General features: G+C 51.6%; 1 protein-coding gene across 2 annotated transcripts; it reads right to left on the reverse strand.

Annotated features, from left to right (window-relative positions):
• Positions 1–444: 444 nt before the first annotated feature.
• VSTM4 (V-set and transmembrane domain containing 4) lies at positions 445–100,548 on the reverse strand. Of its 2 annotated transcripts, XM_036356044.1 has the most exons (8): positions 100,489–100,548; positions 92,433–92,837; positions 70,051–70,116; positions 61,514–61,621; positions 49,042–49,075; positions 26,792–26,898; positions 25,426–25,487; positions 445–1,859 (listed from the first exon to the last, which is right to left on the reverse strand). In XM_036356044.1, exons 1-8 carry the CDS (start codon positions 100,541–100,543, stop codon positions 1,734–1,736), a joined length of 963 nt encoding a protein of 320 aa, XP_036211937.1. In that variant the 5' UTR covers positions 100,544–100,548; the 3' UTR covers positions 445–1,733. The 2 variants fall into 2 exon arrangements, with proteins under 2 accessions (XP_036211937.1, XP_036211939.1); XM_036356046.1 differs by lacking the exon at positions 61,514–61,621.
• Between the last annotated feature and the right edge of the window lie 43,631 nt (positions 100,549–144,179).

A 144,179-nucleotide genomic window follows, 5' to 3' on the forward strand; every position in this document is an offset into this window, starting at 1 on the left:
CCCCTTCAGGGTGGGGGTCCCCTTTGGGTGCATGGCCAGCCTGGGTGGGGGCTGAGGGCTGTTTTAAGGCTGGCCACACCACTTCCAGGGTGGGGGTCCCCACTGGGGTGGCTGGCCAGCCTGGGTGAGGGGCTGAGGGCTGTTTGCCAGCTGGCCACAGCCCCGGGAAACCCAGGCTCCCAGCCCCTCCTTGAGCAGAGGCCACAGCGGCTGGAAGCAGGTATCTGGGATTTATTTATCTTCTATAATTGAAACTTTGTAGCCTTGAGTGGAGCCCACAGCCAGCCAGGACAGGTGGGAAGCTTGGTTTCCTCCATCACCGAGGGCAACCCAAGCCTCCTGTTTGCTCCAGCTCCTTGGCCACCACTATCTTGGTTGGGTTTATTTGCATACTCGCTCCTGATTGGCTTGTGGACATGACTTGTGGGTGTAGCAGAGGTATGGTCAATTTGCATGTTTCTCTTTTATTAGATAACATGAGTCTGAGACGATTAGAGGATAAGACACTTGACCAAGTGAAATTCACGTGGTTGCACAAGGGGCACCGCTTACACTCAAGGCTGTGTTTAAAGTATGTAATTTATCACATGTACATGGTCCATACATAACCAAACAATGTCTGTCATGGGCAATAGTAACCCAGGGCGCACTCATGCAGAAAGCAGTGTCCTTAACCACATGGTTGGCAGGATGGCCCTCGCGAGAACGAGTCATCTTCAGTGAGGCCCTGGGCAACTATGCCACATGATCCTGCTGGACCCCCACCCAAACCCACCAGGAAGTGCACGCAAGTTCAGGAGGGCAAGGCCCTTTGCACAGTAGGGTCCTTAGGACCACCTTCCCAAGGCGTGCATTTCCCATGCTCCCTAGACACGTGAGCACTGTCTAGCCGCATGCCCTCCTCCCCGGACTTGCTCTGCGAAGCTCCACCCTGAGGGCCCGGCAACACCGCGCTCCAGGGAGTAGACATCCAGTCGGAGTGGTGGCCTCGGCCCAGATCCCGGAGGCCGCTTCCTCAGTGTCAAGATGGCAGCCCCTGCTCCCCTGGAAAAGGGTAAGGCCTTCTTGGAGGATGCCTGTTTCTGTGCAGGGCTGGTCCATGCTGCCGCAGGGGTGGGCCCATAGCAGGGCTCTGCTTGTCTGTGGTGGGGGCTTCAGAGACAGTTCGTCATCCATTAGACCTCAGACTTCCCCACCACATGCCTGTCTCCCCATAAATCGCAGGGTCAGGGCATCGGTTTACAAGGGCGCCTTGTGGAGTATCTGGGGGCAATAAGCCATTTGCTCTGCTTTGGGGGCCCTGGCAAGGCTGTCTGATCTTCTGAAAACCAATCAGTCCATATCTACCACTCACGCCTTGGCCTATAGTGGCATTCCTCTAGCTATACTATATACCATGAGCTTAATATCACAGACACAGGAAGATAAAAGATTAATATTAAGATGTAAAAATTAAAATCCAGAGGAAGAAGCTGAAACTTGGGGAGGGGGTTGGCTCAGCAGAGCATCTCCTTGGATACCCAGAAAACACTGTCCCAGAAGACTTGTCCACGGGCCAGGGCCCCACTCTTGAGGGGAGGAGCCCGGCACCTCTAAAGGCACCGGAACGCCCTAAGAGAGGGATCCCCACCTCACAGAAGGCACAAGTGAAAATGCAAAAACAAGGACTTCGCTTCCAAGGGTTCATAAATAACTGGGTGGCAGAGTTGAACAGGACCACGGAAGAGGACGGGCTACAGCGTGTTCTCCTGGAAGAGGATCTGGGCATAGACAGTGCTGGTGGGGATGCCCTTGGCCATCCGCGGGGGCTTGGTCAGCTCCAGCTCGGCGTAGGTCAGGTTCTCCTCGGCGATCCGCGGCTGAAAGACACAACACACAGCCTTGCTGTGAGCACCGTGGGCTCCACGCACGCTCATTCACAGGCTCACGTTCTCGTTGCATTCAAAGGGGAACAAGTGCACACAAATTTACAAGGACATATAGAACCTGAATAAAGTAATACACACATCTTATCATCATGCACAGACCACTGTGCCCTGCGGAGACACCATGATTTAATTCGAGTCAATATAGAACACTGGCAAAAATTAATTAAACAGGAGGCCAAAGTAAACTTTAATTCTGAAAAGTGAAAACAATGCCACTAACAGTCTCTGATCTAAAGGAAAAATGACAGAAACAAAAATCTTGGAAATTAATAGCAAAACTAGAATGCTACCATCTAGAAATTCTCTGAAATGACTTGAGCCATATGAAATTAAAGTTTCAGAATATCTGGGAAATAATGATAAATAATACTTGCCAGAACCTAAAAAATACAGTACTCAGTGAAAAATCAGACTTAAATATTTATATTAAGCAATATGAGTTAAATGGATGAAGCATCCAACTGAAGAAGTTAGAAAAAGAACAAAATAAATAAATTAAATTAAAGCAAAGGACCAGTAAATTAAAACCAGGCTGTGTGAATCAGAAAACAAAAAGACAGTTGAATTAGTAGAAACATCCAAAAACTTGTGCTTTGAGAACAATAAAATAAATAAACTGAAAATAGCCCTAGCCAGTTTGGCTCAGTGGATAGAGCATTGGCCTGCAGACTAAAGGGTCCCAGGTTTGATTCCAGTCAAGGGCACATGCTTGGGTTTCGGGCTTGATCCCCAGTGGGGGGCATGCAGGAAGCAGCCGATCAATGATTCTCTCTCATCACTGATGTTTCTATCTCTCTTCTCTCCCTTTCCCTTCCTCTCTGAAATCAATAAAAATATATTAAAAATAAATAAATCAAAATAAAAAATAAACTGAAAATATATAAAAGGGAAAAAAATAAATAAAATAAGAAAGGGAATATAATGTAAATAAAGAAAAACTTTGAAATTAAAAAACTACTTTGCTCAACTTACTGCAAAAAATTGGAAATACGGGATAAAATGGGTAATGTCCCAGAAAAATATAAATTAGAAGCGTTAAACTCTAACAAATATGAATGTGCTAATTATCATCAACAAAATAAAAGAAAGTGAAAAAAGGAAGAGAGCATAAAGGAGGGAAAAGGAGAAAGAAAAAAATATTGTCAAAAGCTCTCTTGCACAAATAGGCAGTTTTATAGGAGAATTTCTAAGAAAAAACTTTCTTTAAGGAACAGATAATTCCAATATAATTAAAATTATCCAGTGCATAAAAAATTTAAAAATTCATATTTTAGAACAATCTCATTTATTAATATAAATTTTAAATCAAATTTACTCAGTGAGAATGAAGAAGTATATTAAAAGTTAGATAATCATGTTAAGTTAATTTTCTTTCAGGAGTGCAAAATCTATTACTATAATTTACAATAGTAATAGATGAAAAACCATTTTGTTATCTTTATAGATACTGGAAATTCATCTGATAAAATTTAATAACCTTTTTAAAAATGAATTTTGAATAAAATAGGCATAAATATGCATATATTTACCATGTTTAAGGAACATCATTGAAATAAATATTTGGTGATCTAATTCCAAGGATTTTAGAAGTATAAACTGCAATCATTCAAATATTGTGGTGCTGGCAAATGAATAGACAAATGGAACTGATGAGAAAATCCAGAAGTTAACCCAAATATTATTTTTCAATAAATGGTGGCAGGATACTTGGGTAGCCATTTGAAAAATATATTATATCCCTGTATCAGTCTTTATACCAGAGAAGTTCCAGATGAATTTAACATTTTAATGTGGAAAATAAACTCACAAAAGTGCTAGAAGAATGTGTGAAAACATTAAAAATAATTTTAGCATGTGAAGTGTATTTCAAAGTATGATACAAAATTTGGAAGCGATAGAGAAAGGATAAGGATATTTCCATGCTATATATGGCAACATAGTCTCTAAATAAAGTCAAAGGACAATTGAAAAAATGAGGAAAATATTTGTAACTCATATCAAAGGGCTTTACAATTCAACAAAGAAAAAATAACGGGCAGGACCAGAGAGCTCACAGGGGAGGAGACACAAATGACTGACAGTGAAGGGAGACCAAGCCTTCTTCCTAACAAGAGAATTGGGACTTACTATCACACTTTGACCTCAGTTTTTGTCTTTCAGGAGAAAGCACTGATGGTTGCCTGAAGGGAGGGTGGGAGATGGGTGAAACAGCTGAAGGGAAATAGGAAGCACAATTTCCAGTTATAAAACAAGCAAGTCATGGGATGTAACACACAGCACGGGAAACACAGTGATGATATCACCATAGCTCTGCACCGTGACAGATGGGCACTAGACTTATCGCGGTGATCACACCATCAGGAATACAAATGTCAGACCACTAGCTGTACACCTAAAACTAATATAACATTGTATGTTATCTATACTTGAATAAATTTTAAAGAAAGATTGCCACAAGAAATAGAAAGAAATAGGTCCTCTTGTACATTGTTGGTGAGGGTGTTTATTGGCGTAGCAAAAACCTGGAAACAGTTAAATGAGCATCAACAGAGACTGGTGCATTCTATATGGAGCATATGCCACAGTCTCTCCAAGGAATGATGGAGCTATATGTATACCACATGCCTTACCGCCATTTGTGTAAATGTGTGAGTGAGGAAATAGACGTGCATATACTCATACTAGAGGCCTGGTGCATGACTTTCGTGCACTGGGGGTGGCGGGTTTCTCAACCCGGCCTGTGCCCTCTTCCAGTCCAGGACCCCTCGGGAGATGCCCAACTGCTGGTTTAGTGGGCTCACAGTGAGCCTAAGCTGGCAGTTGGACATCCCCTGAGGGGTCCTTAGCGCTGCTGCTGAGGCAGGAGAAGCTCCCGCCACCGCTGCTGCGCTCACCAACCGTGAGCCCAGCTTCAGGCTAAGCGGCGCTCCCCCTGTGGGAGTGCACTGACCACCAAGGGGCAGCTCCTGCATTGAGCATCTGCCCCCTGGTAGTCAGCGTGCATCACAGCGACGGGTGGTTCTGCTGTTCAGTTGATTTGCATATTAGGGTTTTATTATATAGGATCTTAGAAAACCCTCAGAACCTTCTGGAAACCTCAGGACCTGGTGCCATCGACCCCTCTGGCCAGGGAGGCTCCCTCCATCACGTACTTTGTGGTAGGCACATGCATATAAACAATGTGCTAAATAATTCTAATTCATAATTAGAAAAATAAAAGGCATTGGCTAATTTACAGTCACAAAAGACACCTGATTTCCCATACGCAGCCACATTGCCGTGTTTTGTTCTTTCGGCTTTCGTTGTGCTGTTGTTTTGTTTTGATTTCTGCTCTTTTGTGCTTATATCTTGGTTATCTCACAAAAATTCAGAGCAAATGAACCATTCTTTTAAGTTTCTTAAAAGCATGCCCAAAGCAGAAAGCCCCTTTTCTTTTGAGTGAAACATCATAACAGGGACAGGGAACGGGAGACGAAAAGAATACGGCAGAACTTGTGGCCGCCCCGTCGGGGCCGACTGCCAAGCCACCTCCACAGACTGGCCACATTGACATTTCCAAGTTAAGGGCATTTACAGGGATGAGAGGCCCCTGTTTGTCTTCTGACACCCATACTCTACATTGCTTCTCAGTCATCATATCTCACCAGCCAACAAAAAGCCCATCCCGTCCTGCCGTCGGTTTAATTGCATTTCCCATTATGGTTCCATTTAGAAATGCCATGTGTCCTCAGATAAGCACTCAAAACCCAACTCATGTAAATTTTAGAGCCAGGATTTATGAAATCATATTGTCCAGGTGTTTTATTGCATTACTATGAAATCGCATTGTTTTCTAGTGTAGATTATCTGTTTATTCTTAAGTTATCCCATTACGTTTGGATATGAAAAATAACACTAGCTCTCTCAATGCAGGTCGCCAGGCTGGTGTGGCTGGTGTGTGGTATTCATACATTTTCATGATGTTCCTATAGTAAACATAATCTAATAAAGCCAAAGCACACTAAATAAATAATTGCATCTAGAAAAGCAATAAAAACAAATAAAATTAGTACTTTCATAAGTGGAAAGGTACTTCAATTACCGCTACAAGCACCAACCCCCGCCACCACAGAGTGTGTCGAATCATTTCCCTTATGCATATTTCTAGGATATAATAATTTGATTGAAGATATGAGGCAGCACACAGGAGCCTCCAACTTGTGAAGTGTATACAGTTTCCAACAGAAGATGCATGATGTCAGTCCTTGGCACCCTTAAAGAACCTCTTGTGTTTCTGGCATGCACTCTTGGCTGGCACAACCAACCATGTGCTAATTACATTTCCCAGCGTGCTTCACTGGAAATAAACTCCCAAAGGCCGGGGAAAGGGGGCCAGTGGGGACTCCGCACAGGGTCACCATGCTGCTACCTTCCTTTGCACCCAGGGTTTAGTGGAGGGTCAGGTGCATTGAGACGCAGCTCAGAGAAAAGGCTCAGCCTATCAGTAGGGTTAGGGAGGACGCCAGGGCTGGCGATAAACCCAGGCGCAGGCGCAGATGTAAGGTGCAGTAGCTGCATGGGCGGACCAGGGGGAGGACCTGCCGCAGAGCCCTGCTGGTACGCCAGTGACGACCACAACCTTGGCAATGCGAGCCGGCCCTGGGTTTAAGCTAAGGAGTCACTCCTAGTGCCTGAGGCAAGGGGTCTCAGAAGATGAATCAAGACGCTCCCTGACATCTGCTGGCCCTCAGAACAACTCCCGCTGAGCCTCCTCCACTCGGGGGTGCAGGAAGTACAGGGTATAGGCCCTTGGCACGCAGGCTACAAACTGAAATGCTCTTCAACTGGCTCTAGGTACTGAGACACCAAGGAAAGTGCTAGAAGCAGGTTTCCAGGCCTCAGGCCTGAGCCTGACACTCGTGCCCCATGTTGCCATCTTTACTGGCCGGGGAGGTTCAGACAGCTGATGTGGACCAACTGCTGGACACCCAGGTGGGGTCCCTTAGAAAAAGCCTAGAACTTTCTGAGCCTGTGGGAAGCGGGGTCGTTTCCTCTTTCCCAGGACTGTGTGGCTTTACTCTTTTCCTTTTTACCAGCCAGAGACTCCTGGTCGTCTTCCCTTTCTGTCCCTCCAATAGAGGCTCAGTATTTGTGTTCCACTGCCTGGTATCTTGTATGTTCTAGACCCCACTGTTTAATGTATCCTTAACCTCACTTTTCACACATTTCCTCCCGGCCAGGGAGAACCTGCTCCTTAGTCTGCAGGGGGATGCGGTTCAGATATAGACGCGTGGCGAAGCGTCAAAGGAGGGCAGGAGGAAAGAAAGGTCTTCAACCTCTCAGCTCCGTGGAAGTGTCCACGAAGAGGAGGTGAGCAGAGAGGCCCCGAGGCGTCGACCTGTAGCTGACCACAGAGCGTAGGTACCAGAGGAACTTGGACCTCGATGCAAGTGTCAGCTGGGTGACCTTGGGCCAGTCCCATCACAGGCCTTGGGGGATGCACCTTGTTGATGTAAGTGAGGGTTTAAATGAGATGATGTATGCAATGCTGGCCTGAGAGAAGATGCTGAATAAATAAATGTTTTGGCGTCATCACCTTCTCACAAGAGAATCGGTTAAAATATTATCCATTTGTCTGTGTTCTGAATTATTTATGAGTTACAAAGAGCTACCTAAACTAAATAGCCCTGGATACATTTTGACAGATAAGAAATAGATTCTAGAAAATTAGTTGTATGGGCTAAATTGTGTTCCTGCAAAATTCATATGAGGAAACCCTAACCCCCGGCACCTCAGAATATGACTGCATCTGCAGATGGGGTTTAAGTAGGTAATTAGGTAAAGTGCAGTCACTGGAGTGGGCCCTAATCTAACATGACTGATGCCCGTGTAAGAAAAGGACATGAGGACACGGAGACATACAGCAGGAAGACCACGTGACGACACAGGAGAGGGCAGCCATCCACACGCCACGGCGAAGGATCGGAAAACAGCCCTCTAACCCCCGGGTCTCAGACGCCTGGCCCCCAGGACTCTGAGGAGTGAATTCCTGTCGCTTCAGCTGCCCAGTCGGTGATACTTTGCTGTGGAGCCTGAGAAAACTGATGCATTAGAGAGAAGGGATGGGGAGGGCACAGCCTCTGTCCAGGAGAGGAGAGGGACTCCCTGCTCAGGGTGGGCATACAGCTCTCAGCGCATCTGGTGTGGACAGCAGAGGAGGAGGACAGACGCATTCACCCCGTTCACTGGGGAGCAAGACCAGAGAGGCCCTGGAGCCCTCGCAGGTAGAACCCCAGCCCACAGCTCCCGCCCTCGCTGCGCTGCCCCCACGGCGGGGCTTGACGCTGGGCACCCGGCCCTAAGACTGCACTTCTACTCGCGGTGCCTCCTGCTACGTCTTCCAGTGGCACAAAGAGGACTTTCCACAAATTTTCGATTTAATTTCCTTAAATGGCATGCAGTGAAAGTGTTTTTAGATGGACAGTGTCTGCACTTTAACACACGTACAGATGAGTGCCACCTTCGTGACAGGGCACACGGCAGTTCTGTCACCCCCATGCCACCTCTGTGGTCACGTCTTCCCTCCAGCTCTGCCCTGGAACCCCCATCTGTTTCTGGTCACTGGGGTCTGTCTCTTAGAGGATGTCATATGAAAGGACTCATACCATGTGTAACCTTTTGAGATTGGCTTTTTCTCTCAGTATAATTCCCTCCATTCATCCAAAGTGTTGCATATATTCACCGTCTCTTCCTTTTGGTTGTTAGGAGGACTCTGGTATGCCATGCACTGCAGTCTGCTTATCCATTCACACGCTGAGGGCATTTGGCTGTTTCAAGTTTTTGGCAGTTGTGAACAGAGTTGCTATAAATATTCACGTGCAGGTTTTCAAAAGGCGTTTTTACTACTCAGAGTAAACACCGTGAGTGAGTTTGCTGGGTGAGGTGAACAGCATATGCTTAACTCTACAAGAGCCTGCCAAAGTGCTTGTCCAGGAATGCGCCATTCTCCCCTCCTGCCAGCAGGCCTGAGAGTTCCATTCGCTCTATTACTTGTGCACACGTGTGTGTAGTATTTCTATTCTAGTAGGTTCTAGTGGTCTTTCCTTAAGACCTCGCTGATCCCAGATGTGCACTCCAGTGCTCACTGACACCACCACATTCGCCCCCCCCCCCCCCAGCACAGCACCCCCTCAGAAGGATCAGGAACACGATCACAGAGTCCTTTCTACCGCAGTGAGGCCTCCGGCCTCTTCACCAGTGTCAGGGGCTGGAAGGCATGTCTCCCATCTCCCGTCACCTCCCTGGGTGCTGAGGGAGGCAGCAGCAGGTGGAAGCCTGCCAGCTGGGCCTCCGCCTCTACTGTGAGCTCTTTCCCCAGTTCTAGGGAATAGAAAGGGCGCCTACACGGAGAACTGACTTCATGGGACTAAAACTAGGAAGTCAACTCAAAGATCAGGAGCCGTGCACCTCCGGGAGCGTCCAGTCTTCAAGCCCCTCATTGGTAATTTTGAGTATTTCATTTTGTAGATGTGTTTCCAGGATTCGAGCCAAAGATTAACATTCCAACCAGGAGAGAGAGATTTCAAATTCTGTGCAGACTCCAGCAAAACCACCCTTTTTCATAGGGATCACAGTTGACTGCGCAGGTGGAATTAAGTTGCAGAAATAAAAGAAAAATGCAATTGCAGCCCAAGCAAGTTCTCCGATGTCAGAAGCTCAGTGGGTAACACCATTATCACAGCTCAGATCAATACCCAGGACATGGATGCTTATGCTGACGGCACCTTGCAGTTAAAAACGTGACTGCAGTTCTCCTGGAGCTGCACTATCAGGAATCCATTTACCCAGGAGAGAATTGCATAGTACCCAGCAGACTTCCTCTCCCCTCCAAGATAAGTGCTCATTCTTTATTCAGCAGAGTAGTGCCTGGTAAAACGACATTCCTCATCATGCGAGGACATGGAGAGCCTGGCACTGAGGGGCTGTGTGCTCAGTGAGGCTCCGTTTGATGAAGGGCCCCCGCTGGGTCCCCTCAGGAGGGAGAGGTTGCTGTGGTCCCGAGCGGTCCTATGGAATCAGCGTGTCTTGGATATGAACTTGACTTGATTTTGAGTTCCACAGGCCTGCCGACTGGCGTATTTATTTATGCTTAAACATATTATGAAGAGAAGAGGTTGAGTTCCCTGAGATGCAAGTTAAATGAAAGTAAATCAAAATGAACAAAAGAGACATCTTTCCCAGACAGAGAGGTTAAATAATGGCACACAGTTCATGATCTGAAGTGACTTGGGAGGTGGCAGAGTGTTGTTTGAGAATCTGAACTTAGCAAATGGTAACTAATCTTCACTCTCTCATTCGGCCCTCACACCAACCTTATGGGGCGGGCCCAGTGGTTATGCCCACTTCACAGATGAGCCAACAGGCTTGAGAGGGCAGGTAACTGTCCTGGCTAGGGTGGCTCAGTTGGTTTGAGCATCATCCTGTGCACCAGAAGGTTGTGGGTTCGATTCCTGGTCAGGGCACACGCAGGAGGCAACCAATAAATGCGTCTCTCTCTCTCTCTCTCTCTCTCTCTCTCTCTCTCTCTCTCTCTCCCCTCCCCTGCTTTCTCCCTCTCTAAAATCAATAAAAAGTAAAATTAAATAAGAATAAAGGCAGGTGACCTGCTCAAGGTCATGCAGCTGTTGCTGGCTGGAGTCTGGATTCTTACACGTGACCAAGGCCCTAGGCTCTGTGTGAAGGTCTAGACCCAGGCGAGCCAGCCAGGCAGACACAATCCCCGAGATCCCAGTGGGGAAATGGCGACCTTCCAAAGACACCGGGAAAGCTTTATTGGCACAAATCCTAAACGTGGGAAAGTGGGTTTTCAGAACGGGCCTGCACTGCTCTGTGGGCCGCGTGAGCGTCAGCTCAAGGGGCTGAGTGGGAGGGAGCTGACCCCCGCAGCAGAGGCCGGGAGCCCGGCGTGGTGTCGGGAGCAGAGGCTGGGGCTGCAGCACTGAAGATCCTCTGAGGGCAGGTGCACGGATGCACTGACGGAGCAGACAGTGGGGAGCAGGAGAGACATCCACGGAAATGCCTGCAGGTGACCCCTAGCTTCCCGCCAGGTTCTTCGCCTCCAAGGAAGGAACCGGTGCCGCCGAGCAGTGCAGCTGATAGGGATGCAGCTCCACTTGGCAAGGCTGGGGGTGAGGTGCCCACAGACTCCTGATTAGAGGTGCCCGCTGGCCAGGCGGAAGCACGAAGCTGAGAAGTGTTGATGGCGTAACGGACGTTCTGTGAGGTGACCACGGAGCCACACTCCAGGTCCACGCGTGCGTCTCCTCCAGGAGTTCCGTGCTCCACGTGGACCTCTGGCTCCAGCAGCATAACTGATCCCAGATGCTCACTCAGAGCCGAGGGCTGGGACCGCTGCCCCCCCAAGCCCAGCACCGGCGGTGACTGCGGCCCAGACTTCCCTTAACAATCTGGGCCAGGGACCAGGACCCTCGGTCACTGCCCATGGAGACACAGGCGCCCTGAGAGAACCACATGCGGCCTCCCACTGCTGCCTCAGAGATCTGTACCTGAGTCCCATCTGGGCTCTATCTGCAGACTCCTACCCACACCCAGCCTTCACAGAGCTACCAGCGATTAATGGCCAATAAATAACCGTGTTCTCTGGGACTTGCATAGACTAGAAGGATGTGGCGCTCAGAGAGGTCCCGGATGGAGATGAAAGTTTCAAAGTCCTACCCAGGCTTGTCGGCACCTGAGGCTGAACCAAGTCACTCGGAAATCTTGAGCAAATTCACAGCACTCTGGGGAAGTCACAGGCTGCTTAGCAAAGAATATTCCCAGAATGAATTTGGCAGGACAGTCACATGCCCCTGGCTTAGTGCCCAGAAGTGACCGAGTGACCGGGCCCAGAAAGGCCTGAGGCTGTGCAAGTCGTTAGAGAGATGAATGTCTCTAGATTTAAGCCACGCATGTTTGGGAAGCGAAAATGTTATTACAGATGATGCTCTCGGGAGGGTCCGGATACATGAGACCTGCAGAGGCGCGGGGACCGCTTCGTGATCGAACACAGTCGCACTCTCGTTCTCTCCCCCGGGAGCGGAGATGGATGCTGCCCAGCTGCCTTCCTGAAGCACTTTTCCTGGCAGAGCTGCTGGCGAGATGCTTGTGCTCAGAGAAGAGCGTGTCTGGGCATCCACTCTGTGTCGGTGTCCACTGAGACTCTCCGACCTTGCACACTCGGTCTTCCGGCCGCCTGCAGCTGAGACGCTCTTGGATCCATCGGACTGTGCCAGGGGCCGTCTAGGGCAGTGGTCGGCAAACTGCGGCTCGCGAGCCACATGTGGCTCTTTGGCCCCTTGAGTGTGGCTCTTCCTAAGCCTTAGGAGTACTCTAATTATGTTAATAACACTGTCCCTACCTATATAGTTTAAGTTTAAAAAATTTGGCTCTCAAAAGAAATTTCAATCGTTGTACTGTTGATATTTGGCTCTGTTGACTAATGAGTTTGCCGACCACTGGTCTAGGGTACCACAGAGCACGGGTTCTCAGACACAGGACTTCCATGTATAAGCTGTGTGACCCTGGGCAAGTAACTTAGCCTTTCTGTGCGTCCATTCCCACATCTGTAAAGTTAGATTTAAAACAGTACCTACCTCACAGGGTTATTTTGAAGATTAAATGCATTGATAAATGTATTATAATTAGAAAATTACCTGGTAAGTAAGTTGTTACATAAGTATTGAATTATTATTACTATGCTAATTATTATAAAGTAAATGTCATTTTAATAACTCGTCTCTTTGAAATATTTAGAGACAGAGAGAAGACACTCAGAGATCATTTGGAAAATATCACGTAACAGACGGGTTGGCCTTGGGGGGGTGCCGAAAAGTCCCTTGACATATTTTTCAATAGTAGGAAAGATACTCCTTCTAAACAGACAGGCCACGCACGCCATGCTGCGCACGGCTCTACGCAAATCCTCCAGCGGTTTCCCACCGCACTTAGAATGAACCCCAGGGTCCCGATAGGACCCGACCTGTCCCAATCTTGCACGGCCCTCGTCCGGCCTGGCCCACCACACCTCCGCTTGCTCACCACAGCTGCAGCCGTCGGTCGCCCTTGGACACACCAGGACAGCGCTCCTGGTTCAGGGCCCACCTCAAGGTGTTTGCCAGGCTGTGCTCTCTGCCTGGAATGTTCTTCCCCCGCATAGCAGAGTGGCTTGCTGCTGTGAATAACCAGTTGGGCCTCTGCTCCAAGGAGACCTTTCGCCCTAAGCACCGTCCCTCTGCGGCCCCCTTACTCCCCTCCATTGCCCCGCAGAGCACGTATCCCCTTAGCATTGTAACATCTGTCCACTCGGCTACCGCCTGCCTTCTCCCGCCAGAATGTAATTGTAGCCCCTAATATTCACTCAGTGCACGGACAGCTCTACGCAGAAGGTACTCCTGCCATCTCACATACAGCGTGGGCACAGAAAGAACACGCCTGTGGCCAACAGCGGGGACGTGGCCGCGCTGTGCTGCAGAGGGGCTGGCCAACGCAGGCAGGGGCGGGGCCACTGCTCACGGCCTCAGCCAGCGGGCCTGGGACCTGCTGAGGAACTGGCTCTCCAAGAAAATGGCTTTAACTTGCAGTGTTTGGTGATTCCACGTGGAAATCCCCCCACAATGGCTGGTTTCAAGATGCCAGATAGACTTGCCCTCTCCTGGAATGGAGTGGGCTGGAGCACGCCGCTGATATCGCCTAGTTCCTAGGGAGATACGCTCAGTGCCACCTGGCACGTAGGAAACTGCATATTTAAATGAGGCATGCGGCCCACAGGCCGCAAGTCTGACATTGTTGGAGGGCTTTCCTGAGCATTTTTGCTGAGAGACAGCAGAGCCTAGAGCCCAGTGGGGAAGAACAGGGTCCGAAAGCCAGGTGTCTGGCCAGACCAGCTCTGGCACTTCCTGCTGCAGCAGCTTGTGCTGTATTTACCTCTTTGTGCCTCCCCGGCTTCATTTATGAGACGGAGATAATAACAATGCTTAGGGCTGTCCCAATGTCAGCACTGGGGTTGTGCCTGCATTGGGAGGTAGCATCATCACCATCATCACCACCTATCATCACCACCACCTTCATCAACATCATCACCATCATCACCACCTTCATCACCATCATCACCATCATCACCACCACTGCAATCACCATCTAGCACCATCGGCATCTTCATCACCATTACCACCACCATCACCACCTTCATCAGCATCATCACCATCACTACCACTTGCATTATGTCATGGACACAAAGTACAGGGCATAAACCAAGCATTAAGATGAGATATAAACAGCAGTAGATACGTGAGCTCATTTGTTGAGTTCATATGTAACATGGGCAATGGGTGCATATGAGTGAACTCATAGTTTGTATTCATATCTCTATGCATGCTCTAATCACAAATCCACTAGGCTGCTGCCTTTGGGACATCCCACGTGCTTGTTGAGTTCATAAATTCAGCTTCAGAAAGTTATAATAATAAGTTAAAATTGAATCAGCCAGAGAAACAAAGCCCCTTAAAGGTATTGCTAGATTGTCCTGAACTTAGAATCTCACAGAGATTTCCTTCCTGACATAAGTGCCTCGCTGGATGTAACACATACCATGGTGATGTTTTCCTCTTTCTCTGAAATGGCACTTCATTTCTGGTATTCTCAATCTGAGATTGAAAAAGTCTTTTAATAACCACTCTGAAGTGCTCTGCATTCAAAACCGAGGTTTTAAATGAAATAAGTTTTTTTAAATATCAAATGTGAGCACAAATGATATTGTTCCATGAGATTACAAAAATAAAATAGAGTGGAAAAGTTAAGAAACAATTTCCCAGTAGGGCAATGCCTGCGGCAATGAGATGCCCAATAAAGGCAGCAAATCCGCTGAGCAGAGAGGGAAGCAAGCTAGCGCTCTGCAGGGACGCTGCCTGCAGACACTTGGCCGTCCCAGGCTGGCACCCGGGCCCCAGGGAGGCCTGCGTGGCCAAGTGGGGAGGCCACACAGCCAAGTGGGGAGGCCTGTGCGTCGGGATGGGAAGGCCATGGTGGCCAGGTGGGGAGGCCTGTGCAGCCAGGTGGGGGCGCTCATGGGATAGGTCTGCTGGACCTTGGGCCTGGTTCACCTCTCTGCCACCTGTTCACCTTCACCAGGCGCTGCCAGGCCCATGCTCCAGTCCCCAGGGCACCGTGCACACTGCCTGTCGGGGGCGCTCAGTAAACGCCTGGAGACTGAACGGGCGGCCGGCGCACAGTGGCCGGTGTGAGTCAGTGATGCAGTACGGGGACACACGGCCGAGGCGGTCAGCCCAGAGTCACCCGCTCCTAGCACAAAGCCACCCAGCGGGCGGTTCCTCGCGGCACTTCTGGGGGAGGGTCCCTGTGGTCTCTGGGAGGGGTCCTAAGGACGGCTGAAGGTGGCGGCAGTCTGAAGGACTGCCTGGACGTAACAGTGCCGTGGCCTGTCGTTAATAAAAGCAGAGCCTCCACCAGCCTCCACTGGCTCCGAGTGGCTGAGGAGCCTCCCGCCTGGTGGCTGTCTGTGGATGGGGTGGGGGGCAGGGTTGGGAGTAACCTCATGCTGCCAGGACATGCCAGCCTAGGTCAGGGCCAACAGCCCCTCATAGACGCTCCCACTTCCACTTTGGGAGGCCTGATCCCTTCTCCCTGACGGTCGCATCCCACTCATGGAAGAGCCCCCACTCTCTCCGACGGCAAGAAGCCCAGGAAACCAGTGACTTGCGTTTCCCCGCGCTCCTCCCTCCAGTCCACACGCACAGGGCCCGTGCCGCCGCGGCCTGCGGGCGCCGAGGGAGCGCGAATGCGCGTCTCTGAAACGGCACCAGCGCGGCACAGCGACGCTCCGGGTTTTCCCAAGGCTTTTACGCGGGGTAATATATTGTACATGCGGTTGTGGGTTTCTTCCTTTTTAATTTTAAAGCGAGATTATGCACATATTTTATGCAGGTTAATATATCCTTTTCATGCACATCTAACTGAAACCAGTTCTATCGAGCAAATGAGCGACAACAAGAGGGATTCTCGGGCTTATTACAAACATCCCTCACGAACCTGAGGCGCGTGTCCTCGGGAACCATGTTGCTGGGATTTGGGTTATTACTGAAATCCTCCCAGAATCTCTCGGTGCCAAGTGTGCCCCAAAGCCTTCTCTCTCCCGCTCAGAGCAGCTCTGGTCCTGGCTGTGTGTTCTGGGCGGTGAGAACCAGGCCGGCGAAGGGGCTCCTTTCTGACTCGGGCCAGCGCTGCACAAGGTACTGGTCCCGGCCCGCTGACCACTGGTGGGAGGCAGGGTCTCAGATAGGTTCCCTCTCCAGGATCATGAAGTGCGCGCTCCTGTTCTGTCCACCCGCACACCCTGGTCTTGCAGCGGGTTTGCTGCAGACTTTAAACCCGACAGACAAGCAGGTCAGATTCCACCTGCGCAAGGCCCTGGGTCACCGGGCAGGGCTGTCCCCAGCTGAAGGGGGGACAAACTCTCCAGAAAGGTCCTCAGGAATGATGAGCCACAGTGCCCTTTAGAAGCAGATCCTCGGGTTTACATTTCTTTGTCGATTAAATAAGAAAAGCCCACAGTTCCTCGCGGCTGAACTCCCTTCCAACAGGGTCAGCAGGCCCGTCTGGAGGCAGCCGCAGCCACTGTCCTGCTGGCAGGGACCCGGCAGAGGGCGCAGCCCAGAGCCGCATATGACTGCTCTCAGATGTTCCTCGCATTTACCTGGGGTCGTTGTGTTGATGCCGCTGTGAGGTCAGTAGATCTAGGGTGGGACCTACAACGTCTGGGTGACACCCAGGCTGCTGGCCCACGGATCCCGTGTGGAGCAGTGAAGAGTTAGAGCTCCGGCCTCAGACACCTGTCCGCAATCATTCGTCCATTTCACGCACATGCCGCCAACCCCAGGTTCTCTACTGGGGACACAGGAATGAGGAAGACAGGTTCTCAGTGACTTTAAAACTAGAGCTAGTGATAACGTAACACGTGCATCAAAGGACACAATCAAGAGAAGGAAAAGCACCGGACAGAATGGGTGGAAATACTCGCAAATTATGTATCTGATAAGAGATAAATATCCAAAAAGACATATATAAAAAACTCCTACAATTCAACAACAGAAAGAGCACTGCTGATCATCAAGGAAACAACAATCAAAACCACAGCGAGATGCCATCTCACAGCCGTCCACGTGGCTGTTATCAAAAAGCCAAGTGCTAAGTGTTGGAGAGGACGTAGGAAAGTCAGAGCCTGATGCACAACATTCCCTGGTGGGAATGTAAACTCGCACAGCTGCTATGGAAAACAGTGTCATTTCATTCCCTCAAAACATTAGAAATAGAATTACCATGTGGTTTTCCTTCAGCAATTTCACTTCAGGGTACACATACCAAAGGATGGAAAGCAGGGACTCAAAGAGGCTTGCACATCCGTATTCACGGCAGCATTATTCCCGTAGCAAGCCAAGCGCCCACGGACAGATGCGGGTAAGCAGGATGTGGCGTGGACACACAGCGCAGTATCACTCCGCTTTGGAAAGAAAGGAAATGCGGACACATGTTGCAACATGGATGATCCTTGACGACATTATACCAAGTGAAATAAGCCAGTCACGGACAAACACTGAGTGAGGCCACCCGCGTGGGATACCTAGAGGGTGGGTCAGAGAGAAGGAGGTGGGAGGGTGGTTTGCAGGGCTGCGGAGGGGAGAGAGTGTTTGGTGAGCACAGAGTGGCATGATGAAAGATTTCTGGGGATTGTTGGCACAACGTGAATGTACTTAACACTATTGAGATGTTCACTTACAACAGGTAGTAAGTCTTAGGTTACGTGTATGTCACACAATTAAAGAACAGGTCTGTGTCTGTACTTAGGTGTGGACAGTGCACCTGACTTCACAGTGTGAGAAGGGTAGGGTCACATGGTTCCCGCCAGGGAGAAAGTCAGGTCAGGCGGTTGAACACTTCAAGGTGGAGTGGGAAGCGCTGAAACACAAGTGAGGCCAGGGCTGCGGGGCCCAGGAGAGGCCCTGACAGCAGGTGGACAGGGAGGGGGTGAGCTTGTGAGCCAGTTGGGCAGCAACAGGAGGAAAGGGTCTAGCCTGGGCACCCCAAAACCTGACAGGGAGGCTGGGTCCCAGGGAACGGGGCTGAGGGAGGAGGCAGCTAGACCTGGACAGGACAGCCGCTCCCCGGGGCAGGGCTGCGGGTGCAGCAGCCAGGGAAGGCGAGGCTGGCAGGTGTGCCAGGGCAAGTGCGGGGATGTGTGCAGCTTCCAGGGGGTGTTCCACAGTCAGTCAGAAAACCAGTTTGGAAGTGGCTTGAAGACCCCGGTTGGAAAGAAAATGGGCTGCACAGGTTGCTGCTCTCAGGCAATGTGTTCAAGGAGAAAGGAGCCCCGGGCCGGCCAGAACTGGGAGGTGGGGAAGCGCAGCAGCCTGCCCACCTGGGCGTGGCCACAGGCCGGAGGAGAACAGGTGGCTGGGCAATGGCCAGTGAGCCCTGTTGCCTCCAGGGACAGGGCATCTGTGCATCCAGGAAGCAGAAGGAATAGATTAACTGAGACGTGTCACGAGGGTTGGTGATGGGAAGGGCCCTGTCCCACACGGGTATTAATTCTGAGGTCCGGGCGAACCTAGATTTGTGGAAAAGTGGACTGAAGGGGCGGGAGGCCTCAAAAAGAAGGTGCTGAGTGAACACATCCTGCAGGGGAGTTGCCAGCTCTGTGGGTGGGAGGACAGAGGCCATGGGGCCACTGGGAAGAGGGCCTAGACCGGTGGGGTGCCAGGCAGAGCAGGAGACAGGTGGGGCAGGCCTATGAGCCCCCCACCCCCACCATCACAGCAAGCCATGCCCCATCCTGGAAGGGAAGGGGCCCTGAGAGTGTCCTAAGGGGAATGACATGGACAGCGCTGGGATGGAGGCAAGCCCCTAGGCAGCCACGTGGGGAGGGATTAGAACAATAGACCGATGCAGGAGGCCCCTGGGCAACGCCTGGGACCACAGCCCAGATGTTCCGGACTTTGACTTTCGGTATCCTCTCTGCTCACAGCAATCACCTTCTCCTGGAGCAGGAGCGCGGCCTCCCAGCACCCAGAGCTGAAGATGCCAGGACGCCCTCCCTGCACCCAGGCCTGTGAGTGCCAGGATGCCCTCCCTACACCCAGGGCTGTGAGTGCCAGGATGCCTTCCCTGCACCCAGGGCTGTGAGCACCAGGACGCCCTCCCTGCACCCAGGGCTGCAGATGCTAGGACGCCCTCCTTGCACCCAGGGCTGTGAGTGCCAGGATGCCCTCCCTGCACCCAGGGCTGTGAGCGCCAGGATGCCCTCCCTGCACCCAGGGCTGTGAGCACCAGGACGCCCTCCCTGCACCCAGGGCTGCGGGCACCAGGACACCAGAGTGGGCAGGGCCACCTCGTGAGGAGGGTGGGCTCTGACCGAGGCAGAGGAGGGCAGGAAAATGCCTTAGCCCAGAGGGTGACATCTCTTCCCTTTCTGTCAGCTTTGGTGTCCTTGGCTGCTAGCGGCTGGAGGGCTGGAGCTGTGGTCTGCCTCCCCTTCCGCACTGCTTCCTCTCCCCTCGGGTCTCTCCCCCACAGCCGGGCCCAAGAGATGTGAATGAAGCAGGCCCCGCCTTTCTCACTCTCCCAGACCAGGAGGCAGGGACAGCCTTTCCTGACAGTGGGAATCGGTGGGAATCAGCACCAAAGGTGCTGGGAGCTCTACTGCGAGGACACCCCACTAAGGGCAGGAAAGGGGTCCCCAGGAGGCTTCCAGGGGTCTTGGAAGTGCCCCTCCCCACCCTGATTAAAGGGACAATACACGTTTGAATTTTGTGGAAGTGCTCCGGCCCCCAGAGGATGAAGAACGAGGGCACTGGAATGAGACTCCCCGTGTGCACAGGCCAGGCAAGCTGCGTGCGTCAGACACACTGACCGGCAGAAACCTGCGCGGCCGCGGGCCTCAGCACCTGCTGGCCGACTGCGAGGGCAGGTGCTTGTGTTTGGCTGTTTTGCTACAAATGTGGAGGCAGTCTCCATCCTTGATTACAAAATGTTTAAATGCCTCTCTTGCCTCTTTCTTCTTCTTTCCTCTCATTTTTTTTAACTTCCAGCCACTCTCAGTCTCTGGCACACACACTCCTCACCAGCACCATGCTGCCTCGGACCTTATGAAGCGCTGCCACTTGCGAGCCCTTTGCGGGTGACACACAGGGCCCAGCCCCTCGAGTTTGCCTGGACACAGGGGGTCCACCAAGAGCTGACGTGGACACTTGAGATGAGAAATGGGGCCATCAAGGCCCTGGCAGAGGAACTGGCACACAGTAGGTGCTCAGAAAACGGAGATTCTCCCTTCCAGTCAATGGTCCATGGAGGCAGTGGGCAGGTTGGTCTCTCCTCTTGGGTGAGCCCCTGTCACCATCACGCCAGGCAAAAGGGCTGTTGGGCCCAGAGGCCTGGCTGCCCCAGGAAGCACTGCTTCACGGAGATGGTGGAAAAATGAAAAATCGCAGAATTAAACGCCTAAACGGGCACAAAGGCCCCCGAAAGGATGCCTCCAAGCTATTTTCTAAATTGCCCACCAAAGCCTGTGTGAGACAAGCAACTATTGACTAAGTCTCGGCGGCCATCAAGCCTTATTGATCTGGGAGGTAAATATTGACCAGCGTGAGCCGGGGTCGATGCTGCCTCCTGGGAAAATAAATCCCAGTTTAACTAAAACCTGCAGGCGAGGCCTGGCCTGCTGCTCAGAGCGAGGCCGGCTCCGGCCAGCGCCTCCCTGGATGTGCTTTGTAGTAACTGCAAACTAGTTCCCAAACTCACGTGTTTCTTGTTGGTAGAGAAAATGTTAAGTCTTTTCATATCTGAAATGATCAGGGGACAGTTTGGAATTTAAAACACTGTTATTGGGAGCACATCCATAAAAGAGAGAATCTTTCTGAAATGCAATAGAACTGCCCAGGACTTAGTTCCCATGAAAAATCTCCAGCGCAAACAAACACACAAACAAAGCAGTCAACAAGGAAACCTGTGGTCAGGACCAGTGCCATCTCCGAAAATGCTGTGGAGGCCGCTGTTTCCAAGCGGCCAGAACTGCCGAGGCAGCATCCCGTGCCCCACAGGCAGGTGTGCAGCTGGTTTTTATTTAACGGATCGATGATCGGTGGGGACCACCTGGCGGTGGACGACAGAAAGGGATCCATCCAAGACTGATGGCTCCGCAAAGGGCGGTCCACGGGTGGCACTGTGGCCACCGAGAGGGAGTCCTGCCCTGTGAGTCGTAGGAACTCACTTTTCCTAAACAGTGTGTCCTCACACGCAAACCTAGGGTGGGAGCGGGGCTTACTGTGAGGGTCAAATACGATGCCGTGCGAACAGCACTCTTTTGGACAGACCCCCGGGTACGGCGACAGAACGTCAATAAGTAGCTGCTGCTGTTATTATCGTGGGTAAGAGCTGGATAGAAACAGCGGGTCCTTGAGCTACTTAGGGAGGATGGAAGGTGGAGACATGTACAAGGCACAGTCACTCCTGAGGTTGTTGATAAACATCCGAATTAAGAATGAAAGATATGAAAGGTACACGCATGCCCACACTGACCTGCGGTGGCTGCTCAGTGAGAGGCCAGTGAGCTCAGCCTGTCCATCTCGGGGAGGCTGAGCCTCAGGTGGGATGCAGGGTGCTCGCAGGCAGGGGAGCTGGCACAGGGAAAGGTGTCCTTGTGTTCAGCTCGCCCCCCGAAGGCCGACTGCGCGAGCGAGATCTGCTGGAACCAGGGAGAACTCTGCGCTGCACTCAGGGATGAGTGTGGCCAACAGAGAGGAACTGCTGACGAATTTTTGATGTGAACCAAATGGAATCACACTGTCTGAGCCCACAGTGCACTGGGGCCAAAAGGCTGCCTTTGGGAAACAAGTGAGCCAGCTTCTCCAACAGAAGTGGGGGAAGGGGGGGGGGGATCGGGGCACAGAGTGGCAAGGGGGGGGGCAAGGCTGAGCCACCGAGAACATCAGCCAGGTACAGAGACCCAGACTCCACTCAGAGGCAAACCCTCCAAGGAGCTGGTTCACACTTTACGTTCCGGTTCAGAAGGACCCAGGTTCAAGTCTGCCCGCCGCCCTCAGCTGCTGACCTTCTGTAAGTCACCCGCCTCTCCCTGTTGCCACGTGCAAAAGCAGACGGCAGGACCGACTGCGCAGAGCTGGTTATGTGGCATCACTGACACGCCCATCTGCTGGGCACTGCGCTGGGCGTGGGCATGCAGCCCTGGCCACAGGCATGCTCCCTGCCTTCGCAGACTTTGCGTTCTGGTAGGAAAGAGAGGCACTGAACAGGTAAAAATGTAAGCTTGTGAGGGCGCCTCTGCCGGGGAGCCGTCAGCGGCAGCCTGTTTACGCAGGATCTCCAAAGGCTTCTGCACTGAGGTGTGTGTGAATAGAGACCTGAGGGGGTGAGCGATAGTCACAGGGGAGGGCGGGAAGGAAGAGTGCACAGCGGCTGCAAAGGCCCTTGCAGACCTTTTGGGTTGTTTAAGGACTAGCAGGGAGGCCAGTGTGGCAGGAGGGGGAGAGGGAGGGGAAGGGGGTGGTAGTAAAAATTATGTCCAAGAGGTAATGGGGTCTAGACCGTGTAGGGCCGTGCTGTCCAACGCGGCAGCCTCCAGCCACATGTGGCTCCTCAGCACCTGGAACGTGGCTCCGCCCTGAGTGCAGCACGTGGAACACACGCACTGGATCCTGAAGATTTAGTTGAACAAAGCATGTAAGTGTTTCATTAATAATTTTATATTGATTATATGTTTGAGTGATAATATTTTTGAGGTATTGGGTTAAATAAGCCATATTATTAACATTGGTTTCATCTGTTTCTTTTCACGTCTTTACTCTCGCCACTAGAACATGTGAATTACATATGTGGCTTACATGACACAGGGGTTGTAGGTCACGGTCGGAGCTGGGCATTTATCTTGAACAATATGTAATGTGAATAGGTATGCACATAACACACTCAGCATGTTTCCCAGAACATAGTGGGAAAGTTTACAAACTAGATTTCCCTCAAGACAAATTGCTCAAATGTAAAGGCAAAGGAAGATGAGGGGGAAGACACTGAACTCCAGGAAGAGTAAAAGCTAAGTTGAGACAGTTGATTACAATGTAGTGCTAAGACCAATGAAGCTAGCAAAGATTACTGAAATATAAAACAAAGTAAAATAAAAAAGAATCTGACAAACAGATACAACTGGATCGTTCCTAAATTCCAAAGGGACCAGAGAAAAACAGACATAAAAAATGCAAGTATTTCATGTCAGTCATCCTGGGGGAGTGAATTGCTTCATGCTTTTCACCTGCGTCTCCGCGACGCCAATGAGGTGAACTCATTTCCACGAGCTTATTGGTATTTGTACCTCTGCTGTATGACATGTACGTTTCAGACTCTCCCTGTGTTTTGTGACGCTGTCACTTCTTTCTTCATAGGTGCCGTGTACTTCGTGGTAGACAGTCCTTTGTCAGACGTACAGAGGACAGATCCGCCCACCCAGTCTCTGGCCTGTCTTTTCATTCTTGTATTCACAGCTTTAATCAGAATAGACCTTCTAAATTCCAACATAATCCAAATGTTTCAATCTTTTCTTTTATGTCTTGTTTAAAAAACCTTTGCCTACCCCGATGTTCAGGAGATATGCTCTCTTTAGGAAGCTTTATTTTTCCTTCAGTCCCTGCTCCTTCTCTAGTCTTGTGTGTGGTGTGAGGGAGGGGCTCTGGATCTCCATCATTTACTAGTAGATTATCCAAGAGGCCCATTACCTCATACTGAAAAGATAACCCTCCTCACCACACTGTGATGCCACTTCTGTATCAATCAAGTGAGGACAAACATGTAGGTCGGTTTGGAGTTCTTGATTCTGTCCCTTTGGTCTATTTGTCTACCTCTGTGCTATCACCACACTAAATTACTGTGCTTTAATGTAAATCTTTGGAGTTGGTATATAACTTCTCCACTTTGTCCTTTTTCTTCAAGAATAGCTTGGCCCTTGACAGGACATACACGTTTTAGAATAGCTTTGCAAGCTTTTCTCCCTCTCTCTCATGCACAACCGATGAACAATGATAAGCAACAGTGTGATTAGAAACGAAGACCATAAAAAACGCAAGCACCACACTGACATAAAGAAATTAGTGAATAAATAGATGAGGGAAGGGGTCCATCTGCTCCTTACAAAAGAATTTAAAATAGTAAATGTGGACAGATTGAGGAAAATAGCAAATCACCAATAACACACCATAGCAACATCCACTGATGAATGTGAAAGGTAGTGGGCCAAGTTTAAGGGGCAACAGAATATCTGCATAGCCTTGACGGATCTCCCTAAAATATTTATTTATTTTAAATTTTTATTGATTGATTTTAGAGAGAGAGAAAAAGAGAGACATCGATTTGTTGTTCCACTTATTTGTCATTCATTGGTTGCTTCTTGTATGCGCCCTGACAAGGGACTGAACCCACAACCTTGGCGCATCAGGACTCAACTACCCAGACAGGACAAAATTCTAATTGCTGTGGTGGTTTTGACAGGTCTACAAATTCTCTGCTGCTGCTCCCTTCAGGAGGCGGAGCTGAACTCCCCTCCCTTGAGTGTGAACTGGACCGAGAGTGGATTCTAATGAATAGACTAGGGAACAGGAAAAACAGTAACTTCACACTGAGGAGGCCTGCAGACAACACCGTAAGCGGGTGATGAAGAGTCATACCCGCCCCCATGAGTGAGATGCAGTGACATCATGCTCCTCTGTGCTATTCTACAACCCATTCCGATCATCAGAGGAACTCAGAGAAACACCCATCAGGGGACATTCTAAGCGTTAACTGGCTACAGCTCTTCAGGACAGGGCAGGGCAGGGACTCCTGACAAAGGCCAGGAAGCATGGCGACTGGGTGAGGTGCCTCTCCGGGCAGCTCCTGGGAGACGGCGATGAGGGACCTGCTGGCCTCGGTCAGGTCTGAGGTGTCTGATGGCGATGAGCTGGGGGAGCGGTTAGCGTTGAGGATGCCCTGCGGCTGTGGAGGACGCTCCCACAGGAGAGCGGGGCTGGGGGTCGGACGCTGCACTAGCTCACCTCCTCTGTCATCTAAAAGTATTTCAAACTATAAGCTACACCATCTTTTAAGGTCCTTCACTGTGGTTACAGGTACATTTATACAAGCAGGTCCACTTCCTATTTATATATTCCTGAGGGTGACTTTTTTCTTCTCTCTGAGAAAAGCAGCACTTATGGTAAAAACGGCACTTGGATTGCAGAGGAGCCATGAAGGGACTAGGCAGGTAGGAGAGCTGCTCCAGGGCTGGTGAGCAGGCTGAGCGCCCCCGCCCGGGCACAGCACCAGGACTTACCGCGGGCTTCGGGTCAACAAGGGACCTCTGGACCTGAAGTGTGTGCAAGGCTTGGGGACAAGGACCCAGCATTGATTGACTCACCAGGGCGTCTCTCCTTTGTGGCTTCAGCAGCTTCAGCTTGTGGGGCGTGGCAGCTGTGGGAGCTGTGGGAGTGAGTCAGCAGTTCAGCTTGTGATTCCTCCCAGGCTCTCCTCACCCACACACCGTGAGCATCACAGACATACTCAGTGGACTCTCCTGGACTCCTTCCACCCCCATGGAGAACTCCGGGTTGGGATCGGGGTACCCATGGGTGGCCCTTCTAGGCTTTGGACATGCCAGTCTCTCCCCTCAGCTGGTTCCATAAAACACTGCCCTCTCCAGAGAGGTCGGGTGTACAGGTGAGAAAGAGGAGGGGCAGGCACAGGCAGGGCTGGTACCTGCCCCGCGGTCCTAGCTGCACACTGAGGCTGACAGCAGCGACCTCTGACCCTCACAGCAGCTCTCATTGGTCACCAGGGAGGGTGGAAACTGAGAAAGAAACGGAGGCCTTCCCCAAGGTCATGTAACTAGTTTATGGATGATTTGAGGCTTGAACTTGGCCTTGAAAGTCAGACACACCTCACTTCAAAGCCAGGCTCCACTACTTGGCTCTCTGGGCTCACTTCCACCTTTCTTCAGGGAGGGCGCTCTTACGCTGACTGAATGGGACATCACAGCGGCTCACTGTCCAGTCACGGCAGGGCTCTCTGCCCCCTTCCCCCCATTTCCTCACTCGCTATGCCTCGCAGGCGCCATGCCCTTCTGCCTCTCCGCTTCCCTGTGACTGCTCAGCCCCAGCCCAGGGCTCCACATGTCCCTAGGGAACATCATGGGACCCCCAGCTGAGGGACAAAATGTTTCCAGGGCATCCCTGGAGATGAGCTGGGGGATCCTAGTACTTCCAACTATATTTCCAATTCTTTGAAGTATGAACTTCTCTTGAATTGGCCACAGTTATTTTCTCTCCTCCAGAAATACCCACCCTCCTCATTTATGTTCCTCTAAGTCACAACTGGAATCAAAGAATAACCTTCCTTTTATTCTCAGAACAAATCCAAATAAGTTATATACCTGGCTTACCTCTTTAGAACAATCAAAGGGCCTCTTTCCCTTGATGAACCCCCTCTTGCCCCTCCCCTCTTGCAGAGCATGCTGGTAGTTGAAAGTGAAATCCACTGTGGAATCCATCTGTGGATGTTAACCTCCCCCTCCCAGCTAAAGCCATGCTGGCCCAATGGACTTGCCCCACCCACCTCAGGGATGGGGCTCGGTTGTGACCAGAATCTCGGTGGGGTTCTCTGGACCATATGATCACAGATGTCATGTTCTCCACTATCTCCTCTCCCTGTCCTGCTCCCACGTAACAGCGGGCCCACTGCTGGACCAGCCCCTGTGCTTTCTGGTGGGAGGCACAGCGGCTTCCTACCTTTGGCAGGGACTTCGGGAGGAACGTCAGCCTTCTCCTTCCGCCTCTTGCCCTTCTTGGGCTGCAAGGGGGCCAAGCTGGTCACGCTGGTGACAGTCTCCCCTGAGCTGCAGGAGAAAAGGGTCCTGGTGAAGGCAGCTTGTTCCAGGGAAAGGGGAAGGAAGCAACAGTGTCCAAGGCTCCCTGTGTCCTCTGTATCCCGTGGACCTCACACTGAACTGGGATTGGTGCTCTTTGCTCATCTCCAGGGATGTCTGGAGGTCGGCACTGACCCTGGGCTGAGATGGGACAATGAGATGAGCTAGTTAGTGACAATGTGTTGTTCAAAGTTCAAAAGGCCCTGGAGACATCAGGGCCAACTGTCTACACTGCCTAGGGGTGTACAGCTCGATGGTTTACACCCGGTTCCACGGGCTGCGCAGTCTGGCTTGGCTACATCACCAGTCAGGTGTGAAGATACCACTGGAACTTCTGCTTGAGTTCCCCTGAAGCTAGGATGCCCTGCACACAGCTGTGTGGTTCACAAGCGCAAACCCGAGCAGCTCCTGTGCAAGTGAGCAGGACCCTGGGAGTGGCCCTGGGAGTCCCGAGGGTCCATCGCTGTCCCTGCTCGCTCTGCTTCCGCCACCCTACCCTCAGGAGGCTACGTGAGGTCACCCCGCGTGCTATCTTCAATCACGGCGCTTCAGCTCCTTTCCCGGGTCCCCCAAAGTGACGGGGCTGATGAGCTACTAACATCGTCACTCAGGGAAAGGCACTTAGCACCCGTCATCTCGGTTTTCTTACCGGTAATGTAAGGAAACCAAGGTTACGCAGTAAGTAAACCGAGATGACAGATGCTAAGTGACTTTCCCCGAGTGACGATGTTAGTAAGCAGCCAACTGAAAGCTGCGAACAGACTGTCCTGACGCGAAATCTGTTCCTGATGCTGCAGGTGGGGTGGGGTCCACATGCTTTCTGCAATGGCCGTCAGTCTTATTCCAAATGCATCCTATTGGCTCTCGCACCCAGAGGGCAGCCCCTTGTAGAAGCTCTGTCTTTGGTTGCGTTGCCCAGCCAGGGAGGCACAGTCACTATGACAGGCTCTCTTCCTAATAAAGAATTTCTAGAAATCCGTAAGAATATGGCCAACTGCTAATAATCAAAATGAATGAAGGTGGTAAATAGCTTCAGAGGTAAGAGGAAAGGCTCTTACATGAAAACAGGCTAAAACTTGTGGAAAGGCCTGGTTGCGCGGCTCAGTGGTGAGCATCGGCCTATGGACCAGGACATCACCATTCCGTTCCTGGTCAGGGCACATGCCCAGGTTGTGGGCTCTACCCCCAGTGTGGGGTGTGCAAGAGGCAGCTGGTCAATGATTCTCTCACATCACTGATGTTTCTATCTCTCTCCCTTCCTCTCTGAAATCAATAAAAATACATTTTTAAAAAATAAAAATAAAACTCATGAAAGGAACCCAAATGAAAACATAGTGCACTTCCTTGCTCCACATATCAGAAGAGCAAACATCAAATTTAAGGCAAAGCAGTTTCTGGCAAGGGTGTAGGAGTCAGGTGCTCAGAAGTACAGCTGGTGCGAGTGTAAACCCTTCCTGGTGGGAAACACTTAGAAGTCAGAATAACATGGACTATCAGATTTACAGAGGCTTCTACTTTTCTTTTTTTTTAAGTACATGTATTTTTTTTTTTTCAGAGAGGAAGAAAGATGGAGAGATAGAAACATCAATGATGAGAGAGAATCATTGATTGGCTGCCTCCTGCACACCCCCAACTGGGGATCGAGCCCACAACCTGGGCATGTGCTTGGGATCCTTCAGTCTGCAGGCCGACGCTCTATCTGCTGAGCCAAACCAGCTAGGGCAAGGCTTCTACTTTTTGACCTGGCAATTTCACCTCCAGGAATTTATTCTCTGGCTATTCTTGCACATGTATGAAAATGTATGTATGAGGCATTACAGTCCTGTTGGTAACAGCAACAGACTGAAAACAATCCACTGCCCCTCAGCGGGGGATTGGCTGAGGAACGTGGGGACTCCACAGATCCACACCTGGAGTCCTCTGTGGCTGTACGGAGGAATGAAGACGAGATTGTGCATTGATAAGAAAAGATACAATGCTAAGTGAAAAAATCTAGGTGCTAGAAAATGTGTAAAATGTGATACTTTTTGAATAAAAATAGGGGACAATAAGAATATCTGTATTTCCATATGCATACATAAAGACACTCTGCAAGTATTCATATGGTCCCTTAGAATGGGGTGCTGAGGAATAAACAGAAGCAGGATAGGGAGAGGAACCACTATATATATACATATACTAGAGGCTCGATGCATGAAATTCATGCAAGGGGTTCAGCCCTCACAGCTACAGTTTCGCCTCGAAGGATGTCCAGTCTAATTAGCATATTATGCTTTTATTATTATAGACTAGAGGCTCGGTGCATGAAATTCATGCATGGAGGAGGGGGTCCCTCAGCCCGGCCTGCACCCTCTTGCAATCCAAGACCCCTCGGGGGATGTCCGACTGCCAAATCCCTGTGGGATTGGACCTAAACTGGCAGTTGGACATCCCTCTCACAATCTGGGACTGCTGGCTCCTAACCACTTGTCTGCCTGCCTGCCTGATCACCCCTAACTGCTCACCTGCCTTCCTGATCAAACCCAACCACCTCTACCTCAGCCCCTACTGCGGCAGCTTCATCCGGAAAGACATCTGGATTGATGTCCGTAAGGTCGTCCAGCTGTCTGGTCTACTTAGCATATTATGCTTTTATTATTATAGATACTTTAAAAAACTTTAACGTTTTCCCTGGCTGATATGCCTCAGGGGGTCAGGCATTTCTATTATAAGTTAATACATGTTCATGTTTTATTTTATTTATTTATGTATTTATTTGTTTTTTAGAAAGGGTGAAGGGAGGAGAGACAGAGAGAGAGACACATTGATGTGAGAGAGACACATCAATTAGTTGCTTCCTCCATGTGCCCCAACCAAGGCTGGGGATCGAGCCTGCAACAGAGGTACATGCCCTTCACTGGGATCGAACCTGGGACCCTTCAGTCTGTGGGCTGATGATGCTCTATCCTCTGAGCCAAACCAGCTAGGTATGTTCATGTTTTAAAATGGTAATTACAGGCATGGAGAAAAAAGAAAATAAGTCTACCAGAGCCAAAACACAACCTGCACAAATACCCAACACAAACCTTTATTTCCAGTCTTTTCCTCTTGTGTTTTTCTTGTAGACTTCATTTAAAATACACACACACACCAGATTATTGATTTCAGAGAGGAAGGGAGAGGAAGAAAGAGATAGAAACATCATGATGAGAGATAATCATTGATTAGCCGCCTCCTGCATGCCCCCTACTGGGGATTGAGCCCACAACCTGGGCATGTGCCCTGACCAGGAATGGAGCGGTGACCTTCTGGTTCATAGGTCAATACTCAACCACTGAGGAACACCAGCTGGGCTATAGACTTCATTCTTCAGAGAAGTTTTAGGTTCATAGCAAAATTGAGGGGAACATAAAGAGATTTCCCCATACCCTTGCCCCCTCCCCCGGATGCATAGCCTCTTCCCTGTTATCAATATCCCCTACCCAAATGGTACATTTGTTATCAGTGATAAGACTACACTGACACATCATTATTACCCAAAGTACACAATTTACCTTAGGCTTCATTCTTGGTGCTGTACATCTTATGCGTTTAGATGAATAGTGTAATGTGTCCACTGTAGTGCTCTACAGAACAATTTCAGTGCCATAGAAACCCTCTGAGCTCCACCTCTTCCTCCCTCCCACCCCTCAACTCCTGCCAACCACTGGTCTATTTATTCTCTCCATAGTTTTGCCTTTTCCAGAAGGTCGTATGGTTGGAATCCTACAGTATGTAGCCTTTTCAGATGGGCTTCTTTCACTTCGTAGCATGCCTTTAAATTTCCTTCATGTTGTTTCCTGGCTTGATAGCTCACTTCCTTTTAGCCCTGAAAAATATCCCATGATCTGGATGTACTGGGCTTACTTATCCACTCACCTACTGAAGGGCATCGTGGCTGCTTCCGAGTTTTGGCAAGTAAGGACAGAGCTACCATAAACATCATGCTCAGGTTTCTGGGTAGACATAAGTTCTCAAACCTTCCTTGGTTTTTATACACCATTTTTTTTATCATATTCTATTTCAATTTTGCACCCTTCTTTTTATTTATTCTACATCTCTTTTACTGTTACACCCTCATACTATTCCAGTGAGAAGATATACTATAGTTTACTTAGCCATCCCGACTTCTAAACTTCTGATTTGTTTCCCAGTTTGATATCTATATATATAAAACCCTAATATGCAAATAGACCAAACAGCAGAACCACTGAACAACCAACCAAACAAACAACTGGTCACTATGACATGAGCTGACCAGGGGGCGCACGCAGAACATGGCAGGCGTTGTCTGCAGCGGGATGGTGAAGCAGGTGAGCAGGGGTGCCAGTCCAAGGTGGGGCACCAGTCGCTGTCATCAAGGCGAGCCTCTGGTGGTTACTGAAAATTCTTTGCTCCCACCCGCCGCAATCCTACCCAGCGCTCACACCTGCTGCCAGCCCAGCCCCACTTGCACCTCCTGCTGGCGCCCAGTGCCAGGCCCCATCTCTCGGTGCTGTCAGTGCGTGCGAGCAGTGGCAGCGGAAGCAGGAGCGGGGCTGCCAGCAGAGAGGGGACCTGGGGCTGCGGCGGGAGGGGCCTGGCGAGTGCAAGGAGGATGGGCTGAGACCCAACCCTGTGCCTATTGCAGCCTCGCAGCCCACAGTTCCTTTCAAGGTGCACAAATTCATGCACTGGGCCCCTAAGTATAAATTATAATGTTATAAATGTATGTGTGCCAATTCGTTTCCATTCCTACATTTGTTTTTAGGTTGGATTCTTAGAACTGGAAGTACCAGTTACACAGACCATTTTCAAGGATATTTAATGCCCACTGTCAATATGATCTGTGACAAATTGGTTCTACTGTATAGCCACTCTGTCAACAGATGTTTTCATCCTACTTAACAACAGGTTTATCAGTTTAAAAATTACTCATTTAATGAAGAAAAATGGGATTCCCTTTCCCTTGCATTTCTGATTGCTAGTGAGGATGGCACTCGCCGGCTGGCTGGCTGTCTCATGAGGAGGGCTGTGTGGATGTCTGCTTGTTGGTCAGGACCTGCGTGCTTCTCACAGACGTTCACGCACCTTCTCACCAGTCTGACATGACTGCCCCAGGCGTTTCCCCCAATGCCCTTTCCATTTTGCCTTTTTATTCAGCACAGTATTTTTCTTTTTTGCTAAAACCATTCAATATTTTCTTTTTGTCTCTCACTTCGGAGGTTGCATCTTCCCCCAGCTGCACCTCACACCCCGCAGAATCAAGTTAACAGTCCCTTCCTCTTCTCTTCTCTCGGGGACAATGCCTTAGCTCATTAATAAAATGTGACAACTCTGCGCATCACTGATGGAACTTAGCCCTCGTGCCAGGGCTCGAGTGAATGGGAAGGATCTGCTCTGTCATCGCCAGTTTCCTCCAAAACCACACTGACTAGGCCTCATTCTAATTCATGTTGCAGCAACGGAAACTCAGCTGCACTCGGCAACATTCGCTTGGGTCTTACATCTCCCACTGAGCCAGCAAGGCTGGTGGGCATGTGTGACTAAGAGCCCACTTTATGATCCACTTGCAGAAAGTAATTCTGTATCTTGGTTGGAGGAGGACTGTATTTTGTCTCTGACTCAAGGGAGAGAGCCAGTCAAACCAAAGCACCAGGACTCGGGCTGGAGGCCCTGATGGCGCTGGAGAGCTGTGTGATGAAGGGAAGTGTGATTTGTGGGAACAGGGCGGTCTTTCTGGCTCCATCAAGGGTGGGGCCCTTGTGACATGTGCAAGGTTCCTGCCTGGCGGCTTCTCATGGGAGCCTCTGTCCCACCTCTGCTTCGTGGCACACGGAGGCCAGGTTTAGTAAATGGGCCCCGGACCAGTGGCAGAGGGTTGGCCCTGGGCAAGTCCCTCACTTCCCCGAGCCTCATCCCACCACCTTGCTACCCTTCTCACAGGGTTGTCGTGAAGGTCAGATGAGATAGTGGGGCCTAAACTAGGTGGGGCATGAAATGAAATGCCAGATAGCATGACCCTAATCTCTATCGTGTGGGTACAGGGTGGGCAGGGCACTTCCTGGCACTGCCCAGGAGAATGGTGTTGTTATCTGAGTATCTGGTGGTGGCATGTCTTGGCCCTGAGGGAAGGGCATGCCCTCCGCTGGCCCAGAACAGGGGCGCCACACCAGTACCAGGGCCGGGCAGAGCAGGCAGGCAGGGAAGGAGGGAGAGGCTGCATGCTGAGCAAGAACGCTGCCCGACACCAGGTAAAGCAGGCACCCTTGACCTTGCCAGGTGTTGACCAGATTGTGGGCAACCACATTCTGCATGAGCTGAAGTTGACAACAGCTATGTCTGTCGTTACACCACACAAGGCACTGTGAAAAGAACCCGGCGTCCAAGCCCCTGACCCCGACGGGGAAGTCAGCCTCAGGGCCTGGACAGGAGGCGTGGGACCTGCAGGTCGGCCTGCCTCATGGCCCTGAGCAAGGACTCTGGGCCCAGGCCAGACAACAGAGAACAAGGAAACTGGGACAGCCAGATGGTAATCAGGTCAGGTCCGCAGTGTCCGAGCCACGCTTAATGCAGCTCCCTACGGAGAAGGTACCGGAAGGCAATGCCAGCACCCACTGGATTTTAAGTTGGTATTAAATTTGGGTAGGGAGCTCCTGGGACTCTTACAGCTGTTCTCACCCCTGCCAGGTGGGAGGAGAGGGAGCCCACCTGAGTGCCGGGGTCTGGGGGCAGGGGCTGTGGCTGGGGCCCGGCCCGAGAGTGGGCAGCAGGGGAGGGCAGCACGCTCCTATCCCTGGAATTGTCTGGAAGAAGGGGTGCCAGTGCCCAAATGGAGGCGGGCAAGGGAGGGCCCACCTTGTCCCTAGAGCTCAGGGCTGGGGAGCAGAAAAAGCAAGTGAGACAACATAAACCGAGCTGCCCTAGGAAAGAAACCATAGCCCGGCCACAACCCCGTCCTATCTGGAGGTGAGAGGCTTCACGCTGAGCCACAGAGCTGCACCCTGGCCTGGGTCAGCGCGGCCTCACTCCCTCGGGTCGGCCTCACTCCCTCAAGGTCGGGTGGCCTGGGATGCAGCAGCTGCTCTCGGAGGGGCCCTGGCATCTAACCATCGCCCCTTTAGTCCAGGGCAATCTCTGGCCTCAGCATGGCACTGAGTCAAAGCTGCCGCGAGGGCTGTTTAATCTCCTTGCTGCTGAGTGAGTGGGCGCCCCTCGTCCCTGGCACAGCGCCTGTCCCGGGCTGCAGAAGGGTGTGGTCTGACCGGACGCTGGGGATGCCATGGGATGCCCATGGGGAGCTGAGTGGGGCTGAGGAAGGTGGTCCTTCCAGCATCCGTCCAGGCCGGTGTCCCGGACCTTCTCCGCCTGATCCTGGGACTCCACAGAGGCCTTGAAAGTTGTTGTTAGATGGTCCCTTTTACCTTCAGAAGCGCCCACACGCCTCCTTCCCTCCCGCCTGCACATCCAGGTCTCACCGAGAGCCCTGACCCGCATCCCGGCAGGCGGGTGCCTTCCGTTCCTTTCTAAGCTGGCTGTGCTCCCTTTGCCAAGGCTGCATGCAGCTCGCTCACTACCACACGACCTTGAACCCTGCACCGGAAAGGGCAGACTCTGCAAGGAGGAAAGCTGGTCTCAGCAACTATGGTTTTAACTCACTGGCATCAACAATAACAGGTACCCCCCCTCCCCCAAGGTCTGCTGACACTGACCAAGGCCAAGGACTCATGCGAACACGACAGATTTCCTGGCATCGCACAGGCTCCAGGGCTCCCCCTGCCTCTGGACTACACCAGGCCAACCGATGCCACTGGCCAGGAGTGGCTTAAAGTGGCAGAACCTCACGTTCCAGGTGGATGCACGGTGCCAGTCACTCCTGGTGACGCCCTGAGATGTGTCTGACACACAGTGAACATTTAATGGCCATCACCTATTGTTATCTTACCAATATTATTATCATTATTCTGGGATCTTCTCTGAGTCCTTGAATGCAGAGCCAGACACAGGCAGCTCTCTGCACTGAGCCAAAGCAGAGCCGGCGTACCCAGAAAGGACCAGCAGACTTTGGGGGTCACAATGCATTTCCTGCTGCTCCAGCCTCTGACCTTTTTTTTAGAGAGAAAAAGGAAGGGAATGGGATAGTGAGATAGAAACATGGATGAGAGAGAAACATCACTGGCTGCCTCCTGCGCCCCCTACTGGGATTGAGCCCACCACCGGGGCATGTGCCCTACCTGGGAATCAAACCACCGAGCAACACGGGCCGGGCCAGCCTCTGACCCTTCTGAACAGCATCACAATAAAAGCTGCTCCGCTGTGAGGGGTCGCCAAGTTGTCTCCCTGCCCACAGCCTCCCGTGGCCTCATATCATGAAGGGTTTACATGCCCGAAGGTCCTGCTGGGCCTCCGGTTAGAGCTGTGCCGCGAGTCCCTGCCAGCTTCGGCATTGGGCACACGGGCTTCGCCAGGCTGGGTTTTGTGTGTGAATTTAAAGTCTCTGAGTGCTAGCTGGCATGGCAGGGAGGTGTTACTAACATCCCGTGGTGCACGCAGTGTCCTGGGCAGAAGAGTAAGGGCAGGGAGAGCTCACGGGTTATCTGCGGAATCTACCCTGACCCACAGGATTGAGGCCTCATGTCTTGGTGGTTGGAACCCACCCCAGCTCAGCACAACCTGACCCTCTAGACAGACGTAACAGTGAGGGAGGCGATGACTCTGAGGCTGGGGGTGCATGGACCCGCCGCCTTTCCCCTTGGGGGCAGGCCCAGCCTAAGGACACATTGGCACCGGGACAGCACCGCCTGGGAAAGAGCCAGGAATGGAAGCCGCCCTGGCCACCCACGGCAGCACCTCAGGTGAGCAGCTCCCCTTCCTAGGGGAGACCTGCTAACTGTCTCCTGGAGTCCAAGGGTAGAAGTGGGCAGAGGAACAGCCGTTTCTCCAGGTCGGCATTGCACGGGCTCTCTGGGGAGAGAGTCTGCGCCCTGCAGGCTCTGAGAGGAAGGAGAGAAATCCCTGACACCTCCGGTCTCCAGTGTCCAGTGTCCAGAGTGCAAGTGCGGCCACCGGGAGCCCCTGAGGCATCGGCCACAGCTGGGCCCCTCGCTGAGCCAGCCCTCAGGGCAGTCCTGCGGGAGAGACTAGGCCAGTTGGGGCCTGTTTGTGGAGGGGAGACATCCCAGAGAAGCTGCAGGGGGCACAGCACAAACCGACAGCAAATCCAGGTGACTGTTCTCTATGTTACAGCAGACGAGCGACCAGGCCCACAGGCCCGTCCTCCCCGCCTGGCCCCCTTGGGGCAGGGGAAGAAGAATGCTGAGCTGGGTGGGGTGGGGACAAGACGGCATCAGTGATGTCAGGGAAGCAGGAGACAGGCCTGGAGACACATGCCTCATCTGCTGACCTGTCCTTACCCCGCCACCTGGCTGCTCCGGGGAATGTGGACAGAGGGAAGCAATCAGCACACATGCAGGTGAAAACAACCCAACAACAGCCACACCATGGCGGGGAGTCTGCAAATCACTGTGACCAGGGCCCATCGGGCTTTCAAAGTCCGGGATGCAGGGCGCTGGCAGCCCTCCCTCTCCCTCCACAGCCGCACCCACACCCACACCCACACCCACAGCCGCGCCCTTCCCGCCCTTCCCGCTGCTCCTTGCACTGCCCGACTTCCTGCAGCATCTCCTCCTGGCTCATGTGTGTGATGACTCACAGGAGCTCCAAGCTCCCATGCACACCTGGGACCGCATCAGCTCTGCGGCCAGGTGACCTGGGTGGGCACGCTGGCTGCCCCACGCTTCCCTGGGAGGGCACCTCAGCATCATCCACTCTCATGTCAGTTTCCATCTATTGAGCGGGTCCGTCCCAGCACCCACTCACAGGCTTGCACATGTCCGCGCTCAGCCCTGTGGCCCGAACATGGATGGAATAAAAGTGAGGCTTGGCTACTGCTGTTAATAGGACTGCCAGCCTGGACACCGGGCCCTGCCGCCCTCCTGCCTCTCCTCCCTGCTGCTCTGCCCGAACCTCCAGGCTCCTCACTCCCAGGAACACGTCCCTCCAGCCCGGCCTCTTCCCTGCTCTGCTTCTCTCCCTGCTTCTGCGTCTGCCCGCGCCAGTCCTCTTCTCCTGGGACACTCATCCTCATGCTGGGCCCGCAGCTCGCCTCCAGCAAGCCTCCCCTCCCACCCCCAGACCCCAAGGCCGTTAGGAGCACCTCCTCTGGGTGCCGGTGACAGCTCTGTGGGCCTCCCAAGGTGCTGCCATGATGCTGCCTCTCTGGGTCTCCCCTTTGGCACAGACCTCAAGGGCATGGGCCGTGTTATTTCATCCTTGCTCTATGGGCCTTACAAGCGTCCTGTGTAGAAGACTCACTCATAAGTATTGACTGAATAATAACAGAGCCATCTGCATGGATCTCACCATTCACCAGGCACTAACTCATTTAATCTTGCCAACAGCGCTATGTGCTAAGGCAGTGGTCGGCAAACTGCGGCTCACGAGCCACATGTGGCTCTTTGGCCCCTTGAGTGTGGCTCTTCCACAAAATACCACATGCGGGCGCGCACGTACAGTGCGATTGAAACTTCGTGGCCCATGCGCAGAAGTCGGTCTCTGATAGAGGAAACAAGTGTACAAGACGAGTGTGGATGGGAGAGTTGGGAGGGGTCAACCTCAGCGAATGTACCTCAATCAGATTGAGGACGTTTTCAGCAAAGGCCAGCTTAGGAGGACCCTAATCAAGTTACTAACAATGTACCTACCTACATAGTTTAAGTTTAAAAAATGTGGCTCTCAAAAGAAATTTCAATCGTTGTACTCTTGATATTTGGCTCTGTTGACTAATGCCCGACCACTGTGCTGGGGCATCATTGTCCCATCCTATCAGAGAAACGGACAAACTGCTCAAAGGCACACAGCAACCAGTGGCAGCGCCGGACTCCGCGCAGACAGCCCGGCCCCAGAGCCTGGAGCCACCACGGCAGATACCTCTCAGAGAGGGAGTGAGTGTGACACTATGTTACTCAATATTACACCAGAGAGCGGGGAGTTACACATCTGCCCGCAGGGCACATCACTATGGATTCTTTTTGACACCGTAAGTCTGCTTTCATTCTAAGATCCTGAGTGAATCATGTATTAATTAGGTCCCATACTTCGATTGTTGGGGTATGTTTAAAAATATGCGGTGGTTCAGAAAAGCCTGCAGAATGCTTCCAACTAAGCTCGAAAGCAGAGAAGCTGTCCTGTGGCTTACCCAACACAGAGTCTGTGCCGCCTGTGTGTGAGAAAGTGCGCACGGGAAGCCTGCAGAGGGCTTGCCTCCCTTCAGCTGTACTGCCATCGGCACAGGTAACATCCTGTAATTTCTCCCACTTGCAAGTACTTTGTCATCTCAAGCCCATAAGAAGAGGTCAAACTCAGGGTCAGGAGATGCCCCAGCTGGGAACCGCCTGGCTTGCACATGACCTGCAGGAAGGAAGGCATCTGAGCCCAGTGGTGTGTGGTGGGTGGGGACCCTCGCAGCTGCAGCACGTGGTGCATTGGTTACAGCTGCTTCGCTGGGTGGCTGAGAGCGTCACAGGCCGCTGCTCAGAGCTGTTTCCCGGAGGCGGTGTCCGCCTGGGCCGGCTCTGCTCTGGGACACTAGGCCGTGGGGAAAAAGCACTTCCAGGCCAATTTCCCACTTCATGGGTGACACACTCAGGATGAGACTTGTTTGCTTTCCATTGACTTCTCTCAACAAGCCATGGAATTCTCTAGAGCAGTGGTTCTCAACCTTCTGGCCCTTTAAATATAGTTCCTCATGTTGTGACTCAAACATAAAATTATTTGTGTTGCTACTTCATAACTGTAATGTTGCTACTGTTATGAATCGTCATGTAAATATCTGATATGCAGGATGGTCTTAGGTGACCCCTGTGAAAGGGTCGTTCGACCGCCAAAGGGGTCGCGACCCACAGGTTGAGAACCGCTGCTCTAGAGCCTCAGGTTCCCGCCCAGGCACTTGACAAGGCCCACCAGAGACTGCAGGCTCCAGCCAGCATGCGGCCCTTCCTGAGGGTCCCTCCCGGCCCCTGGCCCTGGTCCTGTGCTCTCTGCCATTCTCCCTTCGGTTAGAGGACCGAGAGGACATTTGTCTGGATCAAACCTTGAGATGCCAGGGTCCCCGCTGCCCACTGCCACAGCTCCGATGGTGGAGCCAGGTTCTGGAGCCGCGGCCAGACAGGGATGGGAGCACACAGCCGAGGCACAGCCTGACTGTCACCAGTGAGGTACTGTGACAAGGGCCTGGGCTGCATCTAGTCCAATCGGCATGAGGTTCTAATCAGGATCTAATCTGTACAGACAATGGAAGTCAGTAGCCCATGTCCAGGTTTGCGGGAGCAGGCTGGCCCCTCCAGGGTTCGGGGGAGCAGTGGAGTACAGGCAGGCTTTCCAGAGGCAGGTAGGTCAGCGGGCTGGCCCAACAGAAGGCAGATCCACGGGGAGAGCTCAACTCAGGCCCCAACCAGTCCTGCTGGCAGCACCAGCTGGTCGAGGGGACAGCATATAAGGACTGTGGTCAGACCTGATCTCTCTAGGGCTGGAGGAGATGAAACCCCAACGCCTGCAGCCTGGGATGATGCCCTCGCCTGTACTTCCAGCCTCGGTCAGCACCAGCTCAGAACGGGGCAGGTGAAGGAGAGGGCCTGGGAGGGGAGGGGAGCAGCCCGAGCCCCTGGCACCGTGTGCTAATGTGGAAACCCAGACAGCGATCTCAGCATCCCCAGGAACGCTGCCGGCTGCTCTCCAGCCTCTGCCACCCAGCCACAACCCCCACATCTCCAAGGCCGGTCCCGGAGGCCCGATGGGGCAAATGCTCAAAAAGAAACACGTAGCTTTCTTGAGGTATAATTTACTTACCATAAAGTTGACTGATCATAAGTGTACAATTCAATAATTTTAGTGTACTTATAAAGTTGTGCAATCATCACTACAATACAGGCCCTTCGGTCATCCCCCAAAAGTGCCCTCTAATTTACAGTTAATCCTTATTCCTACCTTCAATGCTAAGCAACTACTAATCTACTTTCTGTCTCCACAGAGTTACCTTTCTGGACATTTCAAACAAACAGAATCTTTTTGCATTTGAATTCTCTCACTTAGCTTAATGTTTTTGAGGCCCATGCATGTTGTAGCATACATCAGCAGTTGTTCCTTTTTTTTAATCAAATGGCATTTCATTGGATGAATGTACTAAATTCTGTTTACCTATACATCAGTGGATTAATATATTTAGGTTTTCGCAGCTTCAGTTACTATGAATACAGCAGCTATGAACAACCGCATACATGCCTTTTTGTAGACATGTATGCCCTTTTGCTTTCCTTTCTCTTGGGGTAGATTCCTACGAGTGGAATTGCTGGGTCATATGGTAAGTTTATGCTTACTGTTTTATGAAACCACCAGTCTTTCAAGTGGCTACACCACTCACCATTCCCACCAGCAGCCCACAGGGTCCCAGCCTTCCCCATCCCTGCCAAGACTCGACGCCGCTGTCTTTTCTACGACAGCCATTGCAAGGGGTGCGCAGTGGCATCACATGTGGTCTGCTTTGCATTTCTCTGATGGCTAATGATACTGAACATATTTTCACAAACTTGTTAGTCATTTGTATACATTCTTTAGGAAAATATCTATGTAAATCTTTTTGCCCATTTTTAATTGTATTTACCGTCTTCTTATTGAGTTGTGAAGAGTGCTTTATCCATTTTCCCCCATACCATCTGCTTTCTCAAGTTTTCTGAAGGAGTTTGGGAAGGACTGGCATTCATTTCTTCTGCAATACTTGATATACTTCAGTAAAGCACTGTGGGTCTGGGCTTCCCTTGGTTGGAAACTTTTAGCTAACAAATCAATAACAATTCAGTTTCTTGACTTATTACAGGTTTATTCAAATTATAGCTCTTTTTAAATTGGTTTTGGTAATTTGTGTCTTTCTAGGATTTTTTTTTTCATTTCACCTATGTTGTCTACTTTGTTAGAATAAACTTGTTCATAATATTTCCTTATGAGCCTTGAAATTTCTGTAGGGTCTAATTTGTTTTCCTTCCAAATTTTGGTAATTGGGGTTTTTTCTCTTCTCTCTCTCTCTCTCTCTCTCTCTCTCTCCAATAAAGTCCCAAAGAATTGATGAGAGTATTAGAGATGACCCCTCTCACTCCCCCCCATCTCTCTCTCTCTCTCTTTCATGGACAGGCTAACTTAAGGTTTGTAAATTCTGTTGAACTTTTCAAAGAACCAACTTTTTTTTTCTCATTATATTTCTACTAGGGGCCCAGTGCACGAATTTTTGCACCTTGAAAGGAACTGTGGGCCGCAAGGCTGTGGTAGGCACAGGGGTGGGTCTCAGCCCATCTCTGAGCCCCCACCCAGCCCTTCCACTGTGGCCCCCAGTCACCTGTCTGCCTGAAGTCCCGCTCCCGCCATAGCCACTCCCACGTGCTGATGGTGCCAGCCCTGCTCGCACCTGCTGAAGGCACCATGCGATTGGGGTCGATGCAATTGGGGTCAGCGCTGTCTGTGGATGCGAGTGGCAGCTGCTTCCCCAATTGCCCCTCAGGAGAAGGGGGAAGTGGAGAAGCCCTCACGGGCAATCAGGGCTGGCAGCTGCTGCTTACACCCACTGTTGGCACCGAGCCATTGGGACTGGCTCCGGGCACCGGCAGCGGGTGCAAGTGGCAACTGCCTGCCCCAATCTCCCCTCAGGAGCAGGGGGAGGTGGAGAATCCCTGAGGGGTGATTGGGGCTGGCAGCTGCCACTTGCACCCACTGACGGTGCCAAGTGGTCAGGGCTGGCACTGGGTGCCAGCAGCAGGTGGGAGCGGCAGCTTCGGTGCTGGCAGCGGGTGCGAGCGGGGCCAGTGCCAGCAGCAGGTGCAATGCCAGGCAGGACTGCTGCACATGGGAGCAAAGAATTTTCAGTAACTACCAGAGACTCACCCCGATGACAGCAACCAGTGCCCTGCCTTGGTCTGGCTCCCCCGCTCACCTGCTCCACCATCCCACCGCAGCCGATGCCCACCATGTTTCACACACGCCCCCTGGTGGTCAGTGCACGTCATAGCTACCAGTTGTTTGGTTGTTCTGCCATTTGGTCTATTTGCATATTAGCCTTTTATTATATAGGATGTGTGTGTGTGTTTTCCATATCATTGATTTCTGTAGGTTTTTTTCTCTTAATTGATGAGAGTATTAGAGATGACCCCTCTCACTCCCCCCCATTGTACCCTCCACTCTGTTCCCACACTGCCCTAGCTTTCAACACCTTATTGTCTGTGTCCATTAGTAATGCATATGCATATAAGGTCTTTGGTTAATTTCTTCCCATCCCCTTTCCCCCTTCCCTCTGAGATTCATCAGTCTGTTCACTGTTTCCATACCTCTGGTTCTATTTTATTCATCAGTTTATTTTGTTCATTAGTTTCCTTGTTCATTTATTTTTATTTTTAGATTCAATTGTTGATAGATATGTATTTATTGGCTTCTTCTTCTTCTTTTTCTTCTTCTTCTTCAAGAATACTCTTCAACATTTCATGTAATACTGGTTTGGTGGTGATGAACTCCTTTGGCTTTTTCTTGTCTGTGAATCTCTTTATCTGACCTTCAATTCTAAATGATAGCTTTGCTGGGTAGAGTAATCTTGGTTGTAGGTCCTTGCTATTCACCACTTTGAATATTTCTTGCCACTCCCTTCTGCCCTGCAAACTTTCTATTGAGAAATCAGCTGATAGCCCTATGGGTGTTCCCTTGTAGGTAACTAACTACTTTTCTCTTGCTGCTTTTTAGATTCTCTTTGTCTTTAATCCTTGGCATTTTAATAATGATGTGTCTTGGTGTGAGCCTCTTTGGGTTTGGGTTCCTCTTGTTTGGGACTATCTGTGCTTCCTGGACTTATAAGTCTACTAGAGGCCCAGTGCACAAAAATTTGTGCACTCGGGGGGTGGGGGGGGGCGGGATCCCTCAGCCCGGCCTGTGCCTTCTCGCAGTCTGGGATCCCTCGGGGGATGACCACTTACTGGCTTAGGCCTGCTCCCTGGGGGGATTGGGCCTAAGATGGCAATCAGACATCCCTCTGGCAGCCCAGCAGCCCTCAGGGGATGTCCACTTGCCAGCGGGGAGCTGGCCTAAACTGCAGTCGGACATCCTTAGCACTGCTGAGGAGGCAGGAGAGGCTCCCACCACCACCGCTGTACTGGCAGCTGGCAGCCTGGCTTGTGGCTGAGCAGAGCTCCCCATGTGAGAACACCTGACCACCAGAGGGCAGCTCCTGCATTGAGCATCTGCCCCCTGGTGGTCAGTGTGTGTGATAGTGACCAGTCATTCCCAGTCCTTCTGCTGTTAGGGTCAGTTTGCATATTACCCTTTTACTATATAGGATAGAGGCCTGGTGCATGGGTGGGGGCCGGCAGGTTTGCCCTGAAGGGTGTCCCGGATCAGGGAGGGGGTCCCGCTTGGATGTCTGGCCAGCCTGGATGAGGGGCTGATGGCTGTTTGCATCTGGTCGCACCCCCTTCAGGGTGGGGGTCCCCACTGGGGTGCCTGGCCAGTCCGGATGAGGGGCTGAGGGCCATTTTCAGGCTGGCGAGTGACTGAAGCTCCCAACCTCTCCTTTTTTTCTTTTTTTTATTCTGGGATTTATTTACCTTCTATGGCTGTCACTGGAGCTGAGAGCCGGCTTTAGCTCTGAGGCACATCTCCAGCTCTGAGACCTCGGCTGCTGAAAGCAGGTATCTGGGTTTGTTTGGCTTCTATAATTGAAACACTGTTGCAGCTCCAGCTCTGAGGCCCAGCTGGCTGACAGCAGGTTTCTGGGGTTTGTTTAGCTTCTATAATTGCAACATTGTTTCTTAGAGTGCAGCTCAGAACCTGGCAGCAGCAGGCAGGGAACCTTGGCTTCCTCCTTCACTGGAGCAAGCAAGCCTCCTGTTCGCTTCAGCTGCCTGGCTGCCGGCCGCCATCTTGGTTGGTAGTTAATTTGCATATCGCCCTGATTAGCCAATGGGAAGCATAGCGGAGGTATGGTTAATTACCATGTTTGTCTATTATTAGATAGGATTTATTTCACCAGGTAGGGGAACTTTTCTGTCATTATTACTTCAAATAGGTTTTCAATATCTTGCTCTCTCTCTCTTCTCCTTCTGCCACCCCCATAATGTGAAATGTTGGTGTGTTTGAAGTTTCCCCAGAGGGTCCTTACACTATTTTCATATTTTTGGATTCTTTTTTCTTTTTGCTCTTCTCATTGAGTGTTTTTTTTTTTTTTTGCTTTCTCCCATTAAAAATCATTGATTTGATTCTCAGAATCCTCTACTCTACATTTGAATCCCTGTAAATTATTCCTTATTTCAATGTATGCTTAATTTCTGACTGAACCTTTTTCATGTCTTTGAAATCCTCACTAAGATCCTTGAAAGTCTCACTAAGTCCCTTGAAGCTCTCATGAAGATCCTTGAGCAACCTTATCAACCATGAGCAACCATGCTTTTGAACTCTGCATCCAGTAGTTTGCTTGCTTCCATTTCATTTAGTTCTTTTTGTGCAGATTTCTTCTGTTCTTTAATTTGTGAGATGTCTCTTTGTCTCCGCATTTCTGTGCTTCCCTGTGTTTGTTTCTATATATTAGGTAGAAGTGTCTATGTCCATAGAAGTTTCTATGTCTCCTGGAATTGGTAGAGTGGCCTTGTGTAATAAGTGTCAGGTAGGGCCCTGTCGCTCAGCCTCCCCAGTCACCTGAGCTGGGAACTCTAGGTGAACACTGTGTGGGCTGTATGCACAGTCTTGTTGTAGTTGATCCATGATTGCTGTTGGTATCACTAGGAGGAATTGACCTCCAGGCCAACTGGTTGTGAGGAACAGCTGTGACTACAGTGGAAGAGCTGCTATGCAAGAGACACCTCTACAGAACAGGACTTGCTTCAGTGTGACTTTGGTGCTCACTGATTCTGCCCCTTGAGTGTGTGGTTTGTGGATGTGTAGAGTTGTACTCTGGAATGGTCTGAAACTGTCCACTGGGTGCACTGGCTTTGGGGCCTCCCAGGAGGTGCAAAGTCAGCCACTGCCTGAGACCACCCAGCAGGAGCTAAGGAGCAATCTGCAGATGGCTGCTACTTGTATTTGGCTTAGAAGTGCCCTGGTGAGGCCAAATTGTGAAGCTAGACAGGCTAGTGCTAGTGCTGGATCATGGGTCCCTTATTGATAGGTAAAGGGCATGCTGACACCAGCTGCTGCTTATCTGAGAGATTTTAGGAAAGTCTGAAGCCTGAGCCAGGACAGGCCATTTATATGTTAAAGCCATTGCAAACAGCTTGTGTGGGGCTGCAAATTGGATGGGACAGGGTCTCAGGGGATCAGCAGGGTGGAACGAACAGTGTGGGCCAGTTTGATGGAAACTCAGATATGACTACCAGTCAGCTCTGCAATGGAGGAAGTCCCAGCATAGGAACAATGACCCCTATGAGCACTCCCATTTGGGAGAAAGCTGTCCCCTAGTTCCTGCCCCAATGCCAGGCAATCCAGTTCCTCCCCATATGTCCCTGGATCCCCCAAAGCCACTGCCCAGTGCTGGAGCTCAGAAGCAGTGAGTCTGTGTAAGTTTGTGCTCTGGCACTTTAAGAGGAACTTCCTGGGTCTCCAGCAGCCTCTGTGTCACTCAGCCACAATCTCTGCAGGTTTTTACAGCCCAAAGTTACAAGGGCTTCTCTTCCCAACTATGAAACCCTGGGCTTGGGGGCTGGTGTAGGGCTGGAACCCCTTGCTTCTCATAGGAGGCCTCCACAGTGGAGATATCCCTCCTGATTTTAAAAAAAATGCAATTTGTGTGTCAGACCAGCCTGATCCACATCTCCACCCCCTTCTACCAGTCTCAATGTGCTTTCTTCTTTACTGCTCTAGTTGTAGGACTTCCATTCAGCAAGATTTCAGGCGGTTGGGAATGATGGTGATTCTGTATTTTAGTTGTAATTTTGATGTGGTTGTGGGAGGCAGTGAGTACACGTTTAACTATGCCACCATCTTGGTTCTCCCTAATTTCTATGCTGATCTTTATTATATCCTTTATGCTGCTTAGTTTGGATTTCACTTGTACTTTTTTCTAGTTTCTTATGATGAAAGCTTAGGTTACTTATTTGAGAACTTTCTTCCTATCTAATATAGGTATTTAAATCCATAATCGTTTTTCTGTAAGCACTGCTTTCACTGCATCCTATAAGTTTTGGTATATTGGGTTTTCATTTCCATTTATTCAAAATATTTTCTAATTTCTCTTGTGATTTCTTTTTTGGCCCAGGTATTATTTAGAAACATGTTGTTTTAAATTTTAAAACATTTGGCAATTTCCAAGATCTTTATCATTAATTTCTATTTAATTCTGCTGTTGCCAGAGAACAAACCTTGCATGATTTCTTACATACTCTGAGGTTTGCATACCCTAGGCCAGTGGTCAGCAAACTCATTAGTCAACAGAGCCAAATATCAACAGTACAACGATCAAAATTTTTTTTTGAGAGCCAATTTTTTTAAACTTTAACTATATAGGTAGGTACATTGTTATTAACCTACCTATATAGTTTAAGTACTGTTGATATTTGGCGCCTCCCCTGCGCTGCGTATCCCGCGGCCCACCTGTGCAGGCGTCTCCTGTCGCCCAACCGACCGACATCCCCTTCTTCTAACGCCACTTCTTCAAAATAGACTCGCCCAGGCTGAAAACCGACTCCTGCACATGGGCCACAAAGTTTCAATCCCACTGTACGTGCGCACCCGCACGTGGTATTTTGTGGAAGAGCCACACTCAAGGGGCCAAAGAGCCGCATGTGGCTCGCGAGCCGCGGATTGCCGACCACTGCCCTAGGCATTCTTAGGAAGGATGGTTTTGAGGAAATCTATTTCTAGACCCGCACCTTCCATGATATTCTTTCCTAAGAATTCTTAATTTTTGTTTAATGGCCTAGCATTTGGTCTATTCTGAAGAACGTTCCAAGGACACTTGACAAGAATTTATCCTATAGTCATTGGGTAGAGCATTCTTATGTGTAGGGTCAAATTGCTTGATCTTCTGTGCCCTTACTGATTTTCTGTCTAGCTATTCTATCAATTGTTAAGAATGGAACATTCGAATGAACTATTATTCTAGAATCATCTACTTTATCTTTCAAATTTCTATGTTTGCTTCATGTATCTGAGGCTCTTTTTTAGGTCCATATCGATTTATAATGACTGCATCTTCCTGATGTCTAGACTCATTATAATTATGAAACTTCCTTTGTCCCTTGTAATATTTCTTGTCTTAAATTATCTATTATCTTAAACTAATTTAGCTATAACCTCTCTTATTATTACTGTTTGCATGGCATATCTACTTCCATCCTTTGGATACTCTCCATTTACTGCACATGCATGTTGCTTCAGCCAGAAACATGCTTGCCTCAACTGTGACCATGCAACACATGGGTGCCATTAACTCCAGCTCATGGGAACAATGAGCACCGTAGGGAAAAAGGCAATGCAAGGCCAGGGATAAGGACTGAGCAGCAGGAAAGCTGCGAGAGAAGGAGGCTCACCTCTGGTGCTGGCTGCTGGGATGGCTGTCTTTCTCTAAGGGTTCTGTGGGGATCACATCAGGACTAGGGACAGCTACTTTGATGTTCTCTTTCAGACTTACCTTGATGAAGGAGTGGGATATTGAAGTCACCTTATACCAGTGATGGCGAACCTATGACACGCATGTCAGAGGTGACACATGAACTCATTTTTTTGGTTGATTTTTCTTTGTTAAATGGCATTTAAATATATAAAATAAATATCAAAAATATAAGCCTTTGTTTTACTATGGTTGCAAATATCAAAAAATTTCTATATGTGACACGGCACCAGAGTTAAGTTAGGGTTTTTCAAAATGCTGACACATCGAGCTCAAAAGGTTCGCCATCACTGCCTTATACCAATGTTCTATCACTTTCAGTGACGTATGGGAACCTTACTTCTATTTAAGTCACTTTACCGTTCCCACTTTTAAATATCATAATGCACTTCTTGAGTATCAGATGGCTTTATAATTTTTGTTTTAAACATCAAATATTATTTTTAAAACTTATGAGGGAAAAATAGTCTACTTACCTACCCATATTTTATGTTCCATTATTCCTTTTTCCTTTCTAATGCACCAAGATTTCCTCTTTTATTTCAAGAATTTCTTTAAAAGTAAGCCTGATAGCGACAGATTTCATTAGTTTCCCTTAATCTGAAAATGCCTTTATTTCCCCTTTTTCCTAAAGGATAATTTTGCTGGATATCAAATTTGTGGTTAACAGTACTTTAAAAAAAATTTTTTTTTTTTAAAAAAAGTGGTTCCATTTCTTTCTGTTCTTCACAAATTCAGATGAAAAATATGCTGTCATTCAAATTTGTGTTCCTCTAATTATCAGAGTCTAATAGGTAATACATTATTTCTCTCTGGTCGCTTTTGAGATTTTTTTCTTTTGTCTTTTGTTTTCATAATTTTCCTTTAAGCAACTTTCAGAGTCCTCCTTTGGTGTCTCATATTATTTTCAAGGTTTATGTTAATGCTTAGCAGGGCAGAACAGGGACAAATTGACCTCTGCCATTTTGCCTGGATCAAAAGTCACACATTTTTAAACACTATGAGTTTGCAATATTTACTATAACTATTATGTTACTTATGAGGTTTGTCCGACCAGCTAAAAAGCTAGCATCTTAACACATATATTACTAATGGCTGCGTTCTGCAGAGTGGGGCATAGAACAAGCAAGCATTGTTGGGGAAAGATCAGGAGTGACTATGGTAAGAAGGCATCAAAGTGGTTCATCTAGTTGCCCGCCCCTTTCTAAATGAGGGACCGTCCTCCAGAGCAGGTGTCGGGCAGCATGAAACCACCTGTTTTCTGGATCCGCTGGGGGTGATAGCAGAGCATGGAGTCTGGAAATATGCAAATGCATGTGGGACACACATTTTTAGGCCAATTTGTGGATTGATATGTATCTTTTAACTAAAGATACAAATTTAACCAATTTCTTGCTAATATCTAAAGAAAGTAGAAGCAAAAATATTCTTACCTGTTCTGAGGGCATTTCACCAAATATTTTCTCACTGTGAAAGGAAAAAGAAATAAAAGATGGTGAATAAATGTTACTTTAGACATATATACTCCAGGAATTAGGAGATGTATGTGCCCAGGTATTGACCAGATGTTGGCTCCAGCCACCTCTCAGGGCTTTCACACTTCTCTTTGGATGAGAACAGTGAAGCCAGAGCATGAACACCAGTGACTTGATACTGTTCCACACCTGGATCAAGCCAGATATGAAGCCACACACTCCAGAATTCCTGATTACACAGCCCAAATCATTCAATACTTTTGCTAGGTTGAGTTGGGTTCTAACCTGAAGGTTCCAGGAGTAACAGCACCACCCAATTTCTAAGCTCTGCCTTAACCCTTTGAGTGCCAACCAATATCCTAGGAACTATGCTAAAATTGCCAAGGCATTTTTGCCGATTTTACAGCAGTTTAGGAAAAAAATTATGAATCGCAAGTAAATGAAGTTACATATTCAAAAACTTAAGGAAACCTTTACTACATTGACATATTTAGCAATATCATCATCACTAATAAAAGCAGACTTAAAACTGGATGCCATTTCGAAGCTTTGATGGCGCTCCTGGCACTTTTAGCAATCGCACTCCCCGGCACTCTAGGGGTTAATGATGAAAAGGCCTCCTCAGGGCCACCTGTTTCCATTTAGACTCTCCTCTCCATAAAGCGGGTTTCTGTTCTCTGATCAGTGCTCTTCCAGGACTAACAGGATACCCTTGGAAAGACAGTCTTAGAGCAAGATATCCTCGCGTAGGTCTCCTTGAGAAAAACAAGATTCTGGTTGTAGAGGACAAATAAGAATACCTAGGCAGTTATCCTAACAAGTGTCCAATCTAAGCTCCCAGTTGGGTTCACATCAAATAGAAGTAAAGGTGAGGCAGCCACAGGGCCCTGGGTTGTGTGGTAGCATCCATGGCCCCAGTGATCACGCCTGCCTGTATCTACCCACGCTCATGTGTAACACCCTCTCACTTTGACTCTGGGCTTGGCCATAGGCATGCTGTGGCCAATGAAACAGTAGCCAAGCAGAGACCTAAAAGACCCCTGTGCTCCAAGGTTTGTGCATGCATGCTCACTGGGTCTCCTCGTTCCTCCCCCTCCTCCCCTTCCTTCCCCTCCCCTGCTATCCTCCTCCTCCTCGTCGTCCTTTCTCCCTCCCTCCTCCATCCTTCTAAGGGATTCTTCTGCTTCCCCATGAAGAAGCCTAGCTAGCCTACTAAAAGATGATACCACATGGAACAGATGCCAGTCATCTCAGCTGAGGCCCCAAAGCAGGCCCAGCTGATGGGCCACTGGACTGCAGCTGCTGATACCTGGGTGCTCAGCTGAGCCCCAGCCCAAACAAGTGTCACAGTTGGGTTCACCGCAGATAGAAGTAAAGCTGAAGCCCACATAATTCGCACCTCAGAATGAGACCATATTTGAAGGGAGGGCCTTTAAAATGCTGACCTGCAGTATTGTGAGCAAACAAAAGGCTGTTTAAGCTGCACATCTGGAGTATCTGTCAAGCAGGTGACCAATTCAGGTTCCAGACCAAGAGGATGGGACCAGCTTTAGAGGGGCTCTTTTAGGCTTCTCTGGCCCAGCCCCCTGTTGTATCTAAACTCTCTCTGCATCCCAGTTACTGTATTCCAACCCAGAACTATGTTCTGGATAGCTTATAGATACTGAAGCAGTAGAGTCATAGCTAGCATTTAAGGAACACAACATAGACTCCTGGCACTACTCCAAGCTTATTATATGGATCAGTGGCTTGTATACCCTGGGGTTTGCATGCCCTAGGCATCTTAGGAAGGGCTGTTTTAGGGAAATCTATTTCTAGATTCTCACCTTCCATGATATTGTTTCCTAGAATGCTTCCTCCTGAAACACGCCTGAGACAGACTGTACTCATTTCCTCCTTCCCGTCACATCACCCTTTCTATTTCAGAAAATCTAGGCCCACCCTCGCCCTCCCTGACTTGTGCTATGAAGGTCTGTCCTGGGGCAAAGACCAGTGGGCACCAAACAAGAGATGATTTGAAATACTGGTGCCAGTGTTGAGAAGGTGAATGACAAATGACGAGGCCTCTAACCTTTCATGGGGGGAGGTTTCCAATCTTTTGCTTTCAACAAGGACTGAATGATGACCTAAGCCAGTTGTCAGCGGGTGGAGTATCAAAAGTCATTTCCGATGATAAATTACTACATGACTTTGACTTATAACTGGGAAGCAGTTTAGAGTATTGAGTGGCAACAGAAAACTCGGTCCATCCCAGCCTCTGTTCATATTGAGCGAGGCATTTCAGCGCTTACAGCTATTAAAAACAGGAATAAAACTGCTGCTAAAGTCTATCACTAACCAAATTTATACAAGGGCATATGAAGTAAAGTAAAAATCCATTTCAATAAAATCCATTTCTAATAACATTTTACTTCTTATGATTATTAATTATTTATCTAAATTTTGTATTTATGTGGTTTTGATTAATTTTACAGTCATTTTCCAAATATTACTAATTGTGCAATATTGATAACTTAATCCAGAAAAAAATTAAAACCTAGAGACTTATGGAATAAGGAAATAAAAAATTTAATTTAAATTTTTATACATATTCTTTTACAGAAGTATAATATGGAAATCAATAAAGGATTTTCAAAACAAAAATGGACTAAAAAGCAGGATAAAGTTTTGTTAGGTAAGTGAGTGAAAATAAAAGCTCAAGGGGGGGAAAAAAACTCATAAAACTCCTAAAAGCTAAAACTTATTTATGGAGCCTTTTTAAATCAACAGAGGTAGTTACTAAATTCATGACATGTAGATGTAAAAGAAAGATTTAACCATTTCATTTTAAGATGTCAATATTTGTGATGCTGTGGAAATTTCAACCTTTGCAACAATTTATATTTATGATGAAAAAGTTTTATTTGTCAACAAAACACATTCAAGGGTGCACAGAGTTGAAATGATTTGGGAATGATGTGAGCAAAAGTGTTTGAGACCACACTTTGTACCCTCATCTTCACAGTAACTTTGTCATTACATCTGTGTTGCAGCAGATCTGAGGCACAGAGGTTAACAACCTTGCCCAAGGCCACACACCTAGTGTTATGCGCTTGCAACCTTGCCCAAGGCCACACACCTACAGCTATGCGCTTGCATAACTCGTACCTCAGAACTATATTTGAAGGTAGAGCCTTTAAAGTTAAATCACATTTTAAAGTTAAATGAGGTCATGAGGACGGCCCCTAATCCACCAAAACCAGTGTCCTTATAAGAAGAGGGGAGGAAGGAAAGGTGCACAGAGGCCAGACCACAGGAAGAAGGCAGGTGGCCACCCGAAGCTTTGCACTGGCAGCCTGAGCACCAGCACCGGGGAGGGCAGAGCTGAGGAGTCCAGAGCTCTCTCGCTGTTCTCAGAGAGTCTGAGCAGCTGGTGGCAGGGCTCCTGCAGGTGAAGAAATGAGTTACAGGATAGATGCTGCCATTGGCCACAGCAGGAGAGGGCGGGGCCAGGGCGGGGCCCTAGGGAACACAGTGCACTGGCTGGCCTGTGTCTCCGGAGTCCACTCCTGCGGCAGCGAGGTGAGTAGCTGGAGCCCAGGAAGCCCGGGAGCAGGGGCAGCAGAGGCCTCCGTGAGCCCACACCTCCCCCGCACTTGCTTATGAGGCTTCAACCAGGTGAATGGGGGGCCTGTGTCCCTTTAATGAAAAAACTGCCCCAGGGACCAAATGTGATCCCCAACTCACAGGTGGGACTTCAGGCATCTGAGATCTAGACCTCGCCCACCTCGCCCCTAAGTGAGCAGAGCATACTCAGCGCTGGTTGCACCCCTGGGGTAACACCCTAGTTTGGGCTCCCCCAGAAGCAGAGCATGTAGACAGGTTCAAGTGCAGTCTCTGTGGGAGGTGGTCCTGGGAAACCCCTGGGGAGGGGGAGTGAGGCCAGGCAGACACGCCTTGAGGGAGAGCCCAGAGCAGCGCTCATGGCCCTGCGCACTGGACTCCGAGGCCCTGTGCCCAGCAAGGCCTCCGCTCCGCACAGAAACGAAGGGGCCAGGTGCAGCCAATGAAATGCGATCTGCAGACTTGAGGACTCCAAAAGGAAGGGCTTTGTTCTCACCTCCCAGACCGGGACATGGCTGTGAGCACCCGGCCTGGGCCGCCCTTTCTCTGCTGTGGCCACACTGCTCCCAGCCCCGCCTCATGCCCACACCTCCCAAGTGACATGTCCAGGCTTGAGGCTTTCTCCTCCCCACCTGGGCCTGTCCCTGTCCCCACCACCCCCAGTGGATGATTTGGGGTGACGGCAGTCGTGCCCACCCCATCCTATCAGACCTTGTATCAGTGTTGGGGCCTCCCATGGCGGCTGACCTTCCCATACCATTTCCTCCAACCTGCTGCATCCTCTGCAGACCCCCGGGCCCTGCAGTGACCCCGAGGTGAGACTGTGGGTGACCCTGCACTCGTGGGAGCACCTGGCAGCCCTGCACAGGCCTGGCATTTGCATTCCCAGCATCCTCAGTGTCAGCACAGGCAGGAGCCCTGCAGCCCCTCCCTTGGCCCAGCAGTGGCTCCTCCCATGCCATGCGCAGGAGCCCAGTCCCTTCCGGAAGCGGCCTGTCTCTGGAACGCCTCCGCCAGCACAGTGGCCAGGCCCATCGGCCAGCTCTCTGGGTCCCCACGTGGAAAGCTGAGCAGTAAGCTTTTTGCCTCTGGTTCACAGTACGAGGAGCCTGTCGGACCGGGGCCCCACAGTGAGGAGCACCCACGCATCGGGGTGTGTCTCTGGAGTGGTGAGCCCCAGGGGGCGGCCAGGCCCGGGAAATGGGACTGGTCCACACGAGACGTGCTGACGTGTGAGGCCACACTGACTCAGCCTGGTCACTCGGAGCCTTCCTATGGTCGCTCACTGAAATGGCATTTTGGACACATCACGTTAAATAAAATAAATTGAAGTTACTTCCCCCTGTTCCTTTATACCCTTTTAAATGTGGCTGCTAAACACATCCCGTTACACACAGGGCTCACCTCACTGGGGACGCGTGGTTGGCCCTAGCGGTGGGGGTGGCGGACCCCACAGTCCTCACGACCATGGTGGGCAAGGCAACCTGGCGTGAACAGCCCAGGAAGGAGGCGCTCCCTGGAGCTGCCACATGCGGGACCGGCCACCTCACGGACAATATGTCCCCGACAGCTCTGTGAGGCGAGGGGGACTCTCCTCCCCTCTGACGGTGGCGACACGCGGCGGGAAGTGGGGCTTTGTGAGGGAGTCCAGGCTGAGGCCCCGCGCTGTCCTTACTCGGCTCCTGGAGGCTAGGAGCCCCCACGGGGAGGGACGGCAGCAGCGCCAGCCCTGGAGCCAGCAAGCCCTCTCGGAAGCCCTGGGGGGGACTCGTGCTCGGGTGGCTCGGTGCCCCCACACCAGGCTGCTGAGCCCGCCGCCCTCCCCAGGCCCAGGGGTCGCCCCTGCTCCGCCTCGTCCACAGCTGCCGGGAGCCAGTCCATCCTTGCTGTTTCAAGGGACCTGGCATATATGGCATACTGTTCTTAATATGTTTGCTCACCTCTTGGCACTATGTGTTTTAACCAAGGTCACCTCTCTGAGAAAGGTTGTTTCTCCACACCTTTGGGGACCCCTGGACCTGCTGGGGTTGGACCCCAGCACACAGCCACCCCTTCCGCCTGGCAGTGGGACACAGCTCCGGCCCCTTTCCTGTAGCCTAGAAAAAGGGCCACGGGCCCTTAGACCCTATGGCCAAAAGGAGCAGCTGGGAGCAGGTGGGCAGGTGCCCAGCAGGCACAAGCGACAGTCCCCGTGAGCAGGAGCCTTGGGGACAAAGGGCTGAGGCTGCTCCCTGGGTTCTGGTGGGGCTCCAACCTGTCATCCTAAAAGCTCAGGTGAAGGTGGGCAGATTGCGGGGCCAGCCCAAAGCAGTGGGTCGGACACATTTCCCAAGAGGCACGGGCCTTGGAAACCAGCGTGTGTGAGGGACAACGGGACCGCCAGGCTGTGTCTCCGCGGTGACACGGAGTGCCAGGCCCCGGCACTAACACGAGCAGGGACGGGAGTCGCAGCATCGGGGAAGGAGAGAGCATCTTAGTGCTTGGCCAGTAACAAAGGGGACCACTAGCCCCAGCTCATGGGAACAGCGAGAGTCCCTGGAAAAGAAGGCAAGCAAGTCTGGGCTAAGGGCAGAGTGGCAGGGTGGCCGAGGAGAAGGGAGCTGGCCCCCTTAGACATGGCTTCCAGGATGGCTTTGCTTACCTCAGGGTCCCAGGGCCATGGCAGCAGGGGAGGGGACAGCGACTCAGAAGTCCTCTTGCAGACAGACATTGCTGAGGGAGGGGGAGCACGTGTGCAGCCTGACAAGCTGGAAGCACTGTGGCTGGCGTCCTGGTGGCAGCATGCAGAAGGCCCGCACCCCGCCATGCACGGAAAGCCTGACACCATCACTACAGCAGGGGACTGGGCCTCCACACGCCAAGCACTGCTCTAAGTGCTCCTGCGTATTAATAGTTTTAACCAAGATGATGCACATGTGTCACGATGCATTACATGTAAGAAGGTGCTACATTTGAGTTATAAGGGTGCTGTTGGGTTTTATGTGGACATGTGGTTTGGCCCACGAATGCATGACTGCCCCATGAGAGCCAGGACCGCCCGCTGCTAACCATAAAGGCAGCAGCCTGCGGGTGCAGCCCCACCTAAGGGAGGGGCCCTGCCCCTGCCTCACTCTGGGAGCTGCTGGATCTGCTGCTTTGGAATGGGAGCCACGCCCTCCCCTCTCCTTCCCATCCGGGCCTGGGCACAATCTGTGCAGTGCTCCCGGAGCCAGCTGCTGCCTGGTGGAGGCCCGAGCACCTCCAGTCTCAGAGCCCAGCCCCTGGAGTGCAGCCCTGACTCACCCTCGAGCTGGGAGCTCCCCTTGGTCCCCTGGGTCTGTCCAGTTTTCCTTGTGTGGTGGTTTAAGATGACCACAACTTCTTTGCCACTCTTCCCACAAAGAAGTGGACTCACCTCCCTTCCCAAGTCTGGGATGCCCTCACGAGTTGCTTTGCCCAACAGAATGTGGCAGAGTGACCACTGTGCAGTGTCCGGTCGAGGCACACACTTGAAGCCCACAGTCACCAATAGGGTGGTCTGGGCACCCACCCTGCTGGTGAGACAAGAGGGGGAGGGAGAGGGAGAGAGAGACAGAACAGAGAGAGAGAGGTGGAGGGTGGGAGGGGCAATGGTATGGGCCCTGCTGCCCCAGCCGTGTCCGAGGTGGGACCCAGGGCTGACAGTGGCACCCTCCTGGGCCTCCAGCTCCAGTCAACTCCAGATGACAGAGGCCACGTGGAAACCCCAGGTGGCTCCCAGCAGAACCGCCTCGCTGAGCCCAGCCCGACTGCAGAACCCTGAGGAAGTAAACGTTGAAAGCCACCGTGTTTGGGACGGCGTGTACTCGGCAGGGATGCCCGGGATTAGCACTGCATGTGCTCGGGGAAGAGCGCATTCGGTGACAAGCCCATCATCATACACGTGGTCTGTCTACATCCTCAGAACCAACGAAAACAAGGTCGTACTTATCAGGCCCCCTCCATCCATGCAGATCATTTTTTTTTTTTAAATTTCATGAAGAAAACAGGTTTCAAAGGGTCTTGTGATCCTCAGTGGAGGCTCTGGGCTCCTCACTGCAAATCTACCCACCAACCTGCTGCTGAAACGCCACGGATTCTGAGCCAGGGCTGCCTTCTTGGGCAGCCTGAGGTGACTGCGCCCTCCGAAGCTGTCTGCAGTAGCTATGGGGCCCTGGGGGTAGCTTCTGTGGAGGTTCGGAGCTGGGAGGGGTCGGTTTGGGGCTCTGTGCAATGTCTGAACAATTCACTGCGCCCTGCATGCCCACTTCTCCCATGTGAAAGGGGCCTAATCAGACGACTTACATGGCAAAGGACGAGAGCAGACCTTCACGGGGCCTGTCCCAGGGCTCCTGGAGGACTAGTGTCCTCCAGCTCAAGGGACAGAGCCTGAGACCTGGGCAAAGACAGCTCCACGCCCAAGGGAGCGGCCCACCCCTGAGGGCCACTGCAGCTCTGCGGGCATGTCTGACTGTCACCGGACCGAGGGCAGTGCCTGGCAACCAGGCGGCAGACAGCAGGCCTGCTGGACTCGCAGCAACATACCACAGTCCACAGGACTCTGGTGGCTCTCCCGGCGTCCATGCAGAGAAAACAGCTGATCATCAGAGCCTGGGACCTGAATCCATTCATATATAAACATGGGAATGTGTGTGCCTCATTTAAATACGGTGAATGTTTAAGGAATGCATTTTATTTGAAACTTTAGGAACACTTGGGATTTTAGAGATCTCATCATTATGAGCAGTGCCACTCCAACTTTAAGGCACACCTGTGTCAGCCCACACTGGTCCCTGTCACATGCATATTGAGTCTTAGTATATATATACTGTGTGTGTGTGTGTGTATGTGTGTGTGTGTATATATATATATATATCCCACATTCAAAGGCTGTTAAATCACGTTGTTTACCCATATCTTCAGAAAAAAATCACTTCTACTGTCTTGGTAAACAACCTGCTTCCCTATTTATAATGGTCTGGCCCTCTAGCAACTTCAGTGGGAAATTATAGTTAATTTGCCTAGAAACGTCAGGTGGCCATAATAATCTGACCACTCAGTGTATATAATTATTTAGCCTTTATTTCAAATACAAATATATATATATGTAAATACAATGCATGTAGCTATAATGCAATATAAATGTAATGCACAGTCATGTGTTGCTTAACAACAGGGCTGTATTCTAAGAAATGTGTCATTAGGCAATTTCATCCTGTGCAAACATCATAGAGTGACTTAGCAAACCTAGATGGCCCAGCCTACTCCACACCCAGCCTGTAGCCTATGGCTCCGGGGCTACAAACCTGGACAGCATGTCACTGTACTGAATACCGCAGGCAACTGTGACACAGCAGTGAATGCTTCTGTACTAAGCCTGGAGGAGGCACAGGAGAATATGGTATGCAAGGTAAAGTGGGACACCGTGTAAGGCACTCACCGTGAACGGAGCTGGCAGGCCTGGGCGCTGCTCTGCGTGAGTCAGCGAGCGAGGGTGGGTGCCGAGGCCAGGTCATGACTGCCCACTCCTGCAGACTTCACACACCCTGTACACTCAGGCTACACTGCCTTTATACAGCACCACAAGCACAATCAGAAGACGCGTTAAACATGAGATGGACGAGGCTGCTGCCCGCGTGATACCACACCGCTTCACAGCAGACTTGGTAAGCTGGCGTGCACTCTAAAATGACGGTGATAGGTGGGGTATAGTGAATGCGTAAACCACTAACACAGTCACGTACTGTCATTATCGAGTGTATGCACTGCATGTGTGCTGTACTTCCAGGGGACTGGGGCACAGTGGGTTTGCTACACCAGCATCACCACAGACACGTGGGTAAAGTGTTGCTACAACATCACAACAGCTGTGATGTCACTAGGTGAAAGTTTTCAGCTCCATTATAATCTTATGGGACCATCATCATACATGTGGTCTGTCGCTGACCAAGACATCATGATGCAGCACATGACTGTACAGACACTCAACATATGTATATCATGTATGCATACTACATGTAAACATAATATATGTAACTATGTATATGCATATGTAAAATGATTTCATAAAGAAATATTGCCTTCTCTAAAATGCAAACATTCAAAGGGAGAGGTGCAATACTAAAGTCTGTTTTATTGTGCTATAAATTTCGTTTGCTTTATTTCTCCTTTATATGATAGTTAGAGCATCAAATTGGTTTTTGTGGCTACGGGTAGCATATTTTCTCTATGAATTTCACTTCAAAATAGTAATGGGATTATCTCCATATATTTGCTGCAAAGGGGAGCTGGGTGGCATAGAGGTAAGAAGACCTGGCTCTGAGTTCTCGCTGCTGTAAGTGGCCTCCTGCCAGCAGCGGTGGTGCCACCTGGGGCCCCGTGAGAAATGCAGACTCTCGGGCCTGCCCAGAGGCTCTGAGTCAGGACCTGCATTGGAGCAGGTGCCCAAGCGGACGGCCTGCCCCTGAGGGCTGGGGCCATGCTGCTCTGAGGGGCCTGGGTGGGGGCTCGCAGGGTCCCAGACAAGGTCCTGTCTATGATCCCAGCCTGGGCGACAGGATGCCAGCCTGCTGGCGGCAGCGGCACCAAACCAAAGCCGAGCCCTGAGGAGCTGCAGGAGCTGCGAAGTGCTATTAGGGAAGGACCTCAGCCAGCCGCCACGAGGGCTGAAGGAGAACACTTGGGCAGGTGAGCCCCAGACAGCTGAGGCATTTTTGAATAGAAATGTGGGAGGCTGGGGAGCAGCAGCCTGGGGCTTGGACACTCCCTGTTCCATGACTTGATCAAACTCCTTGGCTGTCTGTCCAATGGGAGCGATCGGGCACGGGCTGGCCCGTGGATGCCCAGGCAAAGCTCTCCACAGCTCAGGAGGCTTTTGGACACTGTGCCCAGCGGCACCGCGGGAGCCTGCCCCTGCTGGCCTGGAGGAGTCGTCTCCGGAGCTGAGGACCTTGCTCTGCTTCCCTCATCCTGCCTGTGACTAACAGCCCGGGACTCGGGCCGACTCTCTCATGCCCTGAGCGCAGGCGGAGGTGTCCTCGAGCAAGGCAGACCTGGGCTGCCTCTGTGGCTTCCAAACTCTCGCAGCTGGGAGCCCAGCAGCTGGACCACAGGCCCACTTGTCCCGCGTTTGCTGAGCAGCTGCCAGGAGCCAAGTGCCAGGAGAGCAGAGACGCATGGCCCAGCCTCGCACACTGTGCTCCCGAAGGGCAGGTGGTGCTCACAGGCCACGAGCTCCCAGGAGGGTCCAGGGTTAGAGCGGGTGTGAGCTCGGGGCCTGCTGACGACGTGGGCAGATGCCACGAGGAGGTTCTCGGAGCCCGTGCACACAGCACCCGGGAAGGGCTCCGGCTGGGAGGAGGCTCTGGCTCCAGCCCTCGCTCCCCCTGCAGCGCTTGGTGTGTTGGGAGTGTCAGCACCCTCACGGGGACCCTGTCCCCTTCCTCCACCCTGCCCAGCCCGGGACGCCTGCCAGGCCCTGCCCTGTGGGTTTGGGTTGGTGGGACCAGGGCATCTGCAGGAGCGGAACCGGGAGGGCAGGCGGAGGAGGGTGCTCCTGCCCGCCCTGCTGCCTCTTGGTCCCGTGTGGCTGAGTCCCTCTTCTGAGGCTCCTGTGATGACATTTCTCCCACAGTCAGTCGCAGTTACTACAAGTTCCAGGAACCTCTCCTCCCCTTGTCCCCTAAGGTCTGGGGTGGAAACGGGTTCCCACAGGTGCTGGTCAGTGCCTGCCTCCCCCTTGGTCCCCTCAGCCCTGCTTGCCCCTCTCAGGAGAGTCCCCCCGGGAAACGCTGCTCAGCCTCCTTCTTAGAGTGCGCCCTTCAGCCGTGACCTCCAAATCTAACACCTCCCAACCTCATGACCTCAGTATAACTGCAGCTACAGGCCATCACAAACACAGGACACTTACACGGAGCCAGGGGTGCTAAGGGCTTTTTTGTTTTTACCCGAATCCGGAAGCCGTCCTGACACCGCTATGCTACTGTTTGCCCTTTACCAGACGGGGAAGGTGAGGCACGGCGGGTGAGTCACCGGCGGGTGAGTCACCAGCTGGTAAGTGAAGAATCGCCGTTTGAACCGAAGCGGTCCAATGTGGGAGCCCAGCTCTTCCCCGGATCCCCCTGGAGCTCAGCGTCCGCATCCGGTTCAGAAATTCTGAAGGGGCTCAGGAGGGCAGCTCAGAGGAAACTGCAGGAGCTGCTGGAGCAGGACATCGGGCTCCGTGAGGGGGCTGCAGGCAGGCGGCAGGCAGACCAGAGGGAGACGGAGTCACCAGGAAGACAGCAGAGCGGGAGGAGGCTGCGGACAGCCCGGGGGACAGGGACACCGACAAGGAAGGGAACACGCAGGCTGGGTGAGGGGAGAGGGTGGTCTTTCTAACCCCGGCCGGCCAGCCCAGAACCAGGCACTGAACTTAAATTATGAACCTACAACACTCAGTCTAAGGAAGGTGGTGCCGATCCCATCTCATGCAGGACGAGGAAACTGCAGTTAGGTGCTTAAGGAAGGTTTCTGAAACTGCCTTACATGGCAGAGCCCGCATCAAACCCAGGCTCATCCATGCGCAGCCCCTCGGGGAGAGTGACGGAGGGAAGGGCCTTAACCAGGACGGAGGGCATGTGAGGAAAAGGAGGACTTAAAGGCTGTCACCAGTGGTCACAGCAGGTTTTAGCAGAGTGCAAGGGGGACCCAGCACACTCACTCGGCTCTCCAGTCGCGGGGAAATAATTCCTGACTCATGATGCCTTTTTCAACCAAGGTGGTGCCTAGCCCAGCGCCCTCCCGGCGTCCGGTTTGCGTGTGCTCCCGTCCAGACATGGCGCCCTCTTACCTCTGGGTTTCCTCTTGCTGAGCACAGACTGCCAGGCGATGGCGAGGGTGAAGAGCAGCACGCTGAGGATGCCCAGGCAGCACAGGAGCACGGCGCACACGTAGAGATCTGCAAGGAGCCACAGCGTTACTGCCGGGACGCGCACGGCAGGGGACGCACGCGACAAACAGGCCTCACGCACTTCACACCAATCAAGTCCAAATGAACCGCAAACCCAAACGTAAAATAGAAGCTAGGAAACTTTTAGAAAAAAAGACAGGAGAAAAGTCTTTGGGGTCTAGGAGTAAGTAATGTTTAGTTAGCCTTGACACCAAAAGGGCCATCCATAAAAGGAGAAGTTAACACATTTGATGTAAGCAAATTAACATTTTTGCTCTATAAACACCCACATAAATAGGATGAAAAGATGAGCCACAGACTGGGAGAAACTGCTTACAAACCACAAACTGAGCAAAGGACTAACTAGTATCTAGACCAGTGATGGCGAACCTATGACACGCGTGTCAGAGGTGACACGAGAACTCATTTTTTTGGTTGATTTTTCTTTGTTAAATGGCATTTAAATATATAAAATAAATATCAAAAATATAAATCTTTGTTTTACTATGGTTGCAAATATAAAAAAAAATTTCTATATGTGACACGGCACCAGAGTTAAGTTAGGGTTTTTCAAAATGCTGACACGCCAAGCTCAAAAGATTCGCCATTACTGGTCTAGACTATAAAGAACTCTCAAAACTCAACAGTAAAACATAACAACCCTCTTCGAAAATGGGCAGAAACGTACAGAGACAATTAACCAAAAAGAATATACAGGCGGCAAACAAGCAGATAAAAATAAAATAAGATGTGTAACTTCCACAGCCATTAGGTCCAGCGGTTCTCAACCTGTGGGTCGCGACCCCTTTGGCGGTCGAACAACCCTTTCACAGGGGTCGCCTAAATACATCCTGCATATCAGATATTTACATTACGATTCATAACAGTAGCAATATTACAGTTATGAAGTAGCAACGAAAATAATTTTATGGTTGGGAGTCCCACAACATGAGGAACTGTATGAAAGGGCCGCGGCATTAGGAAGGTTGAGAACCACTGCATTAGTAAAATGTGCAGGTTCAGCACAAGGAGCCACACCTAGCACCACCGCTGAAATACAAGGAGGGAAACAACAGTGCTGGCCAGGACAGAGGCCCGGGCCGCGACACACGGCGGGTGAGAATGGGAAGTTGGCACAGCGCAGTCTCTTACAAGGCCCAGCATTCCACCCGCAGTCACAGAGAAACGGAGACTGCAGTTCACCCAGAAACATGCACGTTTGTCCACAGCAGCTCTGCAGACCACAGCCACAGCTGAGGACAGTGCAGACACCCTGCGGGGCACGGGGGACAGCTGAGCACCCCGGTGTGGACACGCCTGGCAGCAAGAGGAGCAGACCACTGAACGCGCTAACCTGGAGGAGCCTCCAGCGCTCCTCGCTGGGTGAAAATATCCCAGAAGGTTACGGACCGTGAGAGTTTACTTTGCATAATGTGTGCTTTGCATACCATTCTGCAATGACAGCACCACAGAAACAGAGATCAGAGGAGTGGGTGCAGAGGCTCCGGAGGGAGTCAGAGGACAATGGGCTTGGCTATATGGGACCCTGGTAGTGACGGGAATGTTCGCATCTGGGCTGCATCCACGTCAGCATCTTGGCTGCGATACTGCACTCGAGTTTTTCAAGATGTCACCATGGGGAGAAATCAGGCAAAGAGTACAAACCAATACAAAGCATCTATCTCTGTATTATTTCTTAGAAATACAGGCTAATCTACAATTTTCTCAAAAATAAAGGTTAAGTTGAAAGAGTTAAACCATGTTCATATATGCCTTAGCCAGTTTGGGCTACTATAACAAGACATGCTGGTGGCCTAAACAACAAACATTTATTTCTAGAAGATCAAGGTGCTGGTGGGTCTGGGGTCTGGGAAGAGCCCTCCTCCTGGTTAGAAGCACCCTCTCTTGGTGTCCTCAACGGGGGAACAAGCAGCAAGCAGGCTCTCAGGGTCCGCCTCTTACTCCATCCCCACGGCCTCATCACCACAAGGTTCTACCTCCTAACACCATCCCTTTAGGGGATGGGATTTCTACATGAAAATGCATCCATTTCTTAGAGTCCAATGACCAACTTTATCACCAGTCTGATGGATAAAATGCTCAGAAAGGGAAAAGGAAGCCAAAAGCTTTATTTTAATCTTCTTTGCAGCAAAATGCTGCAGATGGCTGACTTGGGAAATATTTAAACTTAGCACCAATGTTTCTCTGCTGACATAAATCTCTCCAGCAGGACAGGCACCGTGGGCAAGGTCAGCACGCTCCTGGGCACCTGGGGCATAACAAGGAGCATGCAGAGTGTGCTCCCGAGAGAGGCTGCACGGCACCCGCACCAGGAGGGCTGTGTGCCCAGGACAAGGCAGGCAGAGGGGGGCGGGCCCAGCTGGGCGAGAGCGGCTTCCCAGAGGACTGCAACTCTGCCTGAGTCATCTTTAAAATAACACAGAAAATGCAAAAATATGTGGAGAAAATAAATATATAGAGACAGAGAAACGAAGTATTCCGTCTCCATCACCCCGAGAGAAGACTGCTAGCATGCGGGTACTTTATTTGTATGTGCATATTTGTAAGTTAACATCATGTAGTTTCATACCTTGCTTTTTGATTAATCTCATTTTCTCATTAACCTCTCTTCAAAAAACGATTCTGGCCGAGCCAGTGTGGCTCAGTTGGTTGAGCATCATCCCATGCACCAAAAGGTCACTGGTTTGATTCCAGGTTGGGGCACATGCCTGGTGTGGGCTCCATCCCCAGTTGGGGGGCATGCAGGAGGCAACTAATTGGTGTTTCTATCTCACATCCATGTTTCTCTCTCCCTCCCTCCCCCTTCCCTTCTCTCTAAAATCAATAAAAACATATTTTTAGCCCTAACCGGTTTGGATCAGTGGATAGAGCGTCAGCCTGTTAAAGAAACATTGATTGGTTGCCTCTAGTATGCCCAGGAGCCAGGGGCACACGTCCCAGGTTCGATTCTGGTCAAGGGCATGTACCTGGGTTGCAGGCACATCCCCAATAGGAGGTGTGCAGGAGGCAGCTGATCGATGTTTCCTTCTCATCGATGTTTCTAACTCTCTATCCCTCTCCCTTCCTCTCTGTAAAAAATCAATAAAATATATTTTAAAAAAAAAACATATTTTAAAAAGATGATTCTGAACTGCTTTTAAAAATGTGATAAAAGTTTCTCATACATGATTTGATTGAATCTTCTTATTGGCTGCTAAAAGTGTTTCTGACAGTACATTAAAGTAAATGATTCTATGATGGACATTTATAAGCTTATATTGTAACACACCTCTCTCTCACATTATGTTGTTCAGATTAAGTTCCTAGAAGAAAAATTGCTAGTCGACAGAAATCCGCCTTTGGAAAGCCCTTGGGACCAGGAGAAGTAGTCCGGTCAGGGCTTGCACGGAAAAGGCAAGCGTGCTGGGCCGGCCTGGGGGACAGGTGGGGCTCATGGTCAATGTGACAGACGGAGGGAGAACGAGACGGACTCCGGCTCCCGGCTTCCTCTCGGCTCTCCCTGGCAGCTGGCCCCAGGGAAGCCCAGTGCGGTCGGCCAGGAGCCAGGGGCGCCCGCAGGAGCAGGCTCAGTGGCTTCTCTAGGGTGATGGGTCCTGCTCCCGGGAGCTAGAGCCTGGGCACCACCATGGAGACGCAGCAGGCCAAGGTGGCAGGTGAAGGGAGCACCGCGGACGCCTCAGGAAGCAGGGGCAGAAGGCACAGGCAGCGTCTCACAGAGGGAGTGGGGCTGGGGGAGGCATGGAAGGTGGGGAGTCAGCCACAGGGCAGAAGGCTGGGTGAGAGCTCCAGAGGCCACGAACTCCTGCAGAGCACTAGGTGCAGGAAAACGCCCGCTGGCTTCCCCACCACGAAGCCACTGGGACCGTCCAGTCCCGGGTCCCGGGGAAGCTACGCAGGGGATGGGGGCGCAGAGCAGGTTACAGGGGTCAGGAGTTCAGGGGTGTGTGAGGAGTTTGAGGCAGAACAGAGAAAACTCCCTCCTGTGACCAAAATTAAAGCAGCTCCGATGGGTGGCTCTGTGGTTAATATGGTGGAGCATCCGGAGTGGCCAGTGAGGAGGGAGGCGTGGCCTCCATTTAAAATAATGAGGCCCCGAGGGACAGAGCAGAGGTCCCGGGCAGGAAGCTGGACAGGATGCGGCCGGCCAGAGTGCGGGGTCATGTCACAGTCCTGGCTGGTTTTTGGTTGTTCATCCTTACCCGGGGTTTTAGAGAAGGAAGAAGGGAGGGAGGGAGAGAGGGAGGGAGGGAGGGAGGGAGGGAGGGAGGGAGGGAGAGAGAGAGAGAGAGAGAGAGAGGGAGAGAGGGAGAGAGAGAGAACGGGAGAGGAAGGAAGGAAGGAAGGAAGGAAGGAAGGAAGGAAGGAAGGAAGGAAGGAAGGAAGGAAGGAGGGAGGGAGGGAGGAGGGAGGGAGGGAGGGAGGGAGGGAGGGAGGGAGGGAGGGAGAAAGACATCAATGGGAGAGAGAAACATTGATTGGTTGCCTCTAGTATGCCCAACTGAGCCACACTGACCAGGGCACAGTCTTGGATTTTACACCATGGAGCAGACTCACTGGGAACAGGCTGCAGAGCCGAGTCTGGGACAAAGGGATGGGGAACAGTGTGGGCACAGTGCCAGGCAGACAGATGTGGGCCAGGTGGACACATCTGCCTCATAGGGATTCTGGAGAGGTGGCCCCTGGACCAGAAAGCAAGGAAAATGTGGTCTCAGTGTCATTCTCAGATGGAGAGAAGCTGTCCTACTGTGTGCTGCTGGAGCAGGCACCCCCATGCACAGCCCACCTCTGCATCTGAACTCTGCCCTTGGTTCTGGGACTGCAGAAACCACGGAAGGACAAGGCCACAGTGAGACAGTACCACCGTGTCCCCAGAGCATACGGTAGACATCTGTGGCCACTCTGCTCTGGCAGGAGGCGAGGGGCTCCAAGAGGCCCATGTTAGGGTTTCAGATCACAGCCTCCTCAACATGGCACAATGGGGGCTCTCCACAGGCAGCTACAGATACAGATCATAAAACATCAGGCCAGCCTGGAAGGCTCCGCTACCCGCCAAGCACACATGCCCTCCGGCCAGCAGGCACCAGCAGCCGGTGAGGCCGCACAGGCTCCGGTGACCGCCTGCACACTAGTGTGCCCTTGAAGCTGTGTGCACCTTAAAACATGTGGCCTCGCAGGAGGAGAGAAGCCAAAACACTGAGCTTCCCCAGGTTGGGCAGCAGCCATCATCCCAAAGTTCTCATGTTTTCCTCTGTTCCAAGCTTTCCTCCTGCTGCATAAAGACTATGCGAACCAAGACCCAGCCCTGAGCCCTGTGAGCCAGGCCACAGTTGCCACGGGTCCCAGGGCAGCTGGGGCAAAGCTGTGACCGGGCAGGCAGGCCGCTCGGGCCCAGGCAGTGCGCTCAGGCTGGCCTGCCGGCCCCACTCCTTCAACCCTTACGGAAACACCTCCCTGGCTACAGAGGCTGCTCAGAGGTCTTAGAACAGCCCAGGCTAAACAATGCTTGTCCAGACTGAATCCCAGCCTTCAGCTCCAAACTGAGCAAAACACCTGTGGCTTCACTACATCTGGGATTTGCTGTCAAGGTACCCCATTGACCTGCACCCTCAAATAATTCCAAAAACCCTGTTACATTCCCCAAATTCATCTGCATTTTTGCCTTCTGCCATTGCACTTCCAGAGTCACCAGTGCTATTTTTAGGCTCAATTGCAAGCCACCATGCAGAACACGGCCCCGGCCCAGGCCTCCCTGAAGCAGATGGTGGGGACAGCAGGCTGGAGAGATGATCGCCCCGTAGGGAGGCTGAAATGGTGCACAGGGTTGCATGCCCGCTCCCGTCCTCCCAGAAAGCCAGGCCACACAGGCCTGCAGAGTGGCCCCCAGAAGGCAGACAGCACCTGTTGCTGGGCAACCCGAGGCTGCCTGGGTATTCAGAGCTGCTTTGAAACCTGGTGGCCCAGCACCCCTCAGCTCAGGCAAGGAACCCAACTCTCCCGAACCACTGAATCTGGGAAGTGGATGCCAGTCCTCTCCATTTCCAGAGCCAACGCCAAGGCCGGGGAGATGGCAGCTCTGTGGAGGGGGCTGTGTACTCTGCCACTGTTTGCCCAGCCTGTGAAATCTGAGCAACAGCATCTCGTGAGAGGCCTGACAATGCCTTTTTGTGCTGCGGGTGCACAGCCAGGCCCCGCCAAGCCCCGGAGGATGGATGGCCGCCGGTAGGCCCCACTGTAGCTCTCCCATCCAGGAACAAAAGGGCAAAGGCCTGGGATCAGGCGCCGGGGAATTGCAACTGTACCCCTGACCTCGCCAACGCTGCGCCTGGGTTAAAAAAGCAAAGCCCAGAGAAACGGATGCCGAAATCCCAGGGGAAGGTGCCATGGAAACAGCTGCCTGCGGCATTCCTCAGGGTGGGAAGGCCAAGGCCGCCTTTCCCAGCGGGCCTCTGTTTCTGTGCCGAGAAGAGAGGGCCTGCTGGGCTGCCTGCACTGCATAGAGCTAAGCCGAGAGTAACCCTGACACTCTGTAGCCACACGTGGACTGCAAAGCGCTATTACCCGCAGAGTATCTTAGAGATGCTGATCGCGCTGCAAGGCGCTGGGGACTACACGCTACAGTCCTTCCAAGTACATCGTCCCCGTCCTGGAAACAGCGGGAGCCCTGACACTGCACATTCTCTGATCTCTTCCTGAACATGTAATCAGATTCTCAGGGGGGCATGGAGTCTGCGTTACTACTCCCAGACCCCCAGGAGACTGTGACCTGGTGGTAGAGCGGGCTCCCTCTGTCTCCGCGGCCAGCGACCTGCCTTAGGGCCTCCCAGGCCTCCCACCCATCACCGTCCTGGCCATAGAAGCTGGCGAAAGTCGACCGCTTTTCCTGCTGCCTCATCTTCCGAGGAGCCAAGTCACTTTCACGTTTGCTAATGAACAGACCTTCACTGAGTGAAAGGCTAAGGGAGGAAATCGGAGATTATTTGGCTGGTGGTCATAAATAAAGAAAAAGGCGGCTACAAACATGCAGAAGCAGAGCGGGGAACAAAGCATCACTGTTGGAGCGAAGCGCAACCAGGGAAACAGTATCTGTGACTCCGAAAGGCAACAGTCACCCTAATGGCCCACCTGAGTGACACCTACGGTTGGCAAGCAAGGCGCACAATTATGGCTGCACTTTCCCAAAAGGAAAAGTGCTTCTGAAAAAAGTCGTTATCGACTTTAGAGGGAGAGGGAGAGAGAGAAAAACCCCGGCCTGACCCACTGCTTGTATCTCGCTCCCACTGCTTCCCCCAGGGCAAGCTTTGCTCCCAGCACACCTGGTGAGCTACCTGAAGGGGATGGTGAGGCCCCAGGGCACACTCTCCTGGGATCCTTGTGACACGGTCACTCCCATCTATCCGTGCCTGCCGCACGTGAGTGGCCCCTCGCCAAGTCCCAACCAGCTCTTAGCAGGACTCGGGTTAATGCTGACAGAGGCCCTGCCTGGGAGCTGACAGGCACAGTACCTCAGTGCTTATGGTCAACGTCCTCAGCTCTGTGGTCACTGCTGTGGCTTTCCTGCCTTCGAGGCCCGGTTCCTCAGCCTTGGCAGGCGTGGCGTTAGGGGCGGAAAATTCTTTGCTGCGGGAAGCCGGCCTGGGCACTGTAGGCTGTTTGGCAGCATCCTTGGCCTCTGCCCAAGAGATGCCAGTAGCACCAAAATGCTAGTTGTGGCACCAACACCATATCCACCTGTTGGCCACTGTCCCTGGGGAGGCCCAGCTGCCTCCTGCTCAGGCCCTGCCCCAAGGCTCCAGGTGGAGCTGCCTCAGAACCCCCGAGTTCCTGGTGCTGTGAGCGAGGGCAGTGCCCGCCAAAGGGCATCCATGAGGGCTCCCGGGGACGCTGGTGTGGGCTGCGGGTCTGCGACCAGTTCGGGAGCCACTGCTCGAAGGCCTGGCTGTGCGGGAAGCAGCTGTGCTCTCAAGCCCTTCCCGCTCGTCAGAACCTCTGCAAATCGGGTGCAGGCATCAGTGCTTCCAACGACCCCTGCGACTCCAAATGGGTCAAAAAGCACTTGCTTCAGATTTCAAGCTGTTTGCAGATCCCAGGCTCCTATGAACCTGAGAAAGAACTAGTCGCAGTGGACGTATCTGCCATTTTTTGTTTTGCCTGAAGATCCTTCCCCAATATCACATGAGAGTAGGAATTCTGAAGCAAAACAAAGCCCCAAACGATGCAGCCTGGAGCTTCCACCTCCACGTTCCTAAACCCTTGGCACCACCAGAATTCCCATCCTACTCTTGAGTAAGTTTAGGGCGAGAAAACAACGTGATATTGTGGCAAATCTAAGAAGTTAGGGTCCTTTCTTCCTGTTCTATTCCTTCCCTCTCACCTTAAGGTGCAGTAGATCTTATAACAAAACAGAACGCAAGCTTTACCTGCAAAAAATGCCCACGTCCCCGTCTTCCCAAAGGATGAGTCTTCAGAAGCTTTGAGGGGAATCACTGCAAGACAAAACGACACAGCACAGTGTGAGCAGAGCAGCTATGGGCCCGGCCTGCCCCGAAGCCCGAAACCAGGCCGGACGGCACCCCGGACCTTTACATAGTCATCTTCGCCTGTGCAGAACCACAGTTACCGGCCACGACGCACGGGCCATAGAGAGGTGCCAGGGCTCGCGCGTAACCACTGAGAGATGTTGTCTGTTTAAAAGCCAATAAACGCCAAAGCTGGGATGCAGTTCAGTAGAAGTCCCACTGCCCCATATTCTCGCAAAACAGATTCCCCAGTGGGTATTCCAAGAACCAATACAGTATTGCTTTTACCATTTGGCATCTCAAGATAGAGAAGCCCAAGGTCACGTGGTGACTGGGCTCCGGGCTCTGAGCACCGTCTTCCATGCAGGACACCCACGGAGCAGCAGGACCTGGTGTTGGATTGAGTTGCCCTGTTTGCTTTCGGCCGCTGACTTCACTGGGCCTGCTCTGGACAGGCATGGGAACGGAGCTGAGTCACACTATTAAATCTGAACATCATACTAAATTAAGGAGTCTGAACCACAGAAAGTCCCATACACAGGGGTAATTCTATCTATAATAATAAAAGCATAATATGCTACTTAGACCAGACATCCTTCTGGATGACCTTCCGGATGACCAGATGAAGCCGGGGCTGCCAGGGAAGCCCGGGTCCCAGGTGCCAGAGGGAAGCCGGTGCAAGCAGCTGGGGGAAGGAAGGCCTACTCTTGCACAAATTTCATGCATTGGGCCTCTAGTCTGAAATAAAAATCTAAAAATTAACCCAACCAAAAAATGCAAGGTGCCAGGGAACTGAAATATTGTCCAATAGAATTTTCCAAGGTGATGGACATGGTGTCCCTGTGCTGCACACACAGTCCACCTGGCAGAGAAGCAGAATTTGTGACTGTATTTCGTTTCCATTAACTTAACTTTATATAGCATATGTGGTCCATGGCCACCAAACTGAAGAGCTCTGGAGAAGAGATCTAGGACCTGAATAAAAAGAATGTATCATCTATCTATCATATAGCTATCACCTATCATCTATCTATCTATCATCTATCTATCATCTATCATCTATCTATGTTGTCTTTCAGAGAACAATAAGGGTAGCTGAGATATATGTACACAGAGATAATGTGTAATTATGTAATACAAATGTATTTACGGAATATAAATATGTAATTAGCAAAGCTAAAATGCAGCTTTTCCCCGCTTTTCTAATTGTTCTCAGAGGAGGGCCGGGTCTGCTGTAAGTTAGCCTATAGTTCTGGAGAAGAACTCCTTTCCCATTAGAACCTGAATTCCCTGACCAGAGCCGTATCTCCACCTGCATATCCCCATCCCTGGGCACACGCCTGGCAGCTGGCAGAGGCCGAGTAAATAAACAATCTATTTCCTTCTAATGGCCCCACCAAGGAGGCACCCAGGCGTGGACTCAGTGGGTACTTGGTCCTGCACGGTATTAGACATGTCAGACAATCTGTCTACCATCCTTCTTGCCTCATTGCTCCACTCACAGCGTCTGCACTCGCTGACTGTGAGAGCAAACAATCAGATCCCGCCCTTCAAGAATTTAAACTAAGAAAGCGTGCATATGGTTGCTGTGGACCCTCGGACTGGAAGAAATCGTGGACTTTGGGGCAGGCAACTGTGTGTGGAAAACGGGCAAGCAGAACAGAATGAAGACAGACCCTGCACAGGAACGGAGGGAGTGAGAGGCCTACGGGGCTGAAAGGCTGGATCTTGACGGCACCTTGCATCCCCAGAGGGCTGATGTGTTCTTTGCTGTCCTTGCCTCTGGAGCTCGGTGCTCTTAAATTACCCCTCCTCTCTCCTGAATTAGCGTGCATGGGTTTTCACAGCTTCACCTAATTAACCAGGGCCAGGCTAACCACAAAGAGTCTGAATGAACACAGTACAGAAATGAGAAAGAGAAGCAGCTCCTATCAGTGGTTCTCAACCTGTGGGTCGCGACCCCTGAAAATACACCCTGCATATCAGATATTTACATTACGATTCGTAACAGTAGCAACATTACAGTTATGAAGTAGCAACGAAAATAATTTTGTGGTTGGGGGTCACCACAACATGAGGAACTGTATTAAAGGGTCGCGGCATTAGGAAGGTTGAGAACCACTTTATGCTTACGTTGCCAGCACCAGGTGAGCCCACCACACCAGAGCCTCCCCACTGCGAGTGGCTCCAGGACAAGCAGCGGGTGCCATGGGGCTGGTCGGGAGTGCAGGACCACTCGAGTGCCAGCCCAGATCTGCTGGACAGCACCTGCTTTCAACCCAGAGTCCCTGGTGAATCACACGCATTTAAAGTTCAAGATGAACAGACGTAGACTGGGTTGAAACTGGGTTAAGTTGCCATTTGCTGGTTGTGTGACTTTGGGCAAGTCACTTAACTGCCGGTGCCTCAGTTCCTCATTTGTTATGCAGGGATGACCAGGAGCCCCCACCTCAGGGTAAGTGTGGGTAGCACAGGGATCAGTACATGTGACATGCTCAGAACAGCGCCTGAGACCTCGCGAGCCCTCTGTGTCCACAAGGACACCGGGTCTCCAAGGCGGGGACGTTCAGTTTATCCCCCTCTAATTCCCACACCTACGCCTGCCTGCCCCGTGCTGTCGGCCTCGAGTGTGACTCCCCCGCTGTTCAAATGGCCATGGACGGAGCTCCCTGTCATGTGGCTCACTGTCTGCAGCCCGAACAGGCTGTGACCATTCCAGCAAAGCCAAGTGCCTTCAGATCTTTGCTTATTCATCTTTTTTCTTTTTTTCTTTTCAATAATTATGGACCCCTGATTTAGTCCAACTTTAATTCCCTTTGCCTTACATGGGACAGGGGGCCCGGACCCCCTCGCTGGCGTGTGGGGACAGGTGCTGCAAGGGCCAGCGAGCTGGGACTCGGAGCAGGGGTTCTGGGTGCACCTCCCCAGTGCAGCTGCCTTATGGGTTCGCAGAGCAACTGATCAACACCATGGCCGGAATCTTATCTGTTCCAAGAAAGAAAATCTTCACATAAACTCAGCAGAGTCTCCAAGATTTTCCCAAGGTTCCGCATAACCATCTTGGTCCATTGTCAAGCCACCTGTCTGAGTCCACACACCACGAGAGCACACGGAGGGGAGGGGGAGGGGATCCAGCCAGGCTGACATGGCGGCAGGGCTTGGTAGCGGACAAGCAGTGGCCCACCTCGCTCGACGGGTGCAGCTGCGCAAGGCGGGGAGGACGTAGTGCGACAGGTCAGGGGAGCAGAAGGGAGCCATTTGGCCTCAGCATCAAGCCCTTTCCTCAAAGCAGCTTTACCAGGAACAGAGTGGCCACTTGGTTTTGTGTGACTCCTACACCCGTGTATGAAGTGCACGGGCTCAGGGTGGAGAGGGGAGTGAAGAGCACTCAGAAGGTCATCATCACTGGTCTACGGACCGCTCTGTCATTCCCTGCAGTCCTGGCACCCAGGGGCACAGCACCCTGCCCTCCGGGGCGGGGGGCCCAGGTGACTGAGCTGCAGGCCGTCCTGGGCCCTCCCCGAGAGCAGGACATGCTGTGACAGACACCGGGCCTTGGTCCTTTGGAAAGAACTGCTTGAAAGTGGCTCAGGATCAAACAGCCTGGGAGAATGCAGGGCAGAGGCCCCGAGACACCCAGATCCTATCTGCTGGCGTCTGGAGGCAGCAGCCCCGTGAGGGAAGCCATCGCTCTGCGCTGTGCAACAGGAGCCTTCGCTCCGAAGCGGAACAGGATGCCGACTCCCCCGGGGGAGTTTCACAGGCTGAGGCGACAGTCCCGTTGTCCGGCCCCTTCCTGGGCTCGGCTCCGTGAGGACACTGACGCCTTCCCAGACCTGCGGGAGGGACTGAAGCTCCCATTGGACAGATGGCTGACGAGGTTCAGAGGCCCCTCTCCTGTGCTCTCTCCCACCTGTTCCTGTAATGAAGGGTCCTACCACTAGAGACGTTTACATGGCATCTACAGGTTACATCAGAGTACGCGGCACCTTCCCACACAGAAAGCCTCGCAGGATGCAGGCGTTGGTGGAAAGGGTGTGCAGGGGCCCTGGCACAGGCAGAGGATGCTGCCACAGGGGCAGAGGATGCGCTGGGGGAGACCTTGGGGCGGGGGGGGGGGGGGGGGGGGCAGGGCAGGCACGCCTCCATGTGGCTCTGTCTCGGCGCCGGCTGGTAAGTGCTCTCCAGATCCCCAGGCCTTGACTGTACAGGCCGTGCCTTCACATACTGCTCAGAGCCCCACGTCCTAGAATCCAGTGGTAGGAGGATTCACTGGGACTCCTGTAACACGGAGATTTCCAGGCGTCACGCTGAGCTTCTGGTGCGAGAAATCCAATCCGGGGAGAGCTCAGCATCGCGTGGAGGGGCACACCTTCCCCGAAGTCTGATCCCTGATCCGGGGCCGCCCCGTGCGGAGAAGCCCCGCTCGCACACACACTCCTAGTGAAAAGTGGGTGTCCAGTCCACAGAGACGCGGGGGAGGGAATTCAAGTCTTGAGGAGTCAGGCCTGCGCCCCAATCTCCCTTCCGGCCTAGGGCAGGGTCCAGGACTGGAAACTAAACCAACCTCTTCAATTTAATCCAGGAAAACAAGACCAAGAACAAACCTCAGGACTAAGCCAATCTCACAAGTGTGTTTACAAAGGACCCAGACGGGCCCTTCAACAGCAACGCCTCCGCAGGGAGTCTGAGGATGGTGTGTCTGCCAGGTGCTGCCTCAAGCGGGGCCGGAGGCTCTGAGTCCAGAGGCCTTCCTCCAAGGGCCTCTGATACTTCCCGCCGCCTCCCCGCTGACCAGGTTCTCTTGTTCCTTACCTGCCTCTCAGCTGAAGGGAAGGGGCTGTGCTTTCTTCACTCCCTCGACTCCTTCCTGGCCCGGAACAAGTCAGAGTTTCTTTAAAAGAAGGAATGAGCCCTGACCAGTTTGGTTCAGTGGATAGAGCATCAGCCTGTAGATTGAAGGGTCCCAGGTTTGATTCCGGTCAGGAGCATGTACCTTGGTTGTGGGCATGTACCCAGTAGGGGGTGTGCAGGAGGCAGCTGATTGATGTTTTTCTCTCATCAATGTTTCTAACCCTCTATCCCTCTCCCTTCCTCTCTGTAGAAAAACCAATAAAATATATTTTAAAAAATAAAAAATAAATAAAAGAAGGAATGAACGGAGTGAGCATTGTGCCGTGTTGTGGGTCGAGGTGCTGGGCCACAACGTCATCACATTCTGGGAGATGGAGCCCCATCCTCCCCGCCAGCCCCTCCCCTGGCAGCCCTGCTCACAGGCCACCGAGGCCGCTTCCCAATGACGGCCTGGCCTGGGCCCTGATGCTTTGGGTCTGGTGTGACTGAGTTTATGGCCTCGGAGTTCTCAGTTTCCTACAGAATGGGGGGAGGGAGCCCTCAAACCTCACGCAGAGGTTTCCTTAGCTCTTCATGTTCAAAGGAGAAGGGAAGGCCGGGCCCCTGCGGTAGACCTTGCTACGTTGCACTCAGGGTGTGCAAATCTGGAGAGCAGACACCACCCTGCCTCAGTTTCCCCAGGCAGCATTTTCCACAGATCAATGGGAGAGAAAAATCTACAGGCACCGGAAGAGGTTGGTGGTATGAAATATGCACAAGGAAAGACCCTTAAATAAAATAGAGTCAAAAACTTTGCTCCAAATTTTAAAACTTGATATTCTCAGTTCACTGGCCCTTCTTATTCAGTGATGGTTCCCAAGGAAGAACTGCATGTGGCTGCCCCACTATGTGTAGCTGGGACGGCATCCCAGGGAAGGCAGCCGCGGCCGGGACAGACCCTGCTCCGGCGCAGAGGTTTGCCTGGTGCCTGGGCTCCCTCCCGCGCCTCTGAGACGCAGGCCAGAGGCCGAGTCTCCTGGGGCTCGAACAAAGCCTGTGAGTGAGGACGGCCGGCCGCTCTGATGGGCAGCGATGAGGAACGGAAACGCCGGAGCGCTGTCTATTTCAAGTCCTTCTCTCCTTTTGCATTCACTCTAAGACAAATTCTAAAACACAAACCCAAAGAGCAAACATAAGACATATTAACAGACTTCCCACGGCAACAAGGCTGTTAGACACGCAATCAGCTACAGAATACAGGCCGCGCGTCCCCGAACAGCCGTTAAGGAACTTTGAAACTTAGGGCTTGGTAACTGGCCCTCTCCAAATACTGGCCGACTCCAGGATCGGTCTGTATTTTTCCTTGCTATCACCTCCCACTCCTTGTTGCTATTAATTAAAACAGCATTCTACCGAAGGGTTTAGCTCACGCATTCATTCTTCTATCCAAAGGAACTCTGGCGCTCCGAGTGCTGTCGGTGTGAGGATGCAGGCAGGGAGAACCCAGCACAGTCTCGGGAGTAACTCCCTGGCCAGGCCCACATGCCAACCGTTCCTTTCATCACTGTCCACCCTGGCCCAGGCCGACCACAAACATGCACCCAACGCCATCAAATCATTTGCAAACTCCTCTCCTCCCCAGCCCACACCTTTGCTCAGGCTATTTGGTCTCCTGATACAGCATGGCCCCTCACTGTCACCTGAAGCCCCAGCAGAAGCCCACAGCCTCCCAGGTGCACGGTCATATCCTGTCCTCTCTTACTCCCCAAGAATATCCTGTCTCTCTCTTACTCCCACGCCAGAGTGACCTTCGTGTGTGGCCCCCTTGCACTCTCGTTTTTATTAGCCACCTCGACTCTGCCTATCAGATCTATCCCCACATCTACACACGTCTCCTCCCCTAGACTGTGAGGCTGGGGCCCGGGAGAGTGGGAATCAATCGGGCAGATTACACATCTGCTCGGTTTGCATTTTCAGTCCCTCCAATGCCCAGACCGTGGCTGTCGGAATGAGCGTAGGTACAATGAAGAATTGTTTTACGTGGTGTTTAAATTACACTCCAGTTGTCAATGTGTTCCCTTTGAGCATCCGGACCTGTTGACACTTTAAATATCATGATGTGTGCTTGTTTAATTAAGAAGTAGCACTCAATGCTTACTTAATCTCATCCCTAATTCTCTCTTCCATGTCTCCGGAGAAAAAGGAATTCTTTCATTTCTTCCACTGAAACTTGAAACGTTGGTTCCCGGTGGCAGCACTCTGAGATCCAGTGACCAAGTCCCCTCTCACTCTACGTCATACTTCCATCTTTGCCCCCAGGTGCTTCTAGGCAACACACTGCCACTTGCTTGGTGGACTCCTCACATTTAGAGGACTTAGATGATCCTAAGTCAAACAGCAGTTTGGCTCACTGGACTGTGCTGTGTGGGTTAGATGGGAAGCTGACACGACTGCAGGAGTGAGCCTGTGCCAATCGCTCCCAACACAGCTCTGTCACCGAGAGGAGCGGCTCCACTTCCCGGCGCATCTGAGTCTGGGGGTGGCTGGCTGACGGCCCACGGAGGGTGATTTTTCCATGACGTCTGGGGACTCGAAGCTGCTGATGCCCTAACAGCAGAAGCCAAAAATGAACGGCATGGCCAGGTCACTCTTGTGCACCCCGGAGGTTGTGCTTCCTGGTGAGAGGGCCGAGCCAGGCCTCAGGCTCAGTGCCTAAAACTGGTCCATCTAAACCCTCAGTGACGGCAAAGACCACATGGCTCCTGGAGCCTGCCTTCCACAGGGAGCCCTCAGGCTCCCTCCCATCCCCACCCAGCTGCCCTCTGGTTTAGAACAAGACCTGCATGTCCTGGGAGGGACCAGGCCAGATCAGTGTCCGCGCAGGACACGTGTGGCCATCACAGGGATAGCAGGCAGGATGGAGAAGGCATACAGGCTGTGAGGCCCCCACTGTGTGGGAGCAGGGGCCAAAAGGGAGATGGAGGGATTACTGAAGAGCAGAGACAACACACAACCAGAAGTGCCTGGCTGCGGCGACAGGGACAGAGGCGGTGAGGGCATGTGGAGGCAACGGGACCCTGATGTCCCGGTGATGGGAAGAGGCAGCTAATCTATTAACTGCACACAACAGAGGCACAGCAGTGACCTGCCAACCCTGAGTGTGGGGAACAAACACGGGGGCAGACATGCCTTGGCAGCGACAGGGACAACGAACGTCTTCCGAAAGTATCATTAATTGCAAAAAAATTACCATCACTAGTGAAACATTATTTTGCACTTATTGGAGAGGTGTGGGCCCTCTACAGATCAAATCTTCACCTCATTTCAAAAGTGACCTTGGGCCCAGCTGGTGTGGCTCAGTGGTTGAGCATCGACCCACGCACATGCCCAGGTTGTGGGCTTGATCCCCAGTGCAGGGTGTGCAGGAGGCAGCCAGTCAATGTTTCTCGTCGATGTTTCTATCTCTCTCTCTCCCTTCCGCTCTTTCTAAAAGTCAATTAAAAAAAGAAAACAGAAAAAAAATATTTAAAAGAGAAAAGTGATCTTGAAATTCACCCCAAAGAGAACAGCTCACCTCAGTCTCTGGGGACGTATCAAGCTTGCAGATTCTAGGACAGAAATCTATAATAATAAAAGCGTAATATGCTAATTAGACCAAACGTCCTTCCTTCTGGACAAAGCTGCAGTGGGCGGGGACCACAGCAGAGGCGGCAGAGTTGGCAGAGGCGGCAGAGGTGGCAGAGGCCCCCGGCCGTGGGGGCAGCTGGTCGGGGCTAAGGCCCTTGCAGGAATTTCATGCATTGGGCCCTCCAGTACTACATGAAAAAGCAAAACCCGTAGCTACTTCTTTTGGTTTAAGGCCATAAAGAACAAAGAACATGTGGACATTTCTGCACTATCTATCTATTATATCTTCAATCCAAACAGGGGACACCCCCAAAATAAACAAGTCACCCGAGAACAGGTCCTGTGAGAAACTTTGTCTCCTACTGGAAAATACCCAAATGTCTGCTCAACCTCCCTCCATTTCCACCCCAACTGCCTTGTCCCCCAGCACTAGGCCTGCTGTGCCTCAGCCACGGCTGCAGACACTCAGACCTCCCGCCATTCCTGGGGCTGGTGGGTTCCCCTGCAGCTCACCTGCTCATGATGACTGAGCGACAAGCGGTTACCTCGGAATGGTTGTCACTGGAGCAGAGGGCACAGGGCTCCTGGGCAACTGCTGTGGAAGTGGGTACGCCTCCTTTCAGCCCAGAACCGCGCTCCTCCGAACCACGTGCACTCTGACCTCCTCCAGACCACGTGCACACTGACCTCCTCCCGACCACGTGCACACTGACCTCCTCCCGACCACGTGCACATTCACCCCTCCAGACCACGTGCACATTCAACCCTCCAGACCACGTGCACACTCACTCCTCCAGACCACGTGCACACTCACCCCTCCAGACCACGTGTACACTCACCCCTCCAGACCACGTGCACATTCACCCCTCCAGACCACGTGCACACTCACTCCTCCAGACCACGTGCACATTCACCCCTCCAGGCCACATGCACACTCACTCCTCCAGACCACGTGCACATTCACCCCTCCAGGCCACATGCACACTCACTCCTCCAGACCACGTGCACACTCACTCCTCCAGACCACGTGCACACTCACTCCTCCAGACCACGTGCACACTCACCCCTCCAGACCACGTGTACACTCACCCCTCCAGACCACGTGCACATTCACCCCTCCAGACCACGTGCACACTCACTCCTCCAGACCACGTGCACATTCACCCCTCCAGACCACGTGCACACTCACTCCTCCAGACCACGTGCACATTCACCCCTCCAGGCCACATGCACACTCACTCCTCCAGACCACGTGCACACTCACTCCTCCAGACCACCTGCACACTCACCCTTCCAGACCACGTGTACACTCACCCCTCTAGACCACTTGCACACTCACCTCCTCCAGACCACGTGCACATTCACCCCTTCAGATTACGTGCATACTCACCCCTCCAGACCACGTGTACACTCACCCCTCCAGACCACGTGCACACTGACCTCCTCCGGACCGTGTGCACACTGATTGTGTGCACAACTCCTCTTATTGTGTGCACACTCACTCCTCTAAACTACGTGCACAATGACCTCCTCTGATTGTGTGCATACTCACTCCTCTGGACTGTGTGCACACTCACCTCTCCGTACCATGTGCACACTGACTTCCTCTGGATTGCATGCACACTCACTCCTCTGGACTGTGTGCACACTCACCTCTCCGTACCATGTGCACACTGACCTCCTCTAGATTGCATGCACACTCACTCTCTGGACTGTGTGCACACTCACCTTTCCGTACCATGTGCACACTGACCCCCTCTGGATTGCATGCATACTCACTCTCTGGACTGTGTGCACACTCACCTTTCCGTACCATGTGCACACTGACCCCCTCTGGATTGCATGCACACTCACTCTCTGGACTGTACCTCTCCGTACCATGTGCACACTGACCTCCTCTGGATTGCATGCACACTCACTCTCTGGACTGTGTGCACACTCACCTTTCCGTACCATGTGCACACTGACCCCCTCTGGATTGCATGCATACTCACTCTCTGGACTGTGTGCACACTCACCTTTCCGTACCATGTGCACACTGACCCCCTCTGGATTGCATGCACACTCACTCTCTGGACTGTGTGCACACTCACCTCTCCGTACCATGTGCACACTGACCTCCTCTGGATTGCATGCACACTCACTCTCTGGACTGTGTGCACACTCACCTCTCCGTACCATGTGCACACTGACCTCCGGATCCTGGGAAGAGCTGCTGCAGCCTCACCCGTCAGCACTGCTCTTCCACTGAGGACACCGGCCTTCTCTAGACAGCAACAGGCTGGCCTTGGGGAGCCCATTCCAGAGCCCAAGCCACGCTGGCTCCTCCTGCTGCCCCGAACGTGGGTATTTCCCAGGACACCGTCCTTGGCCCCCGCCCGCCGGGGGTCTCACCCACCCCCTGGCTTCACCTGCCTGACTTAGAAATCAGGGCCCAGCAGCCAGGGCGGCCAGATCATCGCCTCCATGTACCTGCCATCGTGCAGCATGGCCTGCCACCATGTCACTCTGAACCCTGAACCCCCCCGGGGGAGCGGTCTATCCCACGCCGTCCCTCTGTCAGCTGTGGGCACCGCCCTGCACGTACTTACTGAGTTAGACCCCTGGGAGCCCCCCAATCTCTCTCCCTTGCCCACATCCAGCCACTTCTGAAGTCTTCTCATTTGACCTCTTACTGCCTCTCCATTTCTACTTCTAAGTTTAGCCTTCCATCTTCAAGGCTGAACAACTACAAAAGACACTCCCTCCTCACCCTCTAGTCTGCTCCTCAAAATCCACGTCCCAAGCAGCCAACAGACGGATCCAGCAAAAGACTCTAGATGCTTCCCAGGCTCCCCAGGGCCTAATGCAGGGAATCCTCCAACTTCCCAGTGATCCAATCACCTGGACTGTGTGTTCAATATTCCAGTTCCACCCCAGACCGGCCAGTCTCTCCTGGCGAGGCCTGGGGTCCTCCTGTCAGCAGTGGTCCTGCCGATGCTCATCAGTAGGCACAGGTGAGACTACTGCCCTACAAAGTCAAGTGTAAATCCCTTACCTTGGGTCCAAGCTCTTCTACCACCAGGCCTGCCTCTTTCCCCTACTCAGCTCTCGCTGACCCTGGCTCCCAGCTTAGGCTGCAGGGGCCCTGACCCACTGCTGTAGGGCCTCGCTTTCCACCCCATGCCCCGCTGAATCCCAGTGTCAGCAGAAGCACTGCCTTCTCCCTCATCCCAGGAGGATGGATCCCACAAGGCCCCGTTTGCTCCCTTATCATTGCACTTACACTCTAACATCATGTCTGTGTGTATCTGCCACCCCTGTGGAGAGAGCCCAGGCATGTGTCCCCAAGTTTCCAGCATACGAGGGCCTAGTGCAGAGCAGGCTCAGTAGATGCCCACTGAGTGAGGTGGAGAGAGAATCCACCAGGCACTGCTGAGCCCTGCAGCCAATATTATCTCCAACACAATTTCTTCCCTGAGCCCAGCACAGCTCCTCGGCTGAACTTACCATGTCTCCGAAGGCTGCCACTCGCTTCCTTATCATCTTTCCCCTCCTCTGTAGTTTGAATCTATCTTTCTGGAAATGAGGTTCCCAAAAGGACTGTGTCGTCTGCATTACAGTCTCACCAGCACAGGACACATGACACAACCGTCTTCCTTCTCAGGGACACCAGGACAATTCGCACGAGGACGGAAACGACAGGCTGCCGTGCTGCCATATCGCATTGCAGACGCACATCTAGTCAGCGCCATCGCCGCCGAAGTCCCTCCCGGGGACAGCCGAGCCTCCCCTTGACTACCCAACAGGGCCCGCGGCCGTTTCCCCCAAACGTCTTGCTTTGCCATTTTCCAAATTGAATCTCATTCTGTTATTTCCTGCCTGTATGTCTTACCTCCCTGGATTCATTTTTATTATGTTTCACTCCTCGCTGACATTAAGAACATTTGCCAATTTTGTATTTTCTGTAACATTCATTAGGGTGCAGTGTGCTCCTTTTTCAATGTCATTGATAAAACAATTAAATGAAATCAAACCCAACACTGACCCTCCTGGCTTTCCCCGGAAACCTCTCCAGAGGCTCCCGCCATGTGTCCCTTAGGACGCGTCGGTCCATTTTCTCTGCAGGCTGGGCATCTCGCTCGGCGACACCTCCTGGCACAGCAAGTGAGGACACTGTAGCATCCTTTGCCCTCTCTTCTACTTTGTGTGATAACAGTGACTCTGACAAGCTCATCTGGCATCGCAGCTTCTCTCAAACAAGCCAAGCACCATGTCACTGTCACCTGCAGGCTCATATATGTTCATTCTTCATTAATGGCCACTTCATTTTGTGCCAATCAGCACCAGTCGCCTTACAGCCGGGAGCCCTCCCCCCACAATCTCACACATACTGCACATGGTTTGCACTAAACACATAAGCTACACATGCCATAGGTGGACGAGCTCTCAACAGGCTGGCACATACCAAGAAGGCCTCGTGGGGGAGGAAGGATGGGGGAGGAACCTTGAATAAGATGTACAACTGGAATAGGCCAAGGCAAAGAGGGGTGAGGTCTCCCAGAGAGGGTGGCACTGTCCACCAAGTCAAGCGCATGTCCTTCATTCATCAAGTACTTTTGAGAGTCAGCTGTACACCAGATATTGTTCCAGGCATTCATAGTCTTCATCACCATCATCACCATCCCCAAAAAGTATATATTATGAGGACCAATCCATGGGAAAAGGCATTGTCAATGCTGGTGGGAATAAAAACTCATTTAAAGCGTCAATTCAACGCTTTAAATTGTATGCATCTTTAAATTGAGTATACCACTGGCCCCTGCAACCTTATTTCCGGGACTTCATTCTTTTTTTTTTTTTTAATATATTTTATTGATTTTTTTACAGAAAGGAAGGGTGAGAAATAGAAAGCCAGAAACATCGATGAGAGAAAAACATCGATCAGCTGCCTCCTGCACACCCCATACTGGGGATGTGCCTGCAACCAAGGTACATGCCCTTGACCAGAATCAAACCCGGGACCCTTCAGTCCACAGGCTGACGCTCTATCCACCAAGCCAAACCAGCTAGGGCTCTGGGACTTCATTCTAAGGACAGGGACATTAGTGAAGATTTACTGACAAGGAATTAGAACCACGTTAGTAACAGTAACGAGGGGCTACAGTGTGGTCCATCCACGTTATGGAACGCTGTTCCACCATGAGCATGATGCCGTGGCAGCACATTTAACAACACAGGAAGACGCGCACACTGTTCAGTCATGTGAGGAAAGCCAGTCCCCAGACGGTATTTATGGAATGAGAGGAATTAGGTTTTTAATTTTTATTTACATAAAAATGTCTGAAAGGATTTACAATGAAATGTTCAGTTTTGCCGGGTGGAGATACTGCACGTCATTTCCGTATTTGTCCATGTTTAATCTAATTCAGCTACATTATTTTTGCAATAGAAAACAGCCAGAATGTGGAAATCAGGGTGAGGAATAAGAGGCAGCTCGCGTCTGGCCCTGCTCTGTGCCAAGGACCAGCCCGTAAGTGCATCAGCATGAGTCAGCCTGGGTCGCAGGCGCGCTGGGCAGAGACGGCGCACGGGCCTGGCTGGGAGCTCACAGGGCCAACCTCAGTGAGGAACACAGCAAGGACAGCCCACGGTCCAGGGCAGGGGCACGGGGGGGGGGGGGGGGGGGGGGAATAGGGTTAGAAAGGATCCCAGGAAAGCTCCCCTGTGGGCGAGTGGCTGGAGAAGCCCATGAAGAGGAGGAGGGCAGAGTGAGCATTTAGGAAGCGCGGGCTCCAGGGCCCAGGGCAAAGGCGCTCAATCCAGAACCGCCTCTGAGCGTCTCTATTTAACATTCTGATTGGACGTCTTAGCCCACAGGACTTTCCATTGTGTTGTTTGTTTCGATCTTGTTTTCCATGTAAGGACCACTGAGGCGCAGATGCAGGAAAACTAGGCCCCTGGCGATGAGCGAGGCGTGGGCCTGGGGAAGGCACCCCAGGAAGCTGGGCGCAGCCCTGTGTCCGCCTGCATCCGGCAGCCTGGCAGGCCTGCACCCACAGCCTGCGGACCCGCAGGCCTAAGCGAGGAATGGCTTTCAGGCCTCCCCTTGGGTTACCTCTCCCTGACCCCTAGCGTAGACCCCGGAAGACGAGGACCGAGGGCCCTTCTAGAAGGGCAGGCATTGCTTCCTAAGGGTTTTAACTTTCTCACCAGAAACCCGCCCAGAGGCTGAGGAACCATGAGGACCCACGGGGAACCTAGAACCGTGGGAACAGGAAGCTCAAAGAGCAGGGCAGACAGGGCGAGGCCCAGCTGCTGGAGAGTTAGAAACACGTGGTCGGGAGAGCGGGGCGGGGCGGGGGCCGGAGGCCCAGACAGAGACCAAGGGAAGAGGAAGAAGAAAGGAGACTGTGAGTGTGGAGAGAGGGGGAGGGGGGAGGGGAGAGGGGAGAGGGGAGAGGGAAGGGGGAGTCCCGGATGGGAGGGGAAGAAGAGTGAGAAGAGAGAGGGCTTTTGGAGAAGGGGAGGAGGACCAGGACAGTGGAGGGGGCGGAGGAAAGGAGAAGGGAATAAAGTGGGAGGAGGAGGAGAGGGGGCAGCTTTTCAACTCCAGGGCATCGCTACAAACTGCCTCCGGTTTGGAGCACGCACCCACAGCTGTTGTGGGAGAACCCACGCCACTCCGAGTAGGTTCAGATGAAGGAGGGAGAGGGCTGCTCTCCCCTCTCCCCAGCTGTTCTGTGGGAACCTGGTTTCTTTTTTCTTTTTTTTTTTTTTTAAATATATATATCTTTATTGATTTCAGAGAGGAAGGGATAGGGAAAGAGAGCCAGAAAAATCAATGATGAGAGAGAATCATTGATTGGCTGCCTCCTGCACGTCCCCCACTGGGGATCGAGCCTGCAACCCGGGCATGTGCCCTTGGCCAGAATCAAACATCAGACCCTTCAGTCCCCAGGCCAACACTCTAGCCACTGAGCCAAACTGGCTAGGGCTTCATTTACTTCTTCATTTTTTTTTTTTTGGAAGGATCTTTTTTTTTTTTTTATTGCTTAAAGTATTACAAAGAGTATTACATGTCTCCTTTTTTTTCCGCCCGCCCTTGACAATCCCCTGGCCTCCCCTACCCCCCAGTGTCTTATGTCCATTGGTTATGCTTATATGCATGCATACAAGTCCTTTGGTTGACCTCTTACCCACCCCCCTCCTCCCCTCCCACCTGAAAGGGCGAGGACTACGCCCTCCACCTTGCCCCAGGGTAAGGGCTATGCCCTCCATCTTAACTTGGCCATGTGCTCAGCAAGCTTCTTCCCGGAAGATAGTCAAGGGAAGTGCACGCCATCACTATGATGAGACACCGACTTGTGCCTGGCCAATCGACAGGGCCCACAGTCCTTTCTCCTCCCCTTACCCCAAACCCCTATAAAACCTCTCTCCACACAGAGTTTTCTCTCTCTTGGCCACTGGAGCTTACCGTTGCATCGGTGAGTGTGGCAGGGGAGCCAAACCTAGGTTTGAAATGAATGACTCTTTGCTTTTGCATCGGACTCGCTGGCTCCCTGTGGGTTCTTGGGAATCATGAAATCTGGGCACAACATTTGGGGGCTCGTCCGGGATTCCCAAGACCATCGAGGGACCCCCGATCCGAAGAGTCTGACTGACCGCGGTATGTGTGTGTTGTTGTATGTTCTGTTCAGTGTGAGCTCGTTTCTGGAACCTGTAATTGCCTGAGGGGTCTAGGCGGACGCGCCGTGAACGACCACAGGCAGGGGAGAGTTGGAAGACGTTTCGCTCCCCAGGAGGGATGGATATGCCCCTCACCCCAGGAGGGATGGATATGCCCCTCACCCCAGGAGGGATGGATATGCCCCTCACCCCAGGAGGGATGGATATGCCCCTCACGAGGGATGGATATGCCCCTCGCGGATTTGAGACGAGGCAGGTCGCTCCTGCCGGTTTGGCGTAAGGCCAACGTCTAGTTGCTTCCATGGAGTTGGAAGCCTGTATTTTCGGGCCCTGTTTAGTGTTCTGTGTTTGTACTGGACGGATGTTATGGGATGGACTCAGACTGCTCCTTTGGGTATTGTGATTGATCATTTCAAGGAGATTGGGGGAAGCTTTAGAGCTCCCTCAGGAGTTGGGAAGTTGTTAGGAATTGAATGGATTGTTTAAAGTCTGAATGAATGTCTGGTGAAAGTGTGGGAGTGTGGAGGGAGGGGGATTGCCCTCCCCCCTCCTTTGTGTGGCCGTCAGGCGGCCGCCTGAGTGAGGGTCTGTGGAAACAGGTCACCCCCTCCCCAAGTAAATGCATCTGGGATTTCTGTGCACGTGTTAGGAGAAAAGCTGGCTTAAAACTAATGTGCGCACCGTCCGTTTTTGGATAGGGTTTTGGGCTAGCGTATTTAATTTGCTACCTAAGATTTTAAAAAGTTCTGCAATATAATGTTGGCCATCTATCTTTTAGGGGTTTTGGTTTGCTCTTCCCTTGTTTATTGTGAGAATGAGGAAATCATCTTTTCTGTCAGAGAACAGTTTAGAGCACCACAATGTTGAGCTGCCTGACTTGGCAGCCGCCATGTTGGCCGCATGGCATGCCGTGCCCCTGGGGGCCGCCATCTTGGAACAGCAGGCCCCTCCCTCTGACTTAGTCAATCACAAAAGGAATGTCTGCTCACTGAGGCAGGATGGGATTTCAGGGGTGGAGTTTTAAGGCGGAGTTTTACTAAGGAAATGCAGATGGGGCAGAAAGTGTGCCTGCCTCCCAGATTTATTTAATACTAAATTAGCAATCATGGTCTTAGTATAATTTTAGTGGTATGATAGACCAATGTTTTGAGCAGTTGGCTTTATAAGGGCCGACAATAGAGCTTGTATTTCTTAAAGGGCTTGTAGATAGAGAATTGAAAAGCTTTTACAAATTCATAAATGCATCCAGGATTTCTGTGCACATGTAAAGGAAAAGGCCAGTTTAAAAACGAGTGCGCATAGTTTTGAGCTGAACTTGACCTTTTGCTGTGTACAGAATAAAAACCCGAGACTGTTTTGGCCTTAGTAGTTATGGGTTTGCTTCTTGAATTCCCCAGCAGGAAAATTGTGACCATTTTGAAATTTAGCAGCTATGCCAGGTTAGCAGTAACCCAATTTCTAAAATAAAGTACAATTATTTCAGGTAGAAACTGTGGTTTAAAAGTTCTAGCTACCTGGAAAGCATGGTCTTGGTATGATGGGAGGAAAAAGAAATGTTAAATGGATGGTAGACCAGTGAGCTGGGACTGGTCACTGATGGTGGATTGTGAAAAGGGCTGGACGTGGCCTAACTTCTCCTTCCTTGGTACCCCTGAAATGTCTGAGGGTACTTCTGGCCTTGGTTTTCCAATGTGTTAAATCTGTCGATTTTGTTGTTTCGCCAAAATCCTCTTGAAGGACATTGAATGGTTCTCTCCTTCCTCTTTAACTTTTGGGGGATTGTGTGAATGGATTACTGATGTAGATTATCAAGAATCTCTAAGGTACTTGTCCTGTATCTGGAGGAATGGCTTCTAGATGGTATTCACCGTCTCTGGGACTTCCGGAGGGAAGTCAAAGCTCGGACTGGCTAAGGGTTCGAATCTGGCCTATCTTTTAAAAAGGTAGAAAAGAAGCATTCCTAAGCAGTTTTCTACTGCCTCTGTTTAGGGACTTGTTCTGTATCTCGACACAACTGAAACTGATTTGTTGGTATTTTGTGGTATAAATGTGGCATGTACCTCGAAGTTCTTAATGGGGAATGTATCTAGTTATCGTGCCTATTTAGTCTTGATTTCCTTGTTCAATATGAGTACCGTTTCTATCTGGATGAGACATAGGTCAAGAATCCTGTCCTGGGATGTGGGAAAGGGAGGCCTCCACATCTGTTCCTGTCAGGCCCCCATCAGGGGACTTGGGTGGTGTTCCTGTTATCTGCTCAAGATCCCAAGACTGTAAAGGTACTTGTTCACTGAAAGGGTGTATGTTTGTATGTCTACTTGGGTATAATTATTTGTTCATGTAAGTGTGGAAGTCTGTGGGAAAAAAAGGCACACGCTTGCCCCAAGAGCGCTTGCTCTCTGTCAGAGGTGGATTAGGCCCGCCTAACTAGTAAACATCTCTGTCTGTTTGTTTGCTGGGAACTTTGATTTGCTATGTGATATTCAGTGCTGGGTTGGGATTTTGGAATTCTGGGGTAGATTTAAAAGGTATTTGTGGCTTTTCTAGTCTGATTGGGACATTTAAGGGTGGGGCTCACAGTTCCTCAGGGCAGAGATTCCATGGGCCCTTCCCCCTGCCTGTGCTGAATTAAATAATACAGGCCAGTGTCATTTAGCTTGCTGGTTAAAGGAAAACAATGGGCCTTAGAATCTGTAAAGGTGGGCAGGAATGAAGCTGGTCAAATGTACTGCAAGGGTTTGGTACCTGTTGCTGCTAGCAAAGGAGGGGCTGATACCCACTTCTAACGCACTCCCTTGAAAGAGGCCTGGTTGCTGCTCTGCCACAAAGGGAACTGATAGAAAGGCCAAAAAAAAAAGCAGAGCGCTGTAGCTGATAAACAGGGTTACCTAGAAGCCATCAGGACTTTGACTCGGAGACTGGCGAGGACTGGGTGGCTTTTCTTTAACAATCTCTGTCCTTGAGAGGGCTCCAGAGGGTGCACGAGGACATTTGGCCGCGCCTCCGCGACCAGCCCAACCCCAACTCCTCATCAGCACAGACCAGGAGATTGGGTCCACGTCAGAAGGCACTACCAGGAGATCCTAGAGCCACGTTGGAAGGGTCCCTACACTGTGGTGCTGACGACCCCCACCGCTCTCAAGGTAGACGGCGTCGCGACCTGGGTCCATCCGGAAAGACTTCATCACCAAATGGAGCATCGATCGAGATCAACGCAACCTGCTCAAGCTCAAGCTACGGCGTGCTCGACCTGCCTGATGCCGGTAACATGACTTGGGATCACTCCTGTCACCAGGAGCCCCCACAATACTGTGTAATAATGCCTGCATCTTCATGGACATGGATCCAAAGAGACAAGGACAATTTATAGGATCACATGTTTAGTAGCAGAAGATTTGGCTGCCTGAAGCGGCCATGATGCCAATATTATGTTTCATTGTATTGATATGTTATATTAACCTTTGATTCTTTTGCAGGTTTGAATGTATGTTGGCTGTCCTGGAATGGAGCTGTGTGGGGTGACCCCCAAAAGTAAAGGGTGCCTAGCTGCCAAGAGGGCAGGTGCCCAGCTGGGCAGGGAAGGGTGCCCATCAGGTTTTGGTCTCTGTTGAGAGACAGCTAACAGTTGGCAGCCTGTAATACTGTCTTGCAGGCCTGAGTCACCATGCCCATGTCGGGTAGTAAAGCTGGAAAAAGTCTGTTTAGAATAGAAGGTCTGAGGCATGGTTATGCATAGAAAGAAGGTTTTATGCCAACAGTTACTGTTTTGTTTTAAATCCATGAAAAGGAATTAGCAAGGAAAGTCAGAAAATCTTAGAGTAGATCAGTATGTTTTTCTCCTTATGTAATTCCTCCAAAATCTGGCAATGCTAAATAAGTACGTTTCTTTGCATAGATCCAATGAGACTGATTCCTAATAGTGGTTTTATTAACGGAAAACTTTGACTGGAGTATCATGTTTTAAAGAGCCCTGTCTAAAGACTTGAAGCCACTAAGAACGCCACGAAGAAAGCCTGGTATCCTGCTTGGGAGCCCTGAAGATGGCTGGCGCTGGAGCATCAGGCCCATGCCCTACCATCACTGGCGGTTGGTAAGAGTAGAAGGAGAGCAGTAAAGATGCCTCTGCATCCCTGCGGAACCCCTACACACTCTGGGCCGCAACAAGTAGGAGGGCTACTGAGATGGGCCTTAAAGCCTGGAGTGTGGGCTCAGGTGGAGTTGCTACAGGTGAGGGATTCACCTAACTCAGCAGATACTGCAGGCAGGCCTGATGGCAGCTGGATGGCTTGGCTTCCTGACCCTATGGGGCACATTAAGGTTCAACCATGAAATTCCAGCAAAGGTAGTCAGTTACCATTCTTGTTGTGTTTATGCAAACATCAGGAAACTTGATTTGGTTTTTTGATAGCCATGGAGGAATTTTAAGAAGAAAAATCCTGTTTCAATAGAAGTTGTTCTTTCCCTTCCACCGGGCCATTTGTTAAGCTTATAGGGATAGTTCAGTTGATAGTTCTGTGTGCCCAGTATGGGCCTCTAGCAACAGTGGAATAGAAATGCAGTCCGTCTCATGATTGAGCCGGAAGTTCCAAGACAAGGGGGGAATGAAAGGGCGAGGACTACGCCCTCCACCTTGCCCCAGGGTAAGGGCTATGCCCTCCATCTTAACTTGGCCATGTGCTCAGCAAGCTTCTTCCCGGAAGATAGTCAAGGGAAGTGCACGCCATCACTATGATGAGACACCGACTTGTGCCTGGCCAATCGACAGGGCCCACAGTCCTTTCTCCTCCCCTTACCCCAAACCCCTATAAAACCTCTCTCCACACAGAGTTTTCTCTCTCTCGGCCACTGGAGCTTACCGTTGCATCGGTGAGTGTGGCAGGGGAGCCAAACCTAGGTTTGAAATGAATGACTCTTTGCTTTTGCATCGGACTCGCTGGCTCCCTGTGGGTTCTTGGGAATCATGAAATCTGGGCACAACACCACCCTCCCTGGCCTTCCTGCTGTAGTTTGACAGTCTGGGGAACCTGGTTTCTACTCTGACTGGCAGAGCCCTCGCTGCGAGAGACGGATGCGGCCCAGAATGCACTGTGACCCCAAACTGAACACACAGACTCGCTTCCCAGCCAAGCAGTCAGACTGGGTTCCCTCAGCCTTCGGTCATCTGAGGTATTTTTCTGCTTTCCGTGCCAAAGTATATATTTATACTAAGATCATTTATTCTCTTGAATTAATTTGCTTAAAAAGAAAAAGTGCTCAACATTTTAGATAATATATCCTTCTGTGCCTAAGAACAGTACAATAAGCAAAGTTTCAGGACTAAGTTGGGCTGCTCAAAGGCTCTCCAGGTAAACTATTCTCATTAACCTATCCCTTGTTCGTGCACTACAAACACCTTTCACACTGTGCTTTATCCCTTGAAAAAAAGCTCATCAAAACATCACTAATGCCTCTGATACACTATTGCATGTATACAATAAAGTCCGATTCTTTCTCGTATTTGGGACTACGCGCTTTACGGAGAACAAACTCAAAGCAACCCAAGTCTATTAAAACGGTGGTGGATGCCTCGTTGAATAGAACATGTGTGATAAAACATGACAGCCCTCCAATATGGCACTTGGTAGCGAAAACGTTCCGGAATGTGGCCACACCTCCCGTCCGTCTCCGGAGGGGAGGGCTACGCTGTCCTTTGCCCACCGTCCGTGACTTTCTCAGCAGCCCTGCAGCCTGAGCTTGGAGCGGTTCCTTTGGGGAACTGATCAGAGCCACCAGGCTCCCTGCCCCGAGGCCTGAACTGACCGGGGACCTCCCACTACTGCCCCCCCCCGCGAAGCCTGGCCCACGGCCAAAGCAGCCACGCCGCCAGGCCTGAGCGCAGGCCAGGCGTCCACCAGCCCCATCCTTCAAACGGGAAGGAGGCTGTGCTCAGAGGGCGGCTGGGCTGCACGGGGCCGGGCTCTGGCTCCTTCCTATCGTTGCTTCCATGTCTGCATATAGCTCAGCCCCGCATCCACAGCGAGACCTGCCTCACCCCGTCTGGCTCCTGTGGCGAGGCCCTGAGGCTGAGATGGGCCAGCAGAGTCCCGGAGGCCCTGCCTGGCCCTGAGAGGACCGCGGACCTGTTCCCGGGCCTCTCCAGGAGGCGGACTGCTTACCTCTCAGTTCTGTCTCTGCGGAGCTGTTGGACAAGATCGTCCACCTTTTCCTTTGCTGGATGATTTCCTGGACTTTGCAGACATAGTGCCCTTGATCCACTGACCGCAGGGTCAGAACAGAGAGCGAGTAATTGTGGAGCCTCCCTTGCCTCTGCTCCCGGAGGCGCAGCCGCTGCTGGTAGGAGCTGTTGTGGAACTTCCCGTAGTACTTCACCGCCCCATGCTTGCTCCTCCTCACCATCAAGGACACCTTGGAGTTGGGGCGCCCAAAAAACCAGCGCACGGCCAGCAAGCTGTTCCCCCACCTCTTCTGGGAGACGCGGCAGAGGAGAGTGGCGTTGTCCCCCTCCAGGAAGTCAGCCACGGGCCCCGGGGACACGGTCACATTGAGGGCCCCACAGAGGTCTGCAGAGAAAAAGGAAGGAGGACGGTGAGGAAGGCCCTGGCCTCCACGGGGACACAGCGCCCTTCGCTCCGGGCGGGAGCTGCAGGAGTGGCTGCCCACCCTCCCTGCTCCCTCGGCCTCAGGGGCGGGGCTCCTTTGGGGAGCCTCTGTGGGAGCCCATGTATTTTTCATTTTATTTAATTAGTTGCTGATGTGTAACATTTAGAATTTTTCACATAAAATTTGGATTTTTTGAATCTCTTAAAAATGTCCAGCGGCCTCCCCAAGCTGCTTGGACCCATCACTGCTGGCCTGGGCGGGCGCTGCTGCGGGCTGGGAGCTGCCTCCCGGGGCACCGTCCCTGGTTCAGCCACTCCCTGGTTCAGCAGTGTTAGACCCGCGCCCGCAGCTATAGCCGCCGGCTTCTCCGTTTCCGGCTCTAAGTCTCTTGGACTCAACTCAGAGCCAAAGTGTAGGAAAAAGACCGAACCAGGAACAGGGGGTGAGAGAAACTCCCAATCCCCCCAAAAAACGCTCGCTCCAGACTCAGGCCCCGCCTCCTTGGTGTCTTTGGCTCCTGCTTAGACCCCCAGGAGCGGCCTTTCCGGATTGTGCAGGGCGACCACTGGGCTGCCCGGGAGCCACGGGCGGCGCCGCCTCTGCAGCAGAACCAGGAGACACAGGAGGCCCAGCACCTCCCGCTGCCAGCAGGGCTGCTTCTCACAGGAGCCACTCCTCGCCCCGCACAGCCCAGCGCACAGCTCGGGTCTCCCATTCCCTGCCCACCCCCCAGGACGAGCAGGCACACCAGGCCTCCCACACCACAGCGGCCCCAGGTGCCATCTGGTCACCGGAGGTCAGAGGCAGCAGAAGCTCTGGCCCCTGTCAGTGCTGCACATGGGCAAGGAGGAGGGAGGACACGATCGGAGACCTCTCACTGCGCAGGGGCTGGGAGCCGGAGGGGGGGTGGTGGGTGGCACGAGAGGCGGCGGGCGGGGCGGCATAAAAACATTCTTCATTGTGTAAACCAGTCAATCAGTTCACCCTCTTGTATGGTTTCTACTATCGAGTTAACAAAGTGAACACCCTGAGAGCCATGACCTGAAGGTCAATGCGCTTTAATTTTCTCTCTCACCTCTTAGAAGCCAGACCCACCCGGACACTCGGGGACGCCTAGCGTAATCACAGCACAGCGTGCCTTTGCCATATAAGCAACATGCACAGGCTCAGGGGTCGGGTCACACATCGCAGGGGTCGCCATTCAGCCTGCCACACCACGACAGTCTCTTTTACCTTAAAAACAGATGGAAGTACATTCAAAAGAAAAAGGTTGATGCTGGCTGGACTCGAAGTCGCTGTGGACAAGAACGAGGTCCCCTGTGCCTGCAGCGCAGGGACACAGCAGCCAGGGAGCTGCGGGATGCGGGGCACAGGCGCAGGAAGGCGGACACAGCCGGCCAGGGAGCTGCGGGATGCAGGGCACAGGCGCAGGAAGGCAGGCTCCTGGGACGGACGATCTCTAACAGTCAGTGTCCACAGGAGTCACCGCGCAGGACCGGGAGGAGCTGCCCACGTCTCCCCTGCAGCTCCCCCACCCGCCTGCACCGGCCCGTGCGCCCAATTACACTGGTCCCGGCACATTTCCCCTGCTGCAGAGGCCCTGCTAAAGGGCCGTATGGTGGGAGTTCCCATGGAGCACACACAGCCAGACCACTTGACTGACCCACTCCATGGGGGCCAGGCAGAGAGCCGGGGGGTCGACCCACTCCTCGGGGACAGGGTCTCCCAGTTAGAGAGCCGGGGGGCCGACCCACTCCTCAGGGACAGGGTCTCCCAGTTAGAGAGCCGGGGGGCCGACCCACTCCTCGGGGACAGGGTCTCCCAGGCAGAGAGCCGGGGGGCCGACCCACTCCTCGGGGACAGGGTCTCCCAGGCAGAGAGCAGGGGGGGTCTGACCCACTCCATGGGGACGGAGTCTCCCAGGTAGAGAGCAGGGGGGCCAACCCACTCCTTGGGGACAGGGTCTCCCAGGCAGAGAGTAGGGGGCTGACCCACTCCATGGGGAAGGAGTCTCCCAGGCAGAGAGCAGCAGGGTGCAGCAGCTGGCTTCCAGAACTGAGTGCAACTCCACCCGCCCCAGGGCTGCCTCCCCACTGGAGGCTAGGAGAGCGGGAAGGCAGGAAATTGAAACAATATGGGTGGGATGAGAGCAAGGCTGGCCCCCACACCCCAGCCTCCTCCTATTAACACTGCATGAAGGAGGGATTATTTATAGTGAAGAAACCAGGAGAATGTGCCAAGTGCTCCGTCCCCACAGGAGGCCAGATTCCATCCTGGAGGCAAACTAGTAACCCTTCTACTCCTGCGGCTCAGGCCAGGGGCCAGCAGCTCTCAGGAGAGGCAACAGATGAGCCCTCTTCCCAAGATGAGCCTCCTGTCCCCTTCCCCATCGCCTCGGCCTTCCTTCACCCCCCTGTTCTCACACACACACACACACACACACACACACACACACACACGGCTCCACATGACCCGCCCACTGAAGTGCAAAGATCCCTCTTCTGAGCTGAATGGGTCCCCTCCAAATTCCCATCCTGAACCCCAGCTCCCAGGACCTCAGGGTGTGGCTGTCTGTGGAGACAGGGCCTTTAAAGAGGGACTGAGGGAAATGAGGCCATGAGGGTGGACTTTAACCCAACATGACCAGTGTCCTCACAGGAAGAGGACACCAGGACACAGACACACGGAGGGCAGATCAGCAGATCATGTGAAAAGAGAGAGAGCGCGCCATACACAAGCCAGGGGGCGGGCCTCTGAAGAAACCAGCACTGCAGCAACTCGCCCTCGCCCTCAGCATCCGGCCTCCAGGCCTGCAAACCCATTCTTCGGGGAGCCTTCAGTCCAGTGGGGAAGGCAGCTGGTCATCAGGAAAAAGACACAGGACTATGGAGCGACACACAGTATCACACGCTGCAGAGAAAATATGACGGGCTCCCACAAATCAGGGCAGGGTCCTGATCTAGTTCACGGGTCAGGGAGGGAATCCAGGGGAGGTGTTCATAGCTGAAGGATGAGCTGTACTTAATGACATAAAATTCAGGGCAGCAGAAGAAATGGCCTTCCGGGAGAGGGTCCCACCTGTGCAAAGGCCCTGAGGCAGGGGCACCAGATGCAAGGGGAAACGGAGAGATCAGCCCCCTACAAAGCCACCTCGGTCTGCAGATGGGTTTCAGGAAAGGGCTTCCCATGGCACTCAGGGCTCCAAGACCAGCTCTTAAAGGAGGAATAGGACAGTGTGGACAGGAAAGAGACTGGCCCCAAACAAGGGGCAGGATACTGCTGTCGGCAACCTCATTCCTTCGGTGAGAACAGGCTCCGTGCTTGGGAGCCTGGGTGCCCCATGTGAGCTGGGCATCGGGCTGCTCATGGACCCAAGCCTCCCTAGTGGCTGGGGAGCTGGGCGGAGAGCCAGGGGTTGGCATTCAACAAAGCCAAGTTGGAAACCTGGTTCTATTTGGAGTTAAGGCCCTCAGGCCCTCAGTTTCTTCATCTGAAAAATGGGAAGATAATTCCAATGGGAGGATCACTATAAAATACCCATAATAGTTTCTGTGCCCTGAGGACTGGGCAGGTGGGGACATAATAAGTGACACGCACTGAGTAGGGAGGCTTCCTGGGAATGTGCCCTGCAGTCACACAGAGCCCTGTGCTGGGAGGGACCCCACGCGGGTTAATCTCTCCTGTCATTCTTTGGAAGTTCTAACAATTTTTGAGTAAGGGGCCCCACATTTTCATTTTGCACTGGATCCCACAAATTAGATATCTGGTTTTCACGTGAGCAAGAGATCTAATTCCTGTGGATGAGACGGATGGGAGCTAAGCCTCTTGTTCCCATTGGATAATGTTTTCTAATGGCTCAGAAAACAGCCTCAAAGGACATCAGTGTAGTCACAGTACCCACCCTACGCAGCCAGCACGCACCCTCTCCTCGCCAGGGGCGGATGGCAGCGTCCAGAGCCAGGGAGTGCGGGACCTGTGATGGAAATAAGGCGCCGACCTTGACTGGGCGGCAGAGGTGGACACAGCCTGAGTCCTCTCCCCCGACCTGGCCAGGGATGTGCTGGTGGCTCTGTGCCCCACACTTCTTTTCCGTCCTGAGGAGCCGGCCCCATTCACTTCAGGGAGCCAGGAGGCCCTATGTCTCTAAGGAATGCAAATGGTGTGTACCACTCAGCAGCCAACATCTCATTCTTGCTGAACAGTTAGTCTGTATTCATAACAAACAAATCTCTGCAGATGCAACTGTATCATTTAAAAGCCCACGGCACCAGGAGCCAGCGCTCCTCAGCCCAGCACAGACACAGCCGGCATCCAGGACAAGCACACGGCGTGGCCAGGGATGAAGGCTGACATTTGCTGCGTGTGAACCCATGCCCAGTTCTGTTCTAAGCACTTTAGATGTATTTTCCCAATTTACCCTCATGCTATGTTCATCCCCAGTTTACAGACAAGAGGGCTGAGGCCCAGAGGCTAGGCCACTTGCTGAAACTCACACCGCAGGTGGGGGAGCTGGAACTCCAACCAGATGGCTTCAGAGCCAACTCTCGGCCACCCCCGTACTACGGCGTGGTGTCTACTAACACTCCCCTTGGTTAGTTTTCTGTAAAATGAGAGGTGGGGCCAGGTGACTGCTAAGGTCCTGCCCTGTCCCAAAATACAGAGAAGTTCAAGGGTGAAGAGTACCTGTAAAGTGGCTCCTCGGGGAAGGTGACAAGGAGTCCTGGGTGAAACACTGAAGAGCGGGCAGCACATGACGAAGGCCGCACAAGCAGGCGCTGTCGCCATTACCTGAGGGACGGCCTCAGCACAGCCCGCGGACTCTGAAAAACCCTGAATCCAGGAGGCCTCCTGGAGCATGAGGTGTCCTCCACCTCGAAGGGCCTTTCTCTGGGGCCTCTCTCTGATGGCACCTAAGCTTAGGAAGGTGGTCGGGGAGCCCTGGGGACACAGAGCCCTGTGCCCTCTTGCCTCCCGCTGGCTGCTGGGTACTCCAGAGGCCACCTGAGCTGGCCTGGCCCAACCACCCAGGGAAGCCTGTAGCCTCTGTCAGCCAAGACAGTGACAACCCTGGAAGGAGCATTTCCCGAATGTGGGTTTCAGGTTCACCGGGAACCCCATTGCTCTGGTAGCCTGGGGACAAGGGTGAGTTTCTTCCCACCACCATGACCCAAGAAGCTCCCAGATCCTGATGGGTGCTAGCTAAAAGGCCCACTCCCCACGTGGTAGCTGGGTCACCCTTGGAAAATACTTAACTCTGAGCATCAGCCTTCTTATTTACAGAACTAGTGGCCCGGTGCACAAATTCATGCACACTGAAAGGAAATTAGAAGAAATATTTTAATATCGCTATTCGCCCTTTCTCTATAATAGGAGTGTCGACCAAATTCATGATCGACAATGACAGATGGAAACACATATGTGCGACTGGCGCCAGTGAGAGTTTTATATGTATCGCACATGTGCTAGTCAACTTAGCCGTTTGTATATATAGAATAAACTTGCTTAATTAGACCTGCTTTCTGATGTAGCTAAACTTTTTCCAGCCCAGTGAAGCAACACCTACTTCTCTTTCAGGTAATTGTCAGCAACACAGCAGTAAATATCAACATGAAGCAGATTATTACTGTAGATCACGCAGGGAGGACAAAGGGTAAAATATTTAACAGCTTCAGTGTTTGACTATATTCTGTGCAGTGAGAAAACCTGAAATAATTTTAAAGGTCCACCATTTCTTACTTCTTTTCTGTCAGGTCAAGTTTCTAGGCTTTCTAAATCTTCATTTTCCGGCTAATGAAAAGAAAATAGGATTCCACTGAGTCTCCTATCTACCTACTCCAGGACTCCTGTGAGGATCAAATGAGATGAGGCACAGGAAAATGCTTCACAGACATTTGCTTAAAGTGTAAAATGTTTGCAATTGGCTATAAAGTAAGTCGTGTTCCTGGGCTGAAGAAACTCCAAAGAGGCTAGTCCAGGGATGGGCAAACTTTTTGACTCGAGGGCCACAATGGGTTCTTAAACTGGACTGGAGGGCCAGAACAAAAGCATGGATGGAGTGTTTGTGTGAACTAATATAAATTCAAAGTAAACATCATTACATAAAAGGGTACGGTCTTTTTTATTTTTAGTTTTATTCATTTCAAACGGGCCGGATGCAGCCCGCGGGCCGTAGTTTGCCCACGGCTGGGCTAGTTGCTAGGGAGAGGAAGCCGGGCGTTGCTATGTGGTGTCATTACCCAGGCACCATTTCTGGGCCGGGCTGGGCTGAGGGCCGCACTTTGCGCCATGGGTGATGTTTTGAAAAGAGAGAGAGCACGCCATACACACTGGCAGCATCGGCTGCGATTTGGTGGGGTGTCGCTCTGGGGTGGTGGCGGGGCCTGTGTCCCACTTGGGGGACGCCGAGTGTTGCTTTGTGGGCGCCGTTTCTCTGTAAATGGCCAGTGTGCGTCATGGCAGCTGGTGGTCAGTGCACGGCACAGCGGCCGGTTGGCCGGTCAGACACTTAGCATATTAGCCTTTTATATATATATATATATAGACAAGTGCTGGTGCCTGGCACTGTCTGGCGGGTAGCTTTGCCTGGGCATGACTTTGTCAGGAAGGATGTCTGGTCTAATTAGCATATTACCCTTTTATTAGTATAGATAATGGCAACTCAGCTTAGCCAGTATGAGCAGAGTCTAGAGCCAGGCTTCCTAGGAGCAGATCCCAGCCCCCCCACTCACAAGCCTTGTGGCTTAAGGCCAGTCAATGCATAGGCCTGAGCCTCAGTTTCCCCACCTGCAGATTGGGAACAATACCAGCACCTCCCTCAGAAGTCACTGGCAAGTGAGACGGGTAATGTTTGCACCTGGGATGTAAGTCCTGCTCCTGTCCTTGTTACTGGGAAGTGCTGTGAGACTGGGGACTGTGCGGCCACACTTGGCACCCAGTAGGTCCCAGAAGACCTGACTGCCAGGGGGTACCGATGTCACCATGTCACCACCGTTCTAGGCAGCACGGCCCTTCAGCCCCAGGCAGGCAGAGCCCTGAGGAACAGAGAGAAACTTCCTCAGCAACTGAGAAGTGAGGGCAGAAACCGCACAACACACGCCAGCAGCGTGGGCAGAGGCTGCCCTGGGCAGGGTGCCTTGTACAGGGGCCCCCTTCATCCAGCAGTGGGTACCTTCCCCCACCAGGCCTGGTCATGGCAAGCCACCCAGGGACTGTCCCCAGCCCCAGCCGGGGACACCCAGCACCTCCGGCCTGGGCCGCTCAGAGAGAGTTCAAGAAGTTCTGCCCCATCTAACCGGACAAAGGTTGTGCGTCCTGACTTTTTGGAGAGAAAGAAAACAAACCAACCAGGGCTCGCGCCTTGTGGCTGGAATCTCCCCCTGAGAGCTGGTCCCTTCCGGCTGCGCCAAGCCTCCCAGCGGAGCTGGGGTCCGGCGTGAGGGGAGGGGTGGGGGCGCCCTGCGAACGGCGCGGGGACAGCGCCATCCGGCCGCCGGCGCACGGGATGGGGAGTCCGAAGGCGCAGCGCCTCCTCCCAGGCCCGAGCCCGAACCCGGAGCCGCGCCGCCCCAACGCGGGGTCCCCGAACCGCCCGCCCGCCTGCCCCGCGCTTACCCGGGGCCGGAGCCCGCGCCAGCAAGGCGGCCGCCGCCAGCGCCAGCAGCCGCATCTCCCCGCCGCCGCCCGCGCTGTGACGCCGAGCCGCCTCCCCGCCCGCCTCGCCGCCCTGCCCGCCCTGCGCCCGCCCCCCGGCCCAGCCCCCGGCCCGGCCCAGCCCCGCCCGCCCATGGGCGGCCCGCCCGCTTGGCGGCTGCGGGTGTCTGGGGGCCCCCCTGCGCAAGGAGCGCCCCCATGATCATTAGCTCATGATCAGTGCAGGTCTCATTTTTGCCATTTCACAGATGAGAAAACTGAGGCTCTGAGAGCTGATGCTGGACACAGGAAGTTCGTAGCTGTATGTTAGCATCACAGACACCTTTATTGCTAAGGGAGGGCATCTTTGAGCCTGCAGGGAGGTGGGGGTGGGGTGGGGGAAAGTGCCAAATGCAATGGCTGCCCCTATCTGAGGCTAATGAGCTGCCCAGGGGACCCGGGCCATCTGCATGCCAAGGGGCTGCCGGGGAGAAGCCCTCTTCTGCCGTCCTGAACTGGGTGTGGGGTGTCAGGGGTGGGGACTCCTGCAAAATGAGAGTGTCCATATGGACAAGTTCAGAGGGTGGACACTCTCAGAAATAATGGCCGCTTAGGGTGCCTTCAGCCACAGCCTGGGTGTGGTACGTGGCACCATGCCACTGAATCCTGACACTGAGATACCCTGGGACAGCGCTTTAATCCCCATATGCCTCAGTTTCCCCCATCTGTACCGTGGGAAAACGGACATGTTTCTCACAGCTGTTTAAGATCAAGTGAGAGTTCCAGTGAGGGTCATGCATGTCAGCCACCCTTAGCATCACTGTGATGGACAGGGAAGCGAGCAGGGAGGTGAAGGAGCTGACACAAGCCAGGGAGTGGTGGCAAGGCCACTCAGCCAACACCTGGCCTCTTTCCCACGGTCCTGAGCTTGGGGGCCGAGCCCAGCTGAGGTGTTAGCCCGGGATCTCAGGAGCAAGAACAGGATGCACCAGGTTTGCTTCGTGTGAGTCTACAGGGGAGGTCTTCTAGGGGTTCCAGAAACGGTGGGCCCTGCTTGGGACCGCCTTCAACCCGCATTAGCCCTACATGCGCAGTCTTTACCTTGCTTGTTTTCTTTGCCACACTCGTGCTGTGCTGGCGATTTGAGGCTGGGAAGTGTTTTTAGTGCAGTCCTGTGATACATACCATTCTTCTGTTTGCAGCTGTGTTCACCCTCAGGACTCTTCAGCTTCCCAAACAATCCACCGGACCATGACACAGGAACAGATGCGACTCAGTTCTCAGTTGCTGGACTACATAGCAGAGACCTTTGCCCTGCTCTCACTCACAAGCTTAGGGCGATTGGAAAGCCCTCCGCTGACCTCCGTGTGCACCCTGGCTCTGTCAGGTCTGCCTCATTCTGAATCAGAACAATCCAATCCAATTACACATATATAAGTACTTTTCCTAAAGCGCCCCCTGCTGGAGGAGCAGCAGACTCCTGAAGCTGATCCGGGTCCCTGTGGACACTGCTGCCTGGAGCCTCTAGTCAAGGGATCTGGATTCCTCACAGAAGACACGCCCCTCCGACCTGGAAAGCCCTGAGCCACTGGTGGCGGACCTGGCATGGAACCTGGAGCACCCTCCATGCACACCCGGGGAAGGGAGTAGGTGCACTGGTTTTTCCCTTAAAGGCCCGGAACTGGGACGCTGTGAGCCTGACCATACATTTACATAGAAATGGCTTCTCCAAACCAACCTCCCTAGAGACTCTAATAAATTGGGATCATTCCACAAACTTAGCAGAGATTGTGGGCTCTGCCGGTCAGCTGAATGCAGAGAGAAATGGCCTCCGGAGTCTAGAAGTCTCCAGAGAGAAGGGGGGAAATGAGGGAGGTTATCTACATCGCGGACCACAGCGGAGGCCAGGCCCACTTCCTCTCCTGGTGCTGGACACTTTACAGTGCAGATGGCCTTGCAGAGTCCTGAAAGCAGAGTGAGGGGCTTGCTCCAAGCCAGGGAACAACGCGCATCAAAGCACAGAGGCCAGAGGACCCAGGACTCTCACGTACATCGGTAGCTTCTGGGAGCTGGAAGACCAGTGGTGCTTGTTTGGTGGGTGAGAAACTGAGGCAGGATAGTAAGAAGCTAGGAGGATGCCTTGGCAAGCAGAATGGGGAAACTGAGACAGACAGATGAACGCACTGCCTGAGCAAGGTACAGCAGATACAGAAGGTTACCAGGGCGGAAAGCCCGAGGCGCCTAGCAACGGGCAAAACTGGCACCAGACCTCGCCCCAGGGGGGCCTTTCCTCCCCTGGCATGTCACTGGTCATGCCGCTGAGAAGCCCTGACCCTTCCTCCACGTAGATAACATCGAGGCCTCAGTTATATTTCAGCTCCAGGCCCAGAAAAGCAGCAAAACCAGGCAGGCAACGCCAGGATCAGCCGCTATGACTAATGACCCCCTGCCCTGGTGCTGACCAATCAGTGGAGACCAGGACCCTTAAAGGGCGCACCTGGAAGAGCTGATGAATATTCTACTGCAATCCTCCCTGAAGACCTCCCCTCAGCCTCTGGCCTTTAAAACATTCAAGACAAAGACCCAGCACATGCTCTCCCTCTTGGGAAGATGCCTATGCCTTCCCTTCCCCTTCTTCCCCCACAGGGGTGCACCTCCTAACCTCTAAGGCTCCCACAAGACTTGCAACCAGGGGAGCAATGGGCAGCTCATCCTGGGCTCACCCCCTGAACCCGTCCCCAAGGCCCCCTTTGCTCTGACTCTCCAGTGAGCGACAGCAGCCCCGCCCGCCTTGGCTCACTTCTTTCTCGTAAAGTTTCTAGAGAGCCAAGGCGACGCTGCCTAGTCTTTCCTGTGGCTTCTTCTACCCTAAGTCCTCCCTTTCTTCACTCTGCCGCTTTAATAAGGTAAGCGTGCTCTCAATCGCCTGGGCTGGTGTTGTGAATCTTTCCTGCACGAAGTCAAGAACCCACACACTACAGACTTGCCCAAGGCACATGCTCTCAGGCCTGGTCCCTTCCAGTAAATAAATGAACGAAGGGACAAATGGGAACAAAGTCCTAGAGGCCCTGAGATGCATCCAAGGAGCATGTCCTTCATCCCAGGGATGGTGGGGGCCCCCGACAAAGGGGAGATGTCAGGAAGTGCTGTGAGAGGCCTGGCTGGGTACTCAGTGGTTAGAGCACTGTCCCGATACGCTAGGGTTAGCTTGCCAATGAGGACACATATAAGAATCAACCAATAAGTGCACAGATCAGTGGCACAACAAATTGATGTTTCTCTCTCTCTCCCTTCCTCTCTCTCTAAAATCAGCTTTTTTAAAGAATGTTGTGGGAGTTCAGAGCCAGTCACCCTAAGATGTGCCTCAGTGTATGAGGATTGGAGCTGATGGCAACTTCAGCTGCAGGCGCAGGAGAAATCACTGCTCTTCCTTGGGAAGAAATCACTGCTCTTCTACCTGGAAAAAAGTGAATCAGGAGCCCTGCTCACGATGGGAGATTATCAGAAATAATCTCCTTTGACCTGTTACTAGAGCAGGAGAATTTCCTACTTACTAAGCATCTTCTAATCGTTCTGCAATGACTCCTTGAGGCCCTGCAGGCACCTTGCTCAGACAGCGCAGGGACCATTGGGGAACGGGGCCACGTTAGTCTAACCCAGTGATGGCGAACCTTTTGAGCTCGGCGTGTCAGCATTTTGAAAAACCCTAACTTAACTCTGGTGCCGTGTCACCTATAGAAATTTTTTGATCTTTGAAACCATAGTAAAACAAAGACTTATATTTTTGATATTTATTTTATATATTTAAATGCCATTTAACAAAGAAAAATCAACCAAAAAAATGAGTTCGTGTGTCACCTGACACGCGTGTCATAGGCTCGCCATCACTGGCCTAACATGTCCAATGCTGCTGACAGAAGAGCCAAGAGTAATGTTGAGTTTTAAAGTCTGCGAAGGGAGAGCCAGAGAAACAACTGACTCCTCCCCACGCCCCCGCGGAGGAGGGCACAAATGCCACTCACTGCCCAGGGCCAGTGCCCTGCGATGGGAGGGCTGAGTGCTGAGCCTAGAAAGCCCATTCCTTCTCCGTGCCCAGCCCCTGGAGGACTATCAGTAAATATTCCAGGGGTGCCTCAGGGAATTGTTAAATGGGGAAAGAAAGGAAGATGTATGAGTTTGCTGGGTGTTGTTCCTCACAGTTCTGGAGGCCGGCGTCTGGGATGAAGGTGTCCACAGGGTTTCTTCTGGGCCTCTTTCCCTGGTTAACGGGTGGCTGTCTCCTCCCTGGTCTTCATGTGGTCTTCCCTCTGTGGGGCCTGTGTCCTAACTTCCTGTAAGCACACTGGTCATATTTAATTAGGACCCACCCTAATGAACCCATGTTAACTTAATTGCCTCCTTAAAGGCCCCACCCCCAAATAGTCACTTTCTGAGGTACTGGGGACTAGGACTTCAACATATGGATTTGGGGGATACACTTCAGTCCATGACAGGGGGCAGGAGGGAGGGAGAGGAGGAAAGAGGAAGACAGGCACTGAGAGTTCAGGTGAAGGCGCTAACAAATGGAGGTGTGGATGAGGAGCCAGGAGATGACTGTCCCCTGGAGGCTGAGTCCCCAAGGTCAGCCATCAAAGAAAGGGGCCAGGAAAGGACCAAGATGGCTGACGAGGTGGAAGTTGCAATCACCATCCCCATGACCACATCAAAATTGCTAAATTATAGACCATCAAACTGCACAGCCAGATGAAGACCAGCTAACAGGAATCATCAGAAGAAGCCAGGCAGGGACTGGAAAGGGGTGGGGATGTGAGTGGACTGCCCGCATGTGACAGCTGAGAACCCAAGGACATCCCAGCTGCAGAGGTCCCCCAGGGACCTGAGGGCTCTCAGCCCCAGCCTTGGCTCCCAAACCCAGAGCACCAGAGCCAGGAAGGGGAGTCCACATAACATCTGACTGTGGAAATCAGCAGGGATCCCATCCACCAGGTGAGGTGGAAGGCTGCTGGAAACCCAGGTATCCTCTTAAAGGGCCGGTGCACAAATCCTCACTCATAGGTCTGGGCTACATGGAGGGCTGGCAGCTCAGAGGATGCCTGAGTCACACAGGGAGAGACTGGGATGTGTGGCTGTAGGGCAAGGGTTGGCTGGAGAGACTGCTTCCAAAGCCCATGTATTGAGTCCTCCCACAGCATGGCCCCGGCACCACCCTCCCCATGTGTCCTCCCACAGCATGTCCCCCAGCACCATCCCTCCCCATGTGTCCTCCCACAGCATGTCCCTCAGCACCACCCCTCCCCATGTGTCCCCCTACAGCATGTCCCCCAGCACTATCCCTCCCCATGTGTCCTCCCACAGCATGTCCCCCAGCACCAACCCTCCCCATGTGTCCCCCTACATCATGTCCCCCAGCACCACCCCTCCCAATGTGTCCCCCTACAGCATGTCCCCCAGCACCACCCTCCCCATGAGTCCTCCCACAGCATGTCCCCCAGCACCATCCCTCCCCATGTGTCCTCCCACAGCATGTCCCCCAGCACCATCCCTCCCCATGTGTCCCCCTACAGGATGGCCCCCAGCACCACCCCTCCCCATGTGTCCCCCTACAGCATGGCCCCCAGCACCACCCCTCCCCATGTGTCCCCCTACAGCATGTCCCCCAGCACCATCCCTCCCCATGTGTCCTCCCACAGCATGTCCCCCAGCACCATCCCTCCCCATGTGTCCCCCTACAGGATGGCCCCCAGCACCATCCCTCCCCATGTGTCCCCCTACAGCATGGCCCCCAGCACCACCCCTCCCCATGTGTCCCCCTACAGCATGTCCCCCAACACCATCCCTCCCCATGAGTCCCCCTACATCATGTCCCCCAGCACCACCCCTCCCCATGTGTCCCCCTACAGCATGTCCCTCAGCACTATCCCTCCCCATGTGTCCTCCCACAGCATGTCCCCCAGCACCATCCCTCCCCATGTGTCCTCCCACAGCATGTCCCCCAGCACCATCCCTCCCCATGTGTCCTCCCACAGCATGTCCCCCAACACCATCCCTCCCCATGAGTCCCCCTACAGCATGTCCCCCAGCACCACCCCTCCCCATGTGTCCTCCCACAGCATGTCCCCCAACACCATCCCTCCCCATGAGTCCCCCTACAGCATGTCCCCCAGCACCCCCCTCCCCATGTGTCCTCCCACAGCATGTCCCCCAGCACCACCCTTCCCCATGAATCCTCCCACAGCATGGCCCCCAGCACCACCCCTCCCCATGTGTCCTCTCACAGCATGTCCCCCAGCACCACCCCTCCCCATGTGTCCCCCTACAGCATGGCCCCCAGCACCACCCTCCCCATGTGTCCTACAGCATGTCCCCCAGCACCACCCCTCCCCATGTGTCCCCCTACAGCATGTCCCCCAGCACCACCCCTCCCAATGTGTCCCCCTACAGCATGTCCCCCAGCACCACCCCTCCCAATGTGTCCCCCTACAGCATGTCCCCCAGCACCACCCTCCCCATGAGTCCTCCCACAGCATGTCCCCCAGCACCATCCCTCCCCATGTGTCCTCCCACAGCATGTCCCCCAGCACCATCCCTCCCCATGTGGCCCCCTATAGCATGGCCCCCAGCACCACCCCTCCCCATGTGTCCCCCTACAGCATGTCCCCCAGCACCATCCCTCCCCATGTGTCCTCCCACAGCATGTCCCCCAGCACCATCCCTCCCCATGTGTCCCCCTACAGCATGGCCCCCAGCACCACCCCTCCCCATGTGTCCCCCTACAGCATGTCCCCCAACACCATCCCTCCCCATGAGTCCCCCTACATCATGTCCCCCAGCACCACCCCTCCCCATGTGTCCCCCTACAGCATGTCCCCCAGCACTATCCCTCCCCATGTGTCCTCCCACAGCATGTCCCCCAGCACCATCCCTCCCCATGTGTCCTCCCACAGCATGTCCCCCAGCACCATCCCTCCCCATGTGTCCTCCCACAGCATGTCCCCCAACACCATCCCTCCCCATGAGTCCCCCTACAGCATGTCCCCCAGCACCCCCCTCCCCATGTGTCCTCCCACAGCATGTCCCCCAGCACCACCCTTCCCCATGAATCCTCCCACAGCATGTCCCCCAGCACCACCCCTCCCCATGTGTCCCCCTACAGCATGGCCCCCAGCACCACCCTCCCCATGTGTCCTACAGCATGTCCCCCAGCACCACCCCTCCCCATGTCCCCCTACAGCATGGCCCCTAGCACCACCCTCCCCATGTGTCCTACAGCATGTCCCCCAGCACCACCCCTCCCCATGTGTCCCCCTACAGCATGTCCCCCAGCACCACCCCTCCCCATGAATCCTCCCACAGCATGGCCCCCAGCACCACCCCTCCCCATGTGTCCCCCTACAGCATGGCCCCAGCACCACCCTCCCCATGTGTCCTACAGCATGTCCCCCAGCACCATCCCTCCCCATGTGTCCCCCTACAGCATGTCCCCCAGCACCACCCCTCCCCATGAATCCTCCCACAGCATGGCCCCCAGCACCACCCCTCCCCATGTGTCCTCCCACAGCATGTCCCCCAGCACCACCCCTCCCCATGTGTCCCCCTACAGCATGGCCCCAAGCACCACCCTCCCCATGTGTCCCCCTACAGCATGTCCCCCAGCACCACCCCTCCCCATGAGTCCTCCCACAGCATGTCCCCCAGCACCATCCCTCCCCATGTGTCCTCCCACAGCATGTCCCCCAGCACCATCCCTCCCCATGTGTCCCCCTACAGCATGGCCCCCAGCACCACCCCTCCCCATGTGTCCCCCTACAGCATGGCCCCTAGCACCACCCTCCACATGTGTCCTATAGTATGTCCCCCAGCACCACCCCTCCCCATGTGTCCCCCTACAGCATGTCCCCCAGCACCACCCCTCCCCATGAATCCTCCCACAGCATGGCCCCCAGCACCACCCCTCCCCATGTGTCCCCCTACAGCATGGCCCCCAGCACCACCCTCCCCATGTGTCCTACAGCATGTCCCCCAGCACCACCCCTCCCCATGTGTCCCCCTACAGCATGTCCCCCAGCACCACCCCTCCCCATGAATCCTCCCACAGCATGTCCCCCAGCACCACCCCTCCCCATGTGTCCCCCTACAGCATGGCCCCCAGCACCACCCTCCCCATGTGTCCCCCTACAGCATGTCCCGCAGCACCACCCCTCCCCATGAATCATCCCACAGCATGGCCCCAAGCACCACCCCTCCCCATGTGTCCTCCCACAGCATGTCCCCCAGCACCACCCCTCCCCATGTGTCCCTCTACAGCATGGCCCCCAGCACCACCCTCCCCATGTGTCCTACAGCATGTCCCCCAGCACCACCCCTCCCCATGTGTCCCCCTACAGCATGTCCCCCAGCACCACCCTCCCCATGTGTCCTACAGCATGTCCCCCAGCACCATCCCTCCCCATGTGTCCTCCCACAGCATGTCCCCCAGCACCATCCCTCCCCATGTGTCCTCCCACAGCATGGCCCCCAGCACCATCCCTCCCCATGTGTCCTCCCACAGCATGTCCCCCAGCACCATCCCTCCCCATGTGTCCTCCCACAGCATGTCCCCCAGCACCACCCCTCCCCATGTGGCATTAGCCTGTTGAGCAGCACTAGCTCCACCCTGACAAGTCACACAAGGCTGGGACTCTGTCAGCAGCAGTCAGCCTGGCCCACGTTCCAGTCTTTTTTGAAAAGCTCTCAAGAAATTAGGGGCGGGGGGTGGGGGGGTGTTCCAGAAACACACAGGCAGAAACTGAGTTGTGTGGCTCAAGGTGAGCATCACCTTTCTGCATGGCCCACCTTTCCTGTGCCTAGCCGCCCTCCACACTATCAAATCTTAATCTATTTTATCCTGGTGAACTCTGAGCTTCACCCTAAAGATTCCCTGAGACCCCGCCCACTGCGAAGGTCCCAGGTGGGTGGCAGCTGGCCTCCATGTGCTCTGAGAATTTCACTGAGAGGCCTCAGACCCAGCACTGGTGCTGAGAGTGAAACTGTTAATCTGGTGGACACCACTCACCCCTACCTGCCTCACACAACTCGCATACCACCCAGGGCTCTTTAAGCGCAGAACCTAATAGGAGGTCTTGTGGTGCCTCGGGCCTTTTGCTGACCTGCCCCAGGCCAAGTACTGTGGCAGCCAGACTAGGTTCGCAGCTTGGTCTCTCCTGTGTGCATGCAGGTCCAGCAGAGGCAGTGACCAACCATGGGTAGCTTTATAGCTCCTAAGAGGTAGTCCAGGGCTGGTCACAGGCAGTGGCTGACATTGATCTGCACTGGAGACCCTCCCAAGTGGCTTCAGAAACAACACACCTGGGGGCTGGATTCAGACAACAGAGCACCACTCAATTAACTCCACAAGATCAAGATCTTGTTGGGGCAAATTCTGCTCTGTGGGGGCAATCCCTGCACAGAAGTAGTACACTGTGGTTGTGGTCAGTCCTCACAACCAGCCAGCCTGAGGCTCAAAGGCACCCGTGGACATGCCAACAATAACCAAGGCTGAACTATAACAGGAGGCACAACCCATATGAGAGACACTTCAGGCTCAGGTGGTCAGGATGCTGCACCACTAAGGGCCCACAGGACAGCTGCTACCTGAGGCCATCCTACCAAGACTGGAAGACACAGACACAAACACAGAGGGACAAGCAAAATGAGGAGACAGAGAGCCATGCCCCAAGTGAAAGAAAGGGAGAAATCTCCAGAATGAGAACCAAATGAAATGGAGACAATCCATCTACCAGATACAGAGTTCAAGAGATGGTTATAAGGATGATCAAAGAACTTAGGGGAAGAATAGAGGGATTCCAACAAGGTGATTAAACTAAAAAAGGACATAGGAACCATTAAAAGCACCAGTCAGAAATGAAGAATATAATAACTGAAATGAAGAATATACTAGAAATAAACAACAGCAAATTAGATGAAACAGAGGATCAAATCAGCAATATGGAAAACAAGGTAGCAGAAAACACCAAATAAGAGGAAAGTTTAAGGGACATCTGGAACAACATCAAGCATAACAACATTCCCATCACAGGAGTACCAGAAAGAGAGGAGCGAGAGCAAGAGATTGAGAACCTATTTGAAGAAATAATAACTGAAAACTTCCCAAAACTGGTGAAGGAAAGAGACACAGAAATCCAGGAAGTACAGAAAATCCCAAATAAGATGAACTCAAAGATATCCACACCAAGACACATCATAATTAAAACAGCAAAGACTAAAGACAGAGAGAGAACATTAAAAGCAGCAAGAGCAAAACAATTGACTATCAGGGAGCTCCCATAAAACTTTAGTAATTTTCTCAACAGGAACTTTTCAGGCCAGATGGGATTGGAGTAAAATATTCAAAGTGATGAAAAGCAAGGGCCTACAACAAAGACTATACTACCCAGCTATCATTTTAAATTGAAGGAGAGATAGAGCTATTCAGACAAAAAAATAAAGGAACTCATCACCTTCAAACCAGTATTACAAGAAATGCTAAAGGAACTTCTTTAAGAAGATAAGGAGGAAAAAACATAAGTATGAATAATAAAATGGCAATGACTATACACCTATCAATAAATCACTTTAAATGTAAATGAATTAAATGCTCCAAGAAAACAACATAGGGTAGCTGAATGGGGAAAAAAAAAAGACCCATGTATATTATGTCTACAAGAGACCCAATTCTGATTGAAAGACACACAAAGACTGAAAGTAAAGGGTTGGAAAAATATATTTCATGCAAAAGGAAACCAACAAACAAAAATGCTAGCATAGCAATACTCAGCTAAAATAGACCTTAAAGGCTAAAATGCCCAGCTGGTGTGTCTCAGTGGTTGAGCATTGACCTATGAACTTAGGAGTTGTGGAACAACCTGGAAGAAATTGATAAATTCCTAGAAACATACACTCTCCCAAGAGTGAATCAAAATAAACAGAAAATTTGAATAGATCAATGACAATCAATGAAATCTATTCAGTTATCAAAAAAAATTCCCAACAAATAAAAGTCCTATACCAGAAGAAGGCATTACAGGTGAATTTTACCAAACATTACAAGAAAAATGAACACCTATCCTTCTCAAACTATTCCAAAAATTTCAAGAGGAGGGAAGACTTCCATGCTTATTTTATAAAGTAATTGATGCAAAAGTCCTCAACAAAATATTAGCAAACTAAATTTAGTAATAGATGCAAAAGATCATAACCACAATCAAGTGAAATTTATTCTTGGAAAGCCAATCAATTAATGTGATGCCTCATAAACAAAATGAATAAATGATCAGATTGACAGATGCAGAAAAAGCATTTGACAAGATCCAGCATCCATTTATGGTAGAAACTCCCAGCACAGTGAGAATAGAGGATACATAACTCAACATAATAAAAACCATACATGACAACCCATGACTAATATCACACTCAGTGAGGAAAGGCTAAAAGTAATTTCCTCAGGATCAGGAATAAGACAAGGATGTCTGCTTTCACCACTATTATTCAACACTAGAGGCCTGGTGCATGAAATTCATGCATGGGGGGGAGGTCAGTCTCCTCAGCCCAGCCTGCACTCTCTCCAATCCAGAACCCTTTGGGGGATGTCCAACTGCCGGTTTAGGCCCAGTCCTGGGCCTAAACCGGCAGTTGGACATCCCCCTCACAATCCTGGACCTCTGGCTCCTAATCACTCACCTGCCTGCCTGCTTGGTTGCCCCTAACTTCCCCCCTCTTCTGGCCCAATTGCCCCTTACTGCCCCCCCGTCAGCCTAGTCACCCCTCACTGCCCCCTGCCAGCCTAATTGCCCCCAACTGCATCCCCTGCTGGCCTGGTCACCCCCATCTGCTCCCCCGCTGACCTAGTCACCCCTCAATGCCCCCATGCCAGCCTAATCACCCCCAACTGCTCCTCCTGCTGGCCTGGTTGCCCCTAACTACTCCCCTGCCATTCTGGTCACCTCTTACTGCCCCCTCTACCAGCCTTGTTGCCCCCAGCTGCCCCCCCTGTGGGCCTCATCACCCCCAACTGCCCCCCCCCCCCGCAGGCCTAGTGGCCCCACACCGCCTGCTTGTTCAGTCGTTTAGTCATCCCTCACTAACCCCCCTGCCGGCCTGGTGATCAGCAGCCATCTTGTGAGGGTGTGAGGGTTCATTTGCATATCACCTCTTTATTATATAGGATAGTATTGGAAGTCATAGCCACAGAAATCAGACAAGAAGAAATAAGAGAAATCCAAATTGGAAAGGAAAAACTAAAACTGTCATATTTGCAGATGATGTTATTTATGTAGAGAGAATCCTAAAAATTACAACAAAAAACTCTTAGGGCTGATAAATGAATTCATAAAATATCAGGATACAAAATAAATATTCAGAAATTGGTTGCATTTTTATATATCAATAATGAACTGTCAGAAAGGTAAACTAAAAAAAACAATAATATTTATAATTGCAGCAAATAAAATAAATTACCTAGGAATAAATTACACCATGGTAAGAGAATTGTATTCAAAAAATTATGACACTGAAGAAACAAATTGAAGAAGATACAAATAAATGGAAACATGGATTGTGCTCATGCATAGGAAGAATTAACATTGTTAAAATGTTATATATCACTTCCAAAGAAATGTATTAATTCAATGCAATCTTTATCAAAATACCAATGGCATTTTTCTCAGAGCTAGAACAAATTGCCCCAAAATTTATATGGACCCACATAAGACCCTGAATAGCCACAGCAATCTTGAGAAAGAAGAATGAAGTTAGAAGTATCATTACCCTGATATCAAATTGTACAAGGCTATAGTAATCAAAACACACGGAACTGGCATAAGAACAGACACACAGATCTATGGATCAGAATAGGGAGGGCCCCAAACCCACATCTACATGGTCTATTAATAGATGACAAAGGAGGCAAGAACATGTAATAATAAGACAGTCTGTTCAATACATGTGTTGGGAAAATTGGATAGACACATTTTTAAAAAGTGAAAGTAGACCACCTTTTTACATCATATACAAGAATTAACTCAAAATGGATTGAAGACTTAAAGGTAAGACTGAAAAAAGTAATTCTCCTGGAAGAAAAGATAGGGTTTAAACTCTTTGACATTTCTCTTAGCGATATATATCATCAGGCAATGAAAACAAAAGAAACAGATAAACAAATGGGACTACACAAACTAAAAAATTGTTGCACAGCAAAGAAAACCATCCACAAAATGAAAAGACAACCCACTGAAAGGAAGAACATATTTGACAATGATACATCTGATAAGAAGTTAATATCCAAAATTTATAAACAACTCAACACCAAAAAACCAACAATCCAATTAAAAAATAGGCAGAAGATCTGAATAGACACTCTCTAAAGAGGATATACAGATGGCCAATAGAGGCAAAGATCTCAACGTCACTAATCATCAGAGAAATGCAAATTAAAATCAGCATGTCACCTCACACCTGTCTTAAATCAACAAACAACCAGTGCTGGCAAGGATGTAGAGAAAAGGGAACCCTCATGCACTGTTGGTGGGAATGCAGACTGGTGCAGCCACTGTGGAAAGCAGTATGGCGGTGCCTCAAAATATTAAAATAAAACTTCCTTGGGACCGGCGATTCCACTTCTAGGTATGTATCTGAAGAAACCCAAAACACTAATTTGAAAGGATATAGGCACCCCTGTGTTCATTAGTGTTATTTATACTAACCAAGATATGGAAGCAACACCAGTACGCATCAATAGACAAGTGGATAAAAGCTGTGGTGCATATCTACAAAGGAATACTACTCAGCACAAAAGAGATGAAATCTTACTATTTACAACAGCATTGATGGATCTAGAGGATATTACGCTATGTGAAATAAGACAGAGAAGGACATATTATTTTATTTATACTGTATGTGTAATCTAAAGAACAAAATAAACAAAGCAGAAACAGACTCAGAGACGCAGAGAACAAACTGATAGTTGCCAGAGAGGAGGGAGTTTAGGGGGCCCAGGAGAGAAAGGTGAAGAGATTAAGAAGTGCAAATTGGTAGTTACAAAGTAGTCACCCCTGAATAGAACCCGGAAAGTTCCGCATCCTCTTATCCTGAGATGGAATTGCACAGCAGAGATTTCTGGGGAGACACACCTCTCCCTTGTGTTTGCGGTGTTTCTACATTGCAGCCTTATTGGGCCAGGGAGGTCTGGAGCTGAAGGCAGCTCTCAGACCATCACCCTGCTCTCAGATTAGGCGTCTTCAAGCAGAGGCCCCGGCTGGCCTGGACTTCCTCTGGCATCTACTCTGTTTCTGCCCCCTCACTCCCCGTTGTCCCACCCCCACTCTGCACTGTGGATGCTTATGCTTCAGTGTAATCAATGAAGGAAATTTTGGTGGAGTTTTATGGGGCACATCCTTGGAGAGATCACCAGGGGCTCCCTTCAGTGAGTAGCACCAGCCCTCTAGGGGTCCTTGGGAATGTGTGGGCATGGCTTACTATTACAGCACTCTGGGGGGAGGGAGCACCACTGGCATTTAGGACGTGATGGGAATGCCCTAGAACGTAACTGCATGGGAAAATGCCAGTGGTGCCCCACTGAGCAGTGGAGACGGGGTGAATGGAGCCACTGACACAGCACTCTGGGGCAACTGAGGGCTTCGAGGGCTTTGTGAGAAGGTTCACAAGATTCAGAGGGTCTTGTCCACGCACAAATTGGCCGTTGATTGTCTTACACCAGCTCCAGGTCAGCACCTTCTTGGCACCCACCTTGCATTTTGCTGGTAGATTAGCTACCTTCAGGCTGAGGCTGCACTGCTGTCAGGGCTTTCCTCTGGCATCGATGCGACTTCTGTAGAGGGGTGCCTTCCCTCAATCCAGCCCTGGCCAGCTGAGTGCTGTTCTCAGCAACCCTGACCGGGAGCAGATCAGGAAAATCAAGTTCAGGTCTGCTCAGGCTCCTCCCAAACACTGACCGAAATCTAGCCAGGGCTGGCCACAGGGAAGCCGGCTGATGGCCCCAGAGCCCAGGCAGCTCTAGGCCTAAGCCCAGGCCTTCCTCATGGGTGGGCCAGGCACTCCTCCCCGCCTTCCTGGTTACGAGCAGGAGGTAGGGCGCTGGTCCTTTGTGCAGCATCTAGAGCAGCGGTTCTCAACCTGTGGATCACCAACCTGTGGGTCGTGACCCCTTTGGGGGTCGAACAACTCTTTCACAGGGGTTGCCTAAGACCAGGGGTCCTCAAACTACGGCCCGCGGGCCACATGCAAATATAAATATTGTATTTGTTCCTGTTTTGTTTTTTTTACTTCAAAATAAGATATGTGCAGTGTGCATAGGAATTTGTTCATAGTTTTTTTTTAAACTATAGTCCGTCCCTCCAACGGTCTGAGGGACAGTGAACTGGCCCCCTGTTTAAAAAATTTGAGAACCCCTGCCTAAGACCATCAGAAAACACATATATAATTACATATTGTTTTTGTGACTAATCACTATGCTTTAATTATGTTCAATCTGTAATAATGAAAATACATCCTGCATATCAGATATTTACATGGCGATTCATAACAGTAGCAAAATTACAGTTATGAAGTAGCAACGAAAATAATTTTATGGTTGGGGGTCACCACAACATGAGGAGCTGTATTAAAGGGTCGCGGCATTAGGAAGGTTGAGAACCACTGCTCTAGAGCAACCTCCTTCCAAGGCAGAGGGAGCAGAGGGAGCCCAGAGAGCGAGAAGCATCCATTCCACCTAGCCGTTTGTTCAGCTACCTGCACACATACGTGCACCCACTCCACATGTGGCTGGATGACAGATGACATCCCCAATTATGTTTCCCTCTTCCTGGCATTTACGCACACATGTGCGCACACACATACACACATGTGCGCACACAGGGTCTGCTGTAGATCCACGTGGCATTTCATTAACAGTTTGTTCCATTTTTCTATGCAACCCAGCAAATCCCAGCCCTCCTTGTCCCTGTGTTCAGCTCGTTTCTCAGGGGGGCCTTGCTGTGCTCTCTTAACCAACCCCGATGCTCTCGCGAACACACACCCTTCCCCTCCAGTTGCCCAAGGCATTCTGTGTGCTCAGGCCTGCGGCCAGGACATAGACCAAAAGTCAGCTGCATGTTCCCTGCACATGTGCCTTCGGGCACTGGAATCAGCAGAGTTCCGGAGCTCTCACTGTGTGCCTGCCTTCCTAGGACCGGGGCCAGGGCGGCTCCTGCCACATACTGCCTGGCTGCAGCCTTCCTGCCTCTGGCTTCTCCCCTTGGGCAGCTGCCTTCATTTGTTAGGGCTCCTCCTCCCCACAACAAGGTCCTGCGGATTAGGTGCTGAGACAACAGACATTTACCATCTCACAGTCTGGAGGCCGGAAGTTCAAGACCGAGGTGCCCGCAGGGGTGGCTCCTTCTGAGGCCTCTCTTTGGCTTGCAGATGCCGTCTTCTCCCTGTGTCCTCACATGCTGCTCCCTCTGTGCAGGTCTGTGTCCTCATCTCCTTTTCTCATACGGACACCAGATATTGGATTAGGGACCAGCCAAACGACCTCATTTTCCTTTAATTACCTCATCAAAGGCCCTATCTCCCAAAAACAGTTGCATTCTGGGCTCCCGGAGTTAGGGTTTCAACCTCTGATGGGGGATGGCACAGTTCTGCCCTCACCAGCCTTCCCCACCAGCACTCAGAGACGCGGACTCCCACAGGGCAGTCCCTCGCCACTCTGATGGGACGCTCACCTTCCCCACCAGCCTCCCACGGGACCCCTTAGTGATGTCTCATTCCCCAGACAATGTGTTCTCCTTTACACCAGCCCTTTCCCTCCTTCCCCTTTACACCTCTCTCCAACGGCCTGGGCTTTGCTGCACCCTGGGCACCACCTCCCCTTCTCCCCCCTGCAGCTCTTTCTTCCCAGCTTCACCATCTTCTCTCCCTCAGCTGAGCTTCCACGGCCTTCCCTCTAAGATCTCCCTCTCATTTGCAGCTTTTGGCCTTTAAAAGAAACAAAGAGGTACCACAAAAAGAGCTTTGTAATTTATGTCTTGAGTTGGCTCCATCCCAATCCATTATGAAGCGCACTTAAAGTCAAAGCCAAGTTAATTCTGAGGGACCAAGGATTAAGATATTAAGAGCTGGGATTCTCAAGGTGTGGGTTGTAGGCCACAAATGTGGATGGGGCAGGCCCCTAAAGTTGTTTCTAACCTGAGTTAATTACGATAAATGTTTTATTGCCTTTTTATTATAAAAGCCATGCTTGCTCAATATAGAAAACTCTAAAAAATAATACTGCAAATTACAGAAAAATCAAAATTTATGGTTATCAACTCACGCTAATCGTTTTGACAGTTCATTGCATTTGCAATATTTCCATGAATACCTGTTTATCTAGTGAACGGAATATTTTCCATGTTGTTTCCTAATTAGTCACCCCTAATATACAAGAAAGCTTTTGATGCTCATTTACAGCTCAATCCTTTGATTACCTCTTTTTTCAATAACATTTAGACAATTCATTTACGCTTTCAAGGTAAGTATATTGTCTGTTTCTGAAAAAAATCACAATTTTATGTCTACTATATATAAATTTTATGTTTTCCTGTTTTATTGAATTGGTTGTAACTTCCAGAACAATATTAAATAAAAGTTTTAATCAATGACATATTTTAGCTGAGTTCAATGGAAACACCTATAGATTTTTTGCTATATGGTTTGAGATAAATAATCCATATCATCTGAAGAAAATTTCTATTCTTGGTGTCTAAACATTCATAATAGGAATGATTGTTGTTTTATTACATGTCTTTTTAAATTGAGATATAATTGCATATCATAAAATTCAGCTTTTTTAAGCATACAGTTCAGTGTTTAGTTTATTCACAAAATTATGTAACCATCACTGTTATCTAATTCCACACTATTTTCATCACCCCAAGAAGAAACCCCATACCCATTAGTAGTCACTTCTCATTTTCTTTCTTTCCCCGAATCCCTGGCAACCATCAATCTGTTTTCTGTCTCTACAAATTTGCCTCTTTGAATATTTCATATAAATAAAATCATACATTTGTGTCTGTCCTCTTTCACTTACCATATTTTCAAGGTTCATCCATAGCATGTGTAGTACTTCACTTCTTTTTATAGCTAAGCAACATTCCTTGGGATGAATAGACCACTTTTGTTTGTCCATTCATTACTTGATGGACATGTAAGTTGTTTTTACTTTTTGTACTATGAATAATGTTGCTAAGAATATTCATGTGCAAGTGTTTGTGGGAACCTATGTTTTCAATTATGGAAATTGCTGGGTCATATGATAGCTCTATGCTTAACTTTTTGAGAAGCTGACAGAGGTTTTCTGAAGTGACTGTATCATTTTAGATTTCCTCCAGCAACCATATGAGGGTTCAAATATCTCCACATCCTCACTAACTCTTATTATGTCTTCTTTATTCTAGCTGTCCCAGTGGGTATGAAACGGTTTCTCGTTGTGCTTTTGATTTGCATTTTCTTAAAGACTAATGACACTGAGCATCTTTATACTGGACATTTGTAGATCTTCTTTGAACAAATCTCTATTCAAATCTTTTGCTCCCTTTTTAATTAAGTTGTGTTTTAATTGTTGAGCTTTTTATATATTTTTGATACTAAGCTCTTATCAAATATATGATGTACAAGTATTTTCTCCAATATTTTGGATTGTTTTTCACTTTTTTGTTAATATCTTCTCAATACAGAAGCTTTTAATTTTGATGAAGTGCTATTTATATATTTTTTTTGTTTACTTGTCTTTTGGTGTTATACCTAAGAAAACATTGCGCAATCCAAGCCATGAAGATCTATATGTTTTCCTCTAAGTGTTTTATTGTTTTAACTGTTACATTTAGTTACCCTTCATTTTAATTTTTATATATGCCTTGAGGTAGGGATCCAACTTTACTCATTTGCATACAGATATCCTGTTGTCTCAGCACCATTTGCTGAAAAGGTTATCCTTTCCCTCCATTGAATTATCTGGAAACTCTTATTGAAAAAAAACAATTGACCATAAATGTACGGACTTATTTCTGAGATAATTATTACAAATATAATCATAAGATTTTTCTTTCAATATGAAGTATTGCTAGATTTAATAATGTTTGTCTTTATAGTCATGAGATGACCCAAACTCAATCATGGTAAATTGCTCTTTTCATACTCTATTAAATTTGATTAGCTATTAATTTTATTTAGAAGTGAGATTAATATATTGTTCACTTTTTTTGAATAAAGAAAAATTGAGTTTATTTAAGGAAAAGGGGTTGGGGGATGGGGCTATCCAAAGGGAAGGGCTACACAGCACTGAGCCTAAGGGTAGAGGATCCATGACGGCAGGAAAAATATATGTAGGACAGTAAAACAAGAAAAGGTATAGAAGAATCAACAGGAGAGCCTGGGCTGGGCTGCCTTGGCTCACTGAGAAGTCAGAGAAAAGGGGCCTTGGAGACAGGTCAGGGGGTGAGCCCAGGATGAGCTGCCACTGCCCATTGCTCCCCTGGTTGCAAGTCTCATGGGGTCCTTAGAGGTTAGGGGACATGTGCCTGTGGGGGAAGGAGAGGAGGAGGGAATGGCACAGGTGTGTTCCTTGGAGGGAGATCATGCACTGGGTCCTTTGTCCTGAGCATATTTATCTCTCTCTTGCAGGTGGACCTCTTAGGGGGAGGGTCTCGGGAGAGTCTTAATAGAATGTTCATCAGCTTTCCAGGTGTGCTCTTTTGGGGTCGTCTCCACTGATTGATCAGAGCCAGGGCAGGGGGCCTCTAGTCAATGCAGCCATCCTGAGGCAACCATAGCATCACTTGTCTGGTTTTGCTGCTTTTCTGGGCCTGTAGCTGAAATGCAATTGAGGCCTAAATGTTATCTTTTTTTAGTATATTTTTATTGATTTCAGAGAGGAAGGGAAAGGGGGAGAGAGATAGAAACGTCAATGATGAGAGAGAATCATTGATTGGCTGCCTCGTGCGTGCCCTCACTGGGGACCAAGCCTACAACCCAGGCATGTGCTCTGACCAGAAATCAAACCATGACCTCCTGACTCATAGGTCGGTGCTCAACCACTGAGCCATGCAGGCCAGGCTAGATGTTATCTTTAGGGAGGAAAAGGTGAGGGGGTCTACACTGCCTGACCAGTGTAGGGAAGACCCCGGGCACAAGCTCCATGACCAGCATATGCGAGGGGAGGAAAGGTTACCCTGAGGGTGAGGCTCTGGTTTTCCCAGTGTTGCTCCTTGCTAGGCATCAGGGATTTCTGTTCCGGTGAGTTTCCGTACTTGGCCCATCGTCCTTGCTCTGCTCAGGTCTAACATTCCCCCTTCAAGGATTTTTGGCACTGAATTATTTTAGATAAAGGGGCATAGGATCTCTTAGTACCACAGGGCAAAAGCTAGAATGACAAGAATTATGACAAATGGTCCAATACAAGGAAAAAGTTCTGGTTGTTAATAATTCCAAGTCAAAGGATGAGAGAAAAGTGAAACATTAGTTTTGAGGACTGTAGTCAAATATTTAAGGAAACTAGAAAAAATTCAGGATCTAGTTTAGTTTAGCTCATGGGTGAAAAAATAAAACTTTGAAGATAATGAACTGAACTAAAGTCTAACATTTACAGCTGTGTATATGGAGTCTATTGAAACACCATTTCCCCCCAAAAATTATCCCCATTTTTATCAAAGAGTATTTTATCAAGTTTAGTTTTAATTTGGCCTGATTATTTGCATGAACACAATAAGAATAGCAATTGATTATCTAGGGTTTTTCAGGTTTACTTTGCTGGAATTTCACTTACAAGGAATATTCAGATTGAGCTTCAGTCAGCCCTTCAGGGCACAGAAGCCAAGTCACATAACTGCCATCTGGCTTTGCCTGTAGCTGCTAGGGACCCTACCTGTGCAGGAATTTCATGCACTGGGCCTCTAGTGGTGTTATAATTATGGGAGTCATTCTGGGGCCAGTTCTCCCAATTATCTAGTTTATATTGTGGTCATGCTGTATTGCAATAGAAAATGAGGCATTTGGTTCTAATTTCAGCTGGTAAATCAAGGGTCTTAAGATTCTTTAAAACGCAGGCCAGAGGTGAGATCTTGGGAAGGGTTGAGGTAGCTGCCCGTGGCATCACTATGAAAGGGCGACTGCAGGAGGGAGAGTCACAAGCCTAGCGGGAGGGAGAAACCCATGGCTGGCATCCCAGCCTGGGTGCTCCTCTTTCCGTGTGCTGATACCCATTCTAGGAGGTGTCCCCCACTAGAACGATTCAGGTAGGGGACCCGACCCCCGTGGCTAGGGATAAATAGGAGCATCCTTGCTACTTAGTCCCTAGTATGGGACTGGTCAGGACCCAGCACTGGGATCTTCCAGTGAAACCCTAATATCTCACAACCAGTGGACGAGTGAGCTCCTCCCCCTGGAACACCTGAATTGGCCATGCCGAGACTCACAGTCCCCAAAATAAAACCCTACAGCATGTTTTGGGCTGGGGTTTGGGTGAGTGTGTTGCTTGAAACCGGTGGGCTGCCTAGTGCAATCTTGCCTGTTCCAAGTTCGGTTTATCCTGTCATGGAGTCTTTGAGGGGCAGCCAACTTAGTGGCTTTTAAGTGGCTGATGCAAGCCTGCAAGTGGTGGCCCCAAGGATGCTGAGAGTCTTGGTCCCTAGTGCCCTCTTCCCAGAAATGAAGTGACTCCCCCATTAGTAGGAATCAGGAGGTCTGATCATCTGGCTCTCCTGCTGCCACTTGGGAGTCCAGAAGGACTTGGTCGGTTCTGAACCCCAAGCTAAGAGTCTCAGGGGTCAGGGGTGGGGAGAGAAGGAGAAGAAGTGGCAGCTTCTCTTCTGGATGGGCCACCAAAATGAAAGGCTAAAGTCGGTGGTGCGGGGCAGACTAGCCATCTCAGATGGTGAATAAAGAAAAATTGGATTTATTTAAGGAAAGGGGTTGGGGATGGGGATATCCAAAAGAAAGGGCTACACAGCACTGAGCCAAAGGGTAGAAGGTCTATGCTGGCAGCAAAAACACACTGAGGACAGTAAACAAGGAAAAGCATAGAAGCAGCAACGTTCCAGGGACAAGGGAGGGATGTAGGGCCTCCACTTGCCAGCGGCCAGCTCCGGGGTGAGCTGGTGGCCATATCTTCTGATGACTTCCCCTAATAGTGTCCGGTCATAACTCTATACTGAGTCAAACTTTGTCTAAAGAAAACACTGTTAAATAACGTCGTATTTAATAGAAGAATTCACCTACTTTAACATGCTATACTTTAAATATTAAACTTACATTAAAAATTATGAGGAGGCAATATGCATATATATTGGTGTTGTGCTTATTTTTGCATTCTCCAAAATTTCAAAAGATCAAACTCTTACTACCTAGAAGGGCTCATAGGATTAGTCTCTTTTTACATGATAATAGAATAATGTGTATTCTCTTCGTTTGAGGTTTATTATAAACTAGTGGCCTTGCACACGTATCTGTGTGTGAGTAGCTCGCTGCCGCTGCCTCAGCTGGCCACCCCGCCCACCGCCGCTGGTAGCTCTCCCCACTCGTAGCTCGCTGCCCCGCTCTCCGGTAGCTCTCCGCGGCTTGTAGATCGGTCCTGACGTTAGGGCATCCCAGCTAATCATCATATTCTTCTATTATTATACTAGAGGCCCGGTGCACAAAAATTTGTGCACTCGCGGGGGAGGAGGGTCCCTCAGCTTGGCCTGTGCCTTCTCGCAGTCTGGGACCCCTCGGGAGATAATGACCTGCTGGCTTAGGCCTGCTCCCAGGTGGCAGAGGGCAGGCCAAATCCCTAGGTGCAGCCCCTGGTCGGGCTCAGAGCAGGGCCGATTGGGGGGTTGGGGCACCGTCCCCTGTCACACTCAAGGCAGGGTCGATGGGGAGGTTGTGGCGCAACCCCCTGTCACGCACAGAGCAGGGCCAATCAGGGGGTTGGGGCACTTCCCCCGTCACTCACAGAGTAGGACCCATCAGGGGCTTTGGGGCTCTGTACCCTGTCACGCACAGAGCAGGGCCAATAGGGGGTTGGGGCACTGCCCCCTGTCACGCAGAGAGCAGGGCCAATCAGGGGGTTGGGGCGCTGCCACTCTCACACTCAGGGCAGGGCCAATGGGGAGGTTATGGCTCTACCCTGTCACACACAGATCAGGGCCCGTGGGGGGCGGGGGGTGGGTTGGGGCCCTGGACCCTGTCACACACAGAGCCACAGGGCAATCAGGGGATTTGGGCGCTGCCCCCTGTCACGCTGATCCCAGTGCCCGGAGGCCTCGCGGCTCCACTGATCCCGGTGCTGGGAGGCATATTACCCTTTTACTATATAGGGTAGAGGCCTGGTGCACGGGTGGGTGCCGGCTGGTTTGCCCTGAAGGGTGTCCTGGATCAGGGTGGGGGTCCCCACTGGGGTGCCTGGCCAGCCTGGGTGAGGGGATGATGGCTGTTTGCAGCTGGTCACACACCCTTCAGGGTGGGGGGTCCCCACTGGGGTGCCTGGCCAGCCTGGGTGAGGGATGATGGCTGTTTGCAGCTGGTCACACACCCTTCAGGGTGGGGGTCCCCACTGGGGTGCCTGGCCAGTCTGGGTGAGGGGCTGAGGGCTGTTTTCAGGCTGGGGGTGACTAAAGCTCCCAACCGCTCCTTTCTTTCTTTTTTTGTTTTTTAATTCTGGGCCAGCTTTAGCTTTGAGGCTTGGCTCCAGCTCTTAGGCCTCCGCTGCTAAAAGTAGGTTTCTGGCCTTTGCTTACAATGTTGCGATCCTGCTGGCTGAAGCCCGGCGGACTAAAGCAGGTTTCTGGGGTTTTGTTTAGCTTCTATATTTGTTACATAGTTGCTTAGAGTTGCAGCTCAGAGGCCTGCAGCGGCAGGTGGGGAATGTTGGAGTCCTCTGTCACTGAAGCAAGCAAGCCTCATGTTAGTTTCAAGCTGCCTGGCTGCCAGCCGCCATCTTGGCTGGCAGTTAATTTGCATATCGCCCTGATTAGCCAATGGGAAGGGTAGCGGTCGTACGCTAATTACCATGTTTCTCTTTTATTAGATAGGATTAGATGAAGTAGGGGTGGCTTGGTATATATTATTTCTTATAGGAAGAAGCAACAGGAGAGCCTGGGCTGGGCTGCCTTGGCTCACTAAGAAGTCAGAGAGAAGGGGGCCTTGGAGACAGGTTCAGGGGTTGAGCCTGGGATGATCTGCCACTGCCCATGGCTCCCCTGGTTGCAATCTCATGGGGTCCCTTAGAGATTAGGGGACACCTGTACCTGTGAGGGAAGGAGAGGCATGTTCCTTGGAGGGAGAGCATGTTCTATTGTTTACTTTTTTTAGTTCCATTTCTTTTAGATTTTGTTATCAGGTTTGTGTAGTTTCACAGTTTAGGAAAATAAGGGTCTAAAGTGGTTCAAGATCTAAAGTGTTTTCTCTCCCTTGGACCCCTTGAAGGGTTTCCCTTACTTACCCTGCTCCTTGCCTTACTTGGTAGAGGTCCAAGGTCTCTGCAAAGTGATGTTTAAACCATAAATGAATCCTTAACTCAGCTGAATTATGTTCTACGAATAAGTCACTATCTTAGTAACAATTTTGTCCCCTTCTTCCCCCATCCACATCAGCTAAAGTTATCCTCTAAGTCAGGGGTGGGCAAACTTTTTGACTCGAGGGCCACAATGGGTTCTTAAACTGGACCGGAGGGCCGGAACAAAAGCATGGATGGAGTGTTTGTGTGAACTAATATAAATTCAAAGTAAACATCATTACATAAAAGGGTACGGTCTATTTTTTTTTTAGTTTTATTCATTTCAAACGGGCCGAATCCGGCCCGTGGGCCGTAGTTTGCCCACGGCTGCTCTAAGTTAAAAGTGTGCTTACCTAAGGTTCTTCTCACCTTTCATTTGTCTGGAATGCCCATCATTTCCCCCTTATATCCAGCTGTTGCCACTTAATCTAAAGAAAATACGGCTTGTGGAGTTGAGATGTTTGCTTTTCTAAATACCTTCCTTATGTTAACACACTGCTTCTCTATATGATGGTTAGGGCTTAGGCTCTGGGACTGGAAGCCTGGCTCCAGTGCACGAGAGCTGACGACCCTGGCAAGGTCTTAGCTTACTCACCTGCAACACAGGGCTAATCACAGGGCCCACCTCCTGGGACTGCGGAGAGCATCACATGCCTTCATACTCGTTAAATACGTAAAGTGCTTAAAACAATGTTTGGCCCTTAGAATATCAGAGTTTAACACATGAACTCACTTGACTTTTAAAAGCTGAAGTGCTAGAGCGTCAGTGCTGTGCCTCATTCCGTGCCCTTGCACGTTGGTGTTCACACAGAAAGGCTCTCCTCGCTTGTGCTGCGTCTGGTCCAGCTGCCTCCCCTCCCCTTCCACTGTCCTTGGGTTCTACCTGTCTCCTGCGCTCCCTCAAACACTGGATGGCTCTCCTGAGAAGTTTGTCAAAGTCTGGGCCACTGTCCTATCCTTTTCCTCTTCCTGAAGATCCTCCAGACCCTTTCGCAGAGAATTTAGAATGTCTGTGCCTTTGCTGCACCTGGAAATGGTGAGAAGATATCATTCCCACAGGCTAATGTCCATTCTAACATGAGCTCATGGCTTCCTTTGGCGCCGGGACCAGCAGAGAGAGTGCACCCAATGTGAGGCCCACACAAAGCTTACGGCCTTACTTACCCACACAGAAAATCCCCTTCCACCCATTTCACACTCTTCTAAGCCCCAGGTCCTTCTGACTAGCTCCCTTCAGAATGTTTCCCTCACAAGCTGAGCTTACTAAAGTGGGCGGATTGGATCCCAGAAAACCCTGGCCTTTGTGTTCCACACCCGCACGTGGCACCGCACTCACCAGTCACCCGGGTAAGACCTGCAAGTCACCCTGGACCCCTTCCCTCACACTCTCACCAGGCGCTGGCCATAATCTCCGTTCCCATGTCCTCAGGAGCTCCTGGCCCACCCTGCCTCCGGCTGCCTAACCGCACTCCTGGTGCCCACAGTGCTCTCATCCGCTCTTCACGCTGCTCACAGCGTGATCTTTCACAAAAGCAAACTTGACTCCCTTAAAAGTCCCCAAGAGCCCCCTGCAGTTTTCGGGGGGAGAGGGGATGCAATTTCCATAATTTTGGCTTCAAAGTCCTAACTACCAATGTGGGTACAGCAGAGAAACAAAGGTGCCGGTTCCTCTGTATCTGCTCAGGACTCAGCCTGCTCACCTGCGACTCCTCTTCTTAGCCCTTCCCACTCTTCTCTGCAGTCTCAGCCTCCCCGTCTCCCCTGGGTTTGTCTGTGGTCACGGCTGACCCGTCCCCGTCTGCCTCAGGCCGAGACTGCACTTACGGAGCGCCAGCAGCCTCCATGTGCAAACAAAAATGTCTCCTTGGCAGCTCACTCTCATCTCCTGCGTCAACACTGCTCACCCTCCTAGAAACAATCTCTCTTAGTTTTGTTGACTTTGAAGAAAATTTCTAAAAAAGGCATCTCCCACCTCATTTCTCCTTCCTTCATAGGCCACACTAGCTTTACCCCAGCACTCGAATTAACCTTATCCACCCCTTACCGGGGTTTTCATAGGGTCCCACCCATGTGCTCTTAGCTTCCTAACTTGTATCCCCAGTGTAGACTTGTCTTCTGAGTCCTAAGCATAAAGCGCGTCCTGCTCCGCACCTCCGTTTGGGGATGCTGTTCACACTGAGAACTGATCACATCTCAACTGACTGTGATCACCCCGCACTCCCAGCATTTGGGCCTGTACATCCACAGGGAGATGTAGACACGTGTGTGCACACATATGTTCACACACACAAACAGGCGTGCACACACATAGCTGATCTTCCTCCAAACTTCCCCATGTCAGTTACTGTACATCCACCCCCCATTTGCTCCTGCTAGGAACCTGGAGTTCACCTTGACAAGCCCCTTTCCCCCACCCCACATTCACCCATCACCCAGCCCTTTGGATCTATTCCCCAGATGTTTTGAATGCATCCACTCTTCCCCCTCTTGGCTGTGACCAGCTTTGTCCAAGCCACATGGTCCCTAGCTGGGACGTCTGCAACAGCCTCTTACATGACCTCTCACTTCTTCCTTCTTTTGCTGCTGTGCCTATCGATACTTCCCGTACAACCAGAATGAGCCTGTTCACACGTAACTCTGATCTGTCACTAAGGCAGCATGATCTGAAAAAGGACAAAGCTAAAACCTCAAAGGTGAACAAGGGAGAGCACCAGGAGAAGGCAGTGCTCCACTCAGAGGACAGAGCAAGTGCAAAGGCCTGAGGCGTAAGAGCGGGGAGCACTGAAGAAGGCCCACGGCACTGAAGTGAAGCAGCAAATGCTACGAAATGGTGATGGAGGCCAGCAAAGGCTGGGCCGTGCAGGGCCTTATAAGTAATGAAATGGGTACTTTCACAATTATTTCTAATTTGACATATATATACACTATATATACATATATATAGTGTACAACATATATTATACACACACACACACACACACACACACACTCACACACACACACACTCTCTCTCTCTCTCTCTCTTCTTGCCTGCTAAGCTCCACAGAGAGGCTTCCATGCCTGTTTTGTTCAGTTTGTTCCCAGCCCAGTGGAGTGCCTGCCACACAGTAGATGCTGAACCTCTGCATCTACTGAGAGAAGAAATATCCCCAGCATTCTAGCCAAGCCAGTGGCAGCAACTGCCCAGATACGATGTGCCAGCCCCTCTCCTAAGACCCTCATTTGTATCTAGCTCCGTGATCCATTCTCAGCCAAGGGGCCATTCTGCCTCCAGGGACACTTGTTAATATCTGAGACATTTTTTATTGTCACAATTTAGGGGAGAGAGTTTACTGGCATTTGGTGTTAGAGGCCAGGGATACTGCTAAGCACTCTATAGTGGACAGGACAGACCCCACCGCCCAACAGACGATTGTTCAGCCTAAACGTCAGTAGCGCTGAGTGGAGAGAGCCTGGCCTCGCCAGTTCCGCCTGCCCTCCAAGCCTGTGTGAACACTATCGTTTTCCTCATTGACCAGCATGAGGTTCCCTCTGCTCTGCTCCTCAAACCTGCTTCATGGGACACAGCCCTCCACCTTGCCGTCGCCGGTCCCACCCACCTCTCCCTGGAAGGCTGGGTGTGTTTCATCAGGTACCAACACAGGGGACCACCCCTGCATTTCCTTAAATTAGGGCAGCCCCGTAGCCAGCAATGAGCAGGAGGGTGCAGACACATTTTGTATAACTTTGTAAAACACAGAATTGACAGACCTGGGTCTGCAGGGCTCGGCCAGCCCCCAGCTCTGCCTCTCTAGGTGTCTGCGCCAGGGTGTCACCCACAGAAATGGCGGTTTCCTGTCGGCCCAGCCTAATAACAGGGTTCACGCCATTAGTCACGGCCTCGGATGTTCAGCTGTTCTAGTTCGATCCCACGGAAATGCGACTAGAACCAGGGCGTGGGAGGGCTCCTAACCATGAGGGAAACAGAGCCAAAGCTGCATGAGCCGGGCCTGCTTGGTCCGCAGCACAAACAGGAGCCCCTGCCCAGCCTGCGGCCTCGGAGCCCAGCCGCCATCAGAAGCATCTGCCGCTGCTCGGCTCTGGAGTCAGGTGTGAAACGGGCTGTGCTGCCACACTGCCTGCCCGGAGGGCACCTCCCCTCCTCTTCCCAGGGCCTCGCAGCTCTGTGCTCAGCTGGCTGCCCGCTTTGCCCTCGCCCTCTCTCCTCTGATCCTGATGGTGGGGCCGGCACCTGAGCCACAGGAGGGGAGGCAGGGCGGGCACGGCACATGCTCACTGTCACTGCTCCTGCCGCTGCCACGATGCGCCCTGCAGGGGCCTGTGGCTCTGCGTCCCAAGGGCTCTGTTCTTCCTCCTGCTCTTGGCCCGGCACCGCCTCTCTCCGGCATCTTCTCAAAGAAGACCTGGTGGCTGAAGCCCTGGCGGATGCTGGGTCGGGGATGTGGAGGAGGCCGGCAGAGGCCACACAGCACAGCCCACGGGTGGTTGGGACCAGCCAGTCGGGGTCCCTCGGCTCCCGGGGCAGCTCTCCAAGGCCCCAGCACTGATGTTCTGCACCCCCTCTCGGGACGGCTGTTCTTGCTGCTCCCAGGCCCCCGTGGGTCGGGGCTAGGAGCCATCTCAAAGGAAGACCGGCCACCACTGCCCCTTGATGAACTCGGCTTCCTGAACACGGCGCTCCCGCTGATGGGCTCGAAGCCGACTTGGTCCCTCAGGCCACACTCTGCACGGGTGCACATGGGTATGGGGCGCACGAGGATATAGGGCGCTCCCACTTTTCTGGGCTGAGTCCTGGCACCACACGAGCAGGAGGAGCAAGCCTGGCACTGGGGGCAGGACTGGAAGGACCAGGAGCTGCACCAGCTCAGAACCCAGGCCCTGGAGGCTGAAGAGGTGTCCTGGTCCTGCCAGTAGGGACAGGCCGCCCCACGGAGGAGGCTCCTCCCTCTTCACAGCACCTGAGGGCTGCGAGTTCCTCCCCAGGTCCCAGCCAGCCCCTCCCCCACACAGGACCCTGACAGGTGCTGGCTCCAGGGACCCATGTCCACTTCTCATGAATAATACCAACACTGACTTCATGGGGCCATGACGGGAACCAAATACTGTACAGACAGATGTTTGCATAAGTTATGGATACCACAATAAAGATCAAATAATATATGAATGTAGTCACCAAAAATGAGCAAGCCCTAAAAGGCCATCAGCTGGTGAAGAGAGAAATGCGGTGCACCCATACATGCCCCTCATTCACGGATATGGAGGGATGGGCTACTGAGACCTGCAACCATCACGGAGACTCCGCTGTGCGCTGCTCAGCAAAAGCCCGGTGTGAAGGCCAGCGACTCACGGCTCCATGGAGACGCTTCTACAGAAGGTACAGCTGCAGGAGGACAGGCCGTGCTGCGGCGGCTGGGCAGCAGGGAGCAGACCACGAAGGGGCACAGGGAGCTCTCGGGGTGATGGACACGTTCTGTATCATGACGTGGTAGTGGTTACACAACTGGACATGAGTCAGCATTCTTCCAATTGTATACTTAAAATTGGCCCGGGGGCAGGAGCGGCCGGGGAGAGGTCACTGGGGGAAAGGAGACATATGTAATACTGTCAACAATAAAGAATTTAAATTTTAAAAAATGGTCAGGTTTGTACATGAAAATTACAGCTCGATGAAGCCAGTTTACAAAGCCAGCCGTGGGAAGCGCTTCCCCAGGCCATCAAGCCCACTGCCCCTTCAGCGCTTGTGCCGAGTTTCCATCTTATCCCGGGAACCTTGCCTTTTCCCTCAACACTCACTGTCTTCCCATCACCGTGGACATGTCTGTGTGGTTTTGAAGTTATTATTGTTGACAGTAGTACAGATGCCCCCTCCACCCTCTTCTCCTTCCCCCCAGGCCTTCGCCACACTATTGTCTGTGTCCATGGGCTGAACATACATGCATGTATGCCCTTTGGTTAATCTCTTCCCCTGCCCCCTCCACCCCTTTGAGATCTGTCAGTCTGTTCCATGCATCCATGCCGCTGGTCCTGTTTTTGTTCATCGCTTCCATGTATAAGTGAGATCATGTGACAGTTGTCTTTCTCTAACTGGCTTATTTCGCTTAGCAGAGTAGTCTGCAGATCCACATTTTAACTCCTTTAATACTCAAACACCTCTAAGAAATTGCTTGTTAGAATCCCACCTGACAGATTAGAAAATTGAGGTACAGAGCATTTATTTTTATCTATTTATTTCATTTTATTGAAATGAATGAGGTGACATTGGTTCACAAAACCATACAGGTTTCAACTACACAACTCAGTAAAACCTCATCTGCACCGTCACATGTGCCCGTCCCCGCAAGCAGTCTCTTTCCATCCCATCCCATCCCCTTGCCCACCTCTGCCTCCACCCCCTCTCCCTCTGGCTGTCACCACACTGTCACTGTTGTCTGTGTCTATGTGAGATATAGATAGACTGAGGCCAATGCTGTGATGCACGAGTATATATGTGATTTTTGGCTTAAGCCCTTTGAGGCAGAGAGCACTTACTGACTGGTAGTGCCAGAGCTGTGCTGTGCCAGGCACTGTGCCCGGGAGCCTGCGTGTTACCCTCGGGTGCTGCCATCTCACAGTGGTCTGCAAATTGACATTCTAGATGAACTTCAATCAATTTATTATAAAGGAATTTTTATATCCCTGCTGAAACCACAGGATTGACATGTCAACTATTTTTAATGCACATTAAAACATAATAAGGGACCCCACGAGGCTTGCAACCAGGGCAGCAATGAGCAGTGGCAACCCCCCTGAACCTGTCCCCAAGGCCGCCTTTCCTCTGACTCCTTAGTGAGCCAAAGCAGCCAGCCAGGCTCTCCTCCCCACCTAGTCCCTCTCCTGTTATCTTAGGCCCTTCCTTGTTTCACTGTCCTGAGCTTTAATAAACATCTTCTAAAATTAAAATACAAAACAAAACACAGTGATTGACATTTTACATCTTCATCCTCATATATCCTAAAATCACCTCATGTACTCACAGCATTGTCCTCAGTCGTACCCACCATCCATTTTTATGGCCAATACAAAGTCTATGGCCAATACAACAGTCTATGGTCAATACAACAGTCTATGGCCAATACAACAGTCTATGGCCAATACAACAATCTATGGCCAATACAACAGTCTATGGCCAATACAACAGTCTATGGCCAATACAACAATCTATGGCCAATACAACAGTCTATGGCCAATACAACAAGTCTATGGCCAATACAACAGTCTATGGCCAATACAACAATCTATGGCCAATACAACAGTCTATGGCCAATACAACAGTCTATGCCAATACAACAATCTATGGCCAATACAACAGTCTATGGCCAATACAACAATCTATGGCCAATACAACAATCTATGGCCAATACAACAATTGGGTAGCAGCTCTAAGGTGACCTTGTGCCCAGCATTCCCCCTCTAGGACCTCCCTTCCAGAGAACACACCTGGCTCAATCTCCAGCTGTTTTTGACTCAGCCAGCACACTTCCACACTCTCCTCCGTGGACCCTGGGCAGGTCAAGCTGAGGGTGGCCCCATCTGTCAGTGACTGTTGTCTGCTGTGGTCCATGAGGTGGCATTTCATGACTTGACAGCAGGTCCAGGGTGTCCGGTGTTCCAGTGGGTTGTTGGGAGTTAGCTTGGGCTGTGTTAAGCCCTCCACGGGCCCCAGCCTGAGTGGTCCCTGGGGCTCCAGGGGTCACTAGGATCCTGGCTTTATTCTGCCACCTCATGAGTGACATTGATTGGTTCTGTGAACCATGGCAGAGCAGAGACCCAGCGAGGATTCCAGGAGAGGCTTTTCACCAGGATCACATTCAATGCAAACTCATGACACACAGCACGCAAAGGCACAAACACATGCACATACCTGCATGGCAGATATAAACACACATATTCACACCAACACACACATACATATCAGACACACACTCTCACACAAACATGCACACACATTCACTCAACCACTCTCGTTCACGTGTGTGTGTACAAATTCCCACCCCAGCCTCGTTAGGCCTCCTGGCCCGCTGTGGCCTGGTCCCAGGCCCTCTGAGGTCTCCTCCCTGGACGCTCACCCTCACTCGGTCCCAGGACTCAAACACACCAGGCATGCTCCCACCTGGGGCTGTGTGCTGGTCTTCCTTCTGCCAGGAGACCCTCCCAAGGCCCCTGCGGTCACTCTCTCACTCCACTCTCTGTGAAACAGCACTTCATCGGAGCAGCCTGCCTGGACACCCCGAGGCCCCCAGGGTCTCCTCTCCATCTGTCACCCCGCCCTGCTTTGCTTCTCATGGTGTTTGTTGCCCTAGATGTGGGTATCTGCGTAATGGCTATCAATGCAGCCTCCACATGGAGACTTCATTCGTCTTTTCAGTTACACGCCTGACATCTAGAATAACATGTGACACATGAACAATCACTCTAAAAATAACTGTCAAATTAGTAAACAAATAAATGGCCACTTTGGCTGCTGACAAGGGCTCCCCCGGTGGTGACGCTGCCTCCTCCGCACCCCATAGACTCTGCTGGCTCTCGCCCATGGCTCTGAGAGTCCCCTCCTGTTTTTCCACCTGCACAAACCTCATTCCAGACACTTCCCTCCAGTACACCGTCCCACCTGCCACCTCTCTCTCCTCCAGGATGTCCTAGTGATGAAACAGTTCAAAAAGGTGATGGACTAGGAGTTTTTCCAAAAGTCACCCAGACCCACCCCACAGCCAACACCCAGGCATCTACTCCTCTCCAGAATGAGGGGCCGCTGTGCGCAGACGAAGTCACAGGCTTACAGACCAACGAATCCACACTTGTCCCAACAAAGACAGGGTGTCCTTGTAGAAGAGAAAATACTGTAAATGTGCTTTCTTCCCAAATCAATCCAGAGACCTGCTTTATAAAAACAAGAGGCACCAGAACAAAAACAAATAGATCAATGGGAGATAAAGGTAGCTTGGAAAAAGGTCACATTTCACAGTCGAGTTTTTAAGGGACAAAGTAAATAACAAAAGACTCAGTATATGACAGTGAAAATCTTATTTACCACTTTTTAAATCAACTTTGGTCTCACCTCAGGTGAAACAACTAGGAATATTTTTATATAGTTTGGGAGTTTGTTTTAATTAAAAATGTTTACAGCCAGGCCGGTGTGGCTCAGTAGTTGGGCAATGACCCATGAACCAAGAGGTCGCCATTTCGATTCCCCATCAGGGCACATGCCCGGGGTTGCGGGCTCGATCCCAGTAGGGGGTGTGCAGGAGGCAACCGATAGATATTTTTCTCATCAATGTTTCTGTCTCGCTATCCCTCCCCCATTCTCTTTCTCTAAAAAAATCAATGAAGCATATTTTTAAAATATGTACAAAGATGTGAACAGTAATATAAATGGAGCTGCTTTAAAAGGGAGCCGGAGCTGCCGGGCAAGAGGAACTGCCTTGCCTGTCTTAGGCCTCAAACCGTGGAATGTCAAAAACTGGGCAAAATGGCCTCTGAACTGGGCTGAGGAACATTGTGTCTCAAAAGCACTGTTTGCCAAGAGGACAAGAGGCAGACGTGACTCCTGGACTGGGGACCACTGGACGAAAGTTAGAAACTTTGTTTAGAATTAGCGTCACTGCGTTCTGGCATCGGCACCGACAGAAACGCTGCCGTGGATGTGCGTGTGCCCGTCCCTGCCCACGAACGCCCAGGCCTTGTCTCCTCGCCGGAACATGGCGGGGCTTCCTCCCGAGTTAATGATCCCCGAGGAGCTCTTCTTGCTCTCCCTTTGAACGGCCTTCTTATTCTTAAGTTAGCAAAGAAAATGTAAGTTAGCATTTGTAAGTAAAGGATAGCTTTTCTAAACGTAAGTGATAGCAAACTTCACAAGCATCTTTGCCATCTTTTAATAAACTGTATTGCTTTAAAAATCTCACTGTCTCCATTTGCACGTTTCTGACTTTGAGTGAAACTGAAATGAGTAGTTCAGTAAGGAAATGAGAGGCAGTTCCCAGGAGAACAATGTGGAGGGCTGGTGACCACATGGTTGTTCAACCTCCTGTCACAAGAAAATGGCAGATTAAAACATCATGAGATGCACAGTAACATTTCCCCCATAAGGTAAGGGAGAATAAAAAGGATTGACAGTTCTGAGTCCTGGTGAGGAAGGACACATGGAAATAAATACTCTTAGATCCTTTTGGTAACAGGATAACTTTCTCAAAGGGAATTTGGTAGCACTCATTAAAATTGAAAGTGGCAATGCTCTCTCTTTATTTTATTTTGTTACGAAGTATACAAGTTTACTGGGTAAAATCCATAGCACAGGTAGTCACCCACTGGCATCTACATTTATGGTTTGCTTCCTTAGTCCATTCACCTCTTCTTCTGCTAATGGGACCCCGATTTTCTACGGGGTATTTACCCTCCCAGCCATCCCAGGGATGCTGGGCTAAACTCCAGCTCCAGCGACGAGCCCAGATTGGTTGAAGCCAATCCTATGTTCGTGTCTACGCTGATGGTTCCGAGTTGGGCAGCTTCATCCAGGCGTCAGGAACAAAGCCAGGACCGTGGGAGCAATAAGAAGAGCCCTGGTTGCCCTGGCTGGTGTGCATCATGTGGTCGGGCGCGATCCCGTCCCAACGGCTGCCTGTTTGATTCCCTGCCGGGGCATGTGCTCTGGTTGCAGGCTCCATCCTCGGGACGGGGAGTGCAGGAGGCAGCCAATCGGTGTTTCTCTCTCGCATTGATGTTTCTCTCTCCTTCTCCCTCTCTCACTAAAAATCAATAAAAATATTTTTAAAAAGAAAAAAGCCTTTTGTTCCTCTGAGTGGGAGCAGGACAGCAGAAGCATTGGCTGTGTGATGGCGCCCCTCGGGCCTGGGGCCCTGGTGGGGACTGAACATGAAGTGGGCTCTGGGGCGGGCACCTCACTTGTCATGGTTTCCTGAGAAACATCCGCATTTGGTGCTGAGGGTGTAAAATAGCGCATAGAGAAATACTTACTGCCTTATAGCTCATATTAAAAAATGCAGGACACATTTCCAAGATCCATCAAAATAAAGAAATGGTTAAATAAATTGCAACATGAGCAAATTGTGGGATATTATACTGCAATAAATAAAACTAGAGAAAGAGATCTGCATGTACTAACAGATTTATATTCAGTGAAAAAGGGGAATCCCACTTATGCAAAAATTAAGCATGCTAACTCCTCCCCTCAAAAGCCCCAAGCGAAGTCCGATAGTATCTATGTCTGTAAAGGCACAGAGGCGACCTGAAGAAATGGGAACAGGGGTGACCTCAGGAAAGGGAAGGGACTGGGTGGGGCTGCGGGAGATTGTATTCTCCAGCGGTGGCCCCACCCCACCAGTATATCTCCCATCCCATCCCGTGTGCTCGTCACACAACACAAAAGTGTCACTCTGTATCCAGAGAGACAAGATCCCTCTTCCTGAACCGGTGGATTTGCCTCAACCCATAGGATGCAAAGGAGTGATGCTTGGAGATAGATGGTCAATGCCAGGTCATAAAAGACAATATGGCTTTCTCTGTTCTCTCTCTCTCTCTCTCTCTCTCTCTCTCTCTCTCTCTCTCTCTCCCTCTCTCTCCCCTCTCCTTTGGACTCAGCCGCCATGCTGTGAGGAAGCCCAAGCTCCATGGAGAGGCCCATGGAGGTGTTCCAGCCAACAGCTTCAGCAGAAGCCCTGGTCAGCCACCAGAGGTGTGAGTGGAGGAGCGGAGCCTTCAGAAAACCCGTCTTCCAGACTTTGAGTCTACCGGGTGGGGCCCCAGGCAACTTAGAGCAGAGAGCAGCCATCCCTGTCAAATGCAGGCGTCTGTCCTGCCTGCATCCCTGGCCCTCAGAAACGGTGAGCAGAGCAGAAAGTGTTCCCCACGCTAGGTTTGGGGCGATTTGTTATGCAGCCACAGTGGTTGGGTGGACTGTGATGGTCCGTGCCATGTTTAATGTTCTAGGGAGGCAGCTCATGGGCCGGCATCTGACGGTAGTGAGCCTCCTGCCCCTGAGCACTGTGGGTCCCCCCACCACCCAGGTACTTATTTGTTCAGTCCCGTATGCATGCACAGCACTTACAGAATTGTTAGCCTGTACCCCGTGGGAAACCAAATTACAGCGCTTACATAGAGTTACTTTTATGTTAGTCTTACCTTTTCCAGCCAAAATCCCCCTTCCCAGTCCCCGGTCAGCCCTCTTGCCCAGACTCCACCTAAATCCTCTCCAGTCCTCTCAGCACCCTGCCAGGTCCGTACTGCTAGCCCCACTGCGCAGAGGGGGCTGGGCTCTGGGTTAGGGGAGGGTCAGTGGGAAAGATGGGTGGGTCCTTACACTGCCCAGGGACAGGGCTGCTTCACCAGGCTGTCTTATGCTGTCTCTGGGTGGCTTAGAGCAAAGCCCCCCCAAGCTGGGCAATGTCCTTCACCCTCACGTGGCCTCTGGGCTGCTCTGGCCAGGGCCACAGGAAGACCCTCTGTCCTGGCCCCTCCTCCTACTCCAGGCAAGCATTTAGCGGAGGCCACCCTTACAGGGGCCTGCCCCAGGGGGTGGGGGAGGACGTCTGGCCCAGGCAGCCCAACCCCCATCTTCCAGCTGCTTCGCAAGCCTTGCCAAGGCTCACGCTTCACTGCACAGCTAGCAGGGTCCGTGCGCAAAGCCCCAAAAGGACCCACACAGCACTTTGCTGGCGCGCCGACTCTGGCCAATTTGTTCCACACACAGCACGTGAGCCCTGACCCTCATCCAGAGGCCGGTGCTTTCCAGTCCTCACTTCTTTCCTGAAACTCTTCCAGAGACGCCACCGCCTGCTTCCGTTCCCTCTCACTCTGGAGACGGGCTGGTGCTGCAATGGAGGCGACAGGGAGAAGCGATCCTTCATCCCAGAGCAGCGAGGGCCAGGATTCGCCTGCCCCTGGCCCGGGAGCCCGATGCCCCCGGGGAGCCCGATGCCCCTGGGGAGCCCGATGCCCCCGGCACACCGATTGTGGCATTTCTCTGGCTGAGCTGCTGTTGTCAAGTGTTTCAAATGGGCAACACTTCTCTTCACACTGGAAAGGGGAGACTAACCTCCCTTTCAACCCCTCCCAGAGCACCCCTATTGTAGGCTCCACACGTGGCGAGAGCTGGGCCGCCCAGGTGCTGCTGGGGTGGGGGCCTGGAGTGGAGCTTCTCCCAGTGAAGGTCAGTCTTCGGGACTTATCGATGCCTCCACCTTGGGGCTAAGCTTGCGGAGGAATCGCCAGAAGCTACCGACACGGTGAGGCTTACAGGAGGGAAGTGCTTTGTGTGTCATTTTCTGTCGCTTCTTGTAACTGTTGAGAAGAAGTGAGTCAGTGGACGTGTAAGGAACACTCAGCCGCAGAGAAATGGACTCTGCGAGCCCTTCTTCCTCCGGCCCAGGCCTGGGAAGGGAGCTCTGTTTGCCGTCAGACTTAATAACAGGCTGCTGCTGCCGCGGTTTGTTTGGAGCTGCCTCCGGGGTTTGGCCCAACCTCAGGGCGCCCACACAAATAGCCTGGGCTCCTCTGTCCCTGGAGGAGGGGCACCCCTCAGGCTGGCCCCTCAGAGTGTCCCTGCTGTGCTCCAGACACAGCGCCCCCAGCGGGCCCAGAGCTGCCTGCCTCTGGCCCAGCGCTGGCTCCCTGGGGCCAGGCGTGTGTAATGAGGGTTTTGGATGCAGAAGTGCCTTTTCCAACATCTGCTTCCCCGGAAGGGTGACCTCAGCTGGGAGGAGGGGCTCCCTGGCTGGAGGCCAGGCACATGACCAGGACTCCAGGATTCCAGGGTGACTCCCTCTGCATGTTCTTAGAGAGCCAGGCTGGGAGCTCTGGGGGAGGGGCCAGGGAAGGGTCTGCCCTCCCTCTCTGTCCAAACGGTGCTGGCCACAGGCCACCTTGGGCACAACTCTCAGCCGCCAGTTGCCAACCCATCTGAGTGAACAAACCTCGGGCGCATTGGCTCCACTTGGCAGGAGAGCTCCCAGAGCCCCCAGGCCTGCAGTGAGCCGCCGGGGTTCCTAAGCGTGCCTGCCGGACAGTCCCGCCCACTCCGCTCACACCCAGGTATCCCAGCCCCATGCAAAGCTGCACGTGCGCTCCCATTTAAACAGAGCAGACTGGGAGGCTCTCTTTTTCTTTGAATATTTTTATTGAGTTTTTGAGATAGAGGAAGAGAGGGGGAGAGAATGATGGATTGGCTGACTCCTGCGGGCCCCCTACTGGGGATCGAGCCTCCCATCTGGGCATGTGCCCTGATAGGAATCGAACCTGCAACCTTTCAGTGCATGGGATGGTACCCAACCAGCTGAGCCACACCGGCCAGGGCTGGGGGGCTTTCTTTTTATCCGCACGAGTAGAATGGCTATTACAGGCCCTCATCGTCAGACTGGCTTCTTCCCATTCAGTTCTTCAGAGACAGTGTCTCCTGGGAGATGATGCAGTCCCTCATAGGTGGCCAAGGAGGAGGCCAGCCACTGCCCCTTCCCCAGCGCACCACCCCAACCTCCTGGCTGATTCCAGGCCTCCCGGGGTGAACAGGGGCAAGGTGCGGGCTTCCAGGAAGGCTGGATAAGGCTGTGTGGATTCCCACAGGAAATTCCCCAGAAAGGAATCTGACCAACACTTAGGCCAGAACCTGCGACCATCTGTTCAGACATACACGAGGGCTGGGGGTGTAGTTTTCAGTGTACAAATCTTGCCTTTCCTTGGTTAAATTTATTCCTAAATATTTTATTCTTTTTGATGCTATGTAAATGGAACTGCTTTTTAAAATATATTTTTGTACTATTTATTACTGTTGTTCAGAAAACAACTATTTTTGTTATTCAACTTTGCTGAATTTGTTTATTAATTCTAATAGTTTCTGTGTGGATTCTTCAGGGTTTTCTACATATAAAATCATGTCATCTGTAAATATAGTTTTACTTCTTCTTTTTCAATTTAGATGCCTTTTATTTCCTTCTGTTTTCTAATTGCTCTGACAAAAACTGCAATAAAATGTTGAAGTGAGCCCTAGCTGCATTGGCTCAGTGGATAGACCTTCGGCCTGTGAACTGAAGGGTCCTGGGTTCGATTCTGGTCAAGGGCACATGCCTGTGTTGCGGACTTGATCCCCAGTAAGGGGTGAGCAGGAGGCAACTGATCAATGGTTCTCATCATTGATGCTTCTCTCTCTCTTCCTCTCTGAAATCAATAAAAATACATATTTTTAAAAATGTTGAAATGAAGTGGCAAAAGCTGGCACCCTGATCTTGCTCCGGTCTGGGAGGAAAGCGCTCAGCCTTGCACCACTGGATGTGATGCCAGCCGTGGCTTTTCATATGCAGCCTTTCCATGTTGGGGAAATGCCCTTCTGGTCCTAGTATACTGAGTGCTTTTATCAGAAAAGGCTGCTGGGTTTGGCTGAATGCTTTTCCTGCATCAACTGAGATAATTACGTATGTGGGGCTTCTCTTAATGTGGGGCCTTACGTTGCTTGGTTTTCAAATGTGGAGCCAGCATCGCATTCCCGGGATGTGCTCCCCAGAAGGGAGGTCTGGTCCCAAAGGCCCCACTCGCTCCCTGAGCTCAGCCAGTGCCGTGGGAGGAGCTCTTGGAGAGGCTGGACAGGCCGGGCACTCCCGTGGCGCACTGGGCAGCGCCTGAGCATGTGCCTCCCTGACCATCTGTCAGGAGAACCAGCTAGCACCGTGAGCACTGCCACCCCTGCTGGGGAGGAAAGAGAAATCCTGCCAGTGTTGGCGGAAGGAGGTCACCTTCGCTGGGCTCACTTCGCCAGGGGAAGGAGCTGTCCTCAGAGGCCGTGCCTGGTGCGCCCGCCCGTCAGAAATTCAACAAGTACAGCAGTCAGTCCCTCGTCCCCCAGCCACAGTTTCGCTTTCCACAGTTTTAGCTACCAGCCGTCAACCACAGTTCGAAATATTTTCTAGAAATTTCCAGAATAAACAATTCAGAAGTGTGCAGTTGCGTGCCATGCTGAGTGGCGTGGTGACATTTCCAGCATCCTGCGCCGTCCTGCGAGGGATGTGAATCACCCCTTTGTCCAGCGGGTCCATGTTGTACGTACGTGGCCACCTGCTAGTCTGTTATGAGATCACAGTGCTTGTGTGCAAGTCACCCTCATTTTACTTAAAATGGCGCACAGAGCAGTGATGCTGGCGATTGGGGTATGCCAAGGAGAAGCCTCAGAGTGCCTCCTTCCAGTGGAAAGGGGCGCGCGCGCGCGTGTGTGTGTGTGTGTGTGTGCGTGTGTGTGCGTGTGTGCGTGCGTGTGTGTGCGTGTGTGCGTGTGTGCGCGTGTGTGCGTGTGTGCGTGTGTGCGCGTGTGTGCGTGTGTGCGTGCGTGTGTGCGTGTGCGTGAGTGTGCGTGCGTGTGTGTGTGCGTGTGTGTGTGTGCGTGTGTGTGTGCGTGCGTGTGTGTGCGTGTGTGTGCGTGCGTGTGTGTGCATGTGTGTGTGCGTGTGTGTGCGCGCGTGTGTGTGCGTGTGTGTGTGCGTGTGTGTGCGTGCGTGCGTGCGTGCGTGTGTGCGTGTGTGTGCGTGTGTGTGTGCGTGTGTGCGTGTGTGTGCGTGTGTGCGTGTGTGTGCGTGCATGTGCGCGCGCGTGTGTGTGCGTGTGTGCGTGTGTGCGTGTGTGTGTGTGCGTGTGTGTGTGTGTGTGCGTGTGTGTGTGTGCGTGTGTGTGTGTGTGAAGGGTTCAGAAGTAAGTGTAAGTTCAGGCATCCAGTTGGGATCTTGGAACATGTCCCCCCCATAAATAAGGGGGGCTGCCATGTGATGAAGGTCAGAGGCAAACACGTAAGAATTTTTATTATTTGTAGGAGAACAATAGAAGCATGTGCATATTATTTAAATTTTTTTTTTTTTTTAAATATATTTTATTGATTTTTCACAGAGAGGAAGGGAGAGAGATAGAGAGTTAGAAACATCGATGAGAGAGGAACATCGATCAGCTGCCTCCTGCACATCTCCCACTGGGGGATGTGCCCGCAACCCAGGTACATGCCCTTGACCGGAATCGAACCTGGGACCTTTCAGTCCGCAAGCCGACGCTCTATCCACTGAGCCAAACCGGTTTCGGCTAAATTTTTATTTACATTTTAAAACAATTCCTAAAATTAAAGATAACCCAGCAAATTTATTATTACTTTATTGGATACCACACATAATAGGCTATTTACAGAGCACGGGTTCACAGGCAGGGGTACACTTTAATGAAATATCACTGTACAGGCAACTTTTTGTGTTATTTACATCCCGTAGTGAAAAAGGCATGAATGGCTCTTACACACCCAGATTCAAGTCGGCTTCCTGGAAACGTACAGCCCACAAGCATTAGCAATGTGATGCGGAGCAGTACGCCGTAGGACTCACCACCCAACCCACAACCAGCGCAACTGATCACAGTAAAGCCAAACTAAGATAATTAAAAAGCAAGAACAGCAGCCATTGAAAACTGATCTCTCAAGACCACTGATGAGGTTCTGGAAACAGAGCGTGCATGCTTCCCCTAATCGCCAGCCTTCTCTCTGCACGAGTCACATGCCGGGAGCCGCTGCACAGCGTGGGAGCCAGATGTCCCTGCATGGCGTTGCCTGCAAAGCCTAATACTGGACTGCTTTCAGATTCAACCACCAAACATCTGGAACCAAAATATCCAGATTGCCAACACATAGCCCTCAGTGAATGCAAACAGCGCAGTCAGCGTAACATGCGCTCGTCCTCGTGAGATGGAAAAGCGACTTTGAAGCGCTCAGCCGTGCGGGGCCTCCAGTGGTCTCTGGACCAGCAAGTGAAGGCCAATGACAGCCAATTATTAAGTCTCTCAATAACTTTTGCAAGCCAGTTGTTTAACATAGTCATTATCAAAATTAAAGTTATAGACACTTATAATTAAACTAGAGGCCCGTTGCATGAAGATTCGTGCAAGAAGCCTTCTTTCCCCTGGCTGCCAGCACCAGTTTTCCTCTGGCACCCGGGACCCAGACCTTCACTCTGGCCACCCCCTTCCATCTTCGCTCTGGGCACAGTCTTCGCTGCAGCCGGAGCCTTCAGTCTTTGCTCCTCGCTCTGGCCAGAGTCTTCAGTCTCCAGCCAGCACTGCTCCTGTAGCTCCTTCCACCCCCCACACTCCCCCTCATAGCTTGATCACTGCTTCACCTGCAGACCTCGCTGATGGGCTCCTGGGTCCCAGGGGGCTGCCTTGCCTGCGGCCTGGCTTTCCGTGGCTCCTGGGGTCACACACGGGGGCCTGGATGACGGCTACCGGTGTCCCACCCTGCCTGCAGTATGCAAATTAGCCCCCATCTTTGTTGGCAGTTAATTTGCATATCATGCTGATCAGCCAATGGCAATGGTAGCGAAGGTATGGTTAATTACCATGTTTGTCTATTATTAGATAGGATTATAATTAAATAAATTGTATGAAACACAAAAGTATAAATACGTGCAATTCATCAATTCCTAATTATTTCACTACATCGTGTGACACACTGGCAGCTTGTAAGAGGGCTTAGAGGGAGAACTGACACCAGGGTAATTGGCAAAGGCTAAAATCAAGGCCTCCCCCGCACCCTGCCTCCTGCAGGTTGTGAAACATTCAACATTGTACTGCATCACTGGGGCTCCTACAGGCATTTACTGGAGCCCACAGTTCAGGTTGCAAAGATCAGCCCTTTAGACCACTTCCCCCCCAATAACTCTACTTTCCAGAAGTTTCCACAATACAGGCCATATCCTAATCCTTCTGAAAAGCTCTTAGGACCCTCCCACCTACATGTGGGCAACACTTTAGGAAGGGCACTCTCGCCATCACTTTGTAATGCCACAGCAACCTAGGAGCGTGGGCAAGGGAGCGTTCTCTCCCTTTAATAGTGAAGGAACCGGGCCCGGAAAGGGGAGCGGGGCTCCTGGGCTTGCACACCTGAAGGATGGGAACCTGCTTCCTTGGCGACATAAGGCAGAGGAGGGGGGCATATTTCACTTAAAACCAGTTTAAATCAGCACCAGGTCCAAACTGGGTGTTCTTGTGGGGAAATGAATTGAGCAAACCCTCGGGCAGTGTGCAACAACAGCCTTACACTAAGGTGTGTCTGTCTCGATAATCCTGCTTTTAG

Source organism: Myotis myotis, unplaced genomic scaffold (assembly GCF_014108235.1).
Source record: "Myotis myotis isolate mMyoMyo1 unplaced genomic scaffold, mMyoMyo1.p scaffold_m19_p_24, whole genome shotgun sequence".
NCBI lineage: Eukaryota > Metazoa > Chordata > Mammalia > Chiroptera > Vespertilionidae > Myotis > Myotis myotis.

Coding starts and splice junctions, on each gene's coding strand:
- VSTM4 (XM_036356044.1), bottom strand. CDS start 100,543: ATGCGGCTGCTGGCGCTGGCGGCGGCCGCCTTGCTGGCGCGGGCTCCG. Junction 61,622..70,050: donor GACGTGGGCATTTTTTGCAG/GTAAAGCTTGCG, acceptor GGCTCCTTGCAG/ATCTCTACGTGTGCGCCGTG. Junction 49,076..61,513: donor CAGCAAGAGGAAACCCAGAG/GTAAGAGGGCGC, acceptor TTCCTTTCACAG/TGAGAAAATATTTGGTGAAA.